The sequence below is a fragment of the Lytechinus variegatus genome, chromosome 6 (genome assembly GCF_018143015.1).
Source record: "Lytechinus variegatus isolate NC3 chromosome 6, Lvar_3.0, whole genome shotgun sequence".
In the NCBI taxonomy this organism is placed as follows: domain Eukaryota; kingdom Metazoa; phylum Echinodermata; class Echinoidea; order Temnopleuroida; family Toxopneustidae; genus Lytechinus; species Lytechinus variegatus.
The window spans coordinates 30927483-31071661 of NC_054745.1; the positions used below are offsets into that span (position 1 = coordinate 30927483).

Sequence of the window (144179 nt, forward strand, 5' to 3'; positions counted from 1 at the left end):
CTGCATTATATGCTGCAGTTGGAGGTCACATGGTTAGGTCAAAGGTCATTTTCAGGTCAATGTTAAAGTTTACATGCAAGACTCTTATGGCAACTAACTTCTCAACCGTAAGTCACTTTTCAGCAAAACTTGGATAGTAAGTACTTAGGCGACCGCAATGATATGCTGCAGTCAAGGACAAAAGTCATTTTCATGTCAACGTATGTCACTTTTCAACAAAACTTGGATAGTAGATTAGGCGACCCACATGTTATGCTGCAGTCGGAGATCACATGGTAAGGTCAAGGGTTATTTTCAGGTCAGCATTAAAGTTTACGTGCAAGGCTCCTATGACAAGTGTTATTCCATCCCAGTCATTTCAAAATGAAGTTTCGATACAGCTGTTGCGTGCCCTCGCAAATCCAGATATTTCTGGTTATTTTCATAAGTGGGCAAGACACAAAATTGCTTTTGTTTTGTGTTAAATGAAACATGATGAATAAAATAATTTTCCTATAAAAAGAGATGTGACATGAGGTGTCTGATGATCTATTCCTGCTCAATTTAAAAACTTTCATTTTTGGCGGAAAAAGTGCAATGACACAGCATAATGTATGTGCTGCATGTCTGACATCACAAAAAATTGAAATATACACATTTCTTTATATTTATAAAAACTGTCTTAGTGTCAGGATGATGAACTTCCCCTTCATTGCACTAATGCGAACTATAGCAGCCCTGTGTAACACCATATTAAGTCCTGAACTATGACCTTGTCAGCGTGTGATAATCTGGATACAGTGTGTGTCTGTGTACATCTAAGTTTGTTTAATCCCAAGTCATATTTTATGGATTCTGAATCAACTTCACGGACAGATCTAGTAATCCGGGGGGGGGGGCAAATTTTCAGAGGAAATATTTAAAAAGCCACCCCCCAAAAAAAAAGGTTTTCAACCAAAACAAATTGACAAGCAAAATAAGTTCCCCACTTTTAAGTCTCTTTGTCCTCTCTAAACCATTCAACGGATCTAGAAATGCCTTCATAGGAGTGTCAACGATTTTAAATAACATACCATAGTAGTATTGGCCCTAATAAGCTAATCAGCTTTTTATAACATTAGCACTGTTTATTTTAAATACCCAGAAAACACAAGAAAATGCAAAGTTTTAAAGGATGCTGTGGTGGATCTGTCATATTTCCCATGTGAGATGTGTGAGGTTTTCTAGTCCAGAGGTTTTAATAAGATGAAAAGCATAGCAAACTTATTACCATTTGTTTTCAACATGGCTTTCATTTCGTATAAATGGCTACCATAAATTTGATATACAAGACTAAATCAGGATGACAGATATTGTCCTTTTATTTTGTTAAATAAGATTTTACATGGTTTAGCATAAGCTGTTAATAAGCATTTGTTTAATATGTTGATTCATGGTTTTCACCATTTTATATTCTTAAACCTGACAATAAGTCATGAATTATTTGTATAGAATATTTCCCCACAACAAAGCCTTGATTTTAGACACTAGTTTAAAAAGTTTTGATAATCATGATAGTCTTAATTCATCACAGTGCAATTAACCAAGTGAACACATTTTGTAAGAATGTGTGCAATATTAATTTATTAAATTATCATCCTTTAGATTAACATCGATAATCATGGAAATTTAAGACATTAAAACCTTAACATATGGGATGTTCATGACACCCAATATTGAAATAGTTATGCTTTAATTCATCATATAAAATCACTTGTTTCTTACAACATTTTGTTTGACATGTCCATATGATTTTTTTATACAGTATATGCAGGGGCCGGGGTGTAATGTATATATTAGAAAATGCAATTGGTTATGTCTTGGGGAAAAGGTGTAGATTGTGCATAATTCCAATATCAAGGAAATCTACTTTGAATATATGCAAAGTTTGGATAGTTTGGACCTAAACCTGTACCACAGTATTTTCTAAAAGCCTTCTTTTTCATTAAAGATTTTTTAAAGAGAAAAATGTCTTTACTCTATATGTACTTTTTTAAGTTAATCTTTAATATGATATAAGACGAAATTATCAGCATGAGAGCTGTGATTGAGGATGGGGTGTGTGTATGTGATCGAGGGAGAAGATATTTGTGTAGGAGTTAGGGGGGCTTTATTCAAAATTTTTGGTGGGGAAAGTTTAACAAGCTTATCCGCGGTAAAATTTTGCGCTGATTCCAAAAATATCACTCTTATTGACCGTACTCGCGCCATTTTGGCCAAATTTTGACCAAAACTTACCATTTTAACCACTCTGGCGAACCCCTTCTACTATTATGACTGGCGACCCTCATCCATTATTATGAATAGCAACCCTCATCCATTATTATGACTGGCGAACCCCTTCTACTATTATGACTGGCGACCCTCATCCAGTATTATGAATAGCAACCCTCATCCATTATTATGACTGGCGAACCCCTTCTACTATTATGACTGGCGACCCTCATCCATAATTATGACTAGCGATCCCCATCCATTATTATGAATAGCGACCCGCATCCACTATTATGACTGGCGAACCCCTTCTACTATTATGACTGGCGAACCCCTTCTACTATTATGACTGGCGATCCCCATCCATTATTATGAATAGCGACCCTCATCCATTATTATGAATAGCGACCCTCATCCACTATTATGACTGGCGACCCTCATCCATTATTATGACTGGCGACCCTCATCCACTGTTATGACTGGCGAACCCCTTCTACTTTTATGACTGGCGACCCTCATCCATTATTATGAATAGCGACCCTCATCCATTATTATGAATAGCGACCCTCATCCACTATTATGACTGGCGACCCTCATCCATTATTATGACTGGCGACCCTCATCCACTATTATGACTGGCGAACCCCTTCTACTTTTATGACTGGCGACCCTCATCCATTATTATGACTGGCGAACCCCTTCTACTATTATGACTGGCGACCCTCATCCATTATTATGACTGGCGAACCCCTTCTACTATTATGACTGGCGACCCTCATCCATTATTATGACTGGCGAACCCCTTCTAATATTATGACTGGCGAACCTCATCCATTATTATGACTGGCGAACCCCTTCTACTATTATGACTGGCGACCCTCATCCACTATTATGACTAGCGATCCCCATCCATTATTATGAATAGCGACCCTCATCCATTATTATGAATAGCGACCCTCATCCACTATTATGACTGGCGACCCTCATCCATTATTATGACTGGCGACCCTCATCCACTATTATGACTGGCGAACCCCTTCTACTTTTATGACTGGCGACCCTCATCCATTATTATGACTGGCGAACCCCTTCTACTATTATGACTGGCGACCCTCATCCATTATTATGACTGGCGAACCCCTTCTACTATTATGACTGGCGACCCTCATCCATTATTATGACTGGCGAACCCCTTCTAATATTATGACTGGCGAACCTCATCCATTATTATGACTGGCGAACCCCTTCTACTTTTATGACTGGCGACCCTCATCCACTATTATGACTAGCGATCCCCATCCAGTATTATGAATAGCGACCCTCATCCATTATTATGACTGGCGACCCTCATCCACTATTATGACTGGCGAACCCCTTCTACTATTATGACTGGCGAACCTCATCCATTATTATGACTGGCGAACCCCTTCTACTATTATGACTGGCGACCCTCATCCATTATTATGACTGGCGAACCCCTTCTACTATTATGACTGGCGACCCTCATCCATTATTATGACTGGCGAACCCCTTCTACTATTATGACTGGCGACCCTCATCCATTATTATGACTGGCGAACCCCTTCTACTATTATGACTGGCGAACCCCTTCTACTATTATGACTGGCGACCCTCATCCATTATTATGAATAGCAACCCTCATCCATTATTATGACTGGCGAACCCCTTCTACTATTATGACTGGCGACCCTCATCCATAATTATGACTAGCGATCCCCATCCATTATTATGAATAGCGACCCTCATCCACTATTATGACTGGCGAACCCCTTCTACTATTATGACTGGCGAACCCCTTCTACTATTATGACTGGCGATCCCCATCCATTATTATGAATAGCGACCCTCATCCATTATTATGAATAGCGACCCTCATCCACTATTATGACTGGCGACCCTCATCCATTATTATGACTGGCGACCCTCATCCACTATTATGACTGGCGAACCCCTTCTACTTTTATGACTGGCGACCCTCATCCATTATTATGACTGGCGAACCCCTTCTACTATTATGACTGGCGACCCTCGTCCATTATTATGACTGGCGAACCCCTTCTACTATTATGACTGGCGACCCTCATCCATTATTATGACTGGCGAACCCCTTCTAATATTATGACTGGCGAACCTCATCCATTATTATGACTGGCGAACCCCTTCTACTATTATGACTGGCGACCCTCATCCACTATTATGACTAGCGATCCCCATCCAGTATTATGAATAGCGACCCTCATCCATTATTATGACTGGCGACCCTCATCCACTATTATGACTGGCGAACCCCTTCTACTATTATGACTGGCGAACCTCATCCATTATTATGACTGGCGAACCCCTTCTACTATTATGACTGGCGACCCTCATCCATTATTATGACTGGCGAACCCCTTCTACTATTATGACTGGCGACCCTCATCCATTATTATGACTGGCGAACCCCTTCTACTATTATGACTGGCGACCCTCATCCATTATTATGACTGGCGAACCCCTTCTACTATTATGACTGGCGAACCCCTTCTACTATTATGACTGGCGACCCTCATCCATTATTATGAATAGCAACCCTCATCCATTATTATGACTGGCGAACCCCTTCTACTATTATGACTGGCGACCCTCATCCATAATTATGACTGGCGATCCCCATCCATTATTATGACTGGCGACCCTCATCCACTATTATGACTGGCGAACCCCTTCTACTTTTATGACTGGCGACCCTCATCCATTATTATGACTGGCGAACCCCTTCTACTATTATGACTGGCGAACCCCTTCTACTATTATGACTGGCGATCCCCATCCATTATTATGAATAGCGACCCTCATCCATTATTATGAATAGCGACCCTCATCCACTATTATGACTGGCGACCCTCATCCATTATTATGACTGGCGACCCTCATCCACTATTATGACTGGCGAACCCCTTCTACTATTATGACTGGCGATCCCCATCCATTATTATGAATAGCGACCCTCATCCATTATTATGAATAGCGACCCTCATCCACTATTATGACTGGCGACCCTCATCCACTATTATGACTGGCGAACCCCTTCTACTTTTATGACTGGCGACCCTCATCCATTATTATGACTGGCGAACCCCTTCTACTATTATGACTGGCGACCCTCATCCACTATTATGACTAGCGATCCCCATCCATTATTATGAATAGCGACCCTCATCCATTATTATGACTGGCGAACCCCTTCTACTTTTATGACTGGCGACCCTCATCCATTATTATGACTGGCGAACCCCTTCTACTATTATGACTGGCGACCCTCATCCATTATTATGACTGGCGAACCCCTTCTACTATTATGACTGGCGACCCTCATCCACTATTATGACTAGCGATCCCCATCCATTATTATGAATAGCGACCCTCATCCATTATTATGACTGGCGACCCTCATCCATTATTATGACTGGCGAACCCCTTCTAATATTATGACTGGCGAACCTCATCCATTTATGACTGGCGAACCCCTTCTACTTTTATGACTGGCGACCCTCATCCACTATTATGACTAGCGATCCCCATCCAGTATTATGAATAGCGACCCTCATCCATTATTATGACTGGCGAACCCCTTCTACTATTATGACTGGCGACCCTCATCCACTATTATGACTAGCGATCCCCATCCATTATTATGAATAGCGACCCTCATCCATTATTATGACTGGCGACCCTCATCCATTATTATGACTGGCGAACCCCTTCTAATATTATGACTGGCGAACCTCATCCATTTATGACTGGCGAACCCCTTCTACTTTTATGACTGGCGACCCTCATCCACTATTATGACTAGCGATCCCCATCCAGTATTATGAATAGCGACCCTCATCCATTATTATGACTGGCGACCCTCATCCACTATTATGACTGGCGACCCTCATCCATTATTATGACTGGCGACCCTCATCCACTATTATGACTGGCGAACCCCTTCTACTTTTATGACTGGCGACCCTCATCCATTATTATGACTGGCGAACCCCTTCTACTATTATGACTGGCGACCCTCATCCATTATTATGACTGGCGAACCCTTCTACTATTATGACTGGCGACCCTCATCCACTATTATGACTGGCGAACCCCTTCTACTTTTATGACTGGCGACCCTCATCCATTATTATGACTGGCGAACCCCTTCTACTATTATGACTGGCGACCCTCATCCATTATTATGACTGGCGAACCCCTTCTACTATTATGACTGGCGACCCTCATCCATTATTATGACTGGCGAACCCCTTCTACTATTATGACTGGCGACCCTCATCCCCTATTATGAATGGCGACCCTTATGATCAACGAACCTTTTTCCTCCTTATGACTGGCGACCCTCTTCCTTTATTATGACTAGCGACCCTCATGTTTGATTATGAATGGCGACCCCCATCGTTGATTATGACTAGCGACCTCTATGAACAAAGCCCCTTATAAATAGCGACCCTTATGACTATTATGACTAGCGGTCCTTATAACTAGCGGGTATTATGACCAGTGGTCCTTATGACTGGCGGGTGGACCCCTGCATAATAACTCTTTCACGGAAATAATGAACAACTTTAAAATGTCATAAACCATTGTGTCCCATAAAAAAACATATTAGCAGCCTCCATGGCTGCTATTATTTCAAGTTCTCAGCTTGCGATAGCTGGCGTCTGAATTTAAATGTATTTGTTACTGTTTACATGAATTATGTCTATATCTACTTAACTACTATACTATTGTCACCTTTGTAATTTGATAATTATGTATGTTTGATGTTATATCATAGTTATAGATTTGTAATTTTGATTTATTATTATCAATAAATGCAGAAATACCTGCTTAAAAATATTTTTAGCTTTGTTATTCGTTGTCCCATTTTGATGAAGTTTAAGTGTTCTATATATTCAGATTAAATCATTTTCAGCCCCGGGAGGATCTCTTTGGTTTCTTAAAATAATTGTCATTCGACCATGAACGACTCCGGGTGAAGAGTCTACCTCACCACAATTACTTGCATGGGACATCACCGAGAGCCGCCCTCATAAATCATGTCTTTATTTTCTTTTAAACCCGTTTTCCTATAAGAAAGATAAAGAATTTTGCACATCTTTGCCCGAATTCTAGAAGGTGGGCTTACTTAGACAATGGGCTAAAACGCGTCATTAATATTCACGTAATGATATTGGCCAACGGAGGCTAAATTTCGCATTTCTTAAACCGTGGGCTAAGTTAAGCCCATGGGCTAAATTAAGCCAGGGCTAAGTTACCTTTGAGAATTTGGGGCTATTTTTGGCTCGGTTGCTTCCCGCGCCTTTACAATTATGTTAATTATGTCAAAGTCTATTTTTTTTTACAAATGTCGTACGATATGGCATATCTGGCGACCTCAATAATTTTGGGTCATTTTTCCCAAATATTGTTGGTTCTAAATGTAAAATTTAAATGTTTTTTTATTGAAAAAAAATCTGCGTAGATCTGGTTTCTTGACCATCTTGATGAATCGCTCCATCTACGTTGCAAACCGGAGATTCTGCCACACTTATCTCCCCTTATTGTTCTTCTCTTGCTTCTTTTCATACTCATTTTCTTCCTTTATCATGATCTATGCCCAGGGGCCACTTCCATTCATGAGTGGTTACCATGCGCGACCATGGGGTCTCGAAAAGCACCCTAAACACGTAATTTCCGTATTCTGAAAATGCACCAGTATTATGAAACCCTACTGGAAACAAAACGATACTCATGGCAAATATTCCCTGAAATGAACCCCTAAACAAGTACAGGATTTTTTTTTATTGTTACGGGTCCTTCGGTCGTCGGCTTTACCTTATTTGGTTTACGACCCCACCTTCTATACCTCGCGCAAATCGGACTCTCAACACGAAGTGTTGGGGCAAAAAGGACATCCTTTATAAAACATTTTAATTTTGTTTCATCATCCCCGCAAATTTGACCCTAAACACGTAGTTTTCCTAGCGAAATAGAAACCCTTTATATATATATATATATTTGTGTTTTGACACCCTTATCACGTTAAGTACGTAACGTGCCCTATCGTGAAAAAGACATCCCTTTTACGTGTTTTTTTGGTCGCGCATGGTATCCACTCGTCAATGTAAGTGCCCCCCCCCCTCCGGGACAGACGGGACAAAGAGTCATAACTAATCAACCTTGTATTATGCTGCTCTTTCGAACATTCTTGAAATAAATTCGGTGATGACAATATTTTTCTTTTTAATAGTGGGGAGCAAATGAGGGCAGATAATGAAAAATGTTGGGGGCTTCAGGGCCCTGATTGGAACGATATTTTTTACAGGGGGTGCTGCTTTCTTTCTTTCTCTCTCTCCCTCTCGTCTTTCTTTCTTTCTTTCTGTCCCTCTCGCTTTTCTTTCTTTCTGTCCGTCTCGCTTTTCTTTCTTTCTTTCTTTCTTTCTTTCTTTCTTTCTTTCTTTCTTTCTGTCCCTCTCGCTTTTCTTTCTTTCTTTCTTTCTTTCTTTCTGTCCCTCTCCCTTTTCTTTCTTTCTTTCTGTCCCTCTCGCTTTTCTTTCTTTCTTTCTTTCTTTCTTTTCTTTCTTTCATTCTTTCTTTCTTTCCTTTTTTCCTTCCTTCCTTCCTTCCTTAATTCTTTCTTTCCTTACTTCCTTTTTTTTCTTTCTTCCGTTTTCATTCAATGTGATCCCAAGCTATTAGCAAACCCCAGGTAACTGTTTAAAGTAAATATTTAGTAAGCCCTTGAGCGGGAAGTCTCTCAAAACCAAGACATAATAGATGGGATTTGATACGTTCTTTTTCTAAACCACTTTCCCGTTATGTGTTGCTATTTCCTTGGGATCAGCTTAACGCGCCTTGGGGGGAACTGCTAATTTTAGCATGAGATCTAACACTCATGTTAGATTTTGCCACTTAAAAGACTATCTCCCAAAGCCTTGCTCATATCCCTGTACTATTACCAGCAGTGACGTATATAATTGGGAGGGGATGGGGGGCTTGAGGGTACTTGGACCCCAAAGTTCGCTGAACAAGGGGGGGGGGGAGAGCAGAGACACGGAGGGGGTGAAGGAAGAAAAAAGGAAAGGAAAAGGGTGCCGAAATATGATGTTAAAAATTACTACAAGTTCATATTTCAATTTAAAAAAGGACTTTTTTTCTCGCTCGCTTGCGAATTCACAGAGAATTCTGTTTATTTCCATTTCGTCTAATGCATATTAGTCTACTATCATTTGGTCTTCGATCAGTTCTTCCACTCACCACGTGGTCTACTTTCATTTGGTCTAATACCATTCCGTCTAATAACCAGTAGCCATCTAGTCCACATACCATTTGGTCTATAATTGGACAAGACAAAGTGTTAATGAATGAAAATGAAATGGATATTTGACTAGCTGGTTATAAGACGAACTAGTCATATAGATGTAATGGTGATAAGACGAAGTGATGGGTGTTTACTCAATGAAAGGTTGATGGACGGAATGGCATTACACTAAAGGAAAGTAGACTATGTGATGAGTGGACGAGTTGGCAGTAGTCGAATTGGCAATTTACCGAAAATTCGCCCCATACTTTTAAACATTTTGTTTTTCGTTCCACAACTGACTACCAGAATAACAATGGTCCATCTTCCTCGTCAGTTGCACTTCTCTTGATTCTTTTTTTTTCTTTTAAATATAATTTTATTGATTAATCATCACATGTAATAGTTACATAAAATGTAAACATTGTCATACAAAGCATGAAATATTTTCGTCAACAATACTGTTTTAAAAAATACACAAATTTTTACTTTTATAACGCTTCTCTATTTCTAAACGATTACAAACCAATCTTTTGAATAAACGAAGTATTCCAAACTCATGAAATCTACAACTCGACTTTTTTTTGTAATAAAAATGGAATAAATAGCATACCTATTAGAAGATTAAAAATTATATACTTATTGTTTTTTAAATCATATCCTTTTATCAGAGTAGCAACATTAAAATCATAATTAATGACTACAAATTTATACACAATGCTACTAATTTTTTTCCAGAATAATTGTTTTTTTTTTACAAGTTACAAATAATATAAAGTTTCTCTACAAAACTTAATTGATTTCTTTTAGATTAGCCCAATTTCTATATTATTTAGCATGATTTCCAGGGAGTGCTGCCAATTTTGTTTATTCGCATTACCGTCAGCAAAAATCTATAACAATGGCTGCACAAGAGGAATATTGCAGGTACAGTTTTACAAACAAAGGTACAACCCGGCATTGGCGGCGGAAGCCAAAAATTTTAGGAGGGGACAACAAAAAAATTTTTGACAAGCAAAAAAAAAAAAGTTCTCAACCCCAAAATTTTTTGGGGGACCTAGAAAAAAATTTTGACAAGCAAAAAAAAAAAAAAAAAGGTCATCAACAACAAATTTATGTCCCCCCCCCGTCCCCCCCGCCTATGCAACCCGGATTCTATGAAAACATAACAGCCCAAAACTTGGGATCAAAGTTTCCCCAATTCTCGTCAGCCGACCATCACCATAGGAACGTGAAGCCGAACGTCAATGACGTCACAATTTTGGACACGAGCTCTTCAATCCGGCAGAAAATTAACACAGGTGGAGTGAATTAGTTCGATGATCCGTGCCAAAGATACACCTCAATAAATTTATCGATCCGAACTAACCTGAGCTAATTAAAGGTTTGCAGTACTGATACTTTATTTTTACGATTTGTGCCATCATTCATTTCGAATCATCGTTCGAAAGAAAAGTTTGGTGGAATTCGTAGTGGGTCGACCCGTGGCCGTGGTGCCTGGCGGGATAATTTTGGAATAAGTTGGAAATTGGATCCATTTTTGCTGAACGTCAATCCGTGAATGTTTCGGTACGTTTGATCTCGCGAGTTTGTCTGTCTTCTGGACTATGGAGGATTGATGAAAATCTTACCATCTAAAAGAGGAATTAAGTTGGATAATAACAGCACTGGAATGTGGTGGAATTTATATCGGTTGTAGTTGGAGAGTGCAAAACTAGAGAGAAACACCGAACCGAATAAGAACAGGTGAGATTTTATTTGTTGCATCTCGTTTCTATTTTCTGCGCCTCTTGTCTTGACATGGGGACACTTCCCGGGACACGGCAGGGGGTAAGATGGGGTAAATAAGGTGGTGGTCAGATCGATAACGGTGAGCTGCCAGCTGAGTGTAGCTTCCTTTTTACATCTTGAGTGGGGGGAATTCTTAGTTGGCATCATAAAGATGAATAGGAAGATTAAACTGTTATCATGAGTTTTGACCATCTGTCGAGTCGAATGTCGGGTACTCGCAGAAGTAGGCCTGACAAGCAGGGACCTCGATCTTGTATCGGCATATCTTTGGCAGTTGAGGAAGAAAGAATGATTATGAAAATTGTTTGTAATCATGCTTTGATATCATTGTAGGGTCCGAGACAAAATCATTTTCTAAAGTCAGTATCAACTAAGCCTCTTATGACAGGCATCAACTAGGCTCCACCATATTAAATTAGAGACAGGAAATGGTTTAATATTTTACCATGCCTGTGTGATTGTTTGTGTGTTGCAGAGATGAATACCACATGCTCCAATGAATGATGTGCCCCCATGAAATGATCATTGAATGAATTGTAAAGAAAGGCTTGACCTGCAGCTATCATCATGGTTAAATGCGACCTTTTGGGTGTACAGTCCTGTACACCCCAAAAGTTGAAAAAAGGGTGCTGAAATGCACCTGTTTATTATTTTATTTGCACCAAGAAATGCTTGTTTGCACCCCTTAATGCTGAAGGTGCAACTTTTTAACTTAAGTTACATAATACTTAACAGTAGAAAAGGTTCAGATTTGAACCTTTATTTCTTGGTTCAATATAGCTGCAAAAACAACAAAATTTATCACTTTTCTTTTCAAGAAATAATCTTGTGATAAATTGTAGCCCTGTAGATTTTTCCTGTTGTGTTATTTTGCCCTATAGGGATTTTATTTTGTTACAATAGCTATACCGGTGTGTTGGCTCAGTTGGTAGAGCGTCCGTCTCACAACCGGGAGGTCGGGGGTTCAAACCCCAGCCGCTTCGGACCAAAAGACATTAAAAGATGTGAGTTGCTGCTACCCTGTTTGGCGTTCAGCGATTAAAGGGATAGAGCCTCGTTGATCTGGCGCTGCACAGTGGCTGCCGGGCCCACGATCAATTGGGCAAAGCAAATATTTAGAGTATTTCATTTCAAATCTATTTCGAACAATAAATTATGGATTTTCATTTTTTTTCATTTGTACTGTAGCAGAGAATGTTGTTCATCAACTTCATGTTGATGTAACAGATGCAGAAGAAGGGATATGAGCCCCACTTAGTACAATGCATTCTAATTATAACCAAACATGTAATGAATAAATGCCAAGTCGTTGGCTGTTATTTAATCTAGAAATTTTCTTTGCTTTTTTGTGGAAAAGAAAATCTATATTGAATGCCTCATAATTGACTTTCCTTTGAGATTGAATATGGAAGGGAATCTTTTTAATATGCAGGGGGTATACCAACATTAATGATAGTAGCAATATTGCACCAAGAACTAATAGATAGCACACTGGATGTAGAATTGCAGATTCTTTCTTTCTTTCATTAATTGATTTATTCATGAATTTATTCATTTATTTATGTAATCATTTATTCATTTATTTCTTCATTTCTATATTTATTTCTTTATTCATTTAATTATTTATGTATTCATTCATTCTCCACTTGTGGGCTGGATGGCCCTCTTCAGCCACAGGTTATTCTTCTGAGGGGTTCAGTGTACACATTTAATATTTATACAAACATGCAATATTAAAAACAAATACATATATAAAAGAAAACATAAATCAACTTCAAACATGCATGTAATCCTAGGTAGGGTAAGGTAGGACTATACAACTTATAAAAAAAATGCAAAAAAGAGTTTACCAAGGCAATGAAACTCGTAAATATTTTGTCTCCACTTATACCGTACTGGCCTTTGTGTAGTAAGTGTTGCATAACAATCGACTACTTCCAGAAGAAAATCAATGTATAACAAACTTTACAAAGGATTTCTTATTAATCTCTTTTGTTGCAAGAGATCTTGTCACTCATTGTTCATTATAATCCCTCATAGGCATACATATGTCATGAAGGTAGGACAATATGTGGGTCCTGTTTCATGAAACTTGTTATGATTTACAACTTTACAATAACAGTTGAAAGCTACTGAAATCTTTCAATCCTATTGGCTGATAGTAAACTTGTTACAGAAATTGAGCATTTGTTGTAACAACTCCAGTCTGTATGAAACAGGACTCTGGCTTACTTCTCTCCGGCCGCATTGAATTTTAGGGGGTTTGCTGTGACAATTTTGTTTTTGATAATTCCCAAATGTAGTTGCCGAAAAGCATTCCAACTTTGGGATATACACTGGAAACTATTCATGTGCATAAAAAAGCTGGAAATGATTACCAGACCCAAATTCTCATGTCGAAGAATAAAAAGTAAGGAAAAGAATGAAAAGGAAAGGAAAAGGGTGAAATATGATCAAAATCTATCAAAACAAAACTGCAAGAAAATTTCAAAATTTTTGCTTGCTTGCTTTGCTCACTCGCAGCTTAGAAATATTGCCCAATTCACCATGTTTGGCCTCCTATTGCTTTATGGCTCATTAGTTACACAATTGAGCGGATGAATAGTTGATCGAAGCTGCTTATAAATGAACAATTCCTAATAGATTGGATGGAAATTTTTCATTTCCGCACAGAAATCATTTTCATCTTATCCCAACTACTTGTTCAACTGTAGTTGAATTGATTGTTTAAGGTCGTCCTTATGGCAACCGTTACTGGTGAGTTAATAACCAAGGTTAAAATAGACTATTTTTGGCGACTATATTATAAATGCACTTTACTTTGTTCACTGGTTTGGTTCATTGGTCATGACTGATTTTAGTGAATTCCGAAAGAGTGCATCATTATACAGAGCTCATTAGATAAACCCCAATCGTGTTCTAGTCTGCTGGGCAAACCCTTCATTCAAGTTAAGGGTCTGAATGTGCAGCCTACTCATGCCTTGTGTACTGAAGGCTCAAGAACAGCAAGTTTTGTATACATGCTAGTCTTTGCGTGGAGGCACACTTGTTGATCAAAGTTCCGACCAGGGTCTGTGCCTGCAGACTGATCGTGTTCAGGCACACAGATGTTGTTCGCTGTATCACTTTTGTGAAAAAATGATCAATTTCATTGATTTTTTACCATTCGATCTATAGGTGGAAAAGCTGCTCGCATATAACGTCACTAATAAAACAATTTGAAATTCTTTGATGGATTCCTGTCAAACCTACACCAATTTTTTTAAATGATTTTATCGCTATTTTTGAAATAAACTTTTTGTCAGGGTGAACTTAATTCCCTTTAAAATTCCACTTAACCGGCCACCCGGCTTTGCATGTTTTAAAACCCATACACCTAAAGTTTCAGGTTAGGAATTAATATTAATTTTTAGGGGCTATCATTACTTGCTTTATTGGGGGGGGGGGTGAATTTTAGTTGCTGTTTCTTGTCATTACAAGAAGAAATAGGCCTACTTTTTTTGCTCAATGAGGAATGATACTGACATAAAGTAAAAGTATATCCCATTCTACTGTATTTTGATTTTCTTTTTTTATAAATGTAGGCCTACATGTGCTTGAATATTGTTTTGGGAGACCCTGGGGCAACTTCAGAAAAGAAGTTTGCCCCAACGCATTCCAGTTTGCAAATTGGCTACCATGAGGGTGAATTCCCCTGTCGGCTGTTGCCCACAAGTAAGTTGTGTGCTATTTGTTGCCCTTGCAATAGGTGTTTAACATTTAGCCAGACGAGAATCCAAAGGTCGGGATCAAGTTTCAAAGTTAATAATTGATGGGTCGCTGTCATATAAAGTCAACATACCAGGTGACTGTTACCTGGATACACACAACAAGTAATCCTTCAGTCATGTTAACTGGTGAAATCACATGCAAGTCCCAAATGCAAGCTTCTGATTGGTTGACAACCAAGTTGTGTTCGATTGGGACTCTTTGTGTAACAGCCCCCTGGATACGAACAACATTGCAGCCATGCTCTTGACTATTGTGTGCTAGACAATAAAAAGATTCATCATGTCATCTTTGCCAAGAGAAGAAACTATACATCGATCTCTTCAATTTTTTTTTAAAGGACAAGTCCACCCCAACAAAAACTTGATTTGAATAAATTAAAAGAGAAAAATTCAACAAGCATAACACTGAAAATTTCATCAAAATCAGATGTAAAATAAGAAAGTTATGATATTTTAAAGTTTTGCTTCATTTCACAAAACAGATATGCACATCTCGGTTGGTATGCAAACGAGGGAACTGATGACATCACTCACTATTTCTTTTGTATTTTATTATATGAAATATTTTGATTTCTCGTCATTGTCATGTGAAATGAAGTTTCATTCCACCCTGAACATGTGGAATTCCATTATTTTAACATTTTGTGCTTCAGGCAAGGAGGTCCTAATCATCAAATTCGTAAAAATTGAAATATTGTATAATTCAAACAATAAAAAACAAAAGAAATAGTGAGTGACTCTCTCATTTGGATGTAACTGGCTCGTTCATATTATAACTAGTTTGTTAAAAATAAGTGAAACTTTGAAATGTCATTACTTTCTTATTTTACATCCGATTTTGATGAAATTTTCAGCATTGTGCTTGTCTGATTTTTCCCTATTGATTCAAATAAACATTTTTGTAAGGTTGACTTGACCATTAAGAAGGAACTTCAACAATTCAGCAGTCATGCATTTGGTCTATTGTGCACCATAAATGTACAATAAAAAGATTCATGATATCATACGAAGAAACTGCAATCATTCACTATATTTGGTCTACCGTGCACTGTATAATAATAACAAAAAACTTTTATTACAACTCTGCTATTTATAAGAAACTTCACTCATTCAGTCATAAAGTAGGTCTGTTGTGCACTACACATTAAAAGATTCATTAAGCCATTGAAGAAACTTCAATTATTGTTCAGTCATGCTTTTTGGTTGTAATATGGTGCACTGCACAAGACAAAAAAATTCATATTTTCGCCATAAGAAGATAAACTTCAACTGTTCAAACCGTTCAGTCGTGTCTATTGTGCGCTATATAAAATCATGCTGTTGGTCCATCAATTGTGAATTACACAATAATAATCATGATCAAGGATTCATTGTGCTCTAAGAAGAAATAGTGGGGGTAAAAAGATTGGTTGTTCAAGTGTAGAAATGATGAGCCACCAAAAAAATTGATGGGGCAGAACAAGGCGTTTTGCGCAAAATGTTTTGTTTCAAGTTTCAAAATTGATTGATCAAAATCCACACATACAGGATTGGATCACTCTCAATTTTACAAACACTAATATGGACAATAACAGTGAAACACAACATTACAAATCAAGTATAGAGATAGATAGGAATATGGCTAGTTGTGAGCAAGTAAAAATTTCACCTAAAAAAATCTAATCCTGCGACAATTTTAGACATGATAATCATTGTATTTCACCCATTTTGTTCTTTCCTCCTTTTTTCTGGTGGGGAGGGGGGGGGGGGGTAAGTGCCCAAGCCCCCTATTTACACATCTGTGCTGCCTTCAATTGTACATCGATTTTTTTAAAAGTCCTGTTAAAAAATGTGAATTTTCCAATATGATAATCAGATTGAATTAAACAAAAATTCTTAATGCAGAATTATTGAGCTGAATTGACCCTGCTGTATCGTTTCATGTGCAAAAACAATAGCCCCTCTTATATCGCAACGTGTTTTGTCATTCTTGAATAAAAAGCATTTTAAACATTCACTCTTAAGATTTCAGAGAAAGACTATTTTGCCATGAAAATTTGCTCATTTCTGTTAATTTGACTTTTTAGGATCTGTATTTGATTCTTTCAAACTGTGAGAAAGTACAAAAGTATGTAAATATATATGCCAATTTTAGGTGCAAAACTGAAAAGTGCTCAGTTAGATCTCTAATATGAGTTTAAAGCCAAAATTTATTCCTTCCAGTACAGGTGTAGCTACATGTAGGATACTGAAATTGTTCTTCTCTCCTACCTCCATTAGAAAAAAGTTTGACAAGTATATTTATTCAACCTGTGAATGCTTCAGTAACAAATCTTATTGGCAAATACTTGTAGCAAAAGCTTTGTATTTTTAAGAGCTTGGTGCAAACAAGCGATAGTTGTTAGAAATCTGTTGGGTTTGATGGACACCTTTTTGCCTGAGAAACATTTAGAGGCCATTCTCATTACGCTTTCTAAAACTAGGTTACTGGAAACCGATTCAGGAAACCAGTTTGGAAGATCGCTTTGCTAGCATTCCCACTTGATCACACGAAAGTGGTTTTCAAAATCACATCATGTAAAGCGCTCTTGTTGCTATGGAAACGCTCTTAGTGGGGTGACACGTTTCGCGCGAAATTCGAAACCGCAGCATAGGCATTATACACCTGTCGTGTGGAGTAGCGCGCTCAAAATGTGCGAAGATTGTCCCCGGAGAACGGTTGTGTCCTCACTCTAAAACCAGTGATCTTGAAAACTACATCGCGAGGTGGTTTTCCAAACTGGTTTAGAAGATCACTTCCAAGACCCCTTCCACCGTTCTCACTACACGTTAAACTAGTTTCCACTAAACTAGTTTCCAGTGAACTAGTTTTAGGAGCATAGTGAGAACAGCCTCTTAGACATTTAGTTCAAACCACAAATTTTGTTGGTCGCAGAAATAAACGGCTTTCAGAACGTAAACGTGATGAAACAAAGAAAAATGTTTTCTGCAGAACAAAGCAATACTTTGTGAGGGAGGGAGGGAGAGAGGGGTTGAGAGGGAGGGAGGGGAGGAAGGAGAGGGAGGGAGGGGGGGGGGGACTGAGAAAGAAAGGTTAGAGAAAGAGACTATTACAAAAGGCAACATTAAAAACACCAAAGGATACAGTTTCAGAAGTTTATTCTTCAATCGCTCCACAATACTTTGTGGGAAGATACAAGGTGAGAGATGTTTTACTTACTCCGAGTCTTAAGAGGTGTGGGGGGGGGGGCAAACATGCACCCCTTCTGGTTTCTTAAGGAGGTAAATAGATCAATGTGTAATGGTCAATATTTGAATAGATGTGTTGTAGTTTGGACCTCTCCAGTGTTATAAGGGAGAGGAATCTATCTTGTGTTTTAAGAGAGAGTGTTTGATAAATGTTTGCTATTCACCACTAATGTGCAAATCCAACCAGCATACATTAACTTGTACCAGTTCCTGATTTTGCAGTTTCATAAACTAAATTGGAATTGATTTCAAGTGAAGCTACTTTTCAGAGAGGGAGCTTGTTTAACATACAGTTAAAAATTAATTAATTACAATTTCCAATTCAGTCTGATAAGTTATCACTTGATTTATTCAGAATTTATTTGAGAGTGTGACAGTGGAATTTTGATAGTTGTAATATTTTCTTTTAATAATAAATTGAGTGAATATGATGGGGGGAGGGAGTAAGAAAAGTAGGTAGAGAGAGAGAGAGGAGGGGGATGGTGGTTTATTGAGTTAGAATACATTCATGATACTTGTTAATCATTAGGCTGTGCTGCACCAGCCCGAGTTTACTCAATCTAGAGATTTTAGCCCAATCGGCCCTCTTTGCGATTAATCTCGAGATTCAAGAAACCCTGTCTTCACCATCGCAAGAAGAGCGTTTCCTGCTCAAGCGAGGCATCGATGCATTATGGTCCGACACGGTGAATAAATTTTCCAGAGTGCGTCTGCACTTGGAATTAGTGGGATTATTTGTAAAATAGCGCTCTATTTTGCAAATAATCCCAAGTTGACTTGGGAATGCAATCTCAAGATTAATCCAGCAAACTAGCGCAATAATTGCATCTCCATTACAAATGATTTAGAGATTGTTCAGATCAGGATGATGATCGGGATCAGTAATAGTGCACTAATCTGCAGAAGGCCATATTGACAATACGTGTAATTCAATTCAGGATTTTTTTACATTTTGTTCAAATTTGATAATTATTGTCAATCTCCATCTAATCCGAGCACAGACCCTGATATTCCCATTCCAGCTTCCTCATTGGCAATAGGGAAGGATTAGTTTGAAATTCCCTTTTTTATATTTCAATAGTTTTTGGTGAGGGCCTCCGGATTATCGCCTACAATAGGGTTTCCATAGAGGATCAATAAGATTTGTGACCTTTTTGAGCTTAATAGGGGAAACCCCCTAAAATGTCCACCTGTGGTCAGATTGGAGCATTTACACTAGAGGTAAAAAAAAATGTAAAATGAATGCCTGTAGGGCCTACAATTTTTCAAACTGTTGTCATAAGTTCTCTATTCATCTTCTGTTCAGAACAGAGTATTTACACTAAATGTAATAAAAAAAACTTTACAATTATAGGGCCTACAATCTATTTCGAGATGTTAAATTTCTGTCATAAAGCTCCATCTCTTCCTATTTTGGACACAATGGAGCATTTAGGTAGAAAAAAAACTATATGTGTTCATGCGGGCTTAAGGCCTACAGACTACAAGATGTCAAATATCAGGCAATAGGCATTTTTTTATTAGAGTCCTGTACATGTTTCAGTAAAGCATTAGGCTTTTAGGCATTTGAGCGTGACTCGATTCACATTCATTATACATGTACATGAGTTGGTCTCCTCAAAATCACACAACAGTAAAAATGTTTAGAATTTCATACAAAACTTGTTTACTATATGATTTTTTTTCAGCAGTTATTTAAAAGTTTAAGCAACCAGGCTTAATTTATTGAGAATTATATAACTTTGAACACTGTTTAATCAACTACTGTAAGTCTCGTGTAGTTAACGGCATTAAAGGTCAAGTCCACCTCAGAAAAATGTTGATTTGAATCAATAGAGAAAAATAAGACAAGCACAATGCTGAAAATTTCATCAAAATCGGATGTAAAATAAGAAAGTTATGACATTTCAAAGTTTCGTTTATTTTCAACAAAATAGTTATATGAACGAGCCAGTTACATCCAAATGAGAGAGTCGATGATGTCACTCACTATTTCTTTTGTTTTTTATTGTTTGAATTATACAATATTTCAATCTTTACGAATTTGACGATTAGGACCTCCTTGCCTGAAGCACAAAATGTTAAAATAATGGAATTCCACGTGTTCAGGGAGGAATGAAACTTCATTTCACATGACAATGATGAGAAAATCAAAATATTTCATATTTCATATAATAAAATACAAAAGAAATAGTGAGTGAGTGATGTTATCATCAACTCTCTCATTTGGATGGAACTGGCTCGTTCATGTAACTATTTTGTTGAAAATAAGCGAAACTTTAAAATTCCATAACTTTCTTATTTTACATCCGATTTTGATGAAATTTTCAGTGTTATGCTTGTTGAATTTTTCTCTTTTTATTCAAATCAAGTTTTTGTTGGGGTGGACTTGTCCTTTAAATTTAAACAGTGTTTTACTGTGCAATCCCTGTTTGCAGTCTTGAATATGTGTAGTAGTCAGCTAGTCATGCATTACAACATTGAGATTTAGAGTATGTTTTCTTTGAATTTTTGATTCCACATAGTTTTTATATCAGACTTGTTAATCAGTGTTAGCATAATCTTAGCTTTCCCATAGTGGCAATAAGGGGAGGAACCAGGATTTTCCAAAAGGGGGGCACATTTTCCAGATGAAAATTTGACAAGCAAAAAAAAAAAGTCTTCACTTTCAAAGAGCGGGTCACACTTGAGTAAAAATGGTATGTTTACATTACAGAATTGATTATCACTCTCAAAGGGTGGGGGGGGGGGGACAGGCCGGCCTGTCCCCCCCCTTGGATCCACTAATGGTGGCAATATAGATAATAACCTGTGTATATGTTAATATAAACAGTGAAGATGAAATACATGTTTTTATCAATTATCTTTTTTTTCTTATATCCATTTCTCAAGGAAAATAACCATTAGGCGAAATTGGATGCGTAACGTTTGATATGGTAGTTCTGACTTTTGCCTTACAATCAGAGGGTTGTTTGAATCCACCATGCCCTACTGTCCATTGGATAAAATGTCAATCCACACTTCATTTGCTGCTCTATACCCTGGTGTTAAGAAGGTTCCTGATTAAATTTAGGCTATTGTGCTTAGCAATTTATTTTTCAAATATATTTGCCAGAATGCTCCCTAGGACTAGGTAGTGGTAAAAGTGCATATACTGTTAAAGCGCTAAGTTGTGGGGATCTGATGTATGAAGCACTATAATATAAAAGCGTAATATATTTATCATTGGGAAAAATTTGGAAGTTCAGTCGCCCATAAAATGAACAATTTCTCAATTTCTATGTTAAATAGTGCATATAAGAATAGAGATACATGTTTATGAAAAATCACGTACTCATGCATGTTATTATTTTACACATGACTTTTTTTTTTAAGGAATACGCATAGTTTTTGTATTGTAAACAATTTCTCCATTTCTGTGTTTTGTGTATTGTTCACAGTATGAATGGAGATAAAAGTTTATGAAAGATTATTCTCTCGTGCGTGTGATTATTTTACACGTATCTGTTTTTTATGAGTGTGCATATAGTTTTTTAGTGTGAACAATTTCTCCATTACTATATTTTGTATATAGTGCATAGTGTGAATGGAGATTTTGTAGTGTAAAAGGTCCTTCTTTTCTATGCTTTGTGTATGTGTACACTGTACAATGTGAATGGAGTCTCTGTTGGCATTGTATAGATTTATCACAAAGAGAAGCCATGCATGGGTAATTTCTAAGCTTAATATAAATGGTGAAAATAGCATCGAGGGGGTCTAACAAGCATTTAATGGGTGCATCTAAAGAAAAGCGAACCTTGGGTCATTCACACAAATTTTTTCTTCAGGATATGTTGACAAGATAAATCCTCCTTCAACCCTATAATGTAGACAGCAAAGCCAATTGCAATGCTTTCTACATGCATTCATGAAATTTAATGAAGTAATTTCTTTTTTGACCCACTTTTAGACTGGGTGCAAATATTTTTTTGCCTACTCTATGCCATCCCTATCCAATATTTCTGACAGAATAAAATGTAATTATTTATGTATGCATGTTTGTATAACGTTAATACATGTAGTTACTTTCTTTCTTGCATCGTGGTATTATTGTGAACATGGCCCCTCACGATAATGGTAGCAAACTTTAGAATTAACAGAAGCAATTTTATTTTGAATTGAATTTGGGAGAATACATTCAATTTGTGTAGATAATATGAAGCGGGTTATCACTATTATTTCATAAAATTTTCTTGATTATATTTTTTGTTGTACTTTCTGTTACAAATAACTAACTATTTGCTTCGAAATAAAAGTGTATTTTTGTCTCACCTGTATAGCAGAGTGAGACTATAGGCGCCGCTTTTCTGACGGCGACGGCGGTGTCAACATCAAATCTTAACCTGAGGTTAAGTTTTTGAAATGACATCATAACTTAATAAGTATATGGACCTAGTTCATGAAACTTGGCCATAAGGTTAATCAAGTATTACTGAACATCCTATTAGAGTTTCATGTCACATGACCAAGATCAAAGGTCATTTACATGGAGGGTCAATGAACTTAGACCATGTTGGGGGAATCATCATCAAAATCTTAACCTGAGGTTAAGTTTTTGAAATTTCATCATAACTTAGGAAATATATGGACCTAGGTCATTAAACTTAGACATAAGATTAATCAAGTATCACCAAACATCCTGCATGAGTTTCATGTCACATGACCAAGGTCAAAGGTCATTTGGGCTCAATGAACTTTGGCCGATTGGGGGTATCTATTGAATTAAAATCAAAACTTTAAAAGTTTTTGGATCTGCATTCATGAAACTTGGACATAATAGTAATCACGTATCACTGAACATCCTGTGCAAGTTTCAGGTCATATGATCAAGGTCAAAGGTCATTTAGGGTCAATAAACTTTGGCCGAATAGGGGGTATTTGTTGAATTACCATCATAACTTTGAAAGTATGTTGGTCTAGTTCATAAAACTTGGACATAAGAGTAATCAAGTATCACTGAACATCCTGTGCTCATTTTTAGGTCACATGACCAAGGTCAAAGGTCAATGAACTTTGGCCATAATGGGGGTATCTATTAAATTACCATCAAAACTTTGGAAGTTTATTGATCCGACTTTTGAAACTTGGACATAAGAGTATTCAAGTATCACTGAATATCCTGTACAAGTTTCATGTCACATGATCAAGGTCAAAGGTCATGTGAGGTCAATGAATTTTGGCCACATTGGGGGTATTTGTTGAATTACCATCCTATCTCTGTAAGTGTATTGGTCGAATTCATAAAATGTGGAAATAAGAGTAACCAAGTATCACTGAACATGTTGTGCGAGTTATAGTAGTTTTCAAAGTCAGCCCTGCTGCTATGTTGAATCGCGTGATGCAGGTGAGACAGCCAGAGGCATTCCACTTGTTATGAATTTAACCAACCAAGAAACAACCCATTTTCTCTCCCTCTATGTTTATTCTCTCCAGATTTTTGATGAGGTAGCATCTGAAATATCGTGATAATGAAGATGGGTAACACTGTACATTACTCGGTGTTCCTTTACGTTCTAGTCCTGTTCTTCTCTTTGACCAGTGCCACTTGGTACGGACCTGATTATTGGAACCAGAGATATGAGGACTTTGGAATCGATTATGCCAGTAAGTAGACTGTCCAGGCAGTCATTAATACATGTAGTTAAAATGAACAGTGGTGGCACCAAGATGGAGGGGGGGGGGATTTGCCCCCTTCCCAGTCGTTTTGCCCACCTTCCCTTTTTGAACTTTTGCCCTCCTTCCCAATTGGAACTTTGAAATTTTGAAACATTAAGAAATAAATTTTAAAGTTATCAGATTTATCCCCAAACCTGGTATTATTTGCTCTCAATTTTGAAACACCTGATGCTGACACTGATGATGATATGCAATTAGAACAGGTAACTTTAAAAGGGTACTTTAGGCTAATAATGATACGATACAATAGATGTATATCAACTTTGGGACATGAATGGTTTCCTTGTTTTGAATACTGACCAGGATGTGCATGTTACTGTCAGTTTGTTGAGATAAAGAATATCATAACTTTAATATTTTACAGCTGACTTATGTTGCATTCAAATATGGATGATGTATAAAAGGGCTCATGACTGATATAACTTGAATGATGATGATTACGGTGGTGATGGTGATGAAGAAGATGATCATGATGATGCTGGTGATTATTATGATGATGATGTATTTTTATTATTATTAACATAACAATATTACTACTACTACTGCTACTACTGCTGCTGCTGCTGCTGCTGCTGCTGCTGCTGCTGCTGCTGCTGCTGCTGCTACTACTACTACTACTCTAACTACTATTACTACTACTACTACTACATGACTTTATATTTTACACCCAAGTATATTATGTTATTAGTACTCTATAGATTACACGACCGTCACTTACCTTTCTTATAATAGCTGGAAATGACCGCTTCAACGGCATTTGGTCAGCAACGTCTGCGATCTCTGGCGGCTATGGAAGAGCTAATGCTGATTACAATGGCCGAAGTAATACTGGGTGTACTATAGATGAAAATGATCTGACCATAGACTGCTCTTCAGCAACGACAGTGTAAGATTCTCATTTTGTTTTTAGTTTTTACTTTGTTAAGTAAATTTTGTATCTTTAAGGTCAAGTCTACCCCAATGAAAAGTTGATTTGAAGAGAAAAAACCCCAGCAAAACTGCAGGACACTGGAAATTTCATAAATGATTGTTGTATTTCCTCTAGTAATATAAAACTTTTTTAAAATTTCTTCTATATTGTCATTCTTCTATCATTGTCATTGTCAATTTTTATAATTATTATAATATACAATAATTATGTAGATACAAACTTTTTCAGCTGGAGTGTCCCTTTAAGCCAGTTACACTTGGAAAATATATGTATATAGGCCTATATAAAAAATCCCTGAAAATTCCTAATATTTGTATATACTCTGATTATTTTCACAGATTTGTCAAGAACTACAACTTTGCGAATCTGACATCGTCCACCTTTTCAAAAGATGTTGAAGAAATGTAAGTGAGGCTTATTTGCCCTTATCCCATAGAGGTACACTCAATTTTTGATTAATCTGCTCTCATTTCTCAAATTGGCAACACTGATCATGAATTCAGTTTAGGCAGTTACACAGTAAAAAAAAATCAAATATGGATGGAGGATGAGTGAAAAGGAAACAAAATGCAAAATTTAATATTAACATTGCCAGATTCAATTTAAGAATTGCTTTTTGTAGCTTTTTTTTATTGATCTGCTCTTATTTCTTAAATTGGCAACACTTATCATGATTTCAGTTTAGGCAGTTACACAGTTTAAAACAAAAATCAAATTTGGATAGAGGATGAGATTTAAAGGATTTATTTAACTTTGTGAGCAGCCGATTTCAAAATTCTCAAACCAAGATGAAACATGTGTACAAGTACATGTATTAGAACTGAAAAAACCCTGAAAACAACCATTATTGAGAATAAAAAGCTAAAAGTACTAGTACAAGGCAAAACCCAATTTTGTAATTAGGCGTCTTAAAGATGCTTAAATAGAGCACATAAGTGTATGGGATGTAATTAAGATGGTGTTTCCGGTCACTTTATATTTCACTTTTGAAGCACTAAATAATGATTTTTGGATGCGATTTTTTCTTGACTTCATTTTTGTAACATATCACACACACAGGTGACAAATGCGACCTTCTAGCTCAGATTTATATAAAGTCAAATTAGTGTTAGCCAATCACACATTGCCAGATTCAATTTAAGAATTGCTATTTGTAGTTACGAATAGTGTTTGTTATAAAGAGTAATTCCGTTGTAAACAGTAATTTCATTGTATCATTGATTTCACTGATTTCTATGTGTTGCCAGTTGAGAGTGTTCAGTGTTTTTTTTTAATAATTGCATTACTGTACTGAAAAAGATTTTTTTCTTTATGTGCAATTGAGAGCAAAGTTCAACTTTCCCTTAGGATTTGACCATGTAGAATGAGACCTAATGTAATAAAGAACACAAAGTGGATGTAGACCTAGTTAAAATTAGTTTACCATTTTCCTATTTGTATTAATATTGCGCACATATCCACCTTGTTAGGTGCTCAAGGCGCTCCTATATTACCCGGCTAAGCTAGGCATTCATAGCGCACACAGCTTTTAAGGAATTACTTCCTACCAATACCCATTTACCTTTACTGGGTTGAGTGCAGCACAATGGGGATGAATTTCTTGCCGAAGGAAATAACGCCATGGCTGGGATTCGAACCCACGACCCTCTGTGATCAAAGTCCGAAGACTAATCCACTGGGCCACAACGCTCCACATTATCATTTTATCATTTTATTTTATCGTCCAGTACTATTGTGGGAGGAAGTTTAGAGAGGATTGCTACCGATACATTCCACAACCTCACCAAGTTAACATCATTGTAAGTATTCATCGGTTCAAGATATTGGCTATAAGGAACATGTATCAATCCTACAGAGGTCCGTTGCAGAAATCGCAACTCTAAAAATCATGCGTAACTTGATTTTCAACCAATCAACAGTGCATTTGGGACTTGCGATTGATTTTTTTACTTGAGTTTAAGGGGAGGGGTGGGGGCTTTCCCCCCAAATATAACCACTTTCAATGGGTTAAGCAATGAGCCAGGTGAATTACCATGTCAAAGCATACAGTGTTTTTGTTTGGTATACTTGAAGCCTTTATTTTAAAAATATGTGCTTTCGCCTTGATATTCTCATATACATATGCATCTCATTTGTGGTAAATAAAGGCAGTTTTCTGAATCAATATTTCAATACAAAATCAATTAATCTCTCTCGTGATTGTTTTTTACCATTTTTTTCAACAGAACCATACACAATACCCCCATCACAACGTTTCCTGATGTTTCTATGTGCACAAGCTTGGAGAAACTGTAAGTTAATCTTTAAATTTGTTATAGATCAGAGTGATTGATTAATTCAAGCAAGAATGTTGGGAAATCATGTTTCCATTGTCCAAATTGTTTATTTCTGTTGGAAAATAAAAATCATGTGAAAGTTCTGCATATTATTGTTTTGTTGAAAAACGCTCAAGAGGCCTTAATTTTTGCTCTGCTGGGGCTAAGTGGGATTATTCACAACTCATTAAAAGCATGTAAGTTAGAATTTGCAGTAAGACTTTCATTGATAACAACGCCTTGATTTAAGTGTCAATTAGAGTCTGTGTTTGTAGACTAGTTTAGATGAGAAGTCATTTAGTGTAACCATTTTGATTGAATAAAGTGTTTTTTTATGGGATCCAACATATGGGGCTAACTTTTAAAAATAAGGCAAAGAGAATAAAGTTAGCAAGCAGAAAAATTCAACTCTTTAAAATGAAAATTTTATTCTGCGATGAATAATTGTATCAATTTTGGCATGATTTTCCGGGAAATATCTTTTTCTGTCTTTCCTTTTTCCTTTATATTCCTCTTCTTTCCATTTCTACTTTTTCTTTCCCTTTATTTCCTTTTCTTCTTCTTTTTCTTTCCCTTCTCTTTTTCCCCCTTTTCTGCATCTTTCTCCTTCCTTGTCTTTCTCTTTCTCTTTCTCCTTCTTTTTCTTGGTCACTGTGATTTCACACTTGGTGCCACACTGTGAACACACTATGGCACATACTGTATGCCAGTTTCATTCATCATAATTTCATACATTTTTTGCAACCCATTCTTTCTTTTTTTTTTTTTTATGACAGAGATGTTACTAGGAATGGTATAAATTTTGATGTCTACACGTATTCACCGCTGACATTTCCTCCATCCCTCAAAGAAGTGTAAGTATAGAAGTGTTTGCTATTTTCCTGAACCCCAAAGACATTGCAAGTCGGTTGACTTCCTCTTGAAAATTCTCATTGGGAGACTATTGCATAGTTCTAAGCTTATTGAATTATTTTCTATGTATGAACAGGACTTTTCCATTCTTGTGTACTGTGATAATTTTCTTGTTATTTGACACTTTGGCCCATATTCTGAAGTCAGGTTTAACATAGACCATGGTCTAACTCTGTGCTGAAATTATGGAAAGCCAAAAATGTCAAAATTCTTCTTGCATTGTATGTTTCTCATGATTACTGTCCTCTTTCCTAACTTTTGAATGGTGAAGAAAGCTATCTTATTCATCCTTCCAAAACAGTAAAGAATGCGTTGAGAGAGAAAAATGAATTGAATTTTTACTGTTAGAGATTTATGCAATTATTGACTATTCATTGTTAAACCACAACTTCAAACCAGAGATTGAATTAAACCTGACATCAGAATATGGGCCTTTGTATTTTCATAATGATATGTTTTTTCTAATTTCCATTCCAGCACCTGTATAGGAATGAGATTGTTTCTTGAATTTGACTGTTTTTCTATATTTTTTTATTCTTATAGGAGTGTCATGGAAAACAACATAGATTGGGTTCCACCAGGGCTATTCTCAGGAACAAACATTGAATATCTGTAAGTAGCACTCCATAAACCTTTCTACACAGAAAAAACTGTGGTGTTAAGTTCTTTTGAGAATTGGATGGCAGGTACGACCATTGGTTTTTGAAAAGCACCCTAAACAAGTATTTTCCATATTCTGACAACACCCCTTATTGGCATGTGAAACCCTACCCTACCCTAATTATTGGAAGCAAAATGGTACCCTTGACAAATATTCCCTGAATTCACCCCCCAAACAACTGCACCGATATTTTAATTATGTCACGGATGTCGGCTTTACCTATTCTTAACACCACCCACCTCCCACACTTCGCTCAAATCTGACTCTAAACATGTAGTTTTGGGGTGAAAAGTACATCTTTTTAAAGGAATTTTAGGCTTTTTTGTACCCTCGCAAATTTCTTCGCGATATCACTCAGCACAAAAACCTTATGCTTGTCCCACATTGTTATGACACACTTACAACTGTCCATTATTTGTATAATACATCACATTATATGCTATTTATTGATTTCATACATTTTCAGTGGTGCTAAATTTTTTTTTTTTTTATTATGTGTTGGTGCTAAAACGTTAGTGAACCCCACCAGATAATGAACATATTTCAAGTGTTCAAATTCTGCCATGTTTGAGATATTTAATTGTGAAATCGGGTAATAAGATATTACATGTACATTCAATAAAGTTTGTTTCTCTGGGCTTGCCGAATTCTGTAGTGATGTCTCCACTCAAGACTTCAGCATGAAAGAGCGCATTGTCTAGTGGTGCTCATTAGCTCTTTAGCATCACTGTATATTACCATTTTGATGATTATTTTCTGCTTGTCATTTCAGAGGACTGAGCATGAATCAGATTTCAACCTTCCCATCGGATTCCTTGAAGAGGATGTATAATCTGACCTTCCTCTCGGTAGATGATAATCAGATCTCCTCAGTCTCCAAGAGAAACCTTGAGGTCTTCAAAGACAGCCCTCTAATACACCTGTAAGTTACACTAAATATCCTCTAAAACTCATCTTTTGTTATCTTTGTATCTCATTGGCACCATAACATATGTAGCTTTGCAAACAATTGCTGAAAAGAAGTAATGATAGTAATAAAAACGTGCTTATATCCACTCTGATATCATTAAAGGGGGATCCAACCTTAGACATGGGATGTTGTGTAGGAAAGGAGAAAATATGAAACACGGAATAGTAAAAGTTTGAAAGGAATAAAAAAAGACGTTGAGCTATGTAATTTATTGGAGGAAGTGGACAAGCAGTCCTTGCCTTACATCACTATGACTTCATATATGCAGCCAATTTGAAGTCTCCATGGATATAGTGATCACTAATTTTTACACCTTGTGTAAATTCATGAATTTCTTATTGTTTATGTGATAGTGTTCAAACTGTCTGACTTTTCTTTTACCTCTAAAAACAACATTTGAACTAGAGTGAATTCCCCTTTGAAAGTGGTAACTGTCTTTATTATCTCTATTAGTGTTTTATTTTTTAGCTTTTGACTGTGTTTCCTTGTTTTTTCTTGTGATAACTGAATACACAGTAGCTGGATAACCTCCAATCTTGGCTCATATTCATCGAGGAATGTATGGAAATTCTACTCAATAATTGATAATTCACTAAAAAATTTTTTTTTTCAAAAATAAAACTTTTTATTTTCTATATTGAAATAGGAACCTGAGTAACAATGTGATCACCTACTTGGCTCCAAGGGCACTTGCTCAACTCAGGCAACTTAAGATCCTGTGAGTACCTGCCTGTGATTTGATTTGAATTAATTTGATTTGAATTGGTTTGGTTTTAGTTGGGTTGAATTAGTTTTATTTGATTTGAATTGGTTTGGTTTTAGTTGGGTTGAATTAGTTTTATTTGTTTTGAATTGGTTTGGTTTTAGTTGGGTTGAATTAGTTTTATTTGATTTGAACTGGTTTGGTTTTAGTTGGGTTGAATTAGTTTTATTTGATTTGAATTGGTTTGGTTTTAGTTGGGTTGAATTAGTTTTATTTGATTTGAATTGGTTTGGTTTTAGTTGGGTTGAATTAGTTTTATTTGTTCTGAATTGGTTTGGTTTTAGTTGGGTTGAATTAGTTTTATTTGATTTGAACTGGTTTGGTTTTAGTTGGGTTGAATTAGTTTTATTTGATTTGAATTGGTTTGGTTTTAATTGGGTTGAATTAGTTTTATTTGATTTGAATTGGTTTGGTTTTAGTTGGGTTGAATTAGTTTTATTTGATTTGAATTGGTTTGGTTTTAGTTGGGTTGAATTAGTTTTATTTGATTTGAATTGGTTTGGTTTTAGTTGGGTTGAATTAGTTTTATTTGATTTGAATTGGTTTGGATTTAGTTGGGTTGAATTAGTTTTATTTGATTTGAATTGGTTTGGTTTTAGTTTGGTTGAATTAGTTTTATTTGATTTGAATTGGTTTGGTTTTAGTTGGGTTGAATTGAATTGATTTTATTTTATTTGAATTGAATTGATTTGCATTGATTTGATTTATTTAATTTGATTTAATTTGATATGATTGTAATTGATGTCATATTAGTGTATAATTTGATTGGATTTTGTTTGATTTAGTTGATTTGACTGATTTTAATTATGAATTGGTTTTGTTTTAGTTGAGTTGAGTTGAATTGATTTTATTTGATTTGAATAGAATTGAATTGATTTGATTTGCATTGATTTGATTTATTTGATTTAATTTGATATGATTGTAATTGATGTCATACTAGTGTATGATTTGATTGGATTTGATTTTAGATTGATTTGACTGATTTTAATTATGAATTGGTTTGGTTTTAGTTGAGTTGAGTTGAATTGGTTTTATTTGATTTGAATTGAATTGATTTGCATTGATTTCATTTATTTAATTTGATTTAATTTGATATGATTGTAATTGATGTCATACTAGTGTATAATTTGATTGGATTTAGTTTGATTTAGTTGATTTGACTGATTTTAATTATGAATTGGTTTAGTTTTAGTTGAGTTGAATTGATTTTATTTTATTTGAATTGAATTGATTTGGTTTGCATTGATTTGATTGATTTGATTTAATTTGATATGATTGTAATTGATGTCATACTAGTGTATAATTTGATTGGATTTAGTTTGATTTAGTTCATTTGACTGATTTTAATTATGAATTGGTTTAGTTTTAGTTGAGTTGAGTTGAATTGATTTGGTTTGCATTGATTGATTTGATTTAATTTGATATGATTGTAATTGATGTCATACTAGTGTATAATTTGATTTGATTTAGTTTGATTTAGTTGATTTGACTGATTTTATTTACTAAATTTGATTAATCTTTGATATCAGTTGATCTGTTATGTTATATGGCATTATTTGATTTGATTTAAGTATTTGCTTGACTTTATTTGATTCAGTATAATATAATTTTATTTGATTTGATTTGATTTACTTTGATTGATTATTCCCCAACAATGTGAAGTTTGAATGTCAATTGTTTTATTTTGTTGGTCGGTCGGTCAGTCAGTGTGTTACAAACTTTTTTTTATTTCAGTCAATAAATTCACATCTCCTTATTAATATTGAAAAAAAATAAAAACGAAGATTATGTTTATTATTTTTATATTTTTAGTGAGCTTCACCAGAACTCCCTCTCTTCTATACAACCCAAGATATTTGATGATGTTCCATCCTTGTTGCATATGTAAGTAAAACTAATCCTCTCATTTTATCATTCTTAAAACAGCTAAGTCAATCAGTGTTCTTGTTAATGCAGGTTTCGACAGATAATAATAATAATACCAACATGCATCAACATATTTAGTGCATATCGACGGCCAAATGTGTCCCTATGCACTTGATTGGATATTGTTACCCTGGCTTTAGCCCCGCAGCTTCTTACAGTGTGGTTGCATTTCAAAGAATAAATTTACCTCTCCTGGGTCGAGTGCAGCACAATGTGGATAAATTTCTTGCCGAAGGAAAGTACGCCATGGCTGGGATATTCTGACATATATTCTGAGCATTTGCAGAAAAGGTCAATCAGTCAGTAGTTCATGTTTAAACCTAATTTTGTCCATGTTAATGGGATTTGACTGGATTCACCTTTACTCCCTTCCGCCATGTCTTTTGCATACCTCAGTGCATCCTCCTACCTCTAAATATGGCTTGAAAGGCCTCGAGTGCCCTGTAATTTCTGTAAATTCTGGACATCTCTATGTGAATGATAACTGAAAAACGTCACAGATCTGCCCCTGTCTTTTAGGCCCATATTCTGAACTCTGGTTTGACTCTGTGCTAGAATTTTAGAAAGCTAAAAATGTCACAATTTTATTTAAATTGAGACTCTTTGTGTTTACTGTGATCTTTCCCCATTTCTTTAGTGGTGAAGACATCAATCTTATTTATCCTTCCAAGGCAGTTAAGATTGACTTGAGAGTCAAATGAGCTGATACATTGAACCACTACTATTCAAGATTTATATCACCATTGGCTATCCATAGGACAATTCCATAAAACGACTAACCTGTTTGTTCATTCGACCCTCAGACAAGTTTTACTTTACTTCATAAATTGACCAAGTCATGGTCATTTGAGAGCATTACAGACTGTCGAAAGAATGAGAAATCAGAGACAGAAAATTTCATGAAGGTCCCACATATAGGAGGTCGGACGTACATATTTCATGGAATTGCCCCATAGTTAAACCACAACTTTAATCCAAAGTTTAAACTTAACCCGAGTACAGAATATAGGCATTAGAGTCATGCCCATGGCAAGTAATATTTCTATTTTTTGTTTTTCACTCAGTGATCTGAACAACAATCAGCTGACCTCTATTGGTACTAATTCTTTCACCAACCTGCCCTCCCTAAGAACTCTGTAAGTATTCCAAATTATTTCATAATTTTGGGGAAAGTATTTGATAAGAAAAGTTCCTGCAATACCTAATGCAATACACCATTTCGTAGTTACTTTTTGGTCAAATGACCTTTCATTTCTTTCAATATGATAGGCAAATCACAAAGCAAGATATTTTCTAAGCATGCTTTACATAGCAGGATGGAGAAATTGAATAGAACAGATGACTAAAATAGCACACCAATGAACAATATGAAAGTACTTATTGCATTTCTACATTGAATGCATTAGCATGTTGTAACAGTGTTTGAAATACCAGCTGCTAGTGGATGTACTGTTGTTTTTGTGGATTGAATGAAGAACAAAGTTCAAAAGAATATATGAATAATCAAATTCGGTGCTTATTTTATTAAATATTAAACCACCAGATGGCAGGCTTTTGAAATGTTTACTATGGGCACTGACAACTACACGAGTCTGACTCTTCGTTGTCATATGCATTATACATAACAAGAATTCCCAATATCTCTGTTTTTGATGTATTTTTTAACCCAGTTCTCTTGTATCAAACAACTATCTTTTTTGTTTTAACTTCAGACGTCTTCATTCTCAGATGGCAGGCTTTTGAAATGTCTACTATGGGCAGTGACAACTACACGAGTCTGACTTTTCCATGTCATATGCATTCATTCATAACAAGAATTCCCAATATCTCTGTGTTTTAAAGGTATTTTTGGACCCAGTTCTCTAGTATGAAAAAAACTCTCTCTTTTTTTATTTTTATCTTCAGACGTCTTCATTCTCAGAAGGCAGGCTATGAGATGGCTACGATCTCTTACGATGCATTTCAAGGGATCAACGGCAATCTCACCACATTGTACGTATTGTCTTCAAAGTTTATCTTCTCTTCATGAAATTACAACAATAAAGTAATTTACCATAAAAAAGTAAATGAAGTAACGTATTCAAAATGATTTATCTAATTTAGTTTGTCTGAATCTGAGTTATAGACATAAAGTGTATCTCTTTATTCTGAGGGGGCGTTGCAAGAAAATATTTGCAATCAATGGCAATTATTCTGTTGCAATTTTACAATTGATTGATCAATTTTATCTGTAGCAAATCAGGTTAATACATTGCTTGTTTCAATCAAGAAGCAGAGTAGCAATCCGTTGCAAATTTGTAACTAATTGTAAGACATATGACTGATTCTGGGACCAAATATTGACTTGCAATTGATCGCAAGTTTCTTGCAATGCCACATAAGTCTGATTGTTTCGATAAAGTACTTCTGTTCATTTTGATAATAATCTGTTCATTTTGGGAATGTGTTTGAACTTTTTTTCAGATTGTTACCAAAACTGGGCCCTGTTGCACAAAATGTATAATGAATTGCATCATTAATCATGCATGTATCTGTAGGTCCATGGCAAACAGTGTAAAAAGGTTACAATCTAATTGTAAATATTAATTGTATCTCTTTATATCTGACCTCATTGTTTTGACATAGGTTCATCAGTGACAATCATCTCGCCAACTTTCCGCATGCTGCCCTCTCGAGGGAGACGTATGAAAGTCTTCTATATCTGTGAGTACTGCTCAAGAATCATGTGCAATTTCCATGCATCTAGTAATGGATCATAAAGCTCAGAGATACCAAGTTCAACGTCCAGCTGGCCTCATCTTACAAAGAGTTATGATTGATCCAATCAATCGTAACTCTATGGAAATCCATCAGTGTTATAATTTTTTCTACAGGAAGTTTGCAAAATGTCCTTTGTAAACAAAAGGAGAACTCACCAAATTGTCAAGAAATCAATGAATTTATGGATATACATTCATATCTAGAATTTTTTTAAAAATGAACATGCATTTTTAATGCTGACTTTGCTGGCTTTCCGTTGTTACGGTTGATTGGATCAATCGCAACTCTTGGTAAGACGGGGCTCAGCTATGCATGAGATTTTCTGTGATTCAACTTGAGACCATAGGAATTGTATGGGATAGGCTGTGATTCTTGCCTGGGAAAGATATTTGAGGGGATGAGCAAGAGTTCCTGATGCGGGAGTCTCATGCATCGTGTGTGAGACTTGGCATGTCTGAAAGCTGTCATCTTGATTATCAATCAATATAATAATGTATTAGGTTTTCATTAACTTTGGAAGAACTGTTCTCTGTTTCGTAACGATTTTCCACAATAACGAATGCACAACCTCTATAACAAGTTTACTGTCAACCAGTCAGATTGAATGATTTCAGTAGCTTTAACTGTGAAATGGCTTCAATACCTGATAACGTTTTATAAATTATCATAAATCTGCATCCGCAATAAACCATGTAGATGGCATCTATAGTTGTATGTTAAAAAAAGCCCCCAACTTTTCCTTCTGTATAGTCATTGATCCCTATTTTCTGTCAGAAATATTGTAGGGGAACAGGATATTATTTTTTTTTCTTCAAAATTTGGTCGACTGCACAGTGCACACAGTGAGCACTGGACAAGTTTTGTGATATACGATCTTAGGCTATTCACCCTGAATTTCCCCCAATCCAAGAAATCCATGTCTGCTCATTTTGAATATTTGGATTTTAATTTCCCCTAAGGGAAAATAGAACATTCCTTTTCTGTTAATCATGAGCATTTTAATGATACATGTCGTGGACCTTTCCATTCATGCAGGGTGAATTTCTTTCAGGAGAAAAGAAGAAGACGGTTTCCCAGTGCTAATGGAGTGACCCGTAACCACATTCTGGGTCCTATTTTATAAAGACTTATTTTAATAAAAAATGCACTGTTTCTATAACAAATTTAAGTAGCTTTAAACTGTTTTTATTATATTAGTTATATCAACTTTTATGAAACACACCTCAGTTTGTTCAATGAGTTAAATGCCTGATTTTGTATAATAGATATGCTGTAAATCTGCATTCATAAGAAACTTTGTAGGTAAAAATCATACTTGTTATTATATTAAAGATGCAACTTTTCTCAGGTGAATTATTCTGAGCATTTTCAGTCAGAAATAGTGCAGGAGAACAGGAAATTCTTATTTTCCTGATTTTGTTCGACTACACACTGTGTGAACACGTGAAACATTTTGTGCTATGTGTTCTTAGATTTATCTAATGAGAATTTTAGCCATTTCTAAATTCCTGTCTAAAGAGTACCCCAAGGGGAAAATGGAGCAATCCTTTCTGTTATGAGCATTTCATGTTAAAATATTGTGAACCATTCCATTTATATGTTCAGGGAGAATTTCTTGCAGAAGAAAGAAGAATGTGATATCCCAGTGCTAATGGAGTGACCCGTAATCATATTCTGGGCACCGTTTCATAAAGACTTGCTTCTATAACAAAAAGACTATCAGCCACTCAGATTGAAGGATTTCAGTTGCTTTTAACTGCTTTTCCAAATTTTTTTATTATCACAAATTTTATGAAACTGGTCCCAGAAGTGGCTTACAATATAGTGATGGATTATTTTCTCACTGTATATTTTTCAAATTAAGAAGTGGGGAGCCCCATCGGGATGATGAAGTGGCCCTCATATATGTCCTCAACATGGATGACGCATACCATGATACAGATTTCAGACCATTCCATTAACAAGTCAGGGTGGATTTTTTTTCATTTTCAGGCATGCTGATAATAACCTGATTACGAACATCACCTTCTATTCGGATGATGCATATGACGGTGGAACCTATGAGATTTATCTGCGAATGAAAGATTCACATGTTCCTTTCACTACCCTACCAAATGTCAATGAAGTGTAAGTACATGTATAATAAGCATTTGGGGCCCGTCGTAAAAGAGTTACGATTGATCCAATGGATCGTAACTCTATGGAAATCCATCAGTGTCATAAATTTTTCTTAAGGATATTGCAAAATTTCCTTTGCAACCAAAGAGAAGCACAGTGAATTTTTAAGAAAACAATTAGTGCATGAATACACATCATGGATAAAAAATATTTTGAACAAGCACGCATAATAGATGTTGATGTTGCAGGCCGTCCATAGTTGTGATTGATGGGATCAATCGCAACTCTTTGTAAGACGGGGCCCTGGTCTATACTAGATATACTATGGAACTGGTAGACGGTGATGTCTCTGATAACGCACTGGTCATTCCATGCAGATGGGGCACAAATTTTGACACTAAGTATAAATCAATACTAATTACATTTATATATTTATTGTTTGTAGGGGTATTTCTATGAAGACCATACATTTTACTGAAATATTTGGGCCATTCAGACTCATTATTAATGAAATTATTGAGCTTAACAGTGAATAATGTTGTCCATGTAGCTTTGGGATATTTACATTTCATAGTGAAAGTCAGATAATTGCAAATATTTGACCAAAACGTGATACAATGTTTTTTGCACATAAGTCAGGTAGCTAAATACCTCAGATTTTAAATGCATAGTTTTATTTTTTAAAAGAAAATTGTAAAGGTGTCCATTTAGCATCAGGAAATGTCACACATTGTGGATGCTGAGTAGTAGAGTGACTTTAATTTTTACAATTTTCTTATACAAATAGAACTATACATCAAATTTTGATGAAATTCAGCAGTACGCTTTTTGGATTTTTTTCTTTAATTTATCAAATCCAATCTTGTTGGGATGGACCCATCTTTTATTATAAGGAATAAGAGTATCTTTATATTTTTTTAATTTTTGTCTATTAATGGCAGAAACCTTAGCAGTAGTACAGTCACATTATGTAATCTAAAGTAGAAATTGCTCGATTTTTTTGCCTTAAATGTGTTTCTGACAGATATAGCAGTAATGCGATCACATTAAATATCTAAAAGTAGACATTTCAATAGCCTGATCGTTTACTTTTATTCTATTTATTGCAGCTGACTAATTAGTAATGCAATCACAAAGTGAAATTGCAGTTACTTTGTTATTTTCTGTTATGTGTTTCTAAAAGATACTTTATCAGTAATGCAATCACAAAGTAAAATTGCTTCAACATTGATTTTCTTCCTTTTCTGTGTATCGACAGATACCTTAGCAGTAATGCAATCACAGGACTCAACGAGGGTGACCTATGTGAGATGCCTTATATAAACCTGCTAGAACTACAAAGCAACAACATTGATGAGACCACATTGGATCCACACACGTTTGATTGTCTAACAGTACTAAATGAATTGTGAGTATAAAAGCCTGTTCACGATTGTAAACTGCGCACGGGCAGAAAAAGGTCATTTGAGATAAACCATGAAGTTGGCTTTCAAATTCACTGACATAGGCATTTGTGATTTGTTGATTATTCATGTATTCCTTTCAAAATATTCATTTTATCACATCCAAGCTGAAGAGTACTAAATAGAGCCTTCATGATCACTGGTATTTGAGAGTAGCCTAAACAATAGTCAAATGTGCCAAAGGCAGACAATGAAACAGATTTCCAAACTTTATCCCTGATGTACTATTCTGGTCACCTGGTCTATACAATGCCTTTTGTTCTTAGAAAAAGCTTACGCAACATCTTCATTTGAAAATGATAGTGTTTATCCTAATGAAAAATCACAGAGGTCTTTTGAGAAAAGTGGATCATGAGCTAACCATGAACTGGCTTATTAAGCTCGTCTCACTCTATATGATCCGGCGCAACACAATTTTTTAAAGAAATCTTATTTTGCATTGAATATGAAATTTCCAAGAAGTAAAAATTATGTTATTAAAAGTTTGGCATATTGTGAGGAAAACTAAAATCAGATTTTTACTTTGCAGCAAGCCCTATGGTCAGAGTAAAATCCAAATTGGCTTCAAGTTGCAGCCGTCATTACGATTTGGAATTGACTTTGTTTTTATTCATTCATTGAGGCTCTAAATGGACTGAATTTCGATTTCATTAGTCCTACCACTCTTTTGAACTCTGATCCATAATATTTTATTAGTCGGAATATCCATATCAAATGTTATCACAATTAATTTGAAATTCTGATTGCAATGAATCGCATGATGAAATTCATAGTGGTGACATTTTGATATATTTAATGAGAATGAAACCATTGGAACAAGATAGCTTGTGTGAAAACAGAAAAATCAAAGAAACAGACAACGAAAGTTTGAGAAAAATCGGACAAATAATGAGAAAGTTACGAGCATTTGAATATTGCGATCACTTATGCTATAGAGATCCTCAAATTGGCAATGCGACAAAGATGTGTGATGTCACATATGATTGACATTCAAATACTCATAACTTTCTCATTATTTGTCCAATTTTTCTCAAACTTTCTTTGTTCTTATTCTTTGATTTTTCTGTTTTGACACAAGCCTCCTTGTTCCAAAGGTTTTATTCCCCTTTAATTTATGTAAATTGGATGTTTATGTACTTTCTATATCTATTCTCTACAAATAGAAGACTTAACATGAATAAGACATGGGTAGGGATAGGCTGATTCATTCCATTTTAACAGATTTCGCAAACTTCTGGGTTCTCTGTACCATAATTACACAACATTTCATAAGGTTGTTCCACAGCATAGCAGCAGCACTAATGGGGGCATCCTATTGTGATGAGAGCATGATGAGCTGGAGTTTAAAAAAAAAAAATTATATTCATTTATTTTTTCAGGAATCTTGACCAGAACAACTTCAACTATGTCCCAGAGGGTCTGCGATACCAGGAAAGACTGATGTCTATAACCACTCTGTGAGTATAATAATGATGATAATAGTGATATTAATAACAGTAATGATAATAATAAAGGTAAAAAAAGTAGTTGCAGCAAACAATTAATTCATGACAAAGTCTTTTTAATAAAGGTTAAAGATAAATACCAATTGTGGTAACAATCTCAAAATGACTTTTTACAAAAGTCATTTTTTTTTAAACTCCAGCTCATGACAAAGTTCACTTTATGTAACTGTTCCAGATCTAGATCAACGATGATATAGAAATACTTAACCTTGGTTTTCAGACTTTCTCATGAAATCAGTGTTTTACGGCAACTACTTTCATTTATCTTTAATAGTCACAATATCATCATTGATCTACATCTGGTACATTAATGCAAACTTATCTTTGTGAAAACACTACATCTTTGCTAAAAACCGATAATTAATTCTGATGATCATGAACACAGAAAATCATTTGTGGGACAGTGTATTAATATTGCTTGGAAAAATGCTTGACATTTAATGGAATTCTGTGCTTTTTTTGCTCATTTCTCAGCAATTACACATTTTCTACCAGAGTCATTTTGCACATATCATGTTTTATTTATACATACAAACACATTGTGGTAATTCTATTGAATTCTGTCTGAACTCACTTTGAGATTGTAATCTTGATTTTGATTGGCTGTTGAGCCCTGTTACCATGGTAGTTGCCATAATGGCAAAGTTACAACAGTTGCAAGTTCTTTATGAAACGGGCCCTCGACCTGTGTTGGTGGCCACCTCTATATAGCAGCCGGCCACATTTTTTTTCGGCTGTGACTCTCCTTCAATCAGAAGGTCATTGGATTGACATCGGAAATGAGCTTTCCTTGCAACATAATGCAATTTTCTTTGCAACTCATCGTGCATGGCTTCTTTTTTCCAACATGGGTAAGCAAGTTGGTCAGCTGCGTAGCTTGGGAACCAGCTAGATTGCAATCGTGTGTTGGCTCAGTTGGTAGAGAGTCAAGAGTCCAAACCTTGGCAGTGTTGGACCAAAAGATGTAAAAAGATATAAGTTGCTGCTACCCTGTTAAGGGATAGAGCTTCGTCGATCTAGCACAGTGGCTGACGGGTCCATAATCATTGGGGCAAAACAAATTTTCCAAAAATGTCTATTCTCAGATTTCTATTTTGAACAATAAAACATGGAGTTTCATTATTGATATTTTTTCCTTATTATTTTGTGTCATCTATCAGGTATCTCTCCAGCAATCAGATAACATTCCTGTTAGATGGAGCTTTCTCCAACCTCACAACATTACGCACTTTAAAACTCGGCTCAAATGATATAATCTCTATTGAGGACGGAGCGTTTCCTGATGATATAGAATATCTGTAAGTATGCCTTTCCCCCCCCCTAAATGAGTTTTAAAAATGTAGTTGCAGGCTTGCAGAAAACAATGATTTCATGGGAAAGTGCTTTTGAATGGGATTTAAGGTTACCATATCGTCGTAGATCCATGTCTGATGTAACTCAAGGGCCAGTATTCTGAACTCAGGTTTAAATTAACCCTCAAAGGTCTGGGGGCATGATGGCCTCCCCTTGACGCTTTGTGCGATATTTCTGAACCGCAAAAAGATAGCCCCGTAAAATTGAAGGACTTTTTAAGAAAGTCTTGCCCAACTTTAATGACCAAATTAGCGACATGTGGGTATAGCAGCGCAACGTTACGTGAGTTTTTACGAGACAATGCCAAAAATCTCTCACTTTGTGTTCAAAGTTTATGGGAGATGAAATTCATAAAAGGAAGATATTTTTCGTTCTAATTGGTCTACTAATTTAGGGTTTAATTTAGTTGTTAAATGTTCTGTTATATTTTCCATTATAAAAAACAATGAAAAACAAAAGATGGACAAACATGGAAATACATAAGGAATTCTGAAAAGATAAAGAAATGATTAAAGACAAAGTTAGCTTTCTTTGTCGAGACCTTTACATTAAATTACAAAGAAGACATCTGCAAAAAAAAAAATGAAGTGAAATTGAGATATGCAAATAATGTTTTTCATGAATAAATTTGCATAGTTTATTTCTAGTAAATAAAAACAATTATTTTTAGAATTTTTTTGTTATACTAGCTTGTAGTTTATGTGGTAAAGAATGTGCATGCCCAGTTTTGCCGCGATCGCGCAAACGTCAGCCGAGATCAGAAGTGGGGGCACCCTATCCCCATCAAACTATGTAACTGGGGAAAATATTCATGTATGTAATTGTTGCCAATTTGATTAGTAAGAACAGATCAATTGATATTAGAAAAAATATTTTACCTATGAATTATAATATGGTGAATTTGGTGATTGAATGTCTTGTATTATTATCTTTCCATAGAGATCTGAATAGTAACCAGTTTCATTTTCTTCATGAGAATATGTTCACCAACCATTCACAGCTTGCTACCCTATCTCTTTCCGGCAACAACATTGATAAGATACCAGATACAGCCTTTGATGGGTGCACCAGTCTAACTAGTTTGTAAGTAGATTGTTACCCTATCTCAGTCAAGTAACAACATTGATAAGATACCAGATACAGCCTTTGATGGATGTACCAGTCTAACTAGTTTGTAAGTAGATTGTTACCCTATCTCAGTCAAGTAACAACATTGATAAGATACCGGATACAGCCTTCAATGGTTGTACCAGTCTAATTATACTGCCAGTTACCTATGAATATGTGATAATCCATAGAATATGTTATGTCCGTGTTAAAAAGTAGCATCATATATCATGGAAATTATATGTAGAGGTCATGATCGAGCCATCAACAAACTTTGAGTAATGTCTTGATTTTACACGTATATTCAATAAAATAATTTTATGCAATATAATATATGATTTATTCAGTTGTAATATATATGTAATAGTGATATACATCTATTTGAATATGTAGGCCTATGTATGTGAGTGCATATAAACTCAAGATGAGTGTGTATATGTATGTATGCATTATATTTCTATTCGATGCTCTCTCCTTTTCCTCTCATAGCTTTGCAAAGAAAATATGACAAACTATTGGGAAATATGGTCCCATATCTTCTTGTGTACAGTCAGAATTTGCTTCCTATACTCACTTTTATCTCAACTCTCACACTTTTTATTTCCCAGGGATCTTAGCAGTAATAAAATTGGTCGTATCCTGATCACTCATTTTGAGGACAACCCGCTAACCTCTAAGATATCTCTCAGTAATAATGAGATTGCTTACATAGAAGATGGAACATTCGCCCATGTCACAGGCACTGGTACCCTCTCCCTCCAAAATAACGAGCTCACTGACATCCCGATGGGTGACGACTTTGTGAATAAGACGATGTCTAATGCGTGAGTTTCTTATCAAAATCATATATTGCTTTGTAAATACATATACAGTGCGTATAAAAAAGAGACAGTTTTGAAAAGTCTATAAAGAATTTGTTTCAAATTATGATATCTATATTTTTATGTTAATAGATGCTCTGAAATCTTATCTTTGAAATGCTATTTAAATAAATAAATTTTGTTCATGCTTGAGCAAACATGGGACACTTTTGTCGTGGATTAAAAAAGAGGCTTGCGCCAGAATGGCAGAAATTAGAAAATTGATGATCAGACTTCTTGCTAATCAGCAGATTTCCTTTTAACCTTTTCATTATCTTTGTCATGATTTTTTTAATTATGCTGTCAAATTTCATTTACAAATTTATTCATTTACTTGAATTATTTTGTTTTTTTCATTAAAACTTCTTTAATTTTCCTTCATAAAGAAAAAGAAGACTTTTTGTCAACTCAAGCACGAAGATTTGCATTATCACTTGGGAGAAATAGTAATTATTCAAATCGTATTTTGTTAAATGAAAAAAAATTACGTTATGGTACCTTTAAAAAGTATGAATCATATTTGCAAGGGGTTATTGATTCCTTGACTGAGTTTGATTAAGTGATTGACAGGACAAACAGGAAAGGATTTATGTCTTTCAACGGAAATGGTGTATTGAGTCGATATTGAAGGAGCTCGATATGGCAGATCAGATAAAATCTATTGAAAAAGTTGCGAGCAAGCAAAAATTTCCACTTATTAAAATATCCAATTTTGTGATAGATTTTGACATAATATTCAGAAAATAAATCATATTTCACTTTCTATCTTTCCTTTTTTTTTTTGGGGGGGGGGACACTCCGAGCCCCTGCCCATCAATATGCCACTGTTCAAAGGCACCATAACCTCCGTAGCACTCAATGTTTTTGCTTAAAGAAGGAATCTTGAAAGCTAAAAGAGAGCATATAAAAAAGGAACAACAACAGAATAATTCAAGCAAAGATTTGAAAATGAACTTTGACCATATAATTCAAAAATTATGGCAAAGATAATGAGACTTCAGAGCACCTATCAACACCAGAATATACACATCATAATTTGAAACAATTTTTTTTTTATAGATTTGTCAGATCTGTCCAGGTTTTTTTTATACACACTGTATATGATTATCAATTTGTTCATTGCATGAATATTGCTTAATTCCAATACTAGTGATTGAATTACTAAAGGAAATAATTTAGATATATCTTTGATTCTTGTTTCGTACTTGTAGCTTTTTCAACAATAATCGGATCACCTCAGTGAAGACAAGGGCATTCTGGAATTTTGTTTCAACAAACTTGTAAGTACAGCAAAATAACTGAAATAGGGAAAGCCAGTGATTATAATTGTTGTACAGATTCAAGGATATTACACACATACAATGCACATTATGTAAGTGCTTGTCAGACTCAAAAATTGCTCAAAAACGTGAGTTTATGTACAAATCCACGCTAATTGTGGTTTTAGCAAAAATTAATTTTATCTTGTTTATAATCAGAAATCAGCGAAGATTAAAAAACACACAACAGAATAGTGTACATAAGAACTAACAAAACAATATAACAAGAAAAAAATGGTGATACCAATTTTTCTGTAAAGCACATTCAATCAGAAGCCTGCAAACAGTCTATTGATTAAGAAATTAGGTATTTGGTTGCTGTATTTAGTTAATTAAAACGAGTTTTTGATTTATGCATAATGAAACATAATAATTCATTAATAGAAAAAATCCTAACATTTTGGAAAGATTAACCCTACAACCTTGTAGTTTTCATTGCACACTACCCGTGAGTAAGTTTTTCACGGCACTCGCGCGATCGATGTGCAAAGTTTTATGGGGGGGGGTCTTTAGGGCTTAAAAGCTGTCGGATGACAGGCCTCTTACCTGGTAATAAAGATGCACATTCTCTGTGCTTACTTTTGTCTTCACTTTTCAGTAGAGATTTCATTATTTTACAGAGTAAGGTTTTCATGATGCTCGTTTTGACTCGAATTATGTCCCCCCAAATTTGATGAAGATCTGCGGTAATAATCAATCTTTATTAACATTGGCTATCATTGATTTGACTGTAAAAAATCTGAGCTGCAAGGTCTCACTTGCCACCTGTGTCTGTGATATATTACAAAAAATGAAGCCCAGAAAAAATCGCATCAGAAAATGGTTATTTAGTGCTTCAAAAAAAGTGAAATATAAAGTGTCCGGAAACACTTAATTTCATCACATACAGTCGTGTGGTCTATTATTATCGCATGATAGAATTACAAAACAATCAAAATACCACCTAATGACCATAGATGATGAAATCTCATTTCAGCTATCTGAATGACAACGATATCAACACCATAGAAACCCAAGCATTTGAAGGAGTCAGTAGTTCGTGAGTATGCAGCGATTTGTAACCCAAATTGAAAGGCGTTAGATCAAATCTGCCCAGCTTTGGCAAAAGGAAGCAAGTGACACATCACTTAAATTTGAGTAATTGTTGTTTCTGAAACACCCTTTGTATGTTGCACGTTCAGGCAAATTTTTGGAAAGAAATGATCGTTTTGATTTTGAAGAAAATTTGTAAAATATGAACACACATTGTTCATTTACAACAGATGATACTTTGGTAAGTGCTTCCTTTTGCCAAAGTACGGCAGAAATGACTAAGGGAGTGTTACAAGAAAACTTGCAATCGATCGCAAATCAAATTTTGGTCCCTTTATCACTCATAAGTCTTATGAATCATTGCAAATTTACAGTTGATTGCTGGTCTGCCTCTCGTATCAACAAATATGAATTGATTTCCTTTAGTTAAAATTGATCCATCTATTGTAAATTTGCAACCGATCCTGGACTCTATTTGGCAAATACTTGATTACAAATATTTTCTTGCAACACCCCCAATGAAATTGGATTTGATATTTACTGAAAGAAAGATACGGCATTCTGTACTCCACGCAAAAAATTTTTGTTATGAAACGAAAATGAAGGATTTTGTAAGAAATTCTCTCTAACTATAGATGATATAACAAGTCACTTTTTGTGATCAAAAGAAAGAAATCTTCCCATCAAAAAATTATATCAAATAGCTTGCCTGAGATATGTTCAAATCATACATTACCATGATTTGACTTTGTTTTATTGCTTATATTTTTTATTTTGCCTTCTGTTTTATTTAGGGGGAGGAAGGTTATGTTTTTAGTTATTTTATGATAATCTTGGTGAACAGTACATATATATTGAATGATATGGGGGTGCTTATTTAAGTGCTACTTGTGAGAAGAAGAGAAAGAGTATCTTTCGTAGTGGATTATCAATCAACAATATGTGGTGGATGTTGAATAAAGCTGTTCGTGAGTTACAAATGATGATTAGTGATCCTTTCTTGTGCTAAACGTTATATCCCTATGTAGTTCAATTAGCACCAAACTGCCTATGAAGATATTCCAGTCTTTATGAATTACCCACCTGAACTTTTTAGATGAAGGGGTAGTTAACCCTATCCAGGCAGGGGGGGGCGCTGCTCAAGGACTTATTACTTTCAAGTCTTGTGCCAGTTTTGCATCACCCGGGTATGCGTTTTCGAAATTGTGCAACATTATGTACAATAAGTGCATGTCAGACCAAAAATTGCTCATAAGCGTAATTTCATGTAGAAAGTCAATGCAAATTGTGTTTTCAACCAAAAATCATGAATGTATGATTATTCTTAGTTTTGCTGGTCTAAATGTATTTATTTTATGCCGTTTATGATCTCAGAAGAGACCCCAACAAATTTCATGAAAAAACAATGAAAAACAAAAGGTCCAAAAAAACAACGAAAAAAAAAAGAAATTGCAAAAAAATATATAATACATAAGAAATTGATCTGATATTGTTTCATTGTACACTTGCTAAGAACACCACAAAGAGTTTCTATACAAAAATTTAGAACATTTGGAGTTTTATTTAGGGAGTAGAAGGAAAAGTATGATTTGGCATGATAGTAATTGTGCATGAATTAGCATAATCACTTAATAGCAATTTGCATATTATGAATTACTATACAGTTTTGTAGATAATGTCCCAGACAACCAGACAACTTAAGGGTTGCCCTAGAGTACAGAGCAATCAGACCGCATTGATAATTTTGCACAGCTCCATATGGAACAGAGAGGCTGACCATGCTTGCTTGATGACTTTGTTAAGGTTTGGTGGTACTCTTTTCAGGACATTGCCATGGCAGTACACATACATTTTTGCAGAGGGGGGGATTCAGCAGCTATTTAAGGAACAGTGGTTTTGACCCCTGGGGGATGTTTTACAAAGAGTAAGTATCACTTAGAGTCATGCTTAAAAGTTGACATGATTTGTAAAAGCCATATTATTGATTAATACATGGTAGTGCAAGTTGTCTCAAAATGATTTTACCAATGCGGTGATCGTTGTTACACCACATGACGCAAGTGGGAATTTAAGTGCAACTCTAATGTTGCAGTCACACTTCCCTATATAGGTGGTTTGAATAAATAAGAGTAAAGCTGCTGCTTTCGACTCACAGTACGGCCGCTGGAGAGCAAATGTGACTGAGGTGAAAATCACACTTTGATCTCTGTGAAACATCCCTCTGGACAGAGTTACTGTGACTGCCTTTAAGAGTTAAGGATGTTAACACACTTTTAACCTTGTGCTCTGTTCACACTGAAGCACTTTTAACATAGGTGGGAATCCCTTGAAACACCTTCAGACAGAGTCATTCCTGGATACCTCGGCTAGAAATTTGTAAGTATGAACATGGACTTGAAGGTGCAATTTATGTGTTTCATATAAGGAGGAACAACCCCTCCCACCGAATATCCTGGTTACAAAGCAATGTCCAGGGCCCCGTCTTACAAAGAGTTACGATTGATCCGATCAACCAAAGCTATGGAAAGCCAGCAATGTCAACATCTAAAATGTATGTTTGTTCAAAGTATTTTCTAGATTTGATGTAAAGTCATCCATTCATCATGCTTCAAAATTCAGTGTGCCTTTCTTTTCTTGCAAATGGCATTGTGCAAATTTCCTGGAGACAATTTTTTGACTTTTTTGGATATCCATAATGTTTATGTTGATCGGATCATCAGATCTCGTTATAGTTTGGGGGCATACATGTTCAAAGAACATCATGATTGTAACGCTTATTGTACCTTGGGAAACAAACATTGAACAGTGGAGCGTCGTGGCCCAGTAGATTAGTCTCCAGACTTTGAAGCAGAGGGTTGTGGGTTCAAATCCCAGCCATGTCATAATTTCCTTCAGCAAGGAATTCATCCACAGTGTGCTGCACTCAACCCAGGTGAGGTAAATGGGTACTGGCAGGAAGTAATTCCTCAAAAAGCTGTGTGCACCGAATAGGTAGCCTAGCGTAGCTGGGTAATAATAATAGCAGGCCCCGCTGGGAGAACAGTTTTCGGAACTAACTGGCCCACACTGGGTAAACATTATAATTATTATTGACACTGCCCATCAGGGAAAGATAGACAGATATGAAACACTCATTGTTCTAATGTAGTGTTTGAAGCTCTCCAAATGAGCAGTTCTTACATCATTCGTAGTATTTTATAGAAGGAAAGAACAAGTATGGGAATGGCCACAATAGGTTACTCTGTAAATATTAAGGCAATTTTGAATAATATGTACATGTATAATAAATGCAATAATGTTGATTTTTCTCTTTAAATCCACACACTCTTGAAATTACGATACACTCTTCTGTAATCATGTCTATATTATTGTTGAAACATAGTCTACGTATCCCTACATCTGTCTCTGTCTCTCCTTCCCCTCTCCCTCCCTCCTCTCTCTCTCTCTCTCTCTCACATACAATCAGATAACATCATGTTTCATTTATGATATTAAATTTCTTTGTGTTAAGTACTTATACCATGCAAAACCTGAATTTGTCCTTTAAACAGTAGATCTGGGGCCTGTTGCATAAAACTTTTTACCTGAGAAAACTCTGGTAAAAACTGAAAACTAAGGTAAGTCTTATTTCTACCATTTACTTTAACACAGGGCAAAAACTCTGGTAAAACAACCTGAGTTTTCTCAGGTAAAAAGTTTTATGCAATGGGCCCCTGATACAATTGCCAATTTCCATACTATGTTATTTACTTTGTAAAGTGTTGAATCTGTTGAAAATTGTACTGTATGTTATTTGCTACTTCTCTATTTATAAAGAAACAATATCACCATCATCAAGGGCAAGTTACACCATCAGTCTTGTAATTTTATTTTTTTCATATTGGTTTGCTATATACATATATTCACTTTTATCTGTGACTTTTATCAATTAGCACATGCTGTGAAACAATCTTTAAAGAAAATATACCATTAATTTTATGAATATTACATGCCTTGTGTATATCACTGTTACCCTCAATTCATTCTGCTGTATCAGTATATCACACTGCATATTTTGACCTTGTTATTTTGTACTGCATATTTAAACCTCAGTGAAGTATAATTTAACTTTCTGATACTTATCACTTTTCACTGCAGGTATCTAGGTGACATGCAGTTAACCTCCCTACCAATGCATGTATTTTCTGGCTTGAGTGTTTCAGATAATTTGTAAGTTTGATTATTTTTACTGGACCATTTTACACAAAGCTGTTATGTAGAATTGGTGTGGGATTGGTAATTTGTTTTGAGGTGTCAATCACTCTAATTATCACAAGCTAATGATTAAAATCCTTTTATGAAAGTTCAGTCCCACCCCAACAACTAGATGATTTGAATGAACAGAGACTCATCATTAAAACACTATTATCTAAAAATTCCATCAAAATGAAGTAAAAATATAAGACAGTTATGACATTTGAAAGTGATGCTTATTTTTCACAAAACACAGAGATATTTTTTTGTATTTCATTGTACATATATGCAATGTCAATTGAGCAAAATAAATTTGTTTCTGATTTCTGATTTAGATTCAAATTCAAATTTTTATTTTTATTTTCAGTTTTCATATTTTAATTCATATAATTTGTCAGAATAGGGTTAAAGGAATATCACTCCGGCTAGATTAAGTGCAAGAAGAGGACACCAGTCGGGCATATGGAATAGGAAGAGATAGAGAGAGAAAAGGTGAAAGAGAAAGAGAGTATGTGGGTAAGAGAGAGGGAGGGGGAAGAGGAAGGAAACTGCTAGTACACTCTAAAAATCAAATTGGTCTAAAATGGGTGCAGTTGTTATTCTAGTCATATTTGACTATTTTTTTAGTTGAATTTTACTAGAACAGAGATATTTCTGACTAGAATTCATGCCAGAAATGTGACTAGACATCATCAGTTGCACCCAGCTGACTACTGGTGGGGTCAATTTGACTGATTTGTTTTAAGACTTTAAGTAATTGAAATTGACTATTTGACATCCAACTGTTTAACGTACATGTATGATATATATAATGAAGTCGCCATTCACATACTGACGTTTCTTTTTTTGTATATTATTCATTGCAGTTACTTAAATAACAACCAGATAAGTTTTATTGGTAATGAGGCATTTTATGATGTTACTGGCTCATATGACTTGTAAGTATATGTCTTCTACAGGTGTAGATTACTTACTTGTTTAAAGGAGAATGAAACCTTTGGACCAAGATAGCTTGTGTGAAAACAGAAAAATCAAAGAAACAGATCAACGAAAGTTTGAGAAAAATCGGACAAGTAATGAGAAAGTTATGAGCTTTTGAATATTGCAATCACTAATGCTATGGAGATCCTCACATTGGCAATGCGACAAACATGTGTGATGTCACTCTTGAACAACTCTCCCCATTATATTACTTTAGTGTATATTTCACTTAAATTGCCTCTTTTATTACATCTATCAATAGAACATGTATTCTTTCTATAGGAGGGCATGTAATACAGATTTTTAAAGAATACATCATGGATAAAGAGTTTGTATCACCATACGAAAAAGCAAAAAGACACATTTTCAGGGTATTTCATAATCCATCAAAGGGAAAGTTGTTCATCAGTGACATCACACATCCTTGTCGCGTTGCCAATGGGAGGATCTCCATAGCATTAGAGATTGCAATATTCAAATGCTCATGACTTTCTCATTATTTGTCCGATTTTTCTCAAACTTTCTTTGTTCTTATTCTTTGATTTTTATGTTTCGACACAAGCTAACTTGTTCCAAAGGTTTCATTCCCCTTTAATTTCTTTTTAAATTGTTAACTTGTAGTCCCCCTCTTTCGATCTTCCAATGCCGAGCCACCCCTTTTCTTCTCACTCTTACCATTCTCTCCTTCCTTCCCTTGTTTCTTCTCTGCACCTTTCCCTGTCTTTTCAATCTCATTATTCTCTCTTTCTCGTTCTCTCACTTTCTTCTTACCCCAAATCAGCTGAAATGCCAACGTACACATTTCTTGATATGCTTTTATCGTACAAACAATTATGTTTACCTTCATATATGTATTGTTATCTCTTGCCTGCCATTCTCAATATGTATTTGCATTGTTTTTTTTTATTATGGAGGGCCCTCATTGATAGCAGTTTGTCAAATAAACAGGCTACCTTGTTGAAATAAAACTGGAAATAAATAAATATATAGTTGCTGCTATGTCGTTCTGTATCACCTCTTTAAAACAAAGTATCAATAAAGGAAAATGAGTAGGAGTAGTATTACACGTATATACATTTGATAGCACGAAGTGTAAGAGAGCAGCATATGACTGTATGACTGGCCTTACAGGGCAGCTTAATGTGAAATAGATATGACATAGAATACAGACTTTGCTACCTAGATGAGAATGATATCTATTCAATCAACCTCAATCATATGGAAATCCATCAATGTTATAATTTTTTCCTTTTCTTTTTTGTTAAATAAAAATAAATGTATAAATATACACAATTTCCAGAAAATATTGTGAACAAATATGAATTTTAGATGTTGCTGGCTTTTCATAGTTTTTTGAGGATGATCTGATCAATTCACCACTGTTTGTAAGACGGACCCTGGGGAGTGTTTCATGAAAGGACTTGTCAGACGTTTTATCCGACAAGTCCTGTTTTATCCGACAGTTACTATAGTAACAGTGCTTCTCAACCAATCAGAATCCAGGATAGTTGTCAGATCTGACAATTTGTCGGACAAAAATATTGATGAAACGCCCCCCTGGTCATGCATATATATGAAGAGCACGTATATTGCATTATATTTCAGGTTTCTTGAGAATAACGTAATTGATACGATAGAAGGAAAGATGTTTGGTGGATCCAGTACGGCTGATAAAATGTGAGTATGAAAGGTTTCCTGTTTCATGAAGACTTGTGAAATTACCAAGTGCATAATTTTTATAACAAGTCTTCTGTCAGCAACTAATAATAATAATAACCGGCATTTGTATAACACAATCTATCTATAAATATTCTATTCCGAGGCTCGATGTTATTATTATTACCCCGGCTTTAGCTCGAGCTGCCTTTCAGTGCTCATGCGTTCAAGGAATTAATCCTGCCGGGTACCCATTCATCTCAACTGGGTTGAGAGCAGCACAATGTGGATAAATTTCTTGCTGAAGGAAATTACGTTTGGGCCAGCGGCAATGTAGCCAAAAGTAGTGCAGTGTATGTGTGTGTCAGTCGCGGTTCCAGGGGGAGGGGTCACATCTGGCATTTGCCTTTCCTTTGAAAGGCATAATCACAATATTTAATGTAAATAATTTTTTTTTCACAAATGACCCCCCCCCCTGGAAAGTCTCAGCATATATTTTTGATGTAAATATGTCATTCAGACATAAATGAGGACTTTTTTTTGCTCTTCAAATTTTCCTCTGGGAAAATGTGCCCTCTCCCCTTTTGAAAAGTCCTGGATCCGCCCCTTGTGGTTGAAGTGTGCAGCGTATGTGTGTGTACAGGTCTGCATGTGCCTGGTGATTGACAGCTGCATGCAAATAATGTTGGGGATCTTTGTAGATTGTGGTGCATATGAAACCCTCTAACAGCACCAGGGATCATATTCCTACAAAAATATTTTTGATCCAATACTTTATACGTTATCGGTGTACTTTTGTGTATTTTCTCTTTTGATCAGATATCTGAATGATAATTTGATAGCATCGCTACCTACCAATGTCTTTGAGGATGTCTCTGCCAACAGGATGTAAGTCTGTTTTTCTGAATTTAAAATTTCTAAGTCTGTTGTATTGCCTTGTTATTGGCTCTGTAAATAGGATGTAAGTCCACTTGACTCATTTTAGATTATATTTATAATGTTTGTTCTATTGTCCCTTTACTTTTTGTGTTTGCAAAAAAAGTGATTAAGTTCACCTTTTTACCCTTTCAAGTGTGAAGAGGGGTGGTTTCTGTCACATGAAAAGTGTATACAATGAAAAAATTAATCCAAGCATCATAAACATTTAGGGTATATTTTGAATGTTATTTTGGTTTGTATTAGATTGAAACAATTAAGGAATATAAACAGCCAACAACCAAACTTGGAATTAAATTGTCAGGTACAAATGGCATAATTAAGTCTTAACAAGCCACGCACACTACTATCCCAACGCCACAGTGCTAATCCAATGCTAATCCCCTGTGCCAGCCACAAAACCCCCCTGTGCCACATTGATTTTGGGATCACGAGTCCTATTCGCTCCTTTCAATAGTCATGATTACAATTGCTTGTAACTCTCTAACGATTAGTTTATCCACAAAATATTGTGTAGTAAAGTTGTAGGAAATTTCATAGCCCTCGTAATGGTGTCCTCATTCTATGGATTGGTTATTATCTTTACCGCTAAAATATTAGTTGTATCAAGTAGTTCCATTTTGTGGAGTGTTTTGTATGGATCAAAAAACCTAGGTCTCTTCCCTCTCAGAGGCAGAGCCATATCTTGTAGAAAATGTAGAAATACTTGAAAAAGTCGAATGTAAACCGCGTGAGTAAGTTGATCTGTCAGAAAGCAGAGTTCGCACTGCACACAATAGTGCTAATTACGGCGTGCATGCGATGCGCAATACAATGCAAAACGGCGTAACAATGATTGTAATTCCGAATGTGCGCAGTCATGCACGAAGCAGGTGAGGGTAGGAAACAATGCAAGCACAAAGCAATCAATAGTAGGCGTGCGAGCACGAGTGTGGCATGTTATAGTAGGATACGTAGTGTGCACGAAGCACTCAATGAGTTAAAGATGTTCACAATTACTAGCTCTATAAAAAAAAGCATTGTTTTTTTATTCTGAAATGGACAGTCATGAATTTCATCATTAATTTCGAATGACATGAAATGTCAAAATATATTGCTGATTTCTACTCTTTATTTAACCGCTAGATGTTTGGAAAATTTGTGGTTGTTTGAGTATAATTAGTTTTATTTGACCTGTCACTCTTCTCAATATGATAAACATATTTTCTGAGTTAAAATATACGAATTACACTTATGGTTAATGATATATTTGTGTAAAATGACATGCTTTTCCTTTTCAATTTTCATTATCAAAGCTACCTTACGAGCAACAGGCTAACTGAATTCCCAGCTGCTGCTCTCTCAACACAGTCTATGAATTGGCTTGATTTATCTGATAATTTGATCAGTACCATACCAGCCAGTGCATTTACATCACTTACAAGTACGCAATATATGTGAGTATCCTTTTATTATTATTATCATTGTTATTATTATTATCATTATTATTATTATTATCATTGTTATTATTATTATTATCATTATTATTATTATCATTGTTATTATTATTATCATTGTTATTATTATCATTGTTATTATTATTATCATTATTATTAACATTATTATTATTATGATCATTATTATTATTATCATTATTATTATCATTATTATTATTATTATCATTATTATTGTTATGATCATTATTATTATCATTATCATTGTTATTAATATTACTTTCGTTATAATCATTATCATTATAAATAGTAGGACTATTCATCTGTTGATATTTTGACATGAAATGATACTTGTTGACAAAATTATTTTGAATAACGTACGTTATGTCTGCATATTGTATCTTTCAGTTTTTCAATTGAGTATTCCATGCATTATAATTTTTTTTAAAAACATGTTTGGCCAATGGAATGGTATTGATTTTTACCTATTTGTTAATAATGCATGAATGCTTGTAAGCAAGCAACCAGACGACCAAAGGCTTGAGCTTCTCTCAGAGGGACCTAATGAAGATTAATATTTTAACAAAGGGCATTGTAGTGCCCAAGTGAGAATCAAACCCAGGTCACGGGATTTAGAGACCCCCACTCTACAGACTGAGCTATCATACCTGCGATGGTGGATGTGGTATCAGATTCATGTTGAGAGTTGAGAATGATATGTAATTATTCTACCATTTTACACAAAAATACATTTTTATTGTAATTATGGAGATGAACTATTAAAACTTTACCAAGTGACTTATCTGCACACTTCTTAATTACCCCTAAATTCCATGCAATAGATTCTTCTGCATGTACATTTATTTATAATATTATAGATCAGCAGATTTATTTCTTTGTTCATTACTTTATTTTTCACTAATACTGCATTAGATAAAAATCATTTGTGAATTTAATGTTGTATTGATTTTCATTTTTGTGCCTTTTTTTTCTTTTGCAGCCACCTTCAAAACAATCAGATTCTTGAGATAACGTCATCTTTACTGAGTCCCTTGAATAATCTTAAGGAATTGTAAGTAACTGTTTATTATATAAGATATATATTAAACATATTGATGATTATCAACTGTCTGAAGTAAAAGAGCATCACATTTGAAATCTAACTTGGTTTTATTGGTTATTGAAATGTATGCTGCACAAACTAATATAAATGATTATCAATAGAATTTGTTTATTTTCATATTCCAAATTGATGTCTGTTTAAAAAAGTAACATGATATTCTTAATGTTTAGTGTTCATTTCAGTAGAGAATGTTGAATTGTTTATTTGTGTTATTGACCAAAACAAGCACACCACTCAGACGTTTCCAACTCTGTGGACATCTCTAATGTTTGAATGTCTCAGTGTGTTCATTTTGATAGTCAACTATGTGAGAACGTAACTCATGCTGTTAAAATGGGAAGGTGTTCACAAAGTGGACTATGTGCTTGAGATGTTACACTTAAAATGGTCAAATGTAGCAATGTGGTATAATTCCACACTGTGGACACCTCTACAGTATGTTGACATGAGGGCAATTCCATAAAATAATCAACCTTTTTGTACATCCGACCCCCATTCTTCTCAAGTCTTAAATCACTTCATAAACTGACCAAGTCCTGGTCCTTAGAGAATATTACAGACCATAAAAAGAACAAGAAATCAGACAAAAATTTCATGATTGTCCCATATAGGGGATTGGACGTACATATTACATGGGATCGCCCATGATGGACTATGTGAAGATAAGATTCACATCTAAAATGCTTAAATTTAAAAATGGGAAAATAATTTAAGAAATTTCTCACTGTGGCCACCTTTACAGTGTGGGTGTCCATAGTGCGTTCACACGGTGGATGACATGTATGTATCTAGATATGTGATTCACACTTAAAACACTAAAATTGATCTTTGTGATGATAATTTCATAAATTTCTTAATGTGGACACTTTGCGTCCACAGTGTCTTACACAGTAGACTACATGTATGTAAAGATGCGATTCATGCTGAAAATGGTAGGATTTTACATTGTGAATTTCAGAATTTTCACACTGTGAATTTCAGAATTTTCACACTGTGAACACCTCTACACAATGTGGGTGTTCACTATGAACACATTGACAACACACTGTGCATACAATTTGAATGCATCGGGAACATACTGTGTCCACAATGTAAACACATTGTGGACACAATGCAAATCTGTGGAACACTTTCCAGCATGAAAGGTGGAAGCCAACAGATAATATGAGCACTGTTAACACTATGTGAACACACTGAACACACTGTTAACACACTGTGAACACACTGTTAACACTATGTGAACACACTGTTAACACTATGTGAACACACTGTGAACACACTGTTAACACTATGTGAACACACTGTGAACACACTGTTAACACTATGTGAACACACTGTTAACACTATGTGAACACACTGTTAACACTATGTGAACACACTGTGAACACACTGTTAACACTATGTGAACACACTGTTAACACTATGTGAACACACTGTGAACACACTGTTAACACTATGTGAACACATTGTGAGCACACTGTGAATACACTGTGAACACACTGAACACTGTGAAGACACTGTAAACACACTCTGAACACACTTTGAACACACTGTAAACACACTTTGAACACACAGTGAGCACATCGGGTACACACTGTGAATACCCTGTGAATGCATTGGAAACACACTGTGAACACGATGCAAACAAACAATGGGACATTGTGCTCTTTCCAGCATGGAAGACTGAAGCCATAATATTATCTGCCACTACATAGCTAATGAAAGAAATAATCTAGAGGGAAAAACAGGATAGAATTCACTGCTTGTTGCAGATGTATTCTGGGCTCAAAGATATCACTATAGATATCACTATTTTAGATTTTTTTTAAATGCCTACCGATCAGGTGCATATTTTACGAAGAGTTGAGTGTCACTTACAGTCAGGTAATACACCGTAAATACACTTGTGGACACATCAAGCACACTGAATATACCCTGAATGCACCGGTAATACACTGTGCACAGAATGTGAACACTGTTAATATACTGTGAACACATTGTGAACAAACTGTGAATACACTGAACACATGATGAACACACAGAATGTGAATACGATAGGAACACACTGTGATTACATGTTGAACACATTGTGAAGACAGTCAATACACTATGTACACACTGTGAACACATTGTGTACACGCTGTGAACACATTGTGAACACACTATGAACACATTGTTAACACACAGTCAGCACACTTAGTACATACTGTGAACACATTGTGAACACACTATGAACACACAGAACACACTGAGAACACACAGAACACACTGTGAACACACAGAACACACTGTGAACACACTATAAATGCATTTTGAACATACTATGAACACAATGTGAACACATTGACAACACATTGTAAATACACTGTGAACACATTTTGAACACACTATGAACACACAGAACACACTGTGAACACACAGAACACACTGTGAACACACAGAACATACTGTGAACACACAGAACACACTGTGAACACACAGAACACACTGTGAACACACTATGAATGCATTTTGAACATACTATGAACACAATGTGAACACATTGACAACACATTGTAAATACACTGTGAACACATTTTGAACACACTATGAACACACCATGAACACACTGTGGAACACTGAACTTCCCAGCATGGAATGCTGAGGCCAACCGATAATATGATCTGCCATTGCAGAGCTAATGAAAAAGTTATGGTAATACAAAGGAAAAACAGGATAGTTTTCAGCGTTGGTTGCAAATGTTTTCTTGGATTTAAGATACCCCTATCATACTCAAAGGCATATTTGAGATATGCTACATGCCTACTGATCTGGGAAGTGTTTCACAAAGAGTAAGTGTGACTTAAGTGTTGACATGCAAGTGATATTCAACTTGCCATATCAGTGATTTATATCTAACTTGTGTGGTAATGCCTTTTATACCTCACCCAACTAGCAAATGAAGTGTAACGTACGTACAGTAAGTCACACTTACATGTGCGTAAAACTGCACAAGGACTAAATGGCAACTTTGTAGTGATGTAACACATGTTTTAGAAGTCTTTTCATATCTATGCTGTTGAAATCACTATTGATGATTATCAGGGACTGTTTATTGGTGACCTTTTATGTGTTTTTTTAATAGGCACATGTATAACAACAACATAACATCAGTTGGAGATGGTGCCTTTGATGGGCTGGACAACCTTATTAGAATGTAAGTACAGTGTTATAAAGTGGATAATAACTTGGATGTTGGCATTTAAAGTTAAACAAACTTATTTTCCACTTGCTGACTTCAACTGAAGAATTTCAGAACACTATTTTAATGGCACTGTGCAACATTTGAATATGGACAAACAAAACTTTCATATGGGTCAAATCTCTCTTCTCTGGAGTTCCCATATTTTAAGAAACTGAATTTGAAGCTGAGATTGTTCCATTGGTTGATGCATCTCTGTAAAAATGAGCTGCGTTTTGGAAAGATGAGCTGAGAGGTGAGATATGGAAAAAAAAGGAAGAGAGAGTGGGGAAGAGAAAAAGAATCTATGACAGAGTAAAAGAGAGAGGGAGAGAGAGAGTTGAGGAGGGAGAGAAGATAAATAAAAAGGTAGATATTGATAGATATTGAAAACCTCGTTCTGAGATTGAAAGAAATAGAGCTATAAACAGATCGATAAATAAGGAGAGAATGACATATGGAGAGAAATATAAAGAAAGAGAAAAGGAAAGCTCTTCCTCACTTAAGATGGCCTTGATTCAGATGTATTGGGGACTGGGAGAGGGCCATGGTGGCCCCCATCTGATCATGGCTGCCGTTGGCGCGATCATGCTAAAATTTGACACGCAGATTCTTTACCACATAAGCTACAAGCCAGTATAAAAAAGAAATCTGTCTCGTAAAAAGTCATGTGGCGTCACTATGTTATACCTTTATGTTGCAAATTTGGTCTCAAAAAGTTGCTCGAGACTTTAAAGAAAAAAATCCCAAAATTTTGCGGTGCCATCTTTTTGCATTTCAGAAATATCGCATGAAACATCGAGGGGGCGGGCCATCATGGCCCTCTAGTTCTTTTAGGGTTTTTGTTTTTAACCAGAGAGGTTTTCTTTTCTGAAAGATTAAATTTCAGTAAAAATAAATGCTTTATTCTCCAAATTGATTGTAATAGTGTTCTGTTCTGCACTGTAATTTTACATTCAAAGTATTCATTTTTTTAACTGAGAGATTTGATAAGGTATATGTTCTCCTTTCCTCATTTCTATCTTCTACATTGCAGCTATCTGAGCAACAATCGCATTGAACACTTTCCTGCCTTCACTGCTTTAGAAGACCTTGCAACGATGTAAGTTTAAATTTTTCTTTTATTCTTCAATCATATTTTGAAATCATTTAAATCATATTGAATAATCTTGTAATTATACTAGCTTGATATCTAAGGTGAGTCATTGATAATTGAGGATCTTTTGATAAGTACTGTTGGATGCTTCATAAACCTGTTCACAACTACTTCATGCGTAATTGGTGACCCCTTCTTGTGCTCAATTATATATCCCTGAACTGATACTTAAGTCCACGGACGTTAGGAGGAGATGCAGACATTAGCAGGAGATTACATACATGAATCACAAACACAATATTTGAGGAAGCTACTAAAAACGCCTGAGGTGTTTCGGGCACATATGTCATATGCCACAAAACTGCTTTCCTGTCCCTACTCGACGAGGCATACAGAAATGATTTTGAAATGAGGAGACCACCAGGACATCCCCCTCCAGAGGTGATGTGGGGCTCCCTCTATTGGATGCTGCAGAAGACCTTGCCCAGGATAGAACTGAATGGAAAAAGATTATCAGTGTGAGAGCAAAGGGACACCCCTTCCTATACACTTTAGTCAACAAGTCAGCACTTAAGAACAGGTTTCATTTCTGCATAAAGTCATGTGTAACTTTTGAAGCAGCTTTATGAAACACCTGCTTGGTTTGCTGCTCTTGTGTTTTTGGGAGTATCAGGATGAGAGGGTGGATAGTAAAAGCAAGGATAGGAAACACAAATGAAGTTATTGTGATGAAATTATGAGGACTTGTGCATCTTTTCATGTGAGTTTAAGATTATATTTCATGTTTCATTTTTATTTCACAGAGACTTATCCAATAATCAGATCAGAACACTCGGAGAGAATGCTTTCAGTCTGCTCGAGAGTGTATCATCGGTGTAAGTATGACTTAGGATGATGATGATGATGGTGGTGATAGCCATGATGGGGATGATGATGATGATGATGGTGGCGGCGATGATAGTGGTGATGATGAGGAGGATGATGATGGTGGTGGTGATGGTAGTGGTGATGGTGATGATATTGATGAAGACGGTGATGGTGGTGATGGAGGTAGTTTTGATGACAGTGATGAAACTGATGATAGTTGATGAATTGCAGAGGGGAATTTCCCTCTACTTTCATGACTGTAAACATGATTCCCCTTTGATCTTTTGCTAGCGCACCAACCAATCAACCTATTCACTTGAGAAGCCGCCTTCTTTCTATTCCAGAAATTATGAATCTGACTCACCATAAATATTGATTGGTTAAAACCTATTCACCTGATTGTAGTTTTGATCATACTTCCTGTAGAAGAACTATCGTGGATGAATGTGCGTGGCACTGTGTTCTATTTTGGAAAATGTACAGGAATGTAGCAATTAACATTCTTGCTTGCAGCTGTAACATCCGGTCCTCAGGCTATGACATCCAGTTTAATGCAATGCGTACTATTATGGATGAAAGTGCATTGTACTGAGCACTATTATTGCTCAAAGTTCATTGAACTGTGTTCTTGAATATTTCCTTTGTACAGGAATTTAGCAATTAACAAACTTGCTTGTCCTACACTAATATAGCTGTAATATATGGTTCTAAGTCTATAACATCCAGATTGATGCAATATGTCATTTTATAAATGAAAGTTCATTGCACTCTGTACTATCCTTGCATATCTCCTTTATACAGGAACCTAGCAAATAACAACCTTGCTTGCAGCTGTAACATCTGGTTCTCAGTCTACGACATCCAATCCCAGGTGACGGGTGGAGAATGTTCTTCACCTGGTAGCTTGACTGGTACTCTCTTTGCTTCGTCGCAGTCTTGGTCTGTCAATTACTTCCTAAATCAAGAAAACTACCTCTTCTACTGCAGTAAGTATATTTATTTCAAAGGTTTTCTTCCTCGTGCTCATCAAAGCTGTGTTTGAGGTATATGTTCAACAAATCACTCTGTTTATATCAATGAGCACAATTTATATAGTCAAACTCTGAAGCCTTTTTTCTGAAATCGATGGTCACATCATTATTATGTATTCACTATGCATTATGACTATATTGTTTATGTTACAGACTATTTTTGTATATTTGTATATTGTAAACACATTTGTATGAATGCACTAATGGAAGCTAACAAACTTAGGCCATTGTTTAACTGCAGGTCACAGTTCTGTGTGCGCACCCTTCTAGGCAATCCAGATTGGCTGGCTCTTCGAAAAATGAGCCTTTGAATGTTTTGACAGATATTTGGCACGGTACAAATGCTGTGCATCATCATCATCATTATCCACCTGATCGGATTCCAGCTTTGATGGGTTGTTAATGAAATTAAAGATACTTTTGCATGTCCAGGGCCCCATGACACAAATGTTATTGATCAATTGGTAATTTGAAAGAACAGTTCTGATTGGTTCCTAGTCAGTCTACTGAGCTAAATGTGCATGCAAGAATGATCTTGATAGGCCATTTCATTTAGCGATTAATAACGTTTCTGGTGCAGGGTCCTGATGATCTTGTAATACCATATCTCTTAATCTCTGTTGGTTTTTCTTGCAGCACCGACTGATATCAATGTGACAGCACCAGCGTTTGAGCAGATCTTGGTCGAATGGTTTGAACCAGATGTCTTATACCCTCCTTACTCAAATGAGACAGTGTACCCCAATAGCACATATTGGTAAGTGGCATTGACAATTGACCTTCACCCAGACAGACAGCTAGACTCATAGGCCCATATTCTGAAGCCAGGTTTAATTTAGACTATTGTCTAAGTCTGTGCGAAAGTTATGGAACGAAAAATTGTCAAAATTTCCTTTATTCTGTATGTTTCCTATGTTTACTTTGCTCTTTCTTTACTCATGAATGATGAAGAAGCCTATCTTATTTATCCTTCCGAAACAGTCAAGAATGATTTGAGAGAAAAATGAGCTGATATATTGAAATTCTACTGGTAGAGATTTATGCCACTATTGGCTATCCATAGTTAAACCACAACTTAAAACCAGAATTGAAATTAAACTCGACTTCAGATAACGGGCCACATAATCTTATTTTGATACCCCAAGTATCATCTGATAAATTGTATCAGTGGTAATTAATATTCCGACTACATAGTATCCTATGTAAATATGAAAATGGGGTGTAATACGAGACAAACAAGGCATGCTAGACTACATCATGTTACTTTTCATAATTAGATCTTATATGATCATTACACTGGCAATGCATTCACTGTCACTAACATTTGTATCCTATTTATATCTGATAATGGGGTTAGTATAGGACAGCTTAGGAAACTCACTAGATCTTTTTTCTTTCCCTAGGTATTATGCAATCAGTTACAATGGCGGTGCATACACTGTCACTAATCTTAGTGTCCTATTTAAATCTGATAATGTGATTCAGTAAAGGACAGACTACTAGACTCACACAATGTTACTTATATTCTGTATGTCTTATGTTTCAATACACCACTGGCACTGATCTCTATTCAAATCTGATAATGGGGATCAGTTTTGGACTGACTACTTGTCTCACATACGGTTACTTCCATACCCTAGTTCTTATGTTGTCAAGTACACTGGCAATGCACCCACTGTCTCTGATATTAGTATCCTATTTAAATCTGATAATGGAGTTCAGTATAGGACAAAATACTGGACTTATAAAATCTTATTTTCATACCCTTAGTCACATGTGATCTATTGCACCAGTGTAAATGCACACACTGGCACTGACCTTAGTATTATATTCAAATCCTATAGGACAGATTACTAGACTCACAAAATCTTATTTTCCTACCACAGGTCTTATGTTATCAAGTGCACCAGTGATAATGGCTCTACTGACACTGAACTTAGTATCTTATATGGCTTGAGTAGCGATGGTTTGAGTAGTAGCAGGTTAAAGTGAAGAGAGGTTACTCAATGTTTCGGGCAGGTTGACTCTCTGTCACCACTCCTGAAGACGGACAGTCAACGTGCCGAAACGTAGAGTAATCTCTCTTCACTTCAACCTACTACTTAAACCATTGCTACTCAAGCCATAATCTTATTCAACTCCTATAGGACAGACTACTAGAATCACAAAATCTGTTTTCGTACCACAGGTCTTATGTGATCAACTGCACCAGTGATAATGCACCTGATGTGACTGGACTGGTCGGTAACACCACTGATCTTAGTATCCTATTTAAATCTGGTGATGGGGTGCAGTATGGGACTGACTACACCTGTACACTGAGACTCACATACGGGGGTAACACTAGCGTGGAGGGGCAGAGTATTCCTATAACTACGCTAGAAAATGTTGGTAAGTTCCTACAATAGCTGTATAGTCTAAGGTGATATTGCAAAAAAAATAGTTTCAGTTGCATGTGAAATTTTTATTTTAATTTTGCAATAATTCTATTGATAAGATCAATCTTAGCTTTTTCAGGAGTCCGCCTTACAAAGATTTTAAATTGATCCGATCAATCGCAACTATGGACAGCCAGCAAAGTTAACATATTCAATGCACGTATGCTCACATTTTTTTTCTTGATATGAATGTATATCCATAAGTTCATTAATTTCTTGACAGTTCAGTGTGTTCTCCTTTGTTATAAGGACATTTTGCACATTTCCTGTGCACAAAATTATGTCACTGATGGATTTCCGTAGAGTTACAATGGATTGGACCAATCGTAAATCTTTGTAAGACGGGGCCAAGGTCATTTATTCCTCCTTGGTGTAGAAAGCATATCAGCAGTCACTCACAAATTGGCAACAGACCTGATGCTTTGACGTCATTGTTCCGCCATCTTAGAGGCTGAAGCCATCGCCTTGCATGTGTTGGTGATCTGCAGCCAATGCATCTTTGACAACTTAATTTACTTATATTCCTATATTCTCTGAGGGAGGGTGCTGTGGGATTATGTCAACATTTGCATAAGGTCTATTAGTTGTAAGATGAATGTTTAATTTGCAGAACCCAATAGATTGTAAGTTATTTGAAAGTGGTCCATTTTCAGCATAATGAATGGTATTGACATGATGAAGCTTGCTTTTTTCTCATGTCACAATATATCGCAGTATAGATTTTAGTGCTCTCAAAAGATAAAATCAACATCATTATTTTAAACAAAAATTCACAATATATCTGTAGCGGCACAGCTTTGCAAGACGGCCGGTGGCCGCCCACCGTCTTGCGCTGCCCACGTACAAAAAAAAGACGGGAGTCAAAGAATGACAAGTTCGATGAAGTTAAGTTGTGTATCAGGTTTTATTCTAAATCAAAGTCAAATTACATGCTGGATAATAATATATGTCGCATCTCTGGGCTGGACGACCGACGACAGACAAAAATTAAGCCGACATGGCCTACGGCGGCAAAACAAATCGGGAACGAAAAACTGCCCCTTGTCAACTAAACACTCCCTTTTTATCCCCTTTCTGGGTCAAACACCGCGTGGCGAAAAAAGCCTTTCCCCAAGTCGACCCTATCACTTTTGGTGTAATGCGCGAAATTAATCCGCCTATAATGTAAGTATATAAAACGGAACTTAATTATTGTGTACTCCGATTCCAAATTCAAGTTCTTCGGCTTTCCATTATTCTTCCAACTTACGTAACTCTCTTTACCACTCCCCCAACTGCTCTCTCGGTCAATTAATCCTCTTTTGCGACTCTTGTCACTTCAGCCACTCACAGCTCACTTCCACCAAGGAATTCACTCCTTGCTTCCACACCTGTTCACATTCTCGCTCTCTCTCTCTAATCACTGAAGAATGCAAGCGAGCCGAAGAACATGAATAAGAAGCAAAGTAGTAAAATAACTGAAGTTCCAATGGACTTCTATTAGCCCTGAACGCCTAGCAACCCAGTCAGTTTGCCCTCTTTCACTTCCACATTCCAATCGCTAGCCTGGCCCAGAAAAACTAGCAAACGAAATCAACACCTTTAAGGAATGTAAACAATGGAAGAAGGCGAACGAACTTCTTTACCCAAACAAACAAATCTCTATTTTCCATCCCGCTATAACTCTCCCCTACTGAATCGATCTGTTCCATAAGATCGCAAAAAATAAGGAAAAAAAGATTTGTTGATACTGACGGTCGTCCATCCATGACACTTACAATTTTTCATAAACAATATAAACATTTCAACATCGTTCTATATTTATGCCAAATATTGTTCTTTCAAAATCTTCCCTTTTTGGCAAATAAATTGCATGTATATACATTGTACCTGTACCTTCTTCAATTAAAAATAGGATTTGGAGAGCTTCCATCAGGGGAATGTCAATGTATGGGCATTGGGAAGTGGATGACCCAAGCTTCCTGCTGCTTCATCGATGACATCACCCCTTCAAAGATGAACACTCCAGACCCCTGAAAAAAAATGAATTGAAAGGTTTAGTTACAAATTCAACCTCTAAACATCAATTAAACATTCATAATACCTCTTATGCACAACTAGTTATGTCAAAAATACTACAGGTACATAAACATACATGTACAGTAGTAATAATAGCAATGATACATGTGAAAAGTAAAATTATCCATATCCGTATCTGTATCCACCTTACAAAATGAAAAACCAACAGCAGTAAATCTGGTCATCTTATAAAAAAAAACTATAAATAACCTTAGTTAACAAGTGCATGTTTCATGTCCAAAATGATACTAAAAATATTTTGCATCAGCATACTTGTATAATGCCCTAGTAAAAGTGTTTATTAATCAATTGAACATTAATCAATGGATGGGTTGTAATTGTAAACCATGAACAATCAACTTCAGGCATTATATATCAACCATGAACATGCATCATAAACAGTAAACAATAAATATTTTGATATTGGACAGCATGCATGCACATGTTAGACCTCGCTCTGCTATGCTTACAAATAATGACGCTTATTCTGAAAGTTACTATTATTTTATGTGTTATACTTTCAGAATCATTACTTTACAGTTTTTTTTTTTTTTTTTTATGTACAATTCATCCTTTGCTTCCAAACAGATGACATAGTGCACCTCTAGGGTAAACCTCCACATTAAAAAGATAAACAATTGTTTTAAAAAATCCCTTTCATTCATTCAGATTTTAGAAGTCCTTTTACATGGACAAAAAAAATAACCCAAAGATTACCTTTTTTTTTTTTTTTTTTACCAAGACTTTGGGATGATGTCAACACTACCATCAGAGGTGGATATCCCATGCCTCCTCCAGTTCCGTTTGACACCATCCTGCCGTCTGATATGTAGTTTTCCTATAAGGACAAATATAATTACATATTTACAGATTAATTAATATCACAAAATATATTAAATGATCCATGTCGGCAAACCAAACTGGGCCAGTCAATCAATAGAGCCAAGCAATCATACATATAACCCATAATCACTAATGTACATCATTTATCCCACAATAATAAAAAAACTAATTAAATCCAAAAATGTGTCTGACAAAAACTTACTATTCTACGTAGGTATAGCTCCTTCCCCCTTTCTGTTATGGGGTGCATCCGGCAGGGAACGGTGCTCCCAAACCCAGAACATATCCCTATGTATTTGTATTATGTAGCATTCTTTCAAAGTTGAGTCACCTTCTCCAAAACTTCTCAATATTTGTTATTTACCACCAATTTCCAAATACATGCTCCTTATCCCACTCCCTACTAATCGTTTCACAAAGCTATGTCCAAATAATAAAACTGTCATCGTCATGAATAATTGAAGGCGGAGTCCAGCCCAGAGACCCAAGGTAAATTTTTAATTGTTTACTTATTACTTTATTTTTCCAATACAGACTTAGGTAAGTTGTATGGATTAGAATGAATGCCTTTATTTTGTCTTTAAGATCTCATCTGGACGACACTTGTTCCGCCTCTGGTACGCCCACTTGTACGCCCCCATCCGTACTCTGGTTAGACCAGTACTCTCCCCTACTGTTTCTGTAGTTACTCTTTCTGGTACTAAAACATATTCATCCTCAAAATCTTTTCTAGAATCCTTGTAGCTAGCAATGATTTTCCTTCTCTCATAACCCAAAATCTTCCATATTTTGGTCAACCACATCTGATTCAGAAGGTACTTTCCTTACTAGCCTACGATTCACTATCTTTGGATTACCTCCATTAAGGTCGGATACGATAAATATCCTCAGTAAGATTTATCCAATCAACAACATATAATTCATCAAAATAAACATTCTCCAACTTGTGTCTTTTACTAAAAGCACACTTCTTTAAGTAAACAAGAGATCCTATGCCCAGGGGAGGGGACTTGCAGAGATATTTGCATCAGCTCGGGCCTTATTCCGGGCTGCTACCTTGTCAGTTCTTTCTTTGGCAACTTTTTGAGCCCTCTCAACCAACTCGGCTTGTTCTTTAACAAAGTCTTGTTCCCATTCTACATCAGACACACCCAACAAATGATAAAGGAATACGCTCTTTCCTACCAAACATAAGAGCAAAAGGGCTGACCCTCGTAGTTTCGTGGGGGGTGGTATTGTACATGTAGACAAGATGAGGCAATAATTCAGGCCATCTACGTCTATCACGCTGATCCAGCGATTTGATTAGGCCAAATAAAGTCCTATTGAATCTTTCAGCCTGAGCATTACCCTCAGGATGATATGGTGTTGTACGAGTCTTACGTATACCATAAAGCCTACATAATTCTTTTATCACCTGACCCACAAAATTACGTCCCTGATCACTATGAATTCTATTTGGAATTCCATACTTTGTGAACCAGTGCTCTTGTAGAGCTTTAGCTACTGTTGAGGCGTGTTGATTTCTACAAGGGATTGCCTGAGCTAATTTCGTATATACATCTGTAATAACAAGTACATCCTCAAATCCTCCCTTACCAGGATCTAACTTAACAAAATCAATAGCAATAATTTCCAATGGACTTAATGCCATTAGATGTCTCATTGGGGTTCTTACCCGAGGCTGCATCTCCTTTGCCTTAGCACATTTAATACATCTTTTAACATAAAATTTTATATCACGAGCCATGCCAGGCCAATAAACTCTTGACCTAGCTAATTGTTGAGTTTTATTTCTACCTTGATGTCCCCATTCATCATGACATCCAACTAAAATACTCTTACGCAAACACTGTGGGAGTAAAATTTGAAATATATTACCAAATAAAGGATCAAGAACCTTCCTTCCTAATATTCCATCTTTAACAGTAAAATTAGACCATTGATATAACCATTGTTTCAAACTATCCGGTTCTGAAAAATGTGCGGGAAATTCATCCCCCGGTTTCCAGTGCGCACTCCACCGTTCCCACACAAATCTCAGTTCTGGGTCAATTTTCTGCATTTGAATGAGTCGTTCAGGCGAAAAGGAAGGAAACAAATTTAAAAAAGTGGTCCCTAACAAATTTTCCTGGTCAGAAACACCAGACTTCGATTGGATTTCATAAAAGGCTTGCTGCAAAGATTGCACAGTTTGTTTCTTTCCAAAATGTTTTTGAAATAGTTCAATAATACTTTTAGTATCTTATTTCCCCGAAAAACAACTTTTTTTACGTGCTGCACCTTCCAAATTTGCTCTGATTATGCCGCACTTTTTGAGTTTCAGAGATTTGGTATTGTTCACAATAAAGATCTATTTCTTCTAACCATTTGGTAAGGGAAATGCCACCTTGTCCAGAAAATCTCTCAAGTCTGGTACTTCTATCACTAGGGGTAAACCTACACCTTTGTAATGCTCCGGTTAAACCGGTTACTAAATCTTCAACTAACTTTTCAGCCATAATTTTACTATGTATATGTGAATACTACTGAAAGGAGACGCAACCTCAACTACGATAAACCTTCAGTTATAACACTTATAAAATAGTCCACTATCTAACTCTGGGAGAGAAAGGTAACCAATCGAACCAGACGCAGAACCTAGGAAAAAAGGCATTTAGTTAAAATTGTGAAATGTGTAAGTCCAGATCACAATAAACATTGGGGGTCTGACATAAAGGTAAGCACAAAAGACTGCAAATTCTATATAGATTTTCTGAAGATGTATTTTCACGTGTTGCCAAAGAACACTATCAAAATCTAGATTTTTACTATTATTCTGTCTAGTGGTGTATTTGCAGAATTTATTTGTGCTATCCCCTTCAGATCCCAATGCACACTAATGCAAAACAGACATAATAACAAACTGCATAGCTACACACATATCTTAACACATCGTCATGTTGAGAAGATAACGAGTTCATATCTTTTCAGATACATTTCAAGCATATCTTATTATAGTTTGTAATATGAGAGTCTACATTAAATGTGAATGACTGTTCTGGAAAAATCTTAACAAGGGCTTCACTACATACCAGCGACTCCTGCTGCTTCACTCGCCAAGGCTATCGGCTTCCAAACGACAGTGCCAGCTTCCACCGTCGAAGATATCGAAGACAGGGTCTACCACACCACGTCGATAACGAAGATGAAGGGCCGTGTCGAAGCGTTGGTTGGAAGAACGATGTCTCGGAGCTCCTCGATAGCGTCCAACTCCCCGAGCCGGACTAGCGCCTGCGGCCTTCAGTACCTAACCTCAATCCATCCTCATGAGACGACCAAAGGAAAAGCAATCGCCCTGCTGAGTTCCTTTACAGCCCCTTCCAAGACGATTCTCGCGCAGTTAAACGACTCCTCTCACCGCAGTGTAATGTGAAATCACCAGACTTCGTCGGTACCAACTAATCCGGAGGGTTTTAGTGGAAACCAGCTATGCTACCCCGTCAGGTCTATTTGCAGTGGTTTTCACAGGTCCCTCGACTCCTCGCTACAATGCAGCCACGCGTGAGTCCCAGGACGAAGGGTTCTTTCTCCTGAGCTCAACGGCACATGTAAGGTCCCAACGTCGAAAACCCGGGCGATGTGGGGGCTCAATCCAACCCCTGCAGCTGTATTTCTCTCTCCAACGTTAAAGTTAAAATAATATAATTCACATCCTCGAACAAAAAATAAGCCGGAACCGGTGACATGAAGTGAAGCTATCCTTGTTAAATTTATCTCAATGTCCGATAAACATTGTGTTTATGCGTAAAACCAGACTGAAGGACTAAAACGTTCCCCGAACATGCTGAAGATGACGGTCGACCCCATCCGTACTACCAATTTTGTAGCGGCACAGCTTTGCAAGACGGCCGGTGGCCGCCCACCGTCTTGCGCTGCCCACGTACAAAAAAAAGACGGGAGTCAAAGAATGACAAGTTCGATGAAGTTAAGTTGTGTATCAGGTTTTATTCTAAATCAAAGTCAGATTACATGCTGGATAATAATATATGTCGCATCTCTGGGCTGGACGACCGACGACAGACAAAAATTAAGCCGACATGGCCTACGGCGGCAAAACAAATCGGGAACGAAAAACTGCCCCTTGTCAACTAAACACTCCCTTTTTATCCCCTTTCTGGGTCAAACACCGCGTGGCGAAAAAAGCCTTTCCCCAAGTCGACCCTATCACTTTTGGTGTAATGCGCGAAATTAATCCGCCTATAATGTAAGTATATAAAACGGAACTTAATTATTGTGTACTCCGATTCTAAATTCAAGTTCTTCGGCTTTCCATTATTCTTCCAACTTACGTAACTCTCTTTACCACTCCCCCAACTGCTCTCTCGGTCAATTAATCCTCTTTTGCGACTCTTGTCACTTCAGCCACTCCCACTCACAGCTCACTTCCACCAAGGAATTCACTCCTTGCTTCCACACCTGTTCACATTCTCGCTCTCCCTCTCTAATCACTGAAGAATGCAAGCGAGCCGAAGAACATGAATAAGAAGCAAAGTAGTAAAATAACTGAAGTTCCAATGGACTTCTATTAGCCCTGAACGCCTAGCAACCCAGTCAGTTTGCCCTCTTTCACTTCCACATTCCAATCGCTAGCCTGGCCCAGAAAAACTAGCAAACGAAATCAACACCTTTAAGGAATGTAAACAATGGAAGAAGGCGAACGAACTTCTTTACCCAAACAAACAAATCTCTATTTTCCATCCCGCTATATATTTTTGATTGTTTTATGATAGGATACACTATTAATGAAAGCAGTTAAAGGAAAACACTTCTTTCATGAAAAATTCTTTAAAACCAAGGTTTATTGTCACTATATCTTTGTACAGTTACTTTAACTAAACTTTGTGAAATCATTAATCTGAGCTGAAAAACAATGGTGCTGAAGATCACCAACACAGAGAGACATATGTGGGACAGTGTATTTTCATTGCTTGGAGAAATACTCATTATTTGAAAGGATTACCATGCTTATTTTGCTAATTTCTCAGCCATTACACAATTTTTCCCGATTAATTTGGCACATATTAAATATTCATGTTTATTTATACTTGGGTGGTGATTTTATATTGGATTCTGTTTAGAAATCGTTACCACAAGTAATATTTAGCTGAAGCACATGGTCCTAATAAGGCAAAAGATCTTCTGTTTGTAAGAGCTCCTTAGAGTTGAGAGCCCTGTTGAATTTGTATCTAATTTTCTTGATGATATTTTATTTCATCCCCAGCATCTACAAACCTGACTGAGTCAGGGGGATTGGACATTTCGCTTCAGATCCTTTATTATGATTTTAGGTTTGTATAATGCCTTGTTCAATCTCATTTTTTTCTAAGGAAGGACGGAAGATGACTTTTATTTATCTATACCTATCTTGATAATCTGAATTTAACACTTGTTGTAACATGAAGTATCCCTCAAGGCTCCTTTTAAGGCACTTTATTTTTTTATCAATCTGAAAATGATGAGTATCATGCAGTTTACACTGCCATAGGAGATTATTTCATTTACAAGATGTTGAAGACATCACAAATCTATATTGATAGTCTGGGTTAAAAGGAATTACATGTGTTGTCCCTCAAGGATACATCATCTGACCAACTTTATTTTTCATTCTATCTACAGTGCCACTGAGGATGATTTTGATTCATCCACCAAGACTTTGAAGATATCGCCCACCTATGTCGATAGTCCCTTTCCTGCCTGGTTGAGAGAATCAGATGATCCGACCAGCGATACGTTCTCCGATTGGTTCAGGAATGTTGATAACAACTATGTCTTCGAGACCAACATTGTTATCCCTTGGTTGAATACCTCTTCTATATATGACCCTATAAATAGGTACAGTTTTCGGTATTATACAGTAGACTCTGGGTATGTCAGCCTTCCTCACAATGAATAATCATCCAACTCAAAGCATTATTTGAGACCATGGCTCCGTAACACAAAGGTTTGTCATTAATTTCAATGTGAAAGAACCGCTCTGATTGGCTCCTGGTCAGTATTTTAAACAGAGTGCACATGCAGCAATGATCTTGATTGGTCATTGATATTTAGCTATTGACTGCAAACCTTTGTGTTACAGAGCCCAGAATATGCCAAACATGCATTATTTTCATCTTCTATTAGTCAAATTTTTACAAAGTCAAGTATATATCTGTCGTCCCAAGAAAATTGACTTATACAGAATAACCTTTGCTTTAGAAAGTTTATTTAGTAATTCACAATATATTCATGCACAGTGTAATGTGTTAAATAATTATCTGCTTATGGGAGTTCATCATATGATTTACAGTAAACATTTCCAATCAATATTACATCACAAAAACAATGAAATATGCTAGGTTATACAGGTTCTCTATTATTGCACATTGATGCCATTACTACGAGACTTTATGTGGAACTTGGCCTATGTAAATTTTAAGAATGATTGCTATATTCAGTGGTTTTCATGAGGCTTAGTACCACAGTAAATTGGTCAATGGAAAGGAATTTGAATCTCTCAAGATGGCTTTCTTTTTCGTAGGACGGACTGTATTTAAATGATCGGCTGGTCATTTAGCTCTTTTTTGTTGATATCTTTGATAAATTTATGATCCAAACAAAGGACTGGGATATCGTTACTCCGGCTTTAGCTTGGCAGGTGTAATTACAGCACATATGCATTTCAAGGAATTAATTCGTACCAGGTTGGCCTACCGTTTATCCTCACCTGGGTTGAGTGCAGCATAATGTGGATCAATTTCTTGCAGAAGGAAATTATGCCATGGCTGGGATTTGAACCCATGACCCTCTATTTCAAAGTCCGAAGACTAATCCACTGATATTCTTTCTCCAGATACTGGTCCTCTTCTTATTTTCCTTTGGATGGACTTGGGTATGCAGCTGAAGACCAGAGAGATTGCTCATATGTTCTTCATAACTTTGGGTAAGTTTATATCTCAGACATTTAGCTACAATTATTTGGATCACATGTATAACTTGTGCGTTGACCAAGTTATTATCTCACAATCAGGAGGTTGGAAGTTCAAGCTCCGGCCACATTAGATCAAAAGATGTTAAAAGATTGGACTTGCTGCTACCCTGTTTGGTTTTCAGAGGGATAGAGGACCCTTGTCACCAACTCTTATGAAATGGTGCTCCTTCTAAGTTTATTTTCACTACTGGAAGAAGAAGAAAGAGAAGAAGAAGATGGAGGAGGAGGAAAAAGAGGAAAAGATAAAAGAAAAGGAAATGGAAATGAAAGAGGGAAAGGGAGAGGGAGAAGGAAAGAAAGAGGAACAAGAAAAAAGGGGAAACAAGAAGAACATATTAAAGGATGCTTAGTTTTGTTGTATTGTCATAAGTCTTAAGAGTAGTAGTTGTTTTAAGATGAAAGTTATAATATTTATTCTGCCCTCTCCTTTCAGATTTACAAGTGCAGTCCGAACCGGGATACATTTTAATGGCAGTGAGGAGATTACAGTGGGAGGAGGCGAAGAGATTTTTGTTTACGTCAATAAGATACTGGTCTTACAATCTCAGAGAGAGTATCAATCAGTCACTAAGTGCAAGAAAGTTAGTTTAGACAATGCTGATGGTAAGTTGCCTCTTTCTACTTCTCTATGTTACATATAAATTGTTAGCATTGTTGTTGAATAAGCAGATATTTTTGGTCGATTGCTGCCTCAGTTCCTCCTATAGTTGCCAGGAGATATTCTCCACAGAAAATAACGCTATGTATTTCGAAACTTTTTTGTTGTTGCTTTTGATCTTTTTGTAGATAAGACTGTTCTCCCATCTCGCCTCAAGAGGAATGCGATTACAGACCAGCATATGTCTTTTACACTTATATTGTTTTTTAGTAATATAAACATAACAGAAAGGTTGTTTGTTTTGAATGTAGGAGGTGGCACAATCACACCAGAAGAGGGCAGTATTGTAGATGGAGAATGCGTTATTACTGGGAGCGTTCCTGCAGAGGCCGTGACACTTGATCTTGTGGTAAGAAATACTTCATGGCATTGACTTAACAGGGAGAAAATTGCAGGAGAATATTTGTAATCAAATTCATTGCAAATATTATGCATTCAGCCGTAAATATATGTTGTAATTTTACAAGTGATGCATCAATTCCAGCTGTAGTAAATCAGTTTACACCCCCTGTTGCAAATAAGTCAACCTGGAAAGATAAAATTTATCGCCATCTCATTAAGTTGATGGCATTTGAAAGTTTCTGTACATTTATGCCTTTCCTTGCATACATCGGTATCATCTTAATTCATATAACTTTTGAATATCCAGAAGTTGGTGATATATATTTATATATTTTTTCTTTTTTATTTATTTATTTATCCAGATGGATATGTGCTTCAGACTACTTTATCTTCTGTTCTTATTTCATATATATATATATATATATATTTATCGATACATTGTTTTATTATCCATAGGTTGGCAATGCCTATAGATTTGATATCTTCCACACCGAAAGGCAGATGTGCAATTCAGATTTCTTCTTAGAGCTCAAGCGTTTTAATGTCATGGAAGAGGATGAGAGAATCATTGATCATTCCGTTCATATCAACGAAGGTTTGAGTGTTGACGGCATTGTCCAGACTCTCTCAGTAGCCGACTATTTCTCTACTGGACCAAATTATAATGTTTCTATTGTCAGTGGTGAGATATTTATATTATTTTCATGGGAAAAAGTATTATAGGATTAGTATGTTAACTGTAATAGACTGAGTTATTTGGACTCATCTCACAGCCGAGGGGGGCGACAGAGGTAATACGCAATTAAATTTATGAGACTGTATGGTCAATGTTTTTTCTGATGTAATAAGACTTTGTTTATATGAATTAATAATGCTAATTCATGCATAAAGAAAAAGGTCAATAAGATTGTGCGTTGCATTTCATGTACGCGTCAGCATTTAAGCGTGACTCTAAGTCATACTTAAATCTTTGTGAAACACCCCCCCTTGTGACTTATGATGGATGCGGATATTAAAGGTAAATGCTAGTTTTGGTAACGATATCAAAATGAGTTCGTACAGAATCCAATGAAATGACCACTAAAGTGTCTGTTTGTATAAATAAAACGCATGTGCCAAAGGATTCTGGAAGAAATTGTGTAATTGCTGAGAAATCAGCAAATAAGCACGGGATTCGGGTAGGGCGTCGGGCCCGCCGCCCTAAGCAATAATTATTCTTTGTCCCACGTGCGCTTATCTGTGTTGGGGATTTTCGGTGTGAACATTTTTCAGCGTAGATTTCAAGATTTCACAAAGTCCAGTTAATGTAACTGTACCAGATCTAGATCCTCGATGATATACTGGCAATTAAGCCTTGTTTTACAGACTTTCTCATGAAATCAGTGTTAACTGCAACTACTGGAATGTCTCTTTAAATTGAGTCATGTGTTCATTTTAACTGCAGGTAATGAGGCGAGGCATTTCACCATCAAGAACTATACAACAGAGAATATTAATGCTGGGATCATCCCTTCCACAGTGGAACCTACCCCTACCTACACCATAAATGGAACATCCTTTGTCACCTGTGCATTCACACCTGTACAAAGTAAGTATTGTTGGAAAACACAATGCCATTGTTTTCAATGTGACATGTGACATTTTTATCATCAACCTATTCCAGGCCTATCAACTACTCCTTCTTTCCAGGGGTTAACCCTGTTATAAAGATTTTTTGTCGACCAAAAAAGTAGCACCTCGTTTTTCCACTGAGTTAGGATAAAAAATAAATTAGCCATGAGTATTTGTGTGGTAGGGCATGGGCGGAAATCCCAGGGGGGACAGGGGGGTCGTGTCCCCCCTACTCAAAATAGTAGGGGGGACACAATATCAAATTTCCCCCCTACTATTTTGGGTCTTTGGTCTTTGGTGATGCTAAGAAATATATCACTGAAAATGGGAATAAAACGTGCGTTTTGGGACGAGATGACCTTTTTTTTTTTTGCTTGTCAAATATATTCTCGTCGAAATGACCTTAAATCTTAGGTAATACCCATTTTTTTTTTTTTTTGCTTGTCAAATATATTTGCGTCGAAATTACCTTAAATTTTAGGTAATACCCTATTTTTTTTGCTTCTAAAATTTTCCAGACCCTTGTCCCCCCTACCTTTTGGGAAAGATTTCCGCCATTGTGGTAGGGTATAGGTGTAAGAGTAATACACATGTAGTTTATAAAATCTTGTAGTTTCTCAATGTTTAAATATAAGAATGCTAAACATGTCTTGAATAAAAAAGAAAAAGTGAGGGAGACACGCCTGACATCAAGAGAAAAGAATGGTGCCACGATTAGGACTCCTTCTTCTTCCTTTTTAAATTTTGGCAGACTTGCTATTGGATCATAATGATAATGATCCAAATACATCACAATGATTTCTGTGGATGCAATCATTATGATGATGCTTATAGTGTTCATAATGGTGGTAGTGGTGATGTTGATGATGGTGATCAGTGATGATGATAGAAATAGTGATATGATGATGATTGTAACATCGATTGTATGATGAGGATGGATATGTTGATATGATAATTGCAATGATTGTGATGAATATTTTAATTATGTTTGTGATAATGATGGGAGTGATGATGATGATGATGTAGATGATGATGATGACGTGACGATGATTGTGATGATGGTGATGATGATGATAATGTTGATGGTAATGATGATGATATTGATGATGGTAATGATGATAATGATGGTGATGATGATGATGATAATGATGGTGATGGTGATGATGATGATGATGATGATAGTGGTGATGATGATGATTATGATGATAGTGATAGCGATGAAGGAGATAATGCTCTTGATGATCGTGGGAATACGGGTGACTGTAATGATGGTGATCATGATATTGGAGTAGAGTTATCTTTGGAATGATAATAATTGCAAAGTTCATGGTTATATCGATGAGAGCCCATTCAAATTCATCTTTAAGAAATTGAATAAAATCCTTATTCATTCTCCCCTAGTTCCTGAGCCTGATGAAGCTGGCATCCAGGAGTACGACGTCTACACTGATCAAGTTCTTCTCACCATTGAGAACGAAGTGGACTACGAAGTCGCCTACGATTACCTCCTCATCATCAGCGTTGAAGATAATAACTCATCTCCGCCTCGATCAGGAGAAATAGCCGTTCAGGTATGTTGTCGGCTGGGGGAGGGGTGTTTTCACAAAGATTTTAGTTTACTTAAAAATCGTCCATTCACCAGTTATAGACAAAATTAGCACCACTTATGTTGAATATCTACATGGAGGTTATAGATTGGAATCGCTTACGCAAATTATTTCCCAGTTTTTCATGATATCGATTTCACTATGCTACTTTCAACCCAGAAGCCAGTGGAAACTGAATGTGGAACATGATCAGGGGGATAATGAAATTCAGTGAGGATCTTTAAGGGTATTGAATCTAATAGAGGACGTGGGTGTTTCATATAGCTATGTGTCAGTCATTACTTTACAAATGGCTGGTGATTCTTTCTTTGAAAATACATCAACACCACTGGAAATGTAATGTGTATCATTTACCGCCAGACAAGGGACCACCAGTCGTTCTTAAAGTCGGTCGTAACTTTCGAACAGCTTTGTAAGTTAAGAGTGACTTTGAATGACTGGTGATCCTTTCTTATGGTAAATGGTATGTGTATTGGTGATGGTTTAGTGCGTAAGAAAGGATAACTAATCGTTCTTAAAGTCGCTCTTAACTTACGAACAGCTTTATGAAAAGGCCCCCTGAGTTATTTGGTGGCATCTCGAAGGTAGGGACGTGGGATATAATCCAGTAATCCACTTTCAATTGAATAGAGCTAGGTTATTTTAATGCATCTCACAGCCGGGGATGGGGGGCAGCAGAAATCAACCTAATCCACTTTTATTCAAATAGAGTTTGGTTATTTAGACCCATCTCATTTCTGAGAGGGGGGAAATCAATCTCATCTGATTTTTAATGGAAGAGAGCTGGGTTATTTGGAAGCATATAACAGCTGGAGAGGGGGGGAGCTAGAATCCATCTTGGCCATCAACCAAGTCCGGCAAAGAAGTCAAAGCCTGAAAGCCACATCTTCTATAATCATCAAAATTGTATAGTCATCTATTAAAAAAAAAATTTCAATCAGTCATGACTATGCTAATTTATGTGTACTCATTATTTTTTGGATGTTCTTTCTTTCAGATCTATGTTGATGATATCAATGACAACTGTCCGATCTTCAACGGCAATGACAGCTTTGAGTTCTTCCCACTCCCTGTCCTGAACAATGCTGAGTTAGCTGTTGTTAATGCTACTGATCAGGATTCAGGGATCAATGCCGAACTTACTTACCTCTCCAATACACTATCAGAAGAGTGAGTATTGAGTTAGCGTGACCCAGTGATTATAATAACTTGTATTTCCCTGGAAATCCACTTCAGCTATCAACTGTTCTTCAAGCGGGCCGCTTCAGAACATAACATATTCTTAATCTCATAGAGCGCCTGACAAAGCAGAAATTACCATTTTTTTTTCTCTTGCCCTCATAGCTTTGCAAGATGCTTTTCTAACAGCGAGTTTCAGGTCACATGATCAATTTCAAAGGTCATTTAGGGTCAATAAATTAAAAATTTCATTATCTTGTGAATGGCCTTCTGTAAATAACCATTCATCATACTTATTTCAAAGCCAGCATTGCTATGTTGAGTAGCGTAATGCAGACGAGACTGCCAGAGGCACTCCACTTATTTGTATTCTGTGACCTACTTTTAATCTTGCATTGTTATCTTTATAGCTTATGATTATATCTGATACTTTGACATTCAAGGGAAAGACATAGATAATTTGAAATTTAGGTGTTGTACTGTTCTACATGTCCTAAAAAGGCTTTAAAGTTTTTCTTTAATATTTCTCGAAAATCATATAATCAAATGTAAAATGAATGGAATACAATACGTACAATATATACAAGTATAGAAAACAAAATAATGATGATAATAGTCAATTCTTGTATAGCTCATAACACATGAATAACGTCTTGATGCGCTTCCAAAGGACTTGGAAATTATTACCCTGGCTGTAGCTCAAGCAGCCTTTCCCGCGTTTGGCATTTTAAGGAATAAATTCCTGCCAGGTGCTACGAACCCACAACCCTCCGTTTCAAAGTGCGGAGACTAATCACCTGGGCCACAACGCTCCAGATATTGATAAAGATATAAATAAACTCATTATGCCATGATCTATCAAGATCAACAATAAACTTACTTCGTTGCATATTCATAGTGCATCTACCTTAATGAATGTATTTTTTTTCTCTTTATAGACGCATCGGGAACTCATCTTTCTTCCAGGTGGAGATGATCGTCGCAGTCGTAGATGGTGGTGTCCCAGTCCGAGGGGACGTTGCTAATGTCAACCTGACTATCAGTGAAACCTGCCTCTACGATGTATTAGGAGAACCGATAGAGACCATTATCTACACCAATGAAACCACAGGTGGTCTCTTTCTAAGGGTGCCCAAGTATTACCTCTTTGAATATGGTAAGTTATAATGGGTGTTAGATAGTTGAGACTATCACCTTTACCGATGAAATCACCGGTGGTCTCTTCATGAGGGTGCCCAAATATTACCCCTTTGAATCTATCATCTACTTATTTTAATATGCGGAGTTCTGATAAGTGTTAGATAGCTGAAAACTTTGTCTACTTCTTTGAATGTGCTAAGTTCTAATAAGTGTTTGATAGATGAACCCATCACCTATTTGAATGAAGCAAGTGAATGAAACCACATGGGCTTTCTTCCTTTGGATGCCCAAGTATTATCTCTTTGAATATGGTAAGTCATGTTTAGATAGCTGAAACTGCAACTTTACCAATGAAACAACCCAAGCTGAAATTGTCTACTTGTGGTCTATTTCTGGAGGGTGCCCAGAGTTACCCTTTTAAATATGGTAATTAATGGTGGGTGTTGGATAACTGAAATTATCCACTGGAGGGGTTGTCCTTAGGGTACCTAATATCCCTTTTTTAACAGGGAAGGTGATCATGAGAGTTAGGTAGCTGAAATGATCTAGAGGAGAGTTTTTCAATTGGGCACCCAATTATTACCTTGTTGAATGGATGTGGTAGGTCATCACAAGTGTTAGATAGCTGAAACTATCACCTGTACCAATTAAACCACATGAAAATGATTTCAATTTTGCTTTCTAGATTGCCGGGATGCCCGAGGTATGGCCAACGGAGTGATTCAAGAAGCTCAGCTCTCCTCTTCGAGCAACACCAATAACAAATACGATCCTGACAGGGCGAGGCTCAACCTCAAACCAGATGCTGATATCCCAGCTGGATCAGGTATTTCACCATCAAGGTTCAGTCTAACATTATTGATTATAGCGGAGTTAGTGCTGATGTAAATGATAGTGATGTTGGTGATGTAAATGATAGTGATGTTGGTGATGTAAATGACCGTTATGTTCGTGATTGGTACAGTGAAAAGCTTGTAGGGCGTAATGATCATGATTACGATCCAGATTGGATGAGGCTCAAGTGATGATCAAATCCTGACATACCATTTGATCAGGTTATTATAATAATAATAATATAGGTATATTTACCCAGGGAAGCTGCTTCAGTTCCGAAAACTGTTCTCCCAGCGGGCCCTGCTATTATTATTACCCCGGCTTTAGCTGGGCTGCCAAGGCGCTCAAAAAATTCAAGGAATTTCTTCCTACCGGGTACCCATTCATCTCACCTGGGTTGAGTGCAGCACAGTGGATAAAAATTTCTTGCTGAAGGAAATTACGCCATGGCTGGGATTCGAACCCACGACCCTCTGTTTCAAAGTCCGAAGACTAATCCACTGGGCCACAACGCTCTACATTGTGCACTTTTCATGCGGGATTGAAATGAATCCAATGAACGGAGTAATAATATGCTGTATTATATTATTGTGTTCATGTGGTGGTGAGGAAGGTGATGCTGAAGGTTGCTGGGGATGGGATGGTTATGATGATGATTATGGATTCCATCCTGATAATGCAAGGTTCAAGTCCAAGTCATTGTGTACCATTTTGATCAGGTGATGCTCAGATGAATGTCTGGGGTGGTGGTGATGTTGAAAATTTACAGCTACAGAAAGAAAATATTAGTGGTGTGATTAAACTTTTTGTTATCCACAATCATGAACATTAACCTGTTAGGGTTGATTGGTTTAATCCTGATAATGCAAGGCACAACTGAAAAACCAAATTGATATATAATATAGGATTCGTATAGCGCACGTATCCACCTTGCTAGGTGCTCAAGGTGCTCCTATATTACCCCGGCTGAGTTCGTCTACCGATATGGTGCTCACAGCTTTTTCAGGAATTACTTCCTGCAAGTACCCTTTACCTCACCTGATTTGATTGCAGCACAATGTGGGTAAATTTGTTGCTGAAGGAAAACACGCCATGGCTTGGAATCGAACCCCCGTCCTTCAGATTGAAAGACGAGAGTCTTAACCACTAGACCACGATGCCGCCACATACATGTAAATCCACACATGCAAGTGATATCATAACTTTCCTCCTTACACCACTGGTAATAAATCGTCACACGGCTGGCAGAAGGGCGTTAGCTCAATTTCCTACAAAAAAATTGCTTATTTTCAGTGCTATATGACTGAGGTTTGATAGCTCTTTCATTTGGTATAACTGTAATTGCCTACAATAATGTAATAATAACGTAATCACGTGTTGTAAAAGGGTACTTTCCAGAGCTTGTGCTCATTAACGTCCTGCCAGCCATACGACAAATATGCTCTATTATTCATTCCATAGGTTGGGTACCCGCATCATCAGATACGAATCAATGGATACAGATCGACATGGAGGAAATAACAATCTTCTCAGGAGTATTAACCCAAGGAAGCAGTGACTTGGAATACTGGGTGGAGACGTTTGAGGTTGCCGTTAGCAACGATACCTCCAGCTGGTCTTACATCATGGAGGATGGCAGTACAAAGGTATGATATGAAAAGGATTGGAGAGTGCCAATCAGGCCGGGTAATAATTGTGGAGGTCTAACAGGGTTATTGTATGTCCCCTCTTTTATTCCTAAGTCGACCCTCCCTGCTCTTGGGGGACCTTGATTAAAGCTTTGCCTACCATGTTCTATTTAGTAATTTCTTTCACAGCTTATTTGAATAAAAAAGCTTGCCAAAGCTGTTATACATATCAATGATTCAGATTATATATATGTGTGGCGTCGTGCGATAACCAGACTATTGGTGAGAAACAATAAATGCGCTAGGACGTCATTTAAATACGCGTGTCATCAAACTTTTGTCTGGCGTGCGTCGTGAGGAAAAACAAAACAAACAACCCGCGGGAAATAAAAAAAAATGTCAGGCGCATTTTTATTTTTCAGAACAGTGGATATTTGCTCGATATATTTGGTGGCGGGTTCGGATATATGTTGATTGGATTTAATTCCCCTGGCTCAAACTCATGAAGGTAAGTTGAATTATGTTGCAGATTGAGTTGTTTTGTTAGATTCATTGATAATTGTGATGCGAGGAATATGGCAACTTAACACTTGAATGTGAATTTTGTGTTGCGTATTTATGTGGATCGATCGAGAGAGAGCTTTTTAGGAACTTCAAATTACATGCGACTGCTGAAGCGATTCGCGGTATTTGTCCGGGCCTTTGGCGGCCTTTTTAAGATCTAACTTATGTCTGCCTAGGCTATCAACTAGATCTGCACCAACTTAGATAGTCCGTCGTTTCATACTTGTATGTAGCGACGGACTATCTAAGTAGGTGCGGACGGGTTATGTTATTTTGTATGTAACATAGCCATTTAAGTTAAATCTATCACATGCAATAAGTTTGTAAAAATATATATTTAAAAAAATCAAAATTGGACAAGGAGTAAAAAAGCCATGATAATTTAAAGATATGGATTATTTCGGTGAAACAGTTCTATGCATGATTTTTTATGAATTTACTTGACAAACTTATGCAAAGATGTTCCAACTTGAATGTTATTTTGTATATCATTACATGAAATTATGTTTGTTCTATTTTCCGCCTCCAAGACTAGATATTAATGAATGCAAAAAGGGTGATTTATCATTCACACACGTATGACAAAATAAATAAGTATGATTTTATGTTTTGACATAAGAAAAATTAAAGTAGGGATGTGACATCATCAGCCCATCTAGCGAATATTTATTAAGACGTGCTTATATTGCATGAAAAACCCTTTGAGATCTAGTTATCAGATTTTGATGAAATTTGCAGCATTTGCTTGTTGTATCTTAGTACGTTTGATGAGATCATTTTAAGCTCGAAGTATCCTTTTTAATTATGGACATTTTTCAAATCCCCTTCCAAAACAAATTCTTATTTGTCGGACTTCTGATTTTAATTTTTTTTCAGAGGGGGTGGGGTTCATTTGTATGAGGTTTACCAAAACTGTGCAAATGATATCGAAATTATAACTAGAAAACAGATTGTCACAATTTATAAGAAATTTATTCAAAAATAACAATATATATATATATTTTTTTTTTTTTTTGGGGGGGGTTATTTCTTATTTTTTCTACCATCTAGTCGAGCTACATTACATGAGGTTCACCAACTTTCTACACAAAATCATTCAATGTTTTGAAAAAGAAATATTTTTTGAAAATAAAAGAAATATATATTTTTTAAGTCTTTTTTAAAAATAAACTTCAACTCTGAAAATTTGTTAACTAATTGGCCTTTATTTCGTTATGTGAAGCATGTTAAAGGCACATCATGGATCTACAGAGCAACTGTATTAGTGCAGTGAGGACAAGGCATCTCAGAACCACAATGCAGCTGACATCCGCCATGCAATTTTTCTTTTACCCAACAATAGTTTAATCTTATTATTTTTGGTAGAAAAATATGACATCAGCGAGTACTTCCACCATTACTAGAAATACAAATAACATTTACACACAGTCAAAGAGTGAAATTTTAAATATCATGTTGTTGATAAATGTCCATGAATCATGAAGAAATAAGAGTGTAATGTGACTGTTTTTATAACACATTAATATCGGTGAACTTTTCAATTGCATTCATCAAACATGCAGATTCGAGTCATCGGAACGTGGAATTTTTAAGACCGGGACATCAAGAAAGCAAACAATGCAGAGGACGAAAATTATCCCTTTTGGTGACCCTGCTGACATACTCTCTCAGATACTCCCATATATATGAACTGGATTTTCCAAATAGAAGGAATAGGATATATGGAAAGATCTTAGATGATGACAAGGCACCTCGGCCTCCTCGGTTGGGGAGGAAATTGAAAAATAAATACATGTTTTTCTTTGAATGAACAAACTCTATGAAATTTTTCGATTAAAAAACATTAAACTTAATTTATAACGTTTGCTGACCCATTAGAAGGATGTCATTGTAAAAAATTGAAATGTGGTAAGTTTGCTACTGTATTAAGGAGTGTGTAATAATACTAAAGGCACACACTAAGGAGAGATTGTCGTGTTTAATATCCTTTTTAGTGCAAATTTGGACAGTGGAGAGCGATGCACATCCCTGAGTTTTGCTAATACTGCTGCATAGAAAAGAGTAAATGTATGTAGTCTCTTCCATATCAATAATTAACCTCTGAAATTATATTTTTATTCAAGCATTAGATGTTTACAACGCATTTCATTCACACGTGTACAGAGTGTAGCATAGAAAAGAAGATTATGTATTTGTGATTTTGTTAGTTATAATACCTGTCGTTTTAATATGTGGAGACAAGTTTTTATGCAAATTTTTTTTTCTTTTTAAACGAAGTGCCAAAAAATCATAATCCTTCAGTGATCCATATAATTTGGCACTAATTTGTGAAATATATTTCCATGACTGCCCCATCCCTAAAAAGAAACCAACTGTGGCCCATTTCAAGAAATGTTGGTAATTATGATCCCTTGCTCGAATGAAAACAGTGAAACTTCTGCTTCCTGATTCGCTCGTTCAATGAAAGTTGATATTTCGTCAAGAGTTGCTGTCATATTAAACCTTTATGAAATGTAGCTCACATCAGCTTTATTGCCACATAAAAAAAACTTTTGCAACATTGAATTTTGTTTGTGTTTATTTTCCAAAGCTTAAGCATGATTTTTTTAGATTTTACTTTGCGAGAAAGTAAAGTACGGACAAACAGCAAGGTAGTGTCTTTTTTTTTTGGGGGGGGGGCTTATGGGCAGGGACGAATCTAGTAGGGTAGAGGTGGGCTGGGGCTTTGGCCCCACTTTTTTATACCTAGAACGCATGTATAAACATGTAAAAAAATACCAAATTCGTTTGCATGGACAGCCCCCTCCTATTTTCGAAAATTTTCTGCGGCGTATGTGGGGGTGGGCACCCCCCACAAAATAATGATAAGCTGTCCCCCCCAACAAAAAAAAGAATTCAGATAAATAATCCAACCCCATCTGCCCCTGGTCATTGGATCTGGTGATCTCCTCCCATGTTAAAACTACGCGCTATGACGAATGTAGTATGACAAATGGTCTCCATAAGGGTTTTTTGCATATAATGTGAGTGTGTGGGTGTGGGTGTGGTTGAATATGCATAATAATTTGTTTTATTGTATTCGCCTCGGTGTGTATGTATGAAATTATGTCTGCACTACAAAGATCACCTCGCCTAGGCCAGGTATGTTGGGCGTTACAAGAGAACCAACATTTCCCTATCATGAAAAGATGAATAATATGCCAGACTACCATGACTACCCTTACAGCCAGGCAGGGGGGGGGGTACCCCTGATTCAATTGGCCATATCTCTAATTTAAACATGAATTAGACTCTAATATTTTGTATACACATTGTACATGTGTCCAGGTACGAGAAAACATAAAAACACCGAAATCCAAAATTTCACCTATAATACCCATTTTCCCAGGATGGCTCACATATATGCATATGAAGCAAAGAATATTTTATTGATTAATTTACATATATCTCCTCCAGACTTTTACAGGAAACTCTGACCAGAACACAGTGAAAAGAAATATCTTTGATGAAGTCTACGCTCGTTATATCAGAATTTATCCTCAGTCGTGGAATGATGAGATTGCTCTCAGACTTGAGCTGCTTGGGTGTACTCCGGAAAGAAGGTTTAGACGTAAGTATAAGTGTGAGAGCCGTGGTGTAGTGGTTCTGACTCCTGCCTTGTAAACAGAGGGTCGTGTGTTCGATTCCTACCGCGGTCTACCGCCCTTTGGCAAGACGTAAGTCCACACTTTGCCACTCTCGACCAAGGTGCTAAATGGGTACCCAGTAGGATGCGAAAGATATTGTATGTTTGATTTTGCCACAGTCATAATGAGGCTGCAATGAATGCAAGGAATGTTCCCCAGGGAGTGGAAATTGTGCACTTTTCATGCGGGATTGAAATGAATCCAATGACCGGGGTAATAATATACTCTAACGCGGTTTGAGCCATTCTGGGAAAATCGTTCTATAAAAATTGGCCATATTAAGCATTCTGATGGTGAGATGAGAGTTAAAGTATAGTTTGTTATGGCAAAATTATCAAATTCTGTGAGATAATCATGCCAAAATCAATCTGTTTAGCTAACTTCGTCAATTCAGGGGTGCTGAATCCAAAAAACTTTGGTACCATTTTTTTCTGACCATGTCTTCATCCGCCATTTTGAATTTGAAAAATGGCCCCATAGAATATTGAATTCTAGCTATATATGTCCGGTTGTGAGCATGATGGAAGGTTCAACTTTAGGGGACATGACTCGATTGTGATGTCTTACATTCACATTCACCGTTAGTTTAAATGGCGGATCAATTTGACCAGCAGCCATTTGTAATTCAAAATGGCCGCCATCACATACACATTTTGATTTACATATCTCATTACAAGCATCTAAACTGATTAAAACTGGTGAGTGAAACAACATAATTCCATCCATTCTCCGTATAAAAATTGTCCCTAATAGTTGATCGTTTGGATTGGAAGCCATATTTTCATTTGGTAATTATTATTCATTATTATATTTTATTCTTGCAGATTTATCGCAGTGCGAGCGATGTGAGACAACCAATTACTGTATAGGAGACGGTCTCCAGCGTCCTTGTGGTCGATGTGACCCGCCCTCTGATGATTGCGATCGATCTCCCACTGAACACTCCTTCGGTCATGCTTCAGAGTGTACTACATGTCCAATAGGATGGGTAAGGTTCACAAAGTATTGTGATATATCCAATCAATTGTAACTATGGAAATCCATCCGGTGTCATTCGTTATAAATGAAAGACCTGTTTTGAAACAGAGGAAAACACAATTTTTTAAAGAGTTCAATGCATGCTTGAGCATGCAGTTCTGCTCAAAAGTTAGTGAACCCACCACAGAATTCACTCCTTCATGCTGAGTGTTGAATGTAGACAACAACACTACAATGTTTGGCGAGCCCAGAGAAACAAACTTTTATCACCTACCTCCATAATGAAATAGATTAAACATGGCAGAACTTGAACACTTCAAATATGTTCATATTATGGTGAGGTTCACTATTGAACACCACTGTATATTGTTGTTACAGAATGCTGGAATTGCTTGCTTTCCATAGTTGAGATTAATTGAATCAATTGTAACTATTAGATCGATCATAACTTTTCCAACCATTCTGAGTTTTTTTAAAAAAAAATTTGACTTTTGATAATCCTTGATCTTGTTTTAGTATGATTTCATATTTTTCTTGATGATTATTCCACACACTCTCATGAGAAACTCTGTTGCAAAATAATGTGGGGGAAAAACACCATAACTGCATTCTGAATTTCAAAGACAAAGCATGTGTTAAATAATTGATTAGCCAATAATATCTCAATAATTATTTTTGCTCCTTTACATGTATATTATAATATAAACAGAAGGCAATCACATTTACCTATAAAAAATATTTTTTTTTTTACATGTATGGCAGCTCTGTGAAGATGGTTATGCAACCCATTGCCCAACTTATACATATGCAACCTGTAATACAACGGTAAGTAAATTTCATTTAACAGTGGTGACATTGAGCACAAATTAGTTTGTTTGTTAAAGGAAAAATGTTGATTTGAATCAATAGAGAAAAACAAATGAACCTAATGCTCATCAAAATCGGATGTAAAATAAGAAAAATATTTCGCTTAAAAGAAAGTTAAATGCACATATCGTGGTTGCATGCAAATGAGGGGACTAATGACACCATCCACTCACTATTTCTTTTGTATGTCATTACATGAAATGTGACATAATTTAATTTTCTCCGCATTGTCCTGTGAAATCCCTTAGACCAAGTCACCTCAATTACAATTTTTTCCTAGTCTTTTTTTTCTGCAAAACTCAAACTTTTATTGACAAAATTGGGATTATATTATAAGTTTTTAACTTTTTAAATGATCCCCCAAATTTACATAATACTGTTACTCTTCTTGTCTGATTTAAGTATTGTTCATATTTTGGTTTGTTTCATGTAGTCTATATTTTCTTTAAGCATTGGAATATGCATATGTATATAATATTCTACTGTGATCTGTAATGCCATCTTTACACTGTTTTTATTGTTCTTTTTATGAAGTGTGGAAATAAATGAATAAATCAATAAAAGAACCCAAATTTTTATTCCTCAACATTATTATCCATCCCTCGGATAGGATGTTAAATGGAGGCCCCGTGTAGAGGAGAGTCACCGCCTTTGCACGTTAAGAACCCACTGCACTATTCGTATAAGAGTAGGGGGAAACCCCGGTGTAGTGGTCCACCTGCATCCCCCCAATCAGTTATATCGGGAGGAGAGACCTGCGGGTCATAGTGATTCAGTTTGCTTTTCGCCTCCCAGGCACAGGTGACGCCAAACAAAATGATAATAATAATATTGAGGGGTTAGAAATAATACTTCTATTTGTGTGTTTTCTCCCCCTGACTTTGTCTAGTATTGCCCAAGTGAATGTACGACCTGTGAGTCTGGATCAGCATGCTTCGATGGGATTAAGTCAATATGTGGAACTGGAACATTCTCATTGGGTTATGATACAGGTGAATATAACTATGCATATATGCCTGCAGTCAAGATAATACGATAGAGAGTGAGAGAAAGGAAACAGATAGAGAGAAAAAAATAAAGAGAGAGGGAAAATCAGGTGCATTAAAGAATAAATATTGCATTAAATTTTTTAGTGAAAATGTAAAGATGTTTAAAGGGTGAACGAATTGACTGCTGCTGGTTTCGTATTGCTTTGAAATTAATTAATGTATGATTAATTTGTGTAATATGCAGAGTTCTGCAAAGCGTGTGCCCCGGGTTCTTACAACGACCAGACCGAGCAGTCTGAATGCACATGCTGTGATAGCGGGTTCAGTAGCACTGAAGGCAAGACGGAGTGCGCCCCCTGTCAGATTAGCGAGTACTCAGAAGGAAGCTGCGACCTCTGCAAGACATGTCTGTCTGAGACTGACTGTGAGTATAGTCCTCCGAACCTTCAATCAGTGTTTCAAGTCTCAATAATGTTTCTAGTGTTATTGCGATACTGATGATTATTATTATTGATAACTTGATAGATGGATGGGTAGGTAGGTAGGTAGGTAGGTAGGGAGGGAGGTAGATAGATAGATAGATTGATTGATAGATCGATAGATCGATAGATGGATAGGTAGATAGATAGATGGATAGATACATTTTCAAAATGACACACAAATCAAAAACATAAATTATATGATCTTTGAAAATATAGATAAAACTGGTAACAGTAATAATAGTATTGAAAATGATATTAGTAATTATGATAATAATGACAATATAGTTATGAATTGTGATTGATGTAAATAATAATTATTGTAAAAAAGTTTTTAAATATCTTATTTATACCCATAAACCCTGAAATATTGTAAGGAATATGCCTTATGAGTTCCATGACATTTAAAGGACAATCTCTGTTTATAAGCAAACAGGAAACCTTGCCTAATCTTTACATTACTTTGAACCAAAAACTCCATAATAATCCCAACTTAAACCATGTGCCCTCTGAGATATTAAGGCGAGGGAAGCACTTCATCAACATTTCCGTCCCACAAGTTGTCAGGTCTGACAACTTTTCCTTGGATTATGATTGGCTGGGAGGCACTGTTACCTTAATGACTGTCAGATAAAACCGTACTTGTCGGATGAAAACCTCTGAAAAGTACTCTCATGAAATGCTCCCCGCAGGGGCAAATGTTGTCGAAGTATAACTATATTGTTTCACTGCCTTTTGACCCACCCGAATTGTCTTTTACCACTTTATGTCTCTCTTTTACAGTTATTATTATGTTATGATTCTTGGATCCCAGTCTTTGGAAGTCATTGGCTCATGCTGCGCCCCCCCCCATATTCTGATATCCATCTTAATAATTATACTTGCTTATATAGCGCTTAATACTTACTTTGTCAGAAGTCTCTAAGCGCTCTACGGTATATGCAGCATAATTACCCTGGCTTTAGCAGTGCAGCTGTTACGCGCGCTGCGTTTCAAGGAATAAATTCCTGCCAGGTACCTATTTACCTCACCTGGGTTGAGTGCAGCATGCATCGTGTTTATATCCTTTTTGTACCTTTACTCCTATAAAATGTAATTTGATTCTTCCTATTTGACTTGTATGTTGTTTGTTTTGAAGAAAATTTGGAATAAATTAAAACGGAATGATTGATATTCTCTTTTTGGATCTAGGTCCATGCTTTACCAGTACAGGACCGTGCACTGAGGGTGTGGTGTGTGTGAATACCGGAGGAGACGGGACATACCGGTGTCTTGATTGCCCCAAGGGGTACACCGGTACTGGTGATAATTGTGTGGATATAAATGAGGTAAGATAAGGGGGTGGCTAGGGAAGGCGGGGCGTAGTTAAAGAAAGAAGGAAGGTGCGATGTATACAGATCTCTGCAGAGATGGGACAAACAGTACCGTTTTGGCGTATTTACTACGTTTTTGTAGCCAAAACAAGACAGCATTTGTTTTTTTTTAGAAAATCGTGTTTTATTGAAAAAAATAATCTCTATATGAAGAGCTCACTTGCAAAAGGGGTTAGGTCCATTTTTCATCAAATTTGAATTTTTATCTCACCTGTGAAGCAAAGTGAGACTATAGGCGCCGCTTTTCCGACGGCGGCGGCGGCGGCGGCGTCAACATCAAATCTTAACCTGAGGTTAAGTTTTTGAAATGACGTCATAACTTAGAAAGTATATGGACCTAGTTAATAAAATTTGGCCATAAGGTTAATCAAGTATTACTGAGCATCCTTTCAGAGTTTCATGTCACATGACCAAGGTCAAAGGTCATTTAGGGTCAATGAACTTAGACCATGTTGGAGGAATCAACATCGAAATCTTAACCTGAGGTTAAGTTTTTGAAATGTCATCATAACTTAGAAAATATATGAACCTAGTTCATGAAACTTGGACATAAGGTTAATCAAGTATCACTGAACATCCTGCATGAGTTTCACGTCACATGACCAAGGTCAAAGGTCATTTAGGGTCAATGAACTTTGGCCGAATGGGGGATATCTGTTGAATTCCCATCATAACTTTGAAAGTTTATGGATCTGATTCATGAAACTTGGACATAATAGTAATCAAGCATCACTGAAAATTTTGTGCAGTTTCAGGTCTCATGATTAAGGTCAAAGGTCATTTAGGGTCAATGAACTTTGGCTGAATCGGAGTATCTGTTGAATTACCATCATAACTTTGAAAGTTTATTGGTCTAGTTCATTAAACTTGGACATTAGAGTAATCAAGCATCACTGAAAATTTTGTGCAAGTTTCAGGTCTCATGATTAAGGTCAAAGGTCAATGAACTTTGGCCGAATTGGGTGTATCTGTTGAATTACCATCATAACTTTGAAAGTTTATGGATCTGATTCATGAAACTTGGACATAATAGTAATCAAGCATCACTGAAAATTTTGTGCAAGTTTCAGGTCTCATGATTAAGGTCAAAGGTCATTTAGGGTCAATGAACTTTGGCAATGTTGGGTTTTTTTGTTAAATAACCATCATATCTCTGTAAGTTTGTTGGTCTAGTACATAAAAAGTGGACATAAGAGTAACCATGTATCACTGAACATCTTGTGCGAGTTAGAGTAGTATTCAAAGTCAGCACTGCTGCTATATTGAACCGCGTGATGCAGGTGAGACGGCCAGAGGCATTCCACTTGTTTGCCTTACTGTATAGACTTTTATGAGCTCTGTAAGATGATACCAAAGAAAAGTTAAAATTCCCATTGAAAAGTGGTCTTAAATGGCAAAGAAAAATCACTTTTTTTCAAAAGGGGTTAGGACAATTTCAGTTTAGTTGCAAAAGGGGTTAGGTCCACACAGAATTTTTTTTGGAAAAGAATATTTACAAAAATATGAAGACAGGTGGATTTCTTTTTTACCCAATTTTATGTTCTCATGGTAGGGTATCACGAAAATTTAGTTTTGCATAAGAATATTGCAATATGGGAGAATAACAAAAATGATCTCCTTGGAGTGGACCTAACCCCTTTTGCAAACAAACTATTCTGAAGAGCTCATTTGTCAAAAAGGGTTAGGTCCATTGTTCATAAATTTTTATTGTGTTCTGTCTCAAAACCTTTTTTTTTTTTTAGTCGTTCTGATGAAAACAACAAAAATTTAAAATTCACATGAAAACGTGAATAAAAGTGATAAAGACAAATCACCTTTTTAATCAAAATAGATTGGATTCATTTCAGTTTAGTTGCAAAAGGGGTTAGGTCCACAAAGATAATTTTGAAATGAATATATAGGAAAAAAATGAAGACAGGTAGATTTCTTTTATACCCAATTTTATGTTCACATGATAGGGTAGTACAGCATGACAATTTAGTTTCTCGTAAGAGTATTGCAGTAAGTGAGAATAAAAAACATGTTTTTTCTTAGAATGGTAAAAAGTGGACCTAATCCCTTTTGCAACTAAACTCTTCATATGTCTCTACTTCATAAAACTTACACAAATATGGTTATTAGATCAATGTAATTTCAGGTAACTTTTTTTTCAATCATTTTGTTAAAACCAGGGTGAGATATACACATGTTTCAATGTTTTTTTTTCATCTGCAAGAGCAGTGCGCATTTTAACTTGCATGCAGCTTGAGCCCCGCGATGAGCATGTGCTCCACGCATTTTATTATGAAATACACTTTTGGGGGGAAAAATACATTTTTTTTATCACAGAATACAATTTTTCATTCCCAGAGGTAATTGACAGGTCTGGACAAACTGCTGTCTTTATTTCCCTGAGGGATTTACTGTCACCAGTGAAAATGTTTGGTTGGAAAGGGAGAGAAGGGGTATGCCATGGAAGGATAGGAATGGGGTAGTTAGATAGTATGGTCAGAAAGGGAAGAAACCAGTGTTCTTAGGAATCGATGGAAGGTGTATAACATGTATAAATGCCAAAAGAGATGGGATATACAGATAAAGAGAAAAAAGTAAATTTAGTGGAGAGGAGAAGATGTTGACAAACAGGGGTAGAGGGCAAGGACAGCATTTTGAGAAATGGGGAAAAAGTAGTTGAAGGTAAGTAGAAATCATTTTGGCATCAGGGTATCGTCAGGTATATCCATTTATTTACGTCAATGGTAATTAGATTGCATCTGCCTTCATGAAATGCTTGTCAACTTTATTAGCTTGCCCTGGCGAATAATAGTACACACATTCTTGCCCAATAGCACCATCTTCTGGTGACACATATGCATTTCCTACCAATGATCCTATGCGCAAGGTGGGCACTAGTGCTGTAGCTCGGATTGTTTACCGGGCTGAATCCTGCCGAGTTGGCATTGACCGGCTCGGAGCTTTACGGGCCGGGTTTCACTTTGAATCCCTCGAACCCGGAAAATAAACCCGGATTGTTTGATAATATTTGAGGTGTCATTTGTCACCGCAATAAAAGTTGTGAAACTATTTTTAACAAGCAATCCATCCACCTAGTGTGATGGTCGAGGGGACAGGTCAAAGGCCAACCATCCCTACCTTTTTTTCATTTTTTCCCCATCATGATCGGACCTCCTGAGTCATGGCCTTGTGTGTGAGGGATCGAGATGATATAGCTAGCCGGCTAACGGCGCACATGCACACAGTACCTGCCATGTGATATCGTCTGACTGGTCATGTGATTGGCTGAGAGTAATGGTTTCACTGGGTGAGAATGTCCAATTTGTTTACAAGTAAAGGCCAGTTGGTCCATTAGGCATGGTCATAACTCAAGAAGTTTTCCTTTTGATATTATGACTGTGATGACATGCAGAATATTTCTCTCTTTTTTGGTAAAATAATCTGTCCGGTTTATTGAGATATCTTTTATACCAGTTTTTTCTGCTAACCATAAAAGCCCTCCCTCCCCCCAAAACCCTGTTGTGTTGACATTTTCCACAAAGTCGGTGATCCGAAAATAATAGCTCAGCTGGGAGTGGGTGCAAAACAATTTAATTCCCATTTAAAGGATACATTAAAGAGGGTGGACTAGACGGACGAGAAGAGGAGGGTGCCGTTACCGGGAGAGAGAGAGAAGGGGGGGGGGTATGTGTACAAGAGCAAAAAAAAACAAAAACAAAAAAACGTGAGAGATGACTAAATGGATGATATGGGGGTAGGATGATATTGGACCGATTGTCAAAGTTTAATATGAAATAAAAATGTATTTTGATTCATTTTTTATCAAAAATATTTTTATTAAAAATATTATTACCAGTAGCTGAAGGCTAGAATAAGACAGATAAAAATAAATCATACACAAAAAATAGTTTGATTAAAATATTCTATTGCTTCTAAGCAAATATGAAGAATGAAATACGCTCAGAAATTAACTCTTTCTGCCACCTCCACCCCTCCGAAAAAAATCTGCCCTATGATAGACAGAAACAATCTCTGTGAGAGCCTGTTTGAAAATTGGGTCACCAGAATGATAACATAATAAACAATGTGGTTTGTAATCTGCCTCTTGATTTCACACACACAAAAAAAATAATCATCTCAAAGCACATGTTTCGTAGTAAATCACTAGCGGTGCACAGACTGTGCTGTTGACCGCTGCACTGGTGATGTGAGGAATTGCGATTTGGCCTTGTATTGTCTCAATCCCTCTCTACATTACTACTGGATGATATAAACAATGAATTAAATATTTTGGGGGTTTGTATCGTCTTTTGAGAACAAGGTCAGAAGGTGATGTCGGTCACAGATAAGAGTCAAGTAGGTCAAAACTTTGTACTTTTGCATGGACATAAATCAATTTTAGCCGGACCGGGTTACCGGGCCTCTCCGGGTCGAGCTATGATTCTGATAAGATTTACGAGCCGGGTTCGGACCGAGTTGAAGGAACCGAGCTACAGCACTAGTGGGCACCATTTCTATTCTTTTTACTGAGTTGCCGCAGAGCTGATCATGTTGCCACCCAAGGTGAGGGGCCAGTGGGAGGGACTCCTGCAGATGCATCCTATTATCTTGTAAATTGAAAAAAAAATTAAGTAAGATTTTTATGATTTTCATGGTCAAGAATTGTTTATAATATTTCTCCCTTTCCCAGTGTGAAGAAGCAAATCCATGTTTTAACACCAGCGCCTGCGTGAACTTTGAACCCGGATTTGAATGCGGAGCCTGCCCTCTAGGCTACGAGGGAGATACGCCTCATGGTATCGGACTAGCCTATGCTAATGCCAATCCACAGGTACGGTATTTCCAATGGGTATTTCAAGATGGTCTTGTACTTTGTTTTTTATGAAGAATGACTGCATAACTATTCATACATTTTTGAATTAGAATTCATTACATGTTAATGCACTTAGAAAAAATAATTACGATGAAAGTAATATTACCCTGAACTGAGCTAGTGAGAAAGTTTGAAGTGTATTAGAACTTTGTATGCTTCTGTACATGAATATAAATTATATGAAAAATGTAGAAAAGGCACAAATATAATAAGCCTGATGTGCATCCAAAAGATATTGGAAATTATATGCTGTACAAACACCTCAATTTGATGATAGCACAAAAGCCAAAGTGGAAAAAAAAATGTATGAAGAAATGTGATTATCTCATACCTTAATTGTGGTCCTTCATGATTTTTTCTAGGAGTTTGTTTGTATTAAATCGTCCTGATATGATAAGATAAATTTTTTTTCTTGATTCTGTAGGTGTGTTCTGACGTCAATGAATGTGAAGTAGACAATGGTGGCTGTGACCCTGATGTGGAATGCATTAATACAGTGGTAAGTTATTCTTTGTTACCTCACAATATCCTGGTCCCCGTCTTACAAAGAGTTACGATTGATCCAATCAATCATAACTCTATGGAAATCCATCAGTGTCATAATTTTTTACACAGGAAATGTGCAAAATGTCCTTTATAAACAAAGGAGAACACACCAAACTGGCGAGATATCAATGGGTATATGGATATACATTCATATCTAGAAAAAAAATGGAGCAAACATGCATTTTATATGTTGACTTTGCTGGCTTTCCATAGTTGTAATTGATCGGATCAATCGTAACTCTTTGTAAGATGGGCCCCTGGTTCCCCATGCATGCAGAGAACAATACTGTCCTTGCATGGTAATTTGTAAATATTTACTCCCTGTGCTGACCAGGGGCCTGTTGCGGAAAGAGTTGCAATCAATCGCAAGTCTAAAAATCATGCGCAACTTGATTTTCAACCAATCGACAGCGTGCTTTTGGGACTTGCGATTGATTTTTTGACTTGCGTTTAAATGCAACTCTTTATGCAACGGAACCCAGGACATTGCATCTCAATCTACTTTGTATCTCATGGAAAAGGTGCTTTAGAAATAAACTGTTCTATCAAATATATGAAGAATCCTTCTTTCTGATTAATTTAATCCAGATAAGACTAATTATACTCTGGTCCATTCTTTGGCCCTTCTCTTGCCCACTGTCTTACAGGTACGCCACTGATCTCTTTTTAAAAATCTTAGTTTTTTAAGCTCTTTGGGAAATCACTGCCAATTGTGAGTGCCCATTCAAAAATGAAATATCTGCATATTTCTTTCTTTTAGATATCAAACCTATTCTGAGGTGTGAAGTGGGCAGAGTACCAGAGTAATGTTTTATTAATATACATGTAGTGTGCTTTGGGACTTCTGATAAAGTAAATGTGAGCAAGTGAAACAACTATTTGTAATCATTATTTTTTTAATACTAAATAGGTTCTTTATTGCGGATTGAAATAATCGCTTGTTGACCATAGTAGATTGCGAGACAAATGAATACCCTCTAGCGATTATTATTTTTTTATATTATTATCATCATCCCTCAAAGATATTTAACCTTACAGAGCAGCTTCACTGGTTTCCATAACCAATGGGTGAATTCAAGTTCGGTGTTGACCTTTTGGTGTCATAACACCAAACATAAATTGAAGATGGTCCTGAAAAGTCACTCACTAGTTGTTGAGATGTCAATAATATGATCTGGATCAGTTTTACAAACTCTGAGTAAGTTTTGGAGCAAGGGGAAGCCATCAAAATTTCAACACCAACACCAAGGCCAACAGCGGACTTAAAATCACCTGATGTTTTCTCCAAACTGTCTTTACAGGGAAGCTACTCCTGTGGTACATGCCCGCCTGGTTACCTTGGTAACACTATAGTCGGTTGTACCCCAGGCGACTACTGCGCACTGAATCTTGATAATTGCCATGACAACGCAACATGTACATCAACAGGAGCAGGAACATTCACTTGCGAGGTAAACAGATCTTCTTAATGTAGAACATGGGAATGCTTTCTTGAGGGAAGATTGGATCATATTCCAAACTTTAAAAAGAAATTTTAGTAGGTGCAGTAAACATTGATTTCATGTGAAAGTCTCTAAAACAAGGCTTAATTGACAGTATATCATCGAGGATCTAGATCTGGTACAGTTACATAAACTGAACTTTGTGAAATCTTGAAATCTACGCTGAAAAATGTTAAGACTGTAGATCCCCAACCCAGATAAGTGCACGTGAGACAGTGTATAATTATCGCTTCGACTGTCGGGCCTGACGCTCTACCCAAATCCTGTGCTTATTTGCTGATTTCTCAGCAATTACACAATTTCTTCAAGAATCCTTTGGCACATACGTTTTATTTATACAAACACACACTTTGGTGATTTCATTGGATTCTGTACGAACTCATTTTATATCGTTACCAAAACTAGCATTTACCTTTAAAGGCAGAATATCAAAATTACCTCCCCCATGGAACTTGTTCTTAACAACTACCCACTTCATGGTGATAAGGACGGCATGATAATAATAGCCATTTATTATAATGAGGTTAGCATGCTCGTTGGGGGTGGGGGTCACATGTTTGTTTAATCTGATATGAACAGAGTATCTTCAGAACTGACAATTAGGTCTGAAAAGGGGGTCATCAAAGCGGCACACCGGTAACACCATTATATTTGTGCCCCCCCCTGGATATATTATGATTGACTTCTTAAAGGGCCCAGCAACTGACAAATTATGGGAAAATTGAAACAATACGAAATTTGGCCAAGTGACTTGCATAATATAATCCGTTCGTCCTGAGCGCCCGTCGGACTAATGCGATAAAAGTTTGGACAGCACGGATTTGACCGAACTCATGATACTTCGGATCATTGCGGTTCCAGTTTCTAACAATCCCAATTCCTAGACTCATAGCAGGTCTCTTGATTGCTAACCCAAAATAAATAAACCCTGTGAAGGTAGGCCCTACATGTTTCAAAGTGAAAACACGAAGGTTTGCTTCTGGTTGGTTAGTGTACTAGCTATTGCTCGCCTACAGACCTCCCAGACATGCCAGCGTCTATTACATAACACCCCAAGGCATGCGACCGACCGAGTGAAATACTTGAATCCCTTCTCTGTTCTGAGATAAGCCTTGATTTCCCCATGATTTGTCAATAAAAGGTAGCTTTAATGTCATTGATTTCTCATTTCAGCTGCAATGATGGCTACGCTGGCAACGGGGAATTCTGCGGCTTGGACATTGACATGGATGGCCGACCGGTAGCATCCCTGGAATGCAACGATGGCTCTAGCAATGAATGCAAGGCAGACAACTGCGAGTTCGCGGCAAACAGCGGGCAAGAGGACGCCGACGATGATCAGATCGGAGACGAATGCGATCGAGATGATGATAATGATAGCATCTATGATGACCAGGTGAGTATTGTCAGTGTGCTCCCAGAGGAAGGGGGGGGGTTCCTTTATTTGTTCCAGTTGAAAAAAGTGGTCACTATTATATAAAAATAATAATTATGATAATAATAATAGGCATTTATATAGCGCCATCTATCTAGAAATATTTCAATTCCGAGGCGCGTTGTTTATTATTATTATTACCACGGCTTTAGCTCGAGCTGCCTTTCAGCGCTCAGTGCATTCAAGGAATTAATCCTGCCGGGTACCCAATTCACCTCACCTGGGTTGAGTGCAGCACAATGTGGATAAATTTCTCGCTGAAGGAAAATACGCCATGGCTGGGATTCAAACCCACGACCCTCTGTTTTTGGACCACAATGCTATGATGATAACTGTATGTGTATGACTTTGATGGTTTTCTGTCTTGCCACATGCAACTGATAAGAGTGGAGCATACAGGTTATTCCCTTGGACTGATGAACAGGCATAGTCCAACATGTACAAGCATCATTCGATAAAAGTAAAGTATAACACTAATTCTGATTTACCCATGGTAAGGATTCCAGCTTTCATGTAAACAGTTTTCCCAGCGTGCCTTGCAAAATATGAAATTATTGTAATGGTGGTGTTTTGTTTTCCTGACTGCGAAGAAAGCGTGAATGCTTGTAAGCAAGCAATCAGAGGACCAATGGCTGAAGGTCCTCTCCAAGGGACCTGGAAGTAAGGATTTAAATGCATTACCAAAGGGCACTAGGGTACCAAGAGGGAATTGAACTCAAGCCACCGGAATCTGAAACCCCCACTATACCGACTGAGCTATCCTGTCTCCTTTCTTCATTTTAAAATATTGAGTGCCTAAGCAGAGGACAGAAGGTCCAATTTAAAGAGTCTTTGGTGTGACTCGGATGAGGGTTGAACCAACGACTTCCTGTTATTGAGATGGGCGCTTTACCGCTGAGCCTAATGTCCAGGTGATATTCACTGTCATGGTTGGCAATTTTTCATTAAGGAAGGTGTATTACCATATCGTGGTCATTACAGCTGGTGACAACTGAACATTCAAATATGTGATATCATGCAGCACTGTTATCATTTCTATCATTCAATGTGTTTCTGTAGGAACCTCTCTAATCAGCTTGAATAAGCATGATTTTTGTCACCTGTACAAGTCGCCCACATAAGTGCTTCAACATTCCTTTTAATACATATAGCCAACAAATTATGCAGTGTTCACACACACAGGCAAAATTCAAGAGATTCCCTTTTATCCTCTCTTATGATCCAGATTGACTTTATAGTTGGATTATCTGTATAAACACCAAAGTTTTTGGTGATGATTTACAGTCATTTCAGAAGTCTCTGTATAAACATAAGTTTGTGATGATGATGAGTGTCATTTAAGGAGTCTGTATGAACACAATGTTTATGATGATGATGCTTGTCATTTCAGGAGTCTTTGTATGAAGACACAGTTTGTGATGACGATTTATTGTCATTTCAGGAGTCTGTATGAACACAATGTTTATGATGATGATGCTTGTCATTTCAGGAGTCTTTGTATGAAGACACAGTTTGTGATGACGATTTATTGTCATTTCAGGAGTCTGTATGAACACAATGTTTATGATGATGATGAATGCCATGTCAGAAGTCTTTGTGTGAACACAGTTTTTGATGATTACTCATGATCATTTTAAGGAGCCTCTGTATAAACACAATGTTTGCAACAATGATTTGTCATTTTCAGGATAATTGCCAGTACGTAGCCAATCGAGATCAAGCCGATGCAGATGGAGATGGTTATGGTGATGCCTGTGATGTCTGCCCTTCGACCTTTGACCCAGACCAGTTTGATACCGATGGTGACGGGGATGGAGATGAGTGTGATGACGATGACGATGGAGACGGTAAGAGCAATAGTTGTATGCTCATGATAGTACACAGTGTAGTGAACTTTCATACCAGATAGTCCACAGTGCAATGCACTTTTATCCAAGTTATTCAGGATTGTAAGCTACACGGTGTAATCTGCATGTAAAGGATAAGAATTGTGTGAAGTGTTTGTTGGACCCCTGTATATTCTACATGTACCTTCTTAGAACAAGAACAACTCCTTGACTGTATGATCAAGATAATATGTAGTGTAATGCATGCTGAAGATTGTACACAGTATAGTGAACTTGACAGTGCACGGTGCAATGCACTTTGATCCAAGTTACACAGAGTAATGTGCTTATACATGTCTAAAGGATAATAATTCTGTGCAGTAATTGTTGAACCCCTGTATATTCTACCTTCTTACCAGGATGTAGGTGGGAATTTCAGTGGTGATGATGATTCAGGATGGTACATATAGTGACTTAAGATGTCTTCTATATTTGTTGTTGTTTGTGGTATATATGTATATAAAATATTGTTTCCAAAGGAACTGTTGCTGTGCTTGCCCCATGAGCGTCTCTGGACGCTGTGTGCGCTCAATAAGATATCACAATTATTATTATTATTTTTTTTTTTCTTTTAGTTCAAGAACAACTCCTTGGCTGAAAGTTTTTTATAGTAATTCTTTGACTTGTAGGTTCTTACCTATCTTTCCTCTGATTTTCTCTTCTCTCTCCAATTACTCTTACAATACTGAATATCTTGTTAAACAGGTAGAGAATGCATGTTGGATTTATATCAGGGCCCCTTCTTACAAAGAAATGCGATTGATCCAATCAATCGTAACTATGGAAATCCATCCGTGTCATAATTTTTCATAGGAACTTTGCAAAATTTCCTTTGTAAACAAAGGAAAACATACCAAATTGTCAAGAAATCAATGAATTTATGGATATACATTCATATCTTTAATATTTTTTTGAACAAACATGCATTTAATATGTTGACTTTGCTGGCTTTCCATAGTTGCGATTGATTGGATCGATCGCAACTCTTTGTAAGACTGGCCCCTGGGAAGACAAGCTAAATTTCCCATTATCTATTTATCATTCAATAGCACAGACCAGATGGAATATGATGGCGTGTAGATAGGAGAGAGATGTTTGAAACGAGTGACCTATGACCCTATGTGATTATAGAGGAGGTGGTAAATGATTGATACAATAGATCTAATCCCATTGATCATTCTTTGACCTTTGACCTCCAGGAATCGATGACATCTCTGACAACTGCCCCCTGTTCAACAGCACAGACCAGACCGATTCGGATAACGATGGGATAGGTGATGTGTGCGATAACTGTCCTGACAACTCGAACTCGGCGCAGACCGACACCGATCAAAACGGCTATGGCGATACTTGCGATGATTATGATGGGACCAATATAGATCGGTAAGAGGCTTTTTCAAATTCTTGAAAAATACTCAACATCTTTGTAAAACTGGTTCAGATGGGTAAATGATGTTCAGGGGGCCTAGCAATCATTGTAGAACATGTTTTTACAATGTATTGCATTGAGCACAATGTGCAATAAATCGTGAAAATCAGGCATACCTTTATGTTACAGTACCCTCTGATTTTCGTTCTAATTCTCTGCTTTTCTTTCTCTATCTCACACTGTCTCTCTCTCACTTATATTTTCTCTATATTCTCTGTATTTTCTCCCTTTCTTCTCCAACTTCTTTTCCCCCAATCTCGTTATTAGACATATATTCCTGTACTGCCTGTATGTTTCTTCCTCTCTCCTTTATTCCCCTCTGGTCTCTTTGGTTCTCCCCTCTCTCTATCTAAGGAGAGTTCAATTTGAACGACTTGTGACCCTTTTTTACTTAGGAAACAAATCACCGCCAATAGAAATCGCGTGTGTATCACCTACCACAAGAAAGGATCATAAGTTGTTTGTAGAGTCGCTCGTAACTTGCGAAAAGCTTTATAAACACCCACCTGGGATGTTCCACTTTTGATCTTATTCTCTTATCTTCTCCCAGGGCCCCCCCTTTGAGATCTTGGCCATTGGCCGCACGATCGCGCCGAAAATTGGCACGTAGGTTGTCTTGGACATAATCTACAAAACTGTGTAGTAATTTATTTCATGCTAATTGTTATTTAAGCGATTATGCTGATTTATGCATAATTAGTATGCAAGAGATCATACTTTTCCCTCTAACTCCCTAAATAAAGCTCCAAATGGTCTAATTTTCAGTATAAGAACTCTTTTTGGTGTTCCTAGCAAGTGTACATGAAAAATATTGCGATGTCAGATCAATTTCTTATGTATTTTATTGTTTTTTTGCTATTCCTTGTGTATTTCTTTGTTTTTTGGACCTTTTGTTTTTCATTGTTTTTTTAATGAAATTTCTTTGGGGACTCTTCTAAGATCATAAACAACATAGAATAAATACATTTAGACCAGCAAAACTAAAAATGATCATACATTTATAATATTTGGTTGAAAACACAATTTGCATTGACTTTGTACACGAAATCACGATTTTGAGCAATTTTTGGTGCGACATGCACTTACATAATGTTGCATAATTTTGGAACCGCGTGCCCGGGTGATGCAAAACTGGTCTCAAAAGTTGCGCGAGACATGAAAGTAAAAAGTCAGCAAGCGGCTTGGTCAAAAAATTTCGCACGGCGAAAATATTGCACAAATTGAGGCCCCCCCACGGCCTGGATAGGGTTAAAACAGGGGCCTGTTTCATTAAACTTGGTATAATAACACATTTGTAACAAAAGTTAAAGTTATTGAAATCCTTTAATCTGATTGGCTGAAAGGAGCTATGTTCTAGAAATCGTGCATTTGAATATTATAAAAAGTCTATGAAACATTACCCAAGTCTCTCTGGTTATCATCTTTATTTTTATGATGTGAGGCCCATACTGTAAAACAAGATTAGTGATTAATCGTATGATTGACTTTCATAATTGACTGTACATTGTAGTCAATGCAATCAATCATAAAAAAATGTTCTACGATGAATTGCTAAGCTCTGTGTTACGGGCCCCACTACTGCTTTGCCTCTTCATACATGTAGCTGCAGAATGTTCATGACACCGTCTCCAACATATCAGTTTTGTTTCCTATCTATTACCTTATAATTGAAGCTTATTCTCGGGGGCTTGCCTCTCTTACAAGCAAAGCTTTTCTTGGCAATCCCCTTCGGTCTCTTTTCTTTTACTTTATTTCAGCAAAGCTGTTCTATATAGCTAGTTCAAATTTATCCTTTGTTCTAATTCTGTTTTGAATTAGTATGATTGGCATTCTCTGTGATATAACTTATGATATGGTTTGTAACTTTGTTTTATGACAATGGAAAACCAATGAATACAATACAATTTCTTTTATATATTTACAGTAGTGAAGATAAAATAAGCATATTCAATTATTTTGAATACCAATATTGCATTGTAAAGCACTTAGAAGCATAGTATTAAATACTATATTATTGTATATGGAAGCATCATTATTGTTTTGTTAATTAGCTGTTTTTCCGGAACCACTTAAAAAAAAACAATCAATTTGTAGGTAAGTCTGAAGTTATGAAAGTTTGTTTGAATATACATGTATTCTCTTTATGAAATTTTTATCTTACAGTGATGGTGATGGTATCATTGATATTGCTGATAATTGCTTGGTTATACCAAACGCTGATCAAACAGACACGGATAGTGATGGAGTTGGTGAGTCATGTTCGATAATTTGTTTTTATTTTAAGATTTGAAGATGATGTTAATTGACTTTTTAAATTTTCATTGTGTTTCTGTTCTCATCATCACTTTTATATACCTGAATACTCGTATCCCTAAGAGGAAGAAACAAAATGAATACTGCTTGAAGAGAGTTATGTTAAAATAATAATGGATGCCATACTTGAAGAACAAGTCCACCCCAACAAAAAGTGGAGTTGAATAAAAAGTGAAAAATCCAACAAGCAAAACACTGAAAATCTCATCAAAATTGGATGTAAGATAAGAAAGGTATGAGATTTTTAAGTTTCGCTTAATTTCATGAAATGGTTACAAGCACATCCCAGTCAGTGTGCAAATGAGGGAACTGATGACATCATCACTTACTCATTATTTCTTTTGTATTTTATTTTATGAAATATGAAATATTCTTATTTTCTCCTCATTGTCCTGTGAAACAAAATTTTGATTTTGCCCTGAACATGTGGAATTTCCGCTGTTTAGCCTTTTATGGTTCAGTCAAGTTGGTCTTTATTCTCAAATCTGTAAAAATTAAAATATTGAATAATTCAAACAACAAAAAACAAAAGAAAGTGAGTGAGGGACATCATTGATTTCCTCATGTGTATGTGACTAAATTGTGCATATAACTATTTTGTGAAATATAACCGAAACTTTATAATGTCATAACTTTCTTATTTTACATCTTGAATTTGATGAAATTTTCAGTGTTGTGCTTGTTTGATTTTTCTATATTGATTCAATCAACATTTTTCTGAGGTGGACTTGACCTTTAAGCTAACAGTCGAGTGCTGTATGTTAGGTTTTTATGCACTCAGCCTGCTGGAGGCTGTCAAATTTTTCAGCTCATCTAAGATCATCATGGCTCAACACACATAGGTCTACTATTGATTTGGTCGTAGTAATGATAAATATACTGATTACATTGATAAATTAATAAAGAAACAGCAATGCTTTGATAGGAATGGATCTTGCTGATAATTATATATGACATATTACACATCCCACCGCTGTCACTATTAAAACAATGTTATAATATTGATAGTGCCCTCTTATGCAGGTGTCACAAATCTTCTTTAGATATGAAAATAGAATATAAAGTGGTCATTGCCTGTTGAATATGATTTTTCCCTTTAAACATTTCTACAAAGGAAATTATAGACCCATCAGTGAGGCATTTCATCAACATTTGTCTGATAAGGGGGCTGTTACATAAATCTGCTTGAAAGTTACGAATGACTTGCGCACGATTGGCAACCCTTTCTTGAACTAAAAGATGTATCCCTATAAGTAGCTGACTTAAGACCTGAGATCATGTTCAGTCGTGCCTAAATTTGTCCAATAATTCACTAACGGCTTCATGAAACGCCACCACCCTGAAACCTTTCCTTGGTTTTTAGTGGCTGACTATTTCTACAGTAACTTTGATAATTAACTTGTCAGTGCTAATAACTTTCATGATTTGGTCAGTCACCCAATGTAAGTCCTTTTTTTTCTTCATTTTGTTCAGGTGATGAATGTGATGACGATAAAGACGGTGATGGGGAGCCAAACAGCTCTGACAACTGCCCTCTATATCCTAACGCTGGACAGACTGATGACGACGGTAAGAGGCACATTACTCTCTCTTTCCACACTTCTGTATCTATTATTATTATTTGTTTTGGCGTCACCTGTGCCTGGGAGGCGAAAAGCGAACTGAATCACTGTGACCCGCAGGTCTCTCCTCCCGATATAACTGATTGGGGGGAATGCAGGTGGACCACTACACCGGGGTTTCCCCCTACTCTTATACGAATAGTGCAATGGGTTCTTAACGTGCAAGGGTGGTGACTCTCCTCTACACGGGGCCTCCATTTAACGTCCTATCCGAGGGATAGTTAAAATATAGGTTGTACACACTTTCTCCAATCTACTTCACTGTTTCAACATCTTTATTTCATAATGCTTTGTAGAATAAATGGGTATATTGCCCTATTAGTTACCTGACATTAATGTTCCTGTGACCTTTGACCCCTAGTCTGACGTATTTATCATCATGTAATGCCCCGGGTATAACGTCATAGGAGAGACAGCTATGATGGAGAGAGGTGCCAAATAAAACTGTTATTCCTAGGAATAACTGATACCATGTGACAACCTTTGACACCTTTACCTCACCTGAAATTAAAGTTCCTATGACCTTTGACCCTTCACCAGTCCCATGTGTTTATTTTTATTCATGCTCTAGGTAACCACATAGGAGATGTTTGCGAGACAGATTACGATGGAGACGGTGTGTTAGACGACGATGATAACTGTCCGAAGAGTAACCGCTACCATGTGACGAACTTTGACCCATTTATATCGGTGAATCTCGAGACGGTGGACGATCCGCCATCATGGTATTTGACAGATTCAGTAAGTTATTCTAGTTTAATGCTTTTTGGACAGTGCAATGATGTAATAAAAGCTTTTTTACATAATGAAGCCATGTATGAATGTTTGTGTATAGACAGGAAAAATCATATTGTTTGTATAGGGCCTACTTTACTGTGGACAGATTGTATTCGTAGTAATAATGAAAAAATAATTATATTAATGATGTTCATTATGATGGTAATGATGATGATGATGATGATAGTATTAACAATAATGATAATAACAATATTAATGATACTAACTATAATAAAAATGATAACAATAGTCATAATAATGACACTTATAATTATAATGATAATAATAATTGTAATGCCAATGATGATAATGATAATGATAATGATGTTATGATATAAATTAATTCAAAGTGCTCACTGGATTTTTTATGAGATGCATAAATCCCTTTGTTTCAATGCACTTCTCTGTTCTTTAAGAATAAAACAATTAAGTTATATTATATTTTTTATAAATTAACACCCCTCCCTCCCCTTCTTCAGGGCAAAGATACTGATAAAATGATGATGATAATGACTAAAGTAACAAAAATAGTATCAAAAGTAATAATAATAATGACTATAATAACAATAGTAGCAATAATAGTAATAATAATGATAAAACTAGTATTGATGATGATGGTGGTGATGATACAAATGTTTCCAAGCACTGGAGTTTGTATGACATGCATTAAACTGCTCCACTCTGTTCTTTAAAGGTATGGTCAAGGCTGGAGATATTGATATCTCAATAAATACATGTAGAGAAAAATTCACACAGCAAAATGCTGAAAATTTTATCAAAATCGGATAACAAATAACAAAGTTATTGAATTTTAAAGATTTGCATTATTCTGGTGAAACAGTTCTAGGCATGTCTGTATGAATATTCATTAGGTGGGCTGATGATGTCATATCCCCACTTGTTTTGTATTTTATTACATGAAATTAGGTTATTCAATTTTTTTCTACCAAGAACTTAAACGATTGGATCGACACCTGAGTAAATGCATTAGTTATTTATTGCGGCAACGTAGTGAATTTTACTCTATTCATTTAGATAAAAATATTTTCAGCCTGGACCATCCTTTAAGACAAAAACAATAATATTATGCTATGTGTTTATTTACTCCCCTTTTTCTTCAGGGCAAAGAAATTCACCTCTTCAACTCCTCCTTCATATCCTCCCCTGTGATGTTGATTGGCTACGATACGTTAGGACCGGTAGACTTCCGCTGCACCACGTACGTGAATGGTGACGACGGGGGCAACTACATGGGCTTTGTCTATGGCTATCAGAGCAATAGGAAGTTCTATGTAGCGATGTGGAAACACACCAACCTTAACAAGGATACACAATATGCTGGCTTAAAGGGATTACAGATCAAGGCAAGTCGTGTTCACACTCTTATTTAATCTCATGGTAGTGTAGGATTTGAAATCGTCTGAATAAACAGATTGCCATTTCTTATTTTTTTATAGTATTGTTATGCAACCAACATATATATTGTAATAGTAATTATAATGATAATATGCAACATTTATATATCCCTTAATACAAATGTTTCTCAGCGCTGCATGCTATTACCCCGGCTTTAGCATGGCTAATTTAATCAGGTGCATCGAGCATTCAAGGAATTCCTTCCTACCCGTTACCTATTTACTACACCTGGGTCGAGAGTGGCAAATGCAGATAAATGCCTTGCCAAAGGATGCTAGTGCTACGTTGGGATTAGAACCTGAAATCTGAAATATATACCTGAAATAGAATTATGAAAAAAAAATCACATAAATTTGAATTAGTATTTGAAATGATATAATTATCATTATAGAGATTGAAAAATTAGTATGGATGTCATTATATAACCAGTGCCCCATCTTCCAAAGAGTTACAATTGATCCAATCAATCATAACTATGGAAATCCATCAGTGTCATAATTGTTTTCTACAGGAAATGTGCAAAATGTCCTTGGTGAACAAAGGAGAACACACCAAATTGTCAAGAAATCAATGAATTTATGGATATGCATTTATATCTAGAGAAAAATTTGAACAGACATGCATTTAATATGTTGACTTTGCTGGCTTTCCAAAGTTGCAATTTATTGGATCAATTGCACATCTTTGTAAGACGGGCCCCAGATATTACTAGTTGAGACTTGAAGTGGTGCTATGCAAGATTTGTATTTCCTTTCACACTGAGCTTGAAATCACCCATTGTGAAATATGTCCTTTGATACGCAGAAGGTGCACTCTACAACAGGCCCTGGGACCACGCTAGCCAATGCTCTGTGGCATTCGTACACCACCTCAGATGAAGTCGAGCTGATGTGGCACGACCCACTGATGCAAGGTTGGCAGCACAGGACAGCGTATCTGTGGAGACTTACTTATCGGCCTTCTATTGGGATTATGAGGTATGCACTGTGATTGGGATTATTAAAAGAAAGATGATGTTGATGATGGTTTTCAGTGGCGTACCTAGGATTTTCCACGGGGGGGGGCAAAACCGGTCGAAAAATTTGACAAGCAAGCAAGCAAAAAAAATAATAAAATTGACACACACACACAGAAAAGGCCTTCAATCGTACCAGAAAAAAAAAATGACAAGCAAGTCGGGGGGGGGGATAGGTTTTCAAGCTCGCCAGGGGGAGCAGGGATATGTCATTTGCATGGGCTGAGTCGTCAGGGGGGCAGACTGCACCCTCTGCCCCCCCCCCCCCCCCCGTAGGTACGGTAGTGATGGATTTGATGATGCTTATGATGAAGATTATGGTGATGGAGGTGAAAGTTATGGAAAGAATGACAGTGATTTTGGTGATAGTGGTAGTGGTTGTGGTGTTGATGGTGATGTTGATAATGATGATGATGGTGGGGTGATGATGATGATGGTGATGATAATAAAGATAATAGTGTTGATGATGGTAATTACGGTAGTGATGATGGTGATGATAGTGATGATGAGGAGGAGAGGGATGAGGATGATTATGATGATGATGATGATCGATATTTGTGATGTTGGTGAGGATGATGATAATGGTGATGATCATCATCATGATGAAGTGTGATGATGATGGTAATGATGATGAGGATGATGATGATAATGGTGATGATGATGGTGATGGTAATGATGATGATGATGATGATGATGATAATGGTGATGATGATAATAAGGATTATGGTGATATTTAGGAAGAGGAGTATAGCTGTGGGGCCCATTTCCTAAAGAGTTACATTAAGTTGTAACTTTGCCTTTATCACAACTACCATGGCAATTAACAGGGCTCATCAGCCAATCGAAATCAAGGTTACCGTGGTAGTAGCCATAATTGCAAAGTTACAACAGCTGTAACTCTTTATGAAACGTGTCGCTGCTGGGGATTGTGGTGATGATGTGCCAGAAATGGCAAATACAATATCAATTCTATTTTTTCTATTAAGCCTGGTGACAGCTATGATTTTTTTCTGCCATCTTTTCAGGGTCACAATCAAATCTGGAGATGTAACTTTGACGGATTCTGGTGACCTTTATGACACGACCTTTCTCGGAGGTCGTCTTGGTGTCTTTGTTTATGACCAGCCCGATGTCACCTTCTCCCATATGAAATATGAATGTGCTGATCGGTAAGAATTTCAACTCTTCAATTAGTTTTAGTCATATATGTGTTCTATAAAGTCTAGTCTAGTCTCTTTATGCATCAAGTGCTATTTGTAAATCAGCACATCATTATCCCTTGGAGAGAATAATAAGCCATCAGTTCCCTTGTGCCTTTAACCATACACGTGTATTTTACCAGTTGATGTCATTTGATAATCATCTTTCTGTGTAGAGTTATCTCAGTTATGCGCAGTTTGTCAAGACATTTACAAGGTATATATTTACAAGTTTGAATATGCATCCGTTTAGGAACAGTCTTTGAACTTACAGTTATTCGAATTTAAAAACTTAAGTTCTTTAACAAAAACCTACTTTTGAAACGATTAAATGTAGTTTGTATTGTGTGATTGCATCACTGAATGCACTGACGGTATGAAATTGCTGTGTCTTTCTCCATTTATTTACATGTGAATCTGTCAAAGGGTCTTGATTAGAAACCAACTCAGACATTTATGCCTTTAAAGATCAAACAAGCTTTTATGCAATATAATTATTTTATTTTTCTTCTATCTTATCAGATTAAACCAAGCTCTCCAATTCGATGGGGATGATGATTATGTAATACTACCCGGTATCCAGACGCTTGATATCGATGAGAGCTTTACATTAGAAGCATGGTGTTACCTAGAGACGGGGTCTCTTACTTCAGTGCTACCGGTGTTTGGAGCAGCTGACGATAGTCTTTCTCTCATCATAGATGATGGGTAAGCTGATTATAAAAAAGGTTTACGTAAGGGCAATTCCATAAAATATGTATGTCCGACCCCCTCTTTGTGGGACCTTTATGAAATATTCTGTCTCTGATTTCTTGTTCTTTTGCTCTCAAAAGACCATTACTTGGTCAGTTTATGAAGTGAAGTAAAACTTGAGAAATACAGGAGGACCAGGTTTTAAAGATTAGGAAAAGTTGATAAAATATGATGATGATGATCAATGACTACCATTTTAAAAAATTGATTTCTTGTTTTATTTTGGATTCTTTTCTTATTGTTGCAGCTATGTCTATGGGAAATATGGGAGCTTTTATGTGAATGCTACGAGCAGTCCGCTTGTAGAAGATGCTTGGAACCATGTAGCACTCAGACTAGACGCACAAGGTATGATGTTTATTCTAGAGGGTAACAACAACCCTACAGTGATATATGTAATATAAAGGCATTCATTATTTTATGAAGCTGTGCAGAAGTATATTCAATAAATGTTTTGTATTCAGGAACGTTTATTTCAGGTTGATTGATATGTGTAGGCCTATGTATTTGATTTGCTTGTCAATTCGTTTTGATTGTATTTCCATGGAATTGATTTGATTGCATGTTCAATTAATTGATTGCGTTGCATTTTCAATGAATTATTTTGCTTGCATTTTAAATGAGTTGATTTTTTTGCAATTTCAATGAATTGATTAAATTGTATCTAAAATATATTAATTTGATTGCTTTTCAATATATTAATTACATTGCATTTTCAATTTATTGATTTGGTTACAGTTTTAATATATCACACTGAATGCAACTTCAAGAAATTGATTTGATTTTACTTTTAATGAATTGATACTCATTTTGAATGAACAAATTTGATTGCATTTTCAATTCATCAAGTTGACTGCATTTTCTTGGAATTGATTTGATTGCATCTTCAATGACTTACTTTGATTGCATATTGAATTGACTTGATTGCATATTCACTGTATAAAATTTAGATCCCTAACAACTTGAGTTGCTTTTCTATTGATTCATGTAGATTGCATCTTGTCCTTATTTGTGAATGGAACTTTAGAGGATGATACTACTAGCGTACCTGGACTGACTTGGGTATGTAGTGAACATCCAATCTTATAAATATTGACCTGAAATATGTCAGTTATTGTAAAAAAAGAAGATAATTTTAGGAATAAGAAATGTCTATCGATATAAACGAGCCATATGCACTTATGAACTGCATAAGTGGATGTCACTAGTTTGGTCTCAAAAGGAAAAAAAAAATCATGAAAGGACTCGGCGATTTGTTTAATCAGTGTAATTGGGAAAAAGTATAATTTTTTGTCAAGTTGAGGAAAGAAAACAGATTATCCTAATTGTAAGAAAATGTTTGTATTGCTATGGTTATTGTGTGGATTGTTACAGTACATGTACGTGTCCTTGGTGACTTGTCAATCAAAGCACTGCATCGATACGACAAGTGCATGACAACTGTATTATCTACAGAAGTGCTTGAAAGGTCAAACCTTTCACACGTGAAATTCTTACCATAATTTGAGTGAAACTTAACTGGAATTCATCTCCGGAGTAGAATTTGAATTCGTGATTGTGATTAGCTTTCGTGATGTTAAGTTCCACAGGTGCTAAAAATTTGTCATAAGCCTTCTTTTTCACTGGAGTCATCATTCAAATTACGATTTTTTTACCGTGTGAAAGGGCGGCAAATTTCATGAAATCCTAGATTGCCAGACACCTTTTCCTTGATCTCTTTATGTTGTTGCCCAGAGCTCTGATGTGGTTCTTTATCTTGGAGCTGATAATAGCAGCAATCTGTTTGAAGGAACTATGGATGAGGTTAGAATATGGGGGCTAGCTTTACTAGACTCTGAGATTGAGGAACACATGCAGCTAGCTGGCCTGGACTGGCAGAAACACAAGAAACTACTGGATGGTCATTATACTATGGATACAGAGAGTGATGGTGAGTAGTATGGTGATGCTGATCATGATGATGATGGTTGTGGTGATGATGATGGTGATGGTAATGATGATGATGGTATGATGATTGTGATGATGATGATATTAGTGGTGATGATGATGATGATGTTGGTGATGATGGTGGTGACTATGGTGATGGTGATGATGATGACGATGATGATGATTGTGATGATGATGATGATAATGGTGGTGATGACGGAGATGATGATGGTGGCGGGTGGGACGATGATGATGATTTTGGTGATGATGATTTTGGTGATGATGATTTTGGTGATGGTGGTGATAGTGAAGAGGATTATGATGATGTCGATTGGTGATGGTGGTAATGATGATAATGGTGATAATGATTGTGTTGATGAAGATGATGGTGATGATGAAGATGATGGATATGATCTTTATGATGATGGCATAGTTTGGCGGTAAACTGCACTCCCTAAAAGTGTGCTCTAGCTTAGTTGGCTTAGTGTTATCTTAACTAGACCGCTGCTGTGAGAGTGCCGCATAAAGTGATTTGAAATAGAGAAAATGGTGAAACATTCTTTTTTAATGTTGTTAATCATATTTAACACTCTTTGGATGATTTCATAGCAACTCTGCAGGTTATATGATAAATTTCAACCTTTCATGTTGTAGGATCCACCATGCTGGTTGATGATTCATTGTACGACAATCATGGAATGATCATGGGAGATGCAACGTTTATACCAAGCACGCTGGATGCTGGAAGGTTTGAAGTGACTTACCCAGACTCAAGACGAAGGAGAAGAAGAAGGAGTATCGATAGACACACAGAGTTATGATCAAAGCTAATAAATGCTGAAAGAACTTGTCTTAATGCACAAGCAGTTTTATACATGGATTAGATCAAGTACAGGATTTGTCCCAAGCAAGCTGGACGCTGGAAGGTTTGAAGTGACTTACCCAGACTCAAGACGAAGGAGAAGAAGGAGTATCGATAGACATACAGAGTTATGATGGAAACTAATAAATGTTGAAAGAACTTGTCTTAATGCACAAGCAGTTTTATACATGAATAAGTTCAAGTATAGGATTCGTACCAAGTACACTAGACACTGGTAGGTTGGAAATAACCTGTCTGGACTTGAGGAGGAGGAGGAGCGCCGATAGACATAGGGAATTATGATAATAACTATCGAGAAATGGAGAAAACTCATTTTATTGCTCAATCAGTTTTATATATAGATTATACCAAGTATTCACACCAGGTACACTTGATGCTGGTAGCTACTTCCGCAGATTCAAGACGAAAGAGGAGGAGGAATTTTGATAGGCATACAGAAACCTATCGAAAGTGGAGAGAACTTTTTTCATTGCTCAGGCATTTTTTTTATATGACTTGAGTAGGGCAAGCATTGTTACCAAGTTAACTGGACGCAGGTAGGTTTGTAGTTATGCAGACTCTAAGCGAAAGAGAAGTAGTATTGAAAGATATTCAGAAATATGATCAAAACCATCTTAAGTGGAGAGAACTAATTTTGCACAAGATATGACCGTGGTAGATAAAGCGTTATCTAGCAAGTAGACTCAATGCTGGCTGGTTTGAAGTTACTTATGCAGGCATAAAGATATTTTTGTACTTGTATGGATTAATGCACAGGCAATATGATGAAAACAGATCCATAATTTTTACCTAGTGTTAAGCTGTCAAAGGGACAAAAAAAAAGTACTGATATTTTTTTACATTTATATGTAAAAGAGATGCCCAAACCTTTCTTATTTGATAAGATATATATAAAACATATTGAATGTGAACTATAGATATTGGATGAGCTCTGAGACTAAGAAGAGCTTTGATGCTTCTTGTTGAAGTATACTGAGGCTATACCGTCCAATGATTTCAGGTGTCCATTCTATTTTTAGATGTACATAAACTTATGCCTGATTCTACAAACTTGAATGTTTTGTATGCCAAAGAATTCCATGGCATTTTGTCCTGAGTATTGCTGCTTTATATTGAACTTATGACAACAATAATCTAAGAAATTAAAAAATGTGATATTAACATTGAGCATTGTGGCCCAGTGGATTAGTCTTCGGACTCTGAAACAGAGGGTCGGTAGTTTCCTTCAGCAAGAAATTTATTGTGCTTCACTCGACCCAGGTGAGGTAAATGGGTACCTTGACCTGGTAGGAATCAATTCCTTGAAATACATGTGCACTTAAGTCATCATGGCGGAGTTAAAGCTGGGGTGAAAATATCCAAGGACTTTGGAAGCGTATGGAAGTTACAATCATGATGTGATACAAGAAGTGTTTATTATTATTATTTTTCCCTACTCCTTTTCTTTCATCCCCTTCATTAACCTGATTGGTCATCTCTTCTCACTAATGCCCCTTTTGTCTCCTTGTTCCAGTGTTGCTGTTGAATGTCTGTGGTCTATATTATGGTTGTTCCACCTTATGTATGTTTGTCATTTTGCCTCCGAAGAAGATTCTGCTAGGATCGAAAGCTTAGGCCCCTTTTGACTCTCTTATTATTTTTATTATTGAAAATAATTACATGAAACTTCATTCAAATGATACTACATGGGTATTTCAAGTAATGACTGTAAAGGGGGAAAAGAAGAGAAAAAGAAGAGTAACAAAAAGGGATCATCGAAGTATGTATTACCCTAATCCACTTGAAAGGGAGAAAAAAAATGACTTCACTTTTGGGTTGTCTTCTTGCCTTGCCCCCCCCCCCTCCCCCTCTCTCTCTCTATCGAATTACCCTTGCTGCCAACTTCGTCAGCATGTCAACTTCAAGGCAAATACCAGTTGTGGTAATGATCTCAAAATGAGTCTCAACAGAATCTAATTGAATTACCCTCAAAGTGTTATTACATGTATGTAAAAATAAAAAAAATATGTGCCAAATAGCTCTGGAAGAAAATGCGCAATTGCTGAGAAATGAGCAAAACAAGCACGGAATTCCATCAAATGGGTATTTTTTCAAAGCAATAATAATACCCCGTCCTACATATGCTTTTCTGTGTCAGTGATCATCAGAATTATCAATTTTGAGCTAAACGTTTCATGATTTTAGGAAGATAAGATTACATTAATGAACCAGATATAAATCTAGAATAATATGGTGGCAATAAACCTTGATTTTAAATGCTTTCTCATTAAATAATTGTTTGCTGCAACTACTAATTTGATCTGACTCTCCAGTGAATGACAAACTCATGATGCATTTTTTTGCTTTCTAGTGATTCATAGAGGCATGCCCAGCCATAATAGTGGCTTCATGAGAAATGTGCCATGTACATAAGAATGAAATTCATGTTGTCGTTATGGATAAAACTTCTTATTCCGTCCAAGCATATATGCCGAAGTATTAATAAGAGTTATTTGTATTTTATGCTATGTAGTGTGTTTTAAAATTTTGATTTTCCGTCCATGAATGAACCGTTGCATATTCTATGATGCAAATGATAAAAGGGTACTTCAAAATAGAGTGCTGCACGTACACAGCAGGATTAGAACTTCAACTCTTGAGAATAATTAAGGAATCCTATTTCAAGAGCAGACAGGGAAATTAATAGATGTGATTTTCTTTCAGGTACTATCTGCCAAATGATTTCAGTGTCTTCTTTTCTCCAAATAAATTTACTCACTCGTGCATGAATGAGGAATTGTCTAGACTGCCAGATAAAAGACTTTTTTCTAAGATTTAAAATAATAGGTAATTTATCTGTAATATTAGTGATTAAAGTTCAGATGAATTAATGATATATATTTTTTTAATTTACCAAATATTTCTCAAAACAGTGACTTCTCAATATTTCAAATTTGATATAAACTATGCAATAAGTATTATGTCTTCACATACAGGTACATATACTGGTATCTGTCCAACTCTAATATAAGAAATAAAAACCAAACAAATTTTCATTTTCAATATAGAGACAGATTTTTTAAAATTTTGAGTCAAAATAGTGAACAGTTTTAAAATTTGAGGTATTTTATCCTGACACACTTAAGAATCAGGCACCATTTTTTTGTAATTTTACAAATTGAAAACTCTATTCTTTTTTCAAATTCTCGTTCTTACTTGAACAAGATTTTGACACACTTTCTCTTCTGAATATAGACCAAAAAAATTGGAATGAAGCTTTTTAAAATTTGAAAACGTTATTTCAGTCGAATTTTAGCTGCGCAAAAGTGGGCCCCCTTCACAGCATTTCTCCATTCTGCCCTCTTTCCATCTATTTTATAGTTTAATGTGATAAAATACAAACCAATGCTACACCATTTAATGTTTGTGCAAAATGTTATGGTGATCAACCCTATTATTGGAGAATCTGATAAGGCTATGTTTTCTTTTTTTAGATTGAATTCCTAATTCCTTGATCACATTTGCTCTACGGCGGCCGTACGGGGAGTCGAAAACAGCCGTTTTATTCATCTTTATTCAAACTAACTATATTTGGCTGGTACAAAATGTTGAAACGGTTGTTTTCGACTCGCCATACGGCCGCCGTAGAACAAATGTGACCATGGTATTAAGGTATTGAAAATTCCAATTGATGTAAAATAGTGCATGAAAGTCAAGATACATGTAAATAATGTTGCTATGTACACGTTTAGGTTTTATCATTAGGATATTAAATGATGCAAATCAGATGCTTGTATTTTATTATGCCAGGGCCCTATTGCATAAAAGTTACTTTGCTATCCAATGATAACTTGCATGAAATCCTACAAAGAGCTGTGGTGTAGTGGTTCTGACTCTCGCCTTGTAAATATAGAGGGTCGTTTGTTCGAATCCCACCGCGGTCTAGCGTCCTTTGGCAAGGCGTCAATCCACACTTTGCCGCTCTCGAACCAGGTGCTAAATGGGTACACGGTAGGATGCGAAAGATATTGTATGTTTGGTTTTGCCAGTGCCATAATGAGGCTGCGATGAATGCAAGGAATGCTCCCCAGGAAGTGGAAATTGTGCACTTTTCGTCCGGCATTGAAGTGAATCCAATGGCGGGGTAATGATATGCCGCAACGTGCTTTGTGTCATTCTGGGAAAAGCGCTATATAGAAATGGGCTATTATAATTATTTTTTTTATTTATTGGCTGTTGATCAGCGTTACCATGGTAGTTACCATTAGATGGTAAAGTTACCATAATAGTAACTCTGTCCAGGGGCCCATTGCAGAAAGAGTTGCAATCAATCGCAACTCTAAAAATCATGCGCAACTTGATTTTCAACCAATCAGCAGCGAGCATTTGGGACTTGCGATTGATTTTTTTTACTTGTGTTTAAACGCAACTCTTTCTGCAACGGACCCCAGATGTATTAGCCAACAGAGCACAGATTCTAATCATGGACGTGTATTATTTATAAGTACATGCGATTATTTGAACAAACCCTATGTCTTTCGGCAAACATAATGAGAATTTCATGTTTTTAATTTGTGTAAAAATTCATCAACTTCAGTAGATTAATTGATTTGCAGTGGTGTTACATGTTATAATTGTATAAATTCAAATTCATATGTATATTTATATATTTTAAATTTGTACAGATAATTTTGTCAAAACTGAAATTATTTATTTTTACCAATTACTTGATGTAATCATGTGAATATTTAATCAAGATCACTTGTGCTTTCCAAAGTTGTAATTTATTTATCTTATTAGACAAAGAACAAGATATTTTTCCCTCCATTTTTGCATTAAAATGAGAAGCATTTCCATGGACATGAACACTTGGAATATTTTCTTATGTGACTTTGAGTCTTTTAACTTACATTTGCTATTAGCTGCAAACAAGACGCTGTGTCGGTGCCAGAAAACCGATAACGCAACACTTTCTACATCGTGTGAGTGCACTTAGCAGCATGCATAAGTGCATTGCGTAATGGTGTTTCTGCACTAAAGCAGTACATTAAAATGTTTTGCTATGGGTATTCTTGCACTGAAACAACAAAGTTATATGGATAATAAAAACTGAATAATTTTGAGATTGCCTTTAAAATCCCTCACATACATGTATGTGATTGGTTTATTTTCATTTGATCCAATGCCAATTCGTCCAGTTGCCAACTCGTCTACTATCATTTGGTCTACCACAAGTTCGTCCAATATCCACATGGTCTAATTGCCACTGCCATTTCGTCTAATAACCAGTTGGTCCAATCTCCATTTAGTCCATATACCATTTGGTCTGTATACCATTTGGTCTAATGAGACTAAGTGTTAATTGGGCAAAATGAATGAAAATAAAACAAATATTTGACCAACTGGTTATGAGATTAAATGGTCATAGACAAACTGGTGATTAGACGAAGTGATGATTGGACCAAATGGTTATTGGGCCAGATGGTTATTAGATGAAATGTTGAGACGGAATGGCATTAGACTAAATGAAGGTAGACCATGTGATGAGTGGACGAATTGGCAATATACTGCGTAACCTGCCATCCCAAACCACCAATACTGTAGGTCACCCAAAATGAATTCTGACATTTAAAGCACATCTTAAGCTTTAAAGTGATTTATAACTTGGCAAATTTGATAAACCATAACCCAAACAAGTCCTTGACTGAATGTAGAAGAAATTAAGTGAAAGCTTCAAAAATAGGGAGAAAATAAGGTTTGAAGTTCAGAATTCACTCACGAGATGTGTATACTGTGCAACCTCGGTGAAACTTACAAGCAGTTCCTTAAAAATGATGCTAACCAAACACTTGTACATGTATCTTGTCTTTTATTCAAATTTAAAGCTTCAAATATTGACAGTATGAATACACTGATTTAGTCTAAAGGTCATATAGTCTAATTTCCATTGAGACCATGCAGAAAAAAAAATAGTTGCAATTTAGAACATATTTTCCACTAAATACTTGTAATAGAGGATTTTTTTAATTCTAAATGAGATTAATATGCTTTTCTTTATCAAGTTGGCAACAATTGTTAATTTTCTTTCCTTTTCATACACTGACAAATCTATAGATGGAAGATGTCCCCCCCCCCCCCCCCCCCCCCCCCCCCCGATGTTCAATACATTGCCAATTGTGTGGAATGAATAACTGAAGTTTAACAGCATTTATTCAGCATTGGAACAATCGTCCAGACTAAGAAAGGTACATTTTTTTTCTAATTAAATTCCATACATACGAATACTAGCAGTCAATATAAAGGCAATGTGGTTCCTGATTTCTTGATCAATAAAATACGCAATATGATCTTTTGTCCCCTAGATGACCTTTGACCTAATGATCCTCATAAACCCACATGTGGTATTAGCCACTGATTTGTACAAAGTGTAAACACAATTGATGTAGAAATAAAGAAATGGAAGCAGAATTAACAAAAACTTGACCTTTTCACCCCTAGATGACCTTTGACCCCAGCATCTTCCTTGACACACATGTATTACCCAAGGATCATTATGTACCAAGTGTGATCAAAATCGATGCCTTGATAAAGATATCAGAGTATATTAAACAAAAACTTGGCCTTTTGACCCCTAGATGACCTTTGACCCCATAATACTCATAAGCTCACATGCTATATGTACCAAATATGAACATAAGTCAGGAAATAAATGAGAGCAATTTGAACAAAAATTGTAACAGACCAACAGACTAAAAGGAAGAGTGATCACTGGGACTCTGCCGAACTTTGTTCAGGCAAAACAAACTTCATCCAGTTGAGACAAAAAATTGTTTGAGTGTTTACTAAGGTAGACATTGTGTCACTATAGTGTGTCTAACAAAATACACTTTTGAAATGGTTGCTAAAGAAAGAGAAATATATCACTTTTGAAAGTCAAATTTATTGGTTTTCCATAAATATAAGCCTTTCCCCCAATAGTGCTTACTTTTTAGTTGGCAGTCATTTCAAAAGGCATGTATTTTCTGAGACACACTGTACGCACCAGTCAAACATTTTATCAGCTCATATAAGCCTCTTCAAAGTTAAACCTTTTCTTATTGTAAGAGATTTCAGCGCTCAAATGAGATTCAACATAAACAGATTGACTTTTATACATCATTGAAAACTAGTCGTAAATTGATAATAACTTTTGCAAGAATCATGAGCATACTCAAAACCTCACATGAATTGAATACTTACATTTAAACCTAACCATATTAAATATCCAAAAACAAGTTTGTATAGGAGTATGTAATAAAGGGAAAATGTTGAGTCACATTTATCAATTCCCCAATAAGATTATTGCTTTATGACATAAAGCCTTCTCCACTCTGGAGCAATGAATTGAATTTAATGAATGTATAATAACTTTTGCAAGACTCATGATCGTACTCCATACCTCACATGAATTGAATACTTACATCTTAAACCTAACCATATTAAATATCCAAATACAAGTTTGTATAGGAGTATGTAATAAAAGGAAAATGTTGAGTCACATTTATCAATTCCCCAATAAGATTATTGCTTTATGACATAAAGCCTTCTCCACTCTGTTTGGAGCAATGCAGCCAGTTACCATCAGAACAAATCAGAGCAAAATACTTCCATGCTCGCTTTTTTCTGGTCAGCCATTTCTCACCTGGGTAGAGAGAGGCAATCGTAAGAGGTATGCCACAAAAAAATTAAAGATTATAATTCTGAGAGCTTTTTCATAAAGCTGTCGGAAGTAACGCATAATTTTACACACAAGGAACTTGTTCTTGGGCGTTTAATTTAATTCGAGTTCATTCAATTCAGTTCTGTTCAATTCAATTCAGCTTAATAAATTCAATTCCATTTAGTTCAGTCCAATTCAGTTCAATTCAATTCAATTCAATTCAATTTGAATCTCGATCTAATCCACTCAACTTGAAACCCAATGTTTGTATATCAAAATTGTTTAAGCACCTGAATCCAAGGTTTAAATTTGTCAAAATTTGAACAGGGTTAACCCTATTTTTACTGGGTTATTTCAGACCAGGTTTTTACAGGGGGAGGGGTAAAAATTGACCCCCCCCCTGCCACCTTATCAGATCTCAACTGCCAATCACGTGATCACAACAAGACTGTTTACTGACACTGTTTAAAAGGTTGATTTCTGAAATATTTAAGTAATTAAAAATGCAAATTATTGTTTTTCCTTTAACTCACTTTGAATAGCAAGTAGAATGCTGATTCTCGGTGAAACTATTCAAGCCGACTTTTCTCATGAATATCTACCAAAAAAAAATTGCCGAAACAGATTTTATCTTTGTGTAGAGTTGTGCGTGACTTACAATAAGCTTGGTGAAACTGTCCCCTGAATCAAACTACCATCATGTTGCCATGAAAATCAGGCTGCACAGAACAGTGACACTATTTAGGACCATATTCATTTGCATCCAGTATTCTAATCTCGCTTTCTTGTGCCAGTAGTGAAGGTTACCGTCTATGGTCAGGATAAAAAACGACAGAGCAACGGCTAAAAATGCACTGATGCGTTTAGTCTTGAACTCGGAGGAGAAGAGAAACCCGCCCATGAGGAGGGCCACGCCCAGGAGGACCATGGCCGTCTCGCCGTGGGGGACCGTCGAGAGGAAGGCCCGGCGTTCCTCGGGCGTCCGGTAGAGCTGGACGGAGTTGATGATGCAGAAGATGGAGATGAGGTTCTTGCCGTAGGGGAAGAGGAAGTGGAGGCGGTATTTCTTGCCGAGGTCTTCTCCGACGCGGCTGGCGAGGATGAGGAATACTCCGATGACTCCGATATCGTGAGATGCGATCCGTGCCTGGTGAGGTGAGGAGTTTTTTTGGAGGGAGGAGAGAAGGGAAAGAGAGAATGATTCTCGAACGATGATGAAAAGATCCTGAAATGGTACTGAACAAGGTACCCAAATGATTCCAAAAATTCATAAAGTTGCATATTTCTGACAGTCTTTGTACGAGAGCCAGTCAGTTCCAGAAGGCAATGTGCCCGAATTCAGGGAATACTTGCTAAGAGTATCGTTTTGTTTCCAATACTTGTTAAGGGTAGGGTTTCACACGCCAATACTTGTTAAGGGGTGCATTTTCAGAATATGGCAAATACTTGTTTAGGGTGCTTTTCGAGACCCCATGGTCGCGCATGGTATCCACTCGTCAATGGAAGTGCCCCCCTGGGGCAATGTGTTAACATTTTGACTAATGAAATCTCTACATCCCATAGGCTTTGTACAAGAGCCACCCAGTTCCCGAAGGCAATAGGTTAACTTGTTAAATATTGAATTCTCTAATTTCCATAGACTTTGTACAGAGTCCACCCTGTTGCAGTAGGAAATGTGTTAAAGATAAATACCATCTTTGGTAATGATCTCAAAATGAGTTCGAACAGATTGAAATTAAATTACCACCAAAGTGTTTGAAATAAAAAAATATGTGCCAAATAGCTCTGGAAGAATATGAATTATAATTGCTGATAAATGAGCAAAATAAGCATGGAATTCCATCAAATATTGGGTATTTTTTTTAAATATTAATACATTGTCCCACATATCCTTTTTATGTGTTAGTGATCATCAGAATTATCAATTTGAGATAAGAACTCATGATTTTACAAAGATAAGTTTACATCAATGTAACAGATCTAGATACTATTTTGACAATTAACCTTGATTTAAACGACTTTCTCACAAAAATCGATTGTTTGCTTGCAACTACTGCCTTTTACCTTTAACCTGTTGACTACCCAATTCAGTTATTTCCACAGACTTTGGTACAAGGAATACCCAGTTCCAACAGGCAAGAGTTAAATGACTCAAAGATCTTACCACGAGCCACATCTTGGTCTTTGGCTGCTGACTCTGGGTTAGCGTGGTGAAGATGGCCATGGAAACAGCCGTGACGACGGCCCAAAGGGACCTCTGCGACCCGAATGACATCATCGTCCCAGACGTGAACAGGACAAAGATGTGAATGTAGATGTAAACCAGTGGGAATCCTTCCGATCTAGATAATGAATTAGAGAAGAGCCGTCGTTTGAGTGCCATTTGAGTATCAATAAAATATAATTTGTGGGGGCATCATGGTCTAGTGGGTTAAGACCCTCGTCTTTCAATGTGGGGGACATGGTTTCGATTCCCAGCCATGGCGTGTTTTCCTTCAGCAAGAAACTTACCCACATTGTGCTGCACTCAACCCAGGTGAGGTTAATGGGTACCGGCAGGAAGTAATTCCTCAAAGAGCTGTGAACACCGGAATCGGTAGACTAGCTTAATAGCCGTGGTAATATAGGAGCACCTAAAAAATGCGGATACGTGCACTATTCAAATCCTATATTATCATTTATTATTATTTGAGTATATTTGAGAGCTATAAGCCAGTTCGTAGTTCCATTCTGCGCATGATCAGAGGAAGGTCATTGGTACTAAAGTGACACAGTGGTTTAAAATTTAATGAGATAAGCACCAACTTTGGTATCTTGATTATTCATATATTCTTTTCAATTGTGTTTATCATTTACATCCACAAAAAACAAAAATGCGTCCAAGAACGACTGGTATTTCACAGTTTGCCAAGTACATTGTACAGCAGGCTATGATGTGCGTTCAACGTAGAAATGCAACAAATATCTTCATGGAGTCTTCATTGGTATGCTATTCTAGTCACCTGGTATAACTCAATTTCTTCATCTTGCTATGTAAGGAATGCATATGTTTTATCTTGCTTTGAAATCTGCCTATCACAATGAAAGAAAAGAAAGGTAAGTTGACCAAAATTGTCAATGATGTAACTACGAACTGGTCTATTTGTGTATCATTAGAGTATTCAAAGTTAAGATTTTTTTATAATCAAAGGACAAGTCCACTCCATCAAAAAGTTGACTTAAATAAAAAGAAAAAATCAAACAAGCATAACACTGAAAATTTCATCAAAATCGGTCGGAAAACAAGCAAGTTGTGACACTATTAAGTTTTGCCTAATTTAAAAAAATAAGAAAATGCTCATCCCTGTCGGTATGCAAATGAGAGAACTGATGACATCACTCACTATATCCTGTGAAACAAAGTTCTATAGGCCCGAATAGGCGACAGGATTACACATGCTGGCTCTCACTTAGCCTGGAGGCTCCTGGAGAGTAAAAAAATCAGTCTACTATATGTAGGCTTACTCTCCATGGAGCCTGGGTGGGAATACCATTGCTCTATACACACCATACTTTATCCCACAGTGAAATTAGACCAAAATTACTTAGGGTTTTGAGCCCAAACTTAGGTAAATGGGCCAAAACAAAACGCAGTATTCAGAGCTACCAAGTCTCACGCATTATGCGTGAGACTCAAGCATTTTGGACTCTTGTTCATCCCCTCAAGTCTCTGTCTCACGCAACTATCACAGCCTATCCCCATTTACAATGTACACAATAACTGATCTCACTCAGATTCACAGAAAATCTCACGCATAGCTGGTCTTTGAACTTGGCATCTCTGAGTATTATACTAATTATTCATAATCACGTAATAAATTTTGGTATTTGTGAAATAATTTTTATCTATAAATTGTTCTTCAAAACGGCATCGCTAACCAGATGTACGTCATACATAAGTGGTTCAAGGGTCGACTCTATTTCATTTGCGTTGTGTACATTTGGATCGAGGGATCTACACGACATCGGTCTGATAAGAAACCTCTATTTTCTAACATTTTGATTGACCTTTTTTTAAGGTTGGCAATGTTTGGTTTATTTTCTCTTTTTCTTTGGGACAAATGCTTGATTTTTTACACTGTCAGGTTCCATTACAGCTATTCATCATATAACTTGGCTTTAAGTAAATTTGATTCTTTAAATTATTTTTTCTTAATCAAAAATATAGATTGAAAAACTACAATTGTCTTGCCATATTACTTTCCACCAATAGAGGGTGTACCGGTACACAAAAATATGCCCAAAATTCAAATTTTCAAGCGCTCTGCTCTGGTGAATACAAAAATTACCCCCAAGTTACTGATGAAAAATAAATTGCAATTGTACGGATATTGGTACTTTTTGGTCACAAGTATGCACGTCCGTAGTCACTAGATGGCGCTGTCGCGGAAGTGCTCAAAATTTGCTTCCGGGACAGCCCGACCACCGGACAGCCCGACCCTGGACAGCCCGACCCGCTGCCCTGGACAACTCGTCCCGGTCGAGTTGTCCAGGGTAGGCTCTGAATCGGACAACTCGACCTCTTGAATTCTTCTTCAAAATTTCATGAAATAAGATTTCAAACTTTACTTCAAAAGTATTTTCCCGCATAATCCATGTTTATACAATATATTCTCGACAGAAAATTTGACATTTTAGTTCATTTTGAACTATTTTGAAAGAAAATAGATTGAGTTCCCTTGCACTATGAAAGATTTCTGCCTAAATGACACAGAAAATCGTGTACAACTCTTGAACGCACACACAGGTCACGGAGTGACCCTGAGTGCAAACAGCTGACTGTGTTACAACGTAGGGGTGATACATTTTCCCAATAGGGGTGATCAAACTCACTGGAGGGACTTTAATTCACTTATAACAAAGAAATGTGTACTACAGTACTCCTGTTGAATGCTCTGATGAAAATTATATGAGTTTCACATTCATTTAAACGGGAGGACAAGATTATTGTATATATCGAGTGCATTATGCATAAATCATACTACCATTGCGATCCCTGCCCGGCCGATGGTTCAGGCATGACGATCCTGAGTGACGTCACCGATAGAGACCTCAAATGCCAGGAGAGCCTATTCGACAACTAACTTTATCTAAAAAACACGTATTGAAGATGACATCCAATGGGGAAATGGCTTTCATTTTCATGAAATATACATTCCGTTCCTCAATAAATCTTTAACCCCGTCGTTAACTGCCCATTCATTCTCAAGCAATGGGGAATGAATACAGAGTGTCTCAAAGTTTGTGTGAAAAAAGGTGCATTTTCCATAGAACTTCTGCCAAAAAGCAATGCGTAAGGGAAAAATTAGCCCCAAAACACGAATAGATGAGTTAATCAAATGGAATGAATCATGAAAATCAGTGAAATATACTTTCTCCTGTACTCATTACTGAATACCCCGACTTGATACGATTAATTTTTCCCCCTCTCCATCAACTTTTAAGAAAAAGGGTGCATATTTTCATAAAAATATCATGTGTTATATCGACGGACGCCCGTGCGTACGAGCAGGAGGAAGCCAAATGTCTCGTATTTTTCATAATGAACGAGAATAATCCGAACTCGATCTATTTTCTTTCAAAATAGTTCAAAATGAACTAAAATGTCAAATTTTCTGTCGAGAATATATTGTATAAACATGGATTATGCGGGAAAATACTTTTGAAGTAAAGTTTGAAATCTTATTTCATGAAATTTTGAAGAAGAATTCAAGAGGTCGAGTTGTCCGATTCAGAGCCTACCCTGGACAACTCGACCGGGACGAGTTGTCCAGGGCAGCGGGTTGGGCTGTCCAGGGTCGGGCTGTCCGGACCCCTCAAAATTTGTACCTAAGTAGGCAGGACAACAAGAATTTCAAAATGTGTTTGTTGTCCCCAAGAATGATATCAAAAAAATTTCTTAATATCTAATTTGTCATGTGAAACCACTTAAAACTTACATAAAATTCATTTAAACTGCAAAAAAGAGCAATTTCATAGCACCAACATGGGTCGGAAAAGTCATAGACATCGCGGGTCCCTGTTTATGCACTGTCCTTACTATCGATAGTTTAAACGATCACGATGTGCTCGCTAAATGCGCGCGCCCGTCGGCGTCTGCTAGCCGTCCTCTGCTGTGACTCTCAAATAGCCCCGCATGTGCGATTTTTAGTCAGATCGTCCCATATGCTGTTTTTCATGTTAGTACATAGATGCGTGCGCGTTTTTTGCGGACGCAGATCATGTACCCATCTCCGTCGTCTGCTACGGCTCTCTATATCAGTCCCAACTTGTGAAATGTGTTTTCTGGTGTATTTTCATTTGGTCTACATGCAGTTTGCCCACTTGTCATTTGGTCTAATGCCAAATGGGCTAAACCCATTTGGTCTACTTAATTGCCATTTGGTCTACACTTGGTCTAATTCTCATTTAGTGAAATGTCCAGTTGGTCTAATTTCAGCATATTACCTACATAATTATATATTTTTTTACTTTGTCAAATACTGGTACATAAAATTGGCTTTATATCATGCAGTTCCACATTGTAAATATGTATATTCATTTGGTTCACATGCAATTTGCCCACTTCTCATTTAGTCTAATGCCGAATGGGCTAAACCCATTTGGTCTACACTTGGTCTAATTCTCATTTTGTGAAATGTCCAGTTGGTCTAATTTCAGCACAACCTAGGCTACTTAATTATATTTTTTAACTTATATACATATATTTAGTCTTTATACATATACCAAATGGGCTTGACCCATTTGGTTTTTAAAAAAATTATAATTGCCATTTGGTCTACACTTTGTCTAATTTACATTTGGTCTACACTACACTTGATCTAATTTTGAGTCCAGTCCAGGGTCTAATTTCAACATGACCTACATCATTATGATTTTATACTTTGTGAAATATATATTTTTTTCTTTATATAATTTCATTTCACCTTATAGTTTTAGCATTGGTTTCCAAATAAATAATACTTGAACAGTGGCATAATCATGATAATGGAGCCAAAAGTTTTGAAAGGTGTATCGGGTAAATTTATAAAGTTGCAAGGAGAAGCAAACAACAAAAAAATGTTGAAGCGGGGGGGGGGGGGGGGGGGGGGGCGGCGGTGTTAATTAATTTCCTTTTATTTTCCAATGCCAGATCAATCTTTGTTTTTGCTTGCTAAATTTTTTAAAAATTATATGTTCTGTTCTATCTACAATTTTTACTAATAATCCTCTTTTTACTTATTTTTTTCAGACACATTCGCACCCGAACCGACTCTACAAGGGAAGAGAAGGAATTATTGAACCCCTTAAAAATATACAGGTCAAGGGCTGTAATAGTAAACAGGGGCACTTCCTGGGAGTTTAATTTCATTTTAATTATGTGTTTTCAGGATTTTTTTTAGGATATCTAACATTGCAGTGAAAATTATTGCCCCTGCTGATAGTTTTTCAGCTGTGCATGCCCCTCCTTAATTTCAGTGAATAAGGTGTGGCACTGCCCTCTATGATTCATTTTGAATTTTAATGGGCTCCAAAATGCAGTAATTTATAAATGATAGCATAATCTTATTTTGATAAAGCATTTTACTTAACGGGGGGGGGGGGGTGAATTTGACTACTAAACCAGCCCCCCCCCCATGTCAAGGATTAAATTTTTGGGAAAAAAAGCATATATAAAATAGATATAGTTATTGCATATCAGAATATTATTTTTTCTTCATGTTTTCTCAATAACTCTAAGCTGTTATTGATGAATTCTTTCTTGAAACAAAAATAAGCAATTTATCCAAACATGTCAGTTTCATTTTGTAGACATATGCATTGAATTTACCAATTCAGAATATAAGGTATGCAATCTTTCATAAATGTTGATTTTTATCACTGGTGGATCTGGGGGAGGGCACATCTAGCTCAACCCCCCCCCCCCCTTTGAGAGCTACAGTCAAGATGTAATGAAAATACGCAATTTTCATCAAAGAATGCCCCCCCCCCCAGGATAAATCCTGGATCCACCACCCCTGGTTTTGATTAAGTTTACATGTATTTTCATTTTGAAAAAAAAAAATTCCTAGAGATTTATAAACAGCATGATTTACACTGAGCATTTCATACACTTTGTGCAGAAGAAATATTATCTTGAGAAATTTGGTTATTAAATTACGGAAGATATCTTTTGGAAATGAAATTACTTTATTGCAGTTATGTCTTACATTGTATTGTCATTTTACTTGATAGAAATTCATTATTTTTTATAACCATGACAGTGTTATAAATTCATATTTGCTAAATTGTAATAATCATTTTGATGTTCCTTCATCTTCATGAATGTATGAATTCTAGTCATCTGCTTCAGTCTGCCCAATGAAATGGTTACAAAGGGCCTAAGCATCCCTTGTCATTTTTCAATAATTAGTTAAGTCAGTAGTCAAGTAAGGGGTCAGACAGTTTGGCTGTATTATATTTGTTTGTCTTACTAGTGTCAATTTACTAAACTTTTTCTGCTTGTGATTGAACCACCAAATTGCCAGATAGTACCATTTTGTTGGGCAGACATTAATATTGACTAGAGGACTTACTTTCCAAACCAACCTAAAGATATGATACTTCATGTATTACAGGGGTATATTGCCTCCATTCCATTGTTGGGATGTATGCTATGGGCTGGGTAATATCATCTAACTTGTCCTGGAATAATCATTCTCTATAACAAGTTCACAGACAAACGGAGATTCCACTTCAGCAACTCTCAGTTGAACATCAACATTCCTGGCATTGGTGGGGGAAGCCAAAAATTTTAGGGGGGAACCGCCAAAATCTTTTGACCCCCCCCCGAAAAAAAAAGATAGTGACCAAATAATATCTTGGGGGGGACACAGGAAACAAAATTGAAAATTGACAAGCCAAAAAAAATTAAAAATAAGGTTATCAACAAAAAATTGAGGGGGATGGAATCGTCCCCTCCCCACCTCAAATTTAGGGGGATACTCCCCCCCCCCCACTTCCGCCGCCTATGATTCCTGGTGCTTGGAGATCTGCGAAAGGCATGCTATAACATCCACTTAAGTTCCATTTCCTTTCATGTTTTTTCCTCTTCTTAGTGAGCATCTCCAAGTGTTCATATTTTTTCAGTGTCCTTTTTTAGATTTATCAAACTCAGTTTTATTACCTGATAAAATTCTATCCCAAGAATTGAACACTTTGATCAAATTTGGAAGTTCAACTTAATGTAACTGACAATATATAACTGAAAATAGAAAATAAAAGGCAAAAATAATAATTATGAGAAAAATAATAAAGAAAAACAGTTACTCAAATCAAATTCACTCAAAACCATACACTAATGTACTCTCCTCAAAAATCAGTTCTCACTTTTAGGTATTGATCATTCATTCAGTCAATAAAATAATAAAAACAGAGACAGGAGGTCCTCCTCAAAATAAACACAAACACAGAGTCTCACATACACACTACACATGAAGAGTAAAATCAGTTTGTATCTTTCGTGGGATTTGTTTTTATGTAAATCTGGATTCTTCTTGTTAGTAGGGCCTTAGGTCACTCTGACTTGAACTTAAAACTTCCAATCTCAAGAAGGCAAGATATCTCAGTAGATAGTCATTGTCAAGATGTTTAGGAGTTCAATCTGGAGGTGAGGTTATTCATGATGGCATCTGATATTCTGGCAGAAAGAATGAGAAATAAAAAAGTGCATAAATACAATTATTTATTTTTCCAATGCAAATTAAATAAACGAGTCATTCAAGATAGTGTGTATTTTTTAGAGGGGGGGGGGGTGATGGCATATTTTAGTCCAAATTATTTTTATCTTCATTTTTTTTCCACTTTGTATTACCATTTATTCAAAAATTGCAATAAACATATTATATATAAATGAGTTTTAATCTAGTTGGCAAAAGAAAAACCAGTGGCGGCGGCAGTGCAAAGAAAATGCCAGTAAAAGGCAGTAAAGCACTGTGTCTGAGTGACTGGCACCACGGCACTGACAGTGAGGTGAATGTTCATTTTCCAGTGCATGCACATTATTGCCCCATCATATTCACTCGTTTTCAGAAAATATTTAGTTATTCCTCATATGACCATGATTATCTCCTTCATGTCATTACTCTGGTGTTTATTCATGATTTTAAATTCAGGAAATCATTTAGCAAACAAAGAAAACAAAGCATTTCTTGACTGTGATTCCGTGTGATTCAAGTTCTATTTCATTTCTGTGTATCACACGTACGCACGTACGTGACGTAATCTTGATCTCTAATCTGCTAATTGTTATGTTAATTAATCATCCCGTGCGCGCGACTAAAATGGCTCGAAATTCGACCAAATTCAAGGGCAGCTCAGCTTGTAAACCTCACTGAGAAGGGCTTCCACAGCCCTTGCGATTCCCCGCGCTGCAATTTAACTGCAAGACACAGAAAGGAAATCAATTCAAGTTTCACAATCAACGGAAAATCCAGAACACTTCGAGACCCATTTTGCAAGAAATACAACTAAATAAGGTAAGAATTGAGAGCAACTCACGACACTTTTGACTTACCGACACTTTCATGGTTATTTTTGGAAGATTTCATGGAATTTGGGGCACGAAAATGACTTCGGTAGCTCGCGAAAGTCCTATGCATTACGATGACATATTTTTCATCGCACGGGAGGACAATCACAAAGAGAAAATATCATATTCATCCGCACTGACAGGGGCTTAATTTTGACGATATCGCATCGCTATGCGATTTCACTCATTGACAAGCGGACGTAACTTACGTACAACTTATGAACACTTCCGCGACAGCGCCATCTAGTGACTACGGCCGTGCCTAACCTAAGTTTCGTCCGCTTGTCAATGAGTGAAATCGCATAGCGATGCGATATCGTCAAAATTAAGCCGTCAGCGCGGATGGCTATTTGAGAGTCACAGCAGAGGATGGCTAGCAGACGCTGACGGGCGCGCGCATTTAGCGAGCACATCGTGATCATTTAAGGCAGTGTATACAGCCACACGCGTGTGTCTTTACCATCCAGCCACACGCGTGTGGTTATATCCAGAACACCTATCTGTGGATACCGCCACACACCGCCAGTAATAACAGTAAAACGCGTATGTAGGTCTGACCGTCTATATCACGATAAAAATAACTTCATTTCTTCATTAAATTCTTACATTCTAAACCACTCTGATTTCTTTAAATCGTTTCAATTTCATTCTCACCGTCTTCTCTCCTTGCTTTTCTTGTCTTGTTACAAAAGGCCGCCTGTTAAATAGCAAATTCTCTTTTTCTACTTGTGTCGATTCTGGCTTCCTTCGCGGTGGCAGACCCATACAGCGTTAGCGCAGCGCAGTAGTTGACATACACAGTTTGGGTTTACGTTTGGTACGAATTATGAATATTCATAACTTAGTAGTACGTCTTGGTAGTGCTTGCATGAATATGCATGATTTCATTTTTACGATCTCCTGCTAACGATATCGATAGCCTCAGGAGATGAAATGAAAACGAATACTTAGTAGATGAATAGACAGATAAAATTTAGATAAACAGGAAACAGAGTGATAGACATATAGATAGATAGAAAGAAAGATAGATAGAAAGATAGATAGATAGACAGAGACACCGGGGATAGTGGACAGATAGATCTGACAGAAAGACAGAATATATAGGCCTGGCATTAGAATGAAATATGAAGAAAATAAATGAATCTATAAGTATTAGATTTATAAGTACCTACATTACTACTAAAACAAATGATTGGATAAATAAATAAATAAATGAAAAAGTAGACCTAGGTAAACTTAGACTTCTGGTGATGGGAGAGGGTCATAATGTATACATCATAACCACTGGCGTAGCCAGGAATTTTGAATTTACATTCTCCTTGCCCCCCCCCCCTCCTGTTGAAAATTCCTGGCTACGCCAGTGGTTATGATATATACATTATGACCCTCTCCCATCACCAGAAGTCTAAGTTTACCTAGGTCTACTTCTTCATTTATTTATTTATCCAATCATTTGTTTTAGTAGTAATGTAGGTACCCATAAATCTAATACTTATAGATTCATTTATTTTCTTCATATTTCATTCTAATGCCAGGCCTATATATTCTGTCTTTCTGTCAGATCTATCTGTCCACTATCCCCGGTGTCTCTGTCTATCTATCTATCTTTCTATCTATCTATCTATCTATCTATATGTCTATCACTCTATCTGTTTCCTGTTTATCTAAATTTTATCTGTCTATCCATCTACTAAGTATTCGTTTTCATTTCATCTCCTGAGGCTATCGATATCGTTAGCAGGAGATCGTAAAAATGAAATCATGCATATTCATGCAAGCACTACCAAGACGTACTACTAAGTTATGAATATTCATAATTCGTACCAAACGTAAACCCAAACTGTGTATGTCTACTACTGCGCTGCGCTAACGCTGTATATGGGTCTGCCACCGCGCCGCGAAGGAAGCCAGAATCGACACAAGTAGAAAAAGAGAATTTGCTATTTAACAGGCGGCCTTTTGTAATAAGACAAGAAAAGCAAGGAGAGAAGACGGTGAGAATGAAATTGAAATGATTTAAAGAAATCAGAGTGGTTTAGAATGTAAGAATTTAATGAAGAAATGAGGTTATTTTGATCGTGATATAGACGGTCAGACCTACATACGCGTTTTACTGTTATTACTGGCGGCATGTGGCGGTATCCACAGATAGGTGTTCTGGATATAACCACACGCGTGTGGCTGGATGGTAAAGACACACGCGTGTGGCTGTATACACTGCCATCATTTAAACTATCGATAGTAAGGACAGTGCACGTGCATTACACAGGGACCCGCGATGTCTATGACTTTTTCGACCCATGTTGGTGCTATGAAATTGCTCGTTTTTACAGTTTAAATGAATTTTACGTAAGTTTTAATTGGTTTCACATGACAAATTAGATATTAAGAAATTTTTTGATATCATTCTTGGGGACAACAAACACATTTTGAAATTCTTGTTGTCCTGCCTATCACAAGTCAAAAGTCTTACAGTGATATTGTGTGCTGTGTACAGCATGCCATTGGCATGCCATAGTCTTAGATTCCCCACAGGCAGGATGGTAATGAACCCTTGCCCTTGGGTGTGTTGGTGTAAACTTCAGAATATTCAGAAATGTAATTAACACAACCTGGTTAGTCGAGACACGAAATCAAGCACGTGGGGCTGAAGTCAGGAATAACATTAACAAACTTATCGGAGTACTAACGAATTCATCAAGAATGCTGCTTGAATTTGTAGTTAAAACATACCTGTGCTCTTGCTCTCTTTCAGAACAAAGCATTGTTAGTGTTAATGCAGAAAGAAATGGAAATCTGTACATTACAAAGGCAGAAACGCCTTTAATAATGGACAAGATTGACGGCTTCCGGTGAGCTGTGGGCGTCGCCATTTTGAATAAGTAGCTTATCGACCATGGTGGCGCTCGAAATATCATTGATATAGTGTTTATACAGGCACAGGAAACTCCCGCTTTTGCGAGAGCGACAGAATCTCGATTAACAGGGATTTGTGGTCGCATGACGTAATCCTTTAAGATCTCACCGAATAGCTTTCCTGTACAAAGTGAATGGGGTTTTTTGACATACCCTCACTAAAATATTCATATAAAAAAAGCACCACGGTGGCGGATTTTTATTTTCAAATATGTTAAAGAAAACTAAATTTCTCATCTATATTCAAAAAAATAGAATTTGCCACCGTGGTGCTTAGACGCTATTGAAGAAAGAAGACACATTTATGCTGAAAAAATGCAAGCAAAAGTTCTCGTAAGAGGAGGTTAGTCTCTGCGTTCAGCCTTTGTGCCGCGATAATCCGCTGCATAGTGTTGTAGCCGAACGCGTGGTGTGTGTGTGTACAAAGTGTGCATAGAGCTATGGTCCCTATGGTACTACCATCCCGGGGGGGCCACTTACATTGACGAGTGGATACCATGCGCGACCAAAAAAACACGTAAAAATGATGTCCTTTTCACGATAGGGCACGTTACGTACGTAACGTGAAAAGGGTGTCAAAAACACAAAAATAATGAAAAAAGGGTATCTATTTCGCTAGTAAAATTACGTGTTTAGGGTCGAATTTGCGGGGATGATAAAACAAAATTAAAATGTTTTATAAAGGATGTCCTTTTTGCCCCAACACTACGTGTTTAGAGTCCTATTTGCGCGAGTGTAGAAGGTGGGGTCGTACTAAACCAAATAAGGTAAAACCGACAACCACAGGACCCGTAACAATAAAAAAAATTCCTTTACTTGTTTAGGGGTTCATTTCAGGAAATATTTGCCAAGAGTATCGTTTTGTTTCCAATACTTGTTAAGGGTAGGGTTTCACACGCCAATACTTGTTAAGGGGTGCATTTTCAGAATATGGAAATTACGTGTTTAGGGTGCTTTTCGAGACCCCATGGTCGCGCATGGTATCCACTCGTGAATGGAAGTGGCCCCCCCCCCCCCGGGACTACCATGGACATTCCATGATCATGCTGAAAGTTATTTTGGGTACGGCATTACGTAATATATGATAAGAAAGACTTGGAAAATATATTCGTTCCTATGGTAATAACCTCTAACCAGCTCTCCGGCGGTTTAGTGCTATGGAAAATGGATATGCAGTTCTCGATAATGTTCATAATCTAAACCATTGATCTCACACCTGTTCACTGCTAGCATGGATCATGTCGAATGGAGAATGATCATGATTATAATGACATGATATTCTCATCTGGGCTGGACGTTTGAGGGAAAGTTTCGACATGGATCGAGCTGACAGGCAGACTTTTATAATGCACTTGATTTGGTGACCGCTAGCCCCAATACTTTGCAGTATGTATGTTTTGAAGGTGAATACAGTATACTTTTTTCCAATTTGTTGGCTTCGTCAACCAGCCAATGATTGTTTTAGGACAGACCTGTATTCGGCATGTTTTGAAATTGCATATCGACGTAATAATTTCCATGACTTCCGCCGGCACTGGTAGTGGAAATAATATTATAATGAATTGATTATGGATTGTGCATCAGATCATAAGCTGAATGCTGAGGTGGAATTAACATGAAAGTTGGATATTACGGATATGACGGTGGATCCAAAAATATGGTCTTATTACGGTACATTTAACGTCAGGATTAAGGGTAAGTGATGAACGAAAATCAAATTGAATGCTTGACAATAAATAAGAGAGAGAAAGAGAGAGAGGGGGAGAGAGAGGCACATGCTCTAAAGAATGCACGGTTGTATCATGGAGCTAACAGCTCTATGGTTGTATACACGCGTACACATTTTCACCGCTCTTACCGAGTGTTCGCACACATACATAAGGGTCTGAAAACAGCCGAGAAAGACTACACAGGGCGAAGGTTTTCAGCGGTGATTCACGCTTCGGTGAACGCAACTATCTCGAAAAAGGGACGTTTCAAACGATCTCGGAAAAGCGGGAGTTTCCCTGACTGTTATACAGGAACAGTAAATTGATAATGCCGATATAATTATAGGGGGAAAAGTTACTCTTTTTATTGAAAAGGGTGACAACTAAAAAGAAATGAATTTTTTAAAGAATATAGACGTCCATCGTGCACCCCATCCCTGGACTCACCACAGGGCTATTCTCACTTTATTTTTTTTTAATAATTTTATTCACTATGGAAGTGAATCGTAAAGCCTATTTTTTCGTGTGTTATTAGTTAATGCTAAATTATCAATATGTTTCGCCTCCCCCTTTCTTGGGCCTGGCTGGGGAGCGTTTCATGAAAGGACTTGTCAGACGTTTTATCCGACAAGTCCCATTTTATCCGACAGTTACTATAGTAACAGAGCCTCTCAGCCAATCAGAATCAAGGAAAGATATCAGATCTGACAACTTGTCAGACAAAAATGTTGATGAAACGGTCCCCAGGTCTCTGTCCTCATGTCCCCCTTTTTGTCCCTTTTGTACACAAATGTGTCACTCTTCTCTCCCCGCCCCTCTCTTAAGTTATCATAATTATATTACATTTCTGTCTTAATATTCTTTGAATTCGTAATGAGGAACCTTAATTTACAAGCATCGCTTCACTTAGGTCTCCTCGTCTTCCTTTAAAATTATTTCTTTTCTGTCTTAAGCTGCAGTGGCGGACCGTGACCCGAAGGAGCAAAGCATTGGAGGCCGGGCACAGCGCTAGCCGGGGCACAGCATTGTTCAAAAACATTACAGTGCCCTCCAATGCTTTGTCTCCTCCGGGTCACGGTCCGCCACTGTTAAAGGGGAATCCAGCCTTTGCCATAAAATGTTATGTTGGGAAGGAGAAAAATAAATTAAAACAGAATGGTGAAAGTTTGAAAGAAATCGGACAAGCAATGAGAAAGTTATAGCTGCTTTAAAATTGAGATCACTAATACTATGTAGATTTCAAATTGGCAACTGTGTCAGTAAATAATGACAAGGGGCAAGGACAACTTTCCCATAGACCATTTACTTTATTATCAGGGATTTGTGGTTTTCTCCAAAGTACCCATTCCCCTGGGGCAGTAATCTAAATATAGCCCAGATATTGTAGTATGTCCTCATGGAAGAAAAATATAATTTGAAATAAAACTTTTGGGAAAAATGACAGTTTAGCCATAATATGTATTGGAGTATATACATGGAAGAGTAGTCCTTGCCTTACATCACTATGACATCACATACGGTGGCCAATTTGAAGTCGCCATGGGTATAGTGATTACCAATATTTACAACTTAAAAAAAATCCTAACTTTCTTGTTGTTTGTCCAATTCAAACTTTCACCTATCAACTTGTCTGATTTTTCTTTTCCTTATAAAAACAAGTTTGTATTTGGGTTGGATTCCCCTTTAAGCTGTATAATGTATTTAAAAACAATGTTTTCTGCATATTCTGTTTTTATGTATATTTGTATGTTTTATCATGTACTCTTCTTATTGTTTCAGACATGTATGATTGACATGTATTCAAATTCAAAGTTGGAAGACAAATAAAATGAACTTGATTCGTTATTCACATTCTTGAACTTGCTGTGTTGTTTAGTATTTTCTAAATAATATTTGATATTGACTTGACTATACTGCTTGATTTTACGTTCTTTCATCATAATCTCACTTAGTACATCATCCAAAATCTCACTCTTATCTTACTGAAAGGGAGGTATATTTGAATAAACAAGATTTAAAAAAAATAAAAGCATACAGTGAAAATTTTCTCATCAAATCCTAAGTAAAATGAAAAATTCAGTTAGGAACTTATCCTACGCTCACTATTTTTATCATTATTTTTTAGGCCTATGGAATATTGGATTATTTTCCTCATAATGAAATGATGTGATACAGATTGGAATTGTTTGCACTTGAGATTCGAAGAATTTCGATATTTTCATATCTCCAAACTCAAAATATCCTGTCGAAAGAAATATTGTTAATTAGGCCCTATATATGTGACATCATCGCATTCAGCTATTGCTTGGATTGCGCTCAATCATGCATAAAAACCTTTTTTCGAAAATAGAAGCAAACTAAAAAATGTCATAAATTTCTCATCATGGCCGATTTTGATTTTGAAAAAAAGTTCTCAATATTTTTCAAAGATATTTGAAAAGGCACCGAAAGGTCTGTATAAAATTTTTAATGCTCGGCTAACCGAGTAGAAAAGCGGCCCCCCGGGGCCTCAACTTAATGGAGGGGGAGGGGGTCGAGATGGTAAAGAAATAGTAAACAAAAAGAATGTAAATAATAAAGCTTCAGATCTCTGACTGAATATAAGCCTGCATGAATGAAACTTACTTTATTGTCTTTCTCCATCGTTCTAGAATAAAAGAATTAAAAAAATCTGGCCATGTATGCACCGTTGCCATAGTCGGACATGGGAATACAAATTAATAAGAATACAAAAGGTATTTTTTCTTTAACTAAATGAATGGCAGAAAGTTCCGCACTCCGTGCACGGAGCGGGTGATTTGTCTTTATTTCTGAATATTCTGGGCATAATTATTTTATTTGCCTCCATCCCACAGTCAAAACGCTTTGAACAATATTGGTGTTCTGTATAGCATATATTAAACGTTTAACACTGTTGTTTATTTTTTAAACAATTTGTTTAAATAAATAGTTTGGAGTAAAGTAGTGTAGAGTGCCCTGGGGATAATTGTTTTACAAGGGGTGCTATTAATGTCTTTTTGGCAAGCAAGCAAAAAAAAAATTAAAAGAAGAAAGAAAAGGAAAAGGTTTTCACTACAAAATGAAGGTCATTTTCATTGCTTTCCGGGGCCATGAAATAGTACAAAAATGTTGTTTAATTTTGTTTTCAAAACGGAAGAAAATGTTCAGAAAACATGCAGGGCCCCATTGGATTATTAAAAAAAAGGAAGATGTTTCAGGGAGTTACATTTTTAAAAACTTTATTTAGATGTTTGTCGGATCTTATAATTGAATTACAATATTAGGGCCTAAAGAATGAAATTGAGAACAGAACAAATTAACTGAGACAAATTTTGTCAACAGTACCGAGATTTAGCACTGGTGTACGAACAGATGGAGGGTGCAACGCTCCTGAGCGTTGGTGGGGCCCTAAATGGACCAAAAGGGATTGGTGGGGTATGAGTGTTTGTATGGTGTAAGAGTAATATAGTTTTTCAACACTTGCAATTTCTCAATTATTAAATATAAGAATGCTAAACATGTCTTAATTTAAAAAAAAGTAAGGGAGGCACACCTGACATCGAGCGGAAAAATTAATGCCATGCGATTCAGACTCTTTTTTTTCATTTTCAAATAATGGCAGGCCTGTGTATGTTTGAAATGTTGGTATTGTCATTGCATTGCAATTGTGGAATTGCCCTAATAAACGGCATTGATTGCTTGTTTCAGACTGACAATGTTCATCTTAAAACCTGACAGGACGGTCTGAGGGCGCTTCTCCCCAACATCAACATCAGCTTTGGTCAGTCGCAACAGTCATCATAAATATTCATTAGGTGGGCTGATGATGTCACATCTCCACTTTCCGTTTTCTTATTATATTACATAAAATCATAATTTTTTCATTATTTCATATATTATACTTGTGTGAATAATTTGGCTCCCTTATAATGAAATAAGTTGCAGCAATAAATATATAAAGCACTAAATCAGTTGTCAATCAAATTTTTCTAGTTCTTAGAGGACAAAAAACGAATAAACCTAATTTCATATCATAAAATACAAAAGAACAAGTGGAGATGTGACATCATCAGCCCCATCAGACCACCTAATGAACATTCATGACAACGGTTTTTCACAAAATTTTGCTAAACTAGAAACCTCAATAACTTTATTATTTGTTATCCGATTTTGATGAAATTTTCGGCATTTTGCTTAGTTAATTCTACTCTCATATTAAGATATAAAAGGGACCATCCCTTTAACAGTGAAAAGCAAAATAAGAAACAAGAAAAGTACGAACCGTCACAGTATTTTCTGAATATCATCATGATCATGTCATGCACTAAGCCCGTCACATCGTCTGTACACAGTTAAAACACTGTTTAAACTTTTCTACAACCTTTATCGTTGCTTACTGAATTAACCTTATTACGAAGTCTATATAAAAAATTTAAACTTTGTTGCTTGAGATATTAAAGGTCAAGTCCACCCCAGGAAAATGCTTTCTTGAATGGAAAGAGAAAAATCAAACTAGCAAGTGCTGGAAATTTCATCAAAATCGGATGTAAAATAAGAAAGTTATGACATTTCAAAGTTTCGCTTATCTGATACGCACAACTAAAGGTGAGTCAGTCGATGATGTCCATCACTATTTATTTTGTTTTTTATTATTTGAATTATTCAATATTTCATATTTTTTATATAGATTTGACAATAAGAACATTGAACTTGCAAGAACGGGGGGAGGGGGGGGGGCAGGGGGCAGTCTGCCCCTGACGAGTCACAACCCATGCAAAGGACGTATCCCT

The 144179-nt window shown here is 36.5% G+C and overlaps 2 protein-coding genes and 1 long non-coding RNA gene across 3 annotated transcripts; 1 reads left to right on the top strand and 2 right to left on the bottom strand.

The window, feature by feature from the left end:
* Positions 1-10827: 10827 nt before the first annotated feature.
* LOC121417708 lies at positions 10828-117706 on the top strand. The gene is made up of 70 exons (XM_041611442.1): positions 10828-11320; positions 23836-24006; positions 24811-24964; positions 25348-25413; positions 26737-26808; positions 27235-27300; positions 28101-28178; positions 28780-28848; positions 29670-29819; positions 30514-30585; positions 32443-32514; positions 33621-33692; positions 34462-34548; positions 35182-35259; positions 37309-37443; positions 38693-38842; positions 40277-40354; positions 41563-41700; positions 42695-42838; positions 43471-43686; positions 44934-45002; positions 46018-46080; positions 48375-48449; positions 50211-50282; positions 51173-51244; positions 52893-52964; positions 53763-53831; positions 55175-55315; positions 56313-56384; positions 59560-59631; positions 60692-60757; positions 61555-61626; positions 62420-62604; positions 63286-63406; positions 64838-65040; positions 73252-73318; positions 73647-73862; positions 74860-74949; positions 75431-75600; positions 75907-76004; positions 76454-76679; positions 77442-77585; positions 79010-79179; positions 80213-80385; positions 81333-81550; positions 82220-82360; positions 83830-84014; positions 88017-88170; positions 89071-89234; positions 89987-90049; positions 90981-91083; positions 91325-91504; positions 92751-92887; positions 97614-97754; positions 98221-98295; positions 99644-99793; positions 100986-101240; positions 102967-103126; positions 104365-104548; positions 106758-106843; positions 108381-108476; positions 109101-109270; positions 110428-110670; positions 111527-111699; positions 112763-112906; positions 113459-113644; positions 113937-114037; positions 114681-114751; positions 115424-115619; positions 116270-117706. Exons 2-70 carry the CDS (start codon positions 23871-23873, stop codon positions 116434-116436), a joined length of 8754 nt encoding a protein of 2917 aa, XP_041467376.1. The 5' UTR covers positions 10828-11320; positions 23836-23870; the 3' UTR covers positions 116437-117706.
* LOC121417357 lies at positions 66869-72562 on the bottom strand. Its single transcript, XR_005970341.1, has 2 exons — positions 71063-72562; positions 66869-67983 (listed from the first exon to the last, which is right to left on the bottom strand). It is a non-coding gene; the product is annotated as an uncharacterized LOC121417357 (long non-coding RNA).
* Positions 117707-124439: 6733 nt separating the features above from the next.
* Positions 124440-137663, bottom strand: LOC121417358 (transmembrane protein 101-like). The gene is made up of 3 exons (XM_041611043.1): positions 137498-137663; positions 126341-126518; positions 124440-125323 (listed from the first exon to the last, which is right to left on the bottom strand). The coding sequence occupies exons 1-3, from the start codon at positions 137635-137637 to the stop codon at positions 124874-124876; spliced, it is 768 nt and encodes a 255-aa protein (XP_041466977.1). The 5' UTR covers positions 137638-137663; the 3' UTR covers positions 124440-124873.
* Between the last annotated feature and the right edge of the window lie 6516 nt (positions 137664-144179).

Coding starts and splice junctions, on each gene's coding strand:
- LOC121417358 (XM_041611043.1), bottom strand. CDS start 137,637: ATGGCGACGCCCACAGCTCACCGGAAGCCGTCAATCTTGTCCATTATT. Junction 126,519..137,497: donor GAAAGAGAGCAAGAGCACAG/GTATGTTTTAAC, acceptor TTCATTATCTAG/ATCGGAAGGATTCCCACTGG. Junction 125,324..126,340: donor AGACCAAGATGTGGCTCGTG/GTAAGATCTTTG, acceptor TCACCTCACCAG/GCACGGATCGCATCTCACGA.
- LOC121417708 (XM_041611442.1), top strand. CDS start 23,871: ATGAAGATGGGTAACACTGTACATTACTCGGTGTTCCTTTACGTTCTA. Junction 62,605..63,285: donor AAACTACCTCTTCTACTGCA/GTAAGTATATTT, acceptor TTTTTCTTGCAG/CACCGACTGATATCAATGTG. Junction 114,752..115,423: donor GCGTACCTGGACTGACTTGG/GTATGTAGTGAA, acceptor GTTGTTGCCCAG/AGCTCTGATGTGGTTCTTTA.